Below are 121896 nucleotides of genomic sequence, written 5' to 3'. Positions count from 1 at the left end.
TCATTTCAATATCAATTTTAGAATGAAAAATAAAAAAAAATAAAAACTTAAAAAAAAATTCACAAATTTGTGCTTCAAATATAAAATGATATCAGCTTTTTCCTTAAAATCGCAATTTTCCGATGCCAATTCTTATTTGCCAATCGAATTTTCTCATGATAGTTTGTCAAATAAACATTTCATTTCCCCCGAATCGCCCATGTCACTTTTCTCTTCTATGTGCCGAGAAACAAATAAAATGCAATAAGCAAAGAATCCCTTATCATCGAAGAATGATGTTGCAAAAATATCTTCAAGTACAACTCATGTCAATTCTTTTTTTTCTTATTTTAAGAAAACTAGTCAAAAACAAAGTTATTAAGTTAATGTGCAATATATTCTTCGTCTTCTCTTCGAAATTGTTTCGAAAGGCAAAAGCAAAGCGAAAAAATCCAGAGAAAAAAACGTAAATAAGATGGAAAGCTTTTAAAAGAAAAGTGCTTGTGTTTGCTCGACAAAACTCACAAGAGTTCCAGAAGGTTATTCGGGGAAAAGAAAAAAAGTTTTCCGATTAGGGTTTGTCGTCTTGAGCTCAACTGGAGTTTGGGAAAGTTGGGAAAATTTAAAGGACGTCCTAGTCTCTCGTGTTAAAATGTGTCAATATTTTGCTGCTACACTCAAAAATGTTTTCTTGAATTTTTAAATTTTTTTCTCGTAGAAAGAAAGCACTTTGCATACACAACAACAACAACAACGACAACATTTTGCCTCGCACATAAGAAGATCCTTCACATATGTCTTATCATTCATGCAAAGAAGCAACAAAATTTACATTAAGCAATATCTACAGAAGTTTTTCGAGAAAAAGGAAAAAAAAAACGAAAAAAAAAGAAGAAGATATTCAATAAAAATAAATGGCAAAGTTAAAGTACTTAAAAATATGACTATAAAATGAATGAAAGAAGAAGTGAAGTGACGATGTCGTCGCTGTTTGTATCGTTTCTCACACACAATGAACAAAAAAAAAGAAAGTGATCGTCTAAAGAACGTCTAACTATAGCGCATTTTGATGTTACAGACTTCACATTTTTGTGCTCCTTGGTTTTTATTTTGTTACTCCTCATCATTTAGGATCTTTTCCCGATAAAATTCACTTATTTCACAATTTTGTACTCCTCGTTTCACATTTTCGAACTCCTCATGACAATTTCACAATTCTATACACCTCAAAACCTAAGAAACTGTCTATTCAAGGGCAGATCTAGTAGCAGAACATAGGGGGCATTTGTTCAAGGGCGGATCCAGAGTCCTCTCAAAAGCCTAAGAAGGGGGGGGGGGATCTGTCACTTTTGTTAATTTTCGGGTATTATTTGTAATTTTTAGCACATATTGGATCCTTCCTTGCATTTGTCTCTCTTTTTCAGCTTAAAATGTACCAAAAAGAATCAAAACTAGACAAAAAAGACGTTTTTTAATTATTAGCCCCCCCCCTCTCAGAGGTCTCTGATAGCTCCCTTGACCTTAAGTGATTAAAATTACTACAAAAAATTTTTGGGGGTTTAAGTCGAACTCAATACCACATTTTTTCTTCGAAATGCGGTAAATAAAAAAAAACAGCGAACAACAAAGAAGTTGAGGAAAAAAAGTTTAACACAACAACAACAACAATGCAACATCACATATGGCAGCAGTTGGGGGTGAGCTACAAGAATAATCAGATCGCGTGTGAATGTGCTGCTTCTCTGCTTAACACCTTTTTTATTTCTTTGCTTCTCCGGGAATTTTGCTTACATTATGTGCCGCGCGCGATACAATGAAAGTTTTTCAATACACAATAATAAAAAGAAGAAATTATCATATATTTACAAACATTTCAGCAGCAATAACAACAACAACAACAAGTAGGTGAAAGAAGAAGAAACGCGAAAGACGACTCCCGAATAACAAGTTTTGAAAAATTCTCGCAGAAAACTTACCTCGAACATCCTGTCGAAAGAAAGAGTTTCAAGACGAGTAGATTTTTCCCATCGTTTAAGTTTCCAATACAAAATAAATGCGAGTTTTTTTTTTGCAACTTTTTTTTTCATTTCATGCAGTGAAGTGAGCTCGCTTATCGCTTTAACTGCCTTGTTGTTCATTTTCATACAAAACTATTGTTGAACAAACATTTTCATTGTAAGTGTTTGCTGTTGCTTCACTCGGATTTTTTTATGTGTTTTGCTTCTTTTATTGTTGTGCAGTCTGTTTTTATACTTTTTTCGCTTTTTTTTTTTGAATTCTCGCTTGTGTACTTCGTGCATCAGATTAGGTGACCAAAATGCGATTATTTGTGGTTTTTCTGTTGAGATGCAAGATATTTTTTTTTTGGTATTTTGTACGAAATTCGTTTCAGTTTTTTTTTTTGTCGGATTTTAGTAGTAAGAAAAAATCAATTTTGTCCCCATTTTGACAATGAAAACTTGTGTTCATGGTTTATTTTTACCGCATTTCGAAGAAAAAATGCGGTATTATGCTGGAGATGTCGTACGTCATGTGTGGCCGGAATTTTTATTTCAACCAATCAGAGTTGAGCTCAAGCCTTCGAGTCAAAAATATCAACCAATGAGAATTGAGCTTCATCCATTAAGCTTCAAATTTCAGCCAATCAGAGTTGAGCACAAGCCTTCGAGTCAAAAATATCAACCAATGAGATTTGAGATTCATCCATTAAGCTTCAAATTTCAGCCAATCAGAGTTGAGCTCAAGCCTTCGAGTCAAAAATATCAACCAATGAGATTTGAGATTCATCCATTAAGCTTCAAATTTCAGCCAATCAGAGTTGAGCTCAAGCCTTCGAGTCAAAAATATCAACCAATGAGAATTGAGATTCATCCATTAAGCTTCAAATTTCAGCCAATCAGAGTTGAGCTCAAGCCCTCAAATCTCTCCATGAGAGCTGAGCTCAAGTCTCCAAGATTTTTATTTCAACCAATCAGAGTTGAGCTCAAGCCTTCGAGTCAAAAATATCAGGAATTCACCCGAAATTTAAATTAATTGAATATAAATTTATTAGACATATATCGATCAAATATTAACATCTGAAATGCGGTCAAGTTGGACGTACGCAGTACGAATACAGCTATATCTTGTTTTTTAATAACTTCATTTTTAGGTTTCTAGGAAAATTTCGCTTCTGAGGGTATTAAGATGTCCTAATTTTTATAAAATTCATACCTAGTGAGTTTTTTTTCAAAAAATAATTTAAAAAAATTTTTTAAAATATGTTAGAAGTTATTTTAAAATTATTTTTTAAAAAAGATAAAAATTCTGAATCTCTCAATTTATTAATTAATTTTAAATTTTTAGCAGATTTTTTAAAATATTTTTTTATTTTTAATTTAAATTATTTAATAATTATTTTTAATGAATTTAATCCAAAAATAATCTCTTTTCAATTTCTCTTTCCGCTTTCTCTTTATTTTTAATATTATTTAGAAATACAAAAAAATTAATTAATTTTTTTTTTTTTATTACGAAATTGAATGAATTATTTCTACGAATGTGAAATTTAATAATTTTTTAAAAAACCTATTAAAATAAATTTATTTTTCTAAGAAAAACTTAACGGTTGAAATTATTTATTTGATTAAATAAATTGAAAAAAGTCATAAAAATAATTTTTATTTTAAATTAAATAATTTAAAGTAATTTAATTCTTAATTTAATTTATTTTTTTTTTTAAATTTAAATTTTAATAAATTTTTTGAATCTTTTTTATACATTTTTTTTTTTTAAATTTATGTTTTTTTATATTTTTATTTTATTTAAAATATTTTTTTTCAAAATTAAAAAAATAAATTAAGTTAATTAAATTTCAAAAATTTTAAAATAAAAATTATTTAAATAAATTTTATTTTTTTAATTTTTTTTTTAAAATACGCTAAAATATTTCTCAACTAAATCCTTTTACCGCCGCAACACTTTTTTTCACAATATTCGTCATTGCTTAAAAACCATATCAAATCAGATTTTTACTGCCAGTCCTCTTCCATATAATTGAATTAAATTTAACTTTTTTTTTTTCGTTCAGTGTTTTTCTTTTTTTCCCCCCATTCATACGCAACGGATTGGAATTTTTTTACGTGAATTCATTTTTTATGCATATTTTTTTGTGTGTGTGTCGACTGAGGAGGAAGAATGATTTACGTTTTGATTCCGCTACGGAGCGACACGGAAGAGCTCTAATGCAAATTTGATTGTCCGTATCATTTCTTCGTTCGTCATCCGTTTCGAAAAAAAGTATTTTTTTTAATAAGAAAAGGTTAATGCGGACTGCTTGACCATGCAACGATGGAAAAAAATCATTTTAATTGACTGATAAAACGTTCGCTATAAATTTGAATTGGAAATTATGTTTATTGAGCTTTTTTCGTGAAAATTTTTAATGAAAATGGAAAAAATGTGGGAATATTCATGAGGTTTTAAAATAAAAGCTTTTGATTGATATTTGAAAAGGAAAAAATATTTCAAAAAATTAAAAAAAAAAATTAAAAAAATATTTATAAAAAAATAAAAAAAAAACAAAAATAAATATATTCATTAATCATAATATGTAATTAAAAAAAAAATATTCATGAAAAATTAAAAAAAAAATTATAAAAAAAAAAATATTATAAAAAATTAAAAAATATTTATAAAAAAATTTAAAAAATATAAAAAAAATTAATAAAAAAAAATTAAAATAAAAAATTAAGGATTAAAAAAAATTAAGAAAAGCCGATTGATATTTGAATAGAAAAAAAATATTTAAAAAATAATAAAAAAATATTAAAAAACCAAAATTTTAAAAAGATTTATAAAAAATTTAAAAGTGAAAAAAATAATAATAAAATATTAAAAATAAAAGCTCTAAATTGTTAAAAAAAATAAAAATAAATAAATAAAAAATAATTAAAAAAATAAAACAAAATTAAAAAAAAGCAAAAAATATTAAAAATCAAAAAAATAAAAAAAAACTAAAAAAAAATTAATAAAATTTAAAAGCTTTTGATTGATATTTTTAAAAAAATATTTAAATTAAAAAAAAATTAAGTCATGAGAGAAAAAGGGAAAATGTGACAAGAAACAGATGTTAATAAATGTGAATGAATATGAGACAAGTCCAGGATTAAAATAGATGTGAAGCAGGAGGGTGACTGTCACAACACAAAAAACGCCAGCTAGCAAGATAAGTACCAGGTATAACAAATATTTAAAATGTAAGTAATACTATTTTTATTGTAGACCCTCTTCTTCGTCTTTTTTTTTGCCTTTGTTTGCTTGTCATTCCTATGCACCACGTTCATCCCCCACGTTTTTCGTTCATTTTCACTTCGGTTCCAATTTCCAAGCGGAATTTTCCGACATTTTCCCCTCATGTTCACGTTCGTGGAGCCTGGAAAATGGATTCAGGTACAAAACAAACACTTGACGTAGAAACTCGTACACCCGAGGATACCGAATTCAAGTGTGTTTAGACTGCATATTACTTGTTTGCTCGAAAAACCTCTTTTTTATCTTTTTACATGTTGTGCAACCGGATCGTCAGTTCAGTCTATTATTAAACGATCATACGGACAGTCGGATTATTTTCTCGTCGCCGCCGTTTCATTTCTATATTTCTCACTTTTTAAAAATAAATAAAAATTTTAATCCCGGAGAAAAATTTAAAAAAATTAAATTTTATTAAAAAAAATTTAAAAAAAAAATTTTGTGAAAAAAAAAATTAAAATTAAAAAAAACTTGACATTGATCAGGTAAAAAAAAATAAAAATGTGATAAAAATCTGAAAAATTATTATCGGCCACTTATGTCAAAGAAAAAGGAGCAAGTCATGAGCAAATAAAAAAATAAAAGGAAACAAGAATTTTTCCACACATTTTCTCACTTTCTTGAAAATTTTCTTGCAACACCATTTCCAGAGCGTGTGACACCCCGAGAAAAACGGTAGAAAAAAAAGTAAATATAAAAAATTCTTTTGTCTGTTTCACTGCAAGGCAGAATGACAGACGAGAAAGAGAAAAGTGCATTCACAGTTGTTCGTTATATTTTGTAATAAAAAAAAAAACGGAGAAATAAATAATAAAAAATACGAGCGACACGACAACGAGACGAGACGAGTGAAGTAAGAAAAGAAAAGTTGTGTTGTGCTGTCTGAAATTGTAATAAAATGAAAAATACTAGAAAATATAATAAAAATAATAATAATAGTAGTAATGATAAAAGCGCCACTTTATCCTTTATTTTATTTTAATTGAATACCTTTTAAAATAATTTTTTTGCATTAAATTCGGAGGAGTGAGTTAACGGACTTATCACGCGATGACAATTTTTTGATGACTTTATTTGTTTATTTATTTTTAGTACAAGTTTAAGCCTTTTTCGAAGAATTTTTTTTTAATTTGATAGAAAATCATGAATAACTTTCGAGATAAAAGATAAATATTTTTATTGAAAAAAATAATAAATCTTGTGATTTGCACGTTCTTCATTCAAAAAAGTTGGCAAGAGGAAAAAAAAAATAAAAAGGGCAGGATGAGAAATGGATAAAATTATGAGGAATATTAATTTTAAAATTTATTTAGAAAGGAAAGGAAGAGATAGGAAATCACTGATCATTGAGCAAATATTTATTTTATTAGTTTTTAGTTGTTGGATTGAACGTTAGGTTTATCTTTTAATTGCATTTCTGTTTAACTTCAATTTATTTCAACTGCAATTTAATTAAAAGGGAAATAAAAAAAGTATGAAAAATGGCTTTTAATATATTTGTCTGATTTTTTTCATTCAAAATTTTAAAGAAAAATATAAAAAAATGAATTTAATTTAATTATTTTTATTAAAAGTTTTGAATTAATTTAAAAATATTTAATTTAATTAATTAATTTAATTTTTTAAAAATTTAATTTAATTTAAATATTTTTTTTAAATTATTTATAAAAAATTAAATTAAATTTTTATTAATATATATTTTAAATATTGTGATTAAATTAAGTCAATCTGTTTCGTAAATAAATATTTTAAATTTGATTATACAAAAAAAAAAAAAATGTTTAAACTGAAATTTATATTTTTTTTTATCATATATTTATTGAAATATATTTTTTTGAAATAAAGCAGACGAAATAAATCTTCAAATAATTTAATTTTAGCTAATTAATAAAATTAAACCTAATTTATTTTTAAATTTAAAAATCAATTAATCTTATTTTTTTCTAAGGGTTAAATTGAAAATTATAATGATTTGCAGATTTTTACCGTTAAAGGGTTAATTTAAAAAATATTAAATTAATCTAATATTTAATTATTTATGAATGTGTATTTTATGAATTTTTTCATTATGATAATTTTTTAAAATTTCATTAAAAAAAATGATTTTTAAAAATTATTTATAAAAAAATTAAATTGAATTTTTATTCATACTTTTTTTTAAAAATATTTTAATAATTAAAAAAGAATTTAAAACATTTATTTTTTCATAAATAATGAAACAGATAAAATAAGTTTTTAAATGGATTTTAATTTAATTAAACTGTAATTTAAATTTTCATAAATTTAAAGATACCTAAATTAAATTAATTTTAATTTATTTTAAAGAACAAATTGAGAATTTTCCATAATAAAAAAATTCAAAATATATTTTTTCATTGATATGATTTTTTTTAAATTTTAATAAAGAATGCTTTATTTTAAATTTCAATAAAAAAATCATAAAATTGTAAGAAATCTCTAATTCTTTAAAAAATTGTGGGTTTTCTTCAAATTTTTTTATACCACACGTGTTCAACTTTTTTTTACGTGACTATCGGTATCAATGAAATTTTACCTTTCACCGCGAAGTGTTATTTTTATATGAATTTTTTAGCTCCTCAAACTTTTTTTCTCTAGTCTAGACGACTTTTACCTTTTTACCTAAATAAACTTGGAGTTCCTTGTCCTTCCGTAACCTCAAACGCTATTTTAATCACTGCCTTTTTGCGGTCTGATTGTTGCATTTTTTTTCATTTATTATTTATACAAAAAGTTATTTCTCAACCGCCTTTTTTGTCTAAGAAGAAAAAAATTGAACAAAAAATTCAATCTTCAATTTTTTTCTCGCTTATTATTTTTATGATATTTTTAATAATAACCATCATGAATATTGAAAAAAAAATATCTTTAAAAAAAATTATGGTACCTGATTTTGCACTTTTCAATGCAATATTTTCTTGCACAAAAAAAAAAAATTCATTGCAAGATATTTTACAGCCGATTTTCATTTTTTCCAATTTTCTTTTATACCCCCCTCGTATTTTTTTTTTATATAGACAATCATCATCATCTTTCATTCATCATGGAACTTTGTATGTGAGTCGAGTCGAGTGTTTGTCTGTCTATTTGTTTGGATATCTTTTTAGTATCATAAATCGTGATAAAATGATATTAGCTGAAAAGCGAGTCGAGCACCCATCAAAAAAAGCAAAAAAAAAAACAAAATCAATATTTTATACTCTTTTCTATGGGTTTGTTTATTTATTTTTATTTTTTTTTTGCTGAACGGAGACTAGAATATAAAAAAAACGAAAGTAAAAAAAAGTTATGATGAGAAACGATAAGAAGATTACAGTCATTTATTTTAAACATAAGCTCTATACGACCACCGAAATAACTTTACATAACGCGAGGAGCCGCCGCACTTCGTCCTCCAGTCGAATATGGGCAAATGACTTAATAATGGGATTATTTTTTCTTGTGTTTCTTTGTATTTATTTAGTTTATGGTCATAGGTCACGGTCGTAAAATCGAATTTTTTTCCCCTAAACAAGTTTTTTTCCAACAGGAGAAATTTCATTCAGTCATTCATAAATAATCAAATAATAATAAACATAATAAATCTATATCATGACACAAGTTCGGAGCCAACGAAGCTTTCATTCTATTATTCTTGGGTGTCATTTATTCACATTTCATCCGATTTTCGTAGGATGACCTACTAACGGGACTTTTCCTTTTAATTCTCCTTTTTTTGGGCAAAGGTTAAAGGAAAAGTGACACCCTCGTTTCGGAAAATTCCAATGCATTCAGGGAAATTTATCACAACAGACGGAAGAAGGACCGAACGCAATAAATGTTCTTGCTGTTGTTCTTTCGATTTGCTCCCTCTGTATTTATGAGTCGAGTAAACACGTTGTGAATGCTTTATTCATTCATTCAATTCAACGGCAAAGGCATTCATTGTTCTTGGCCAGAAAAACAAAGCAGACAATTTGGGTGTAATGTAATGTGAAATTGCCACTTCATACATAAATTTTGGTGTTTTGTTTATTTGGAGCTGTTGATTCGTTGGCACTTCTTTTCTTTTGAATTGATTGTTCAAGAATTTTTCTTTTTGTTTTGAGAAGTTAAACTTTAGAGAGAGTGGTTTTTTGAGTAAAGTTACTTTATGAGAATAAATTGAGAAAATTTTTAATATTAATTTAAAGGAAAAAAAATTATTTTAAGTTTCAAAAAAAAAAATTAAATAATAAATTATTATATTATTTAAATAAAAATAATTAGTCGACTATTTGTGGAATAGTTAAAAAATAATCAAAAAAATATTTTATCAGCTATTTATAAATTTAAAATAATTTTTTATAAGTCATCATGGATGTCTCTTTATTAAGTAACTTAAATTAAATTTAATGAAAAATAAATTAAATTAAAATTCTGTTAAAAAATTTAATTTTGAAACAAAATTTTAAAGATTTTTTATTAAAATCTTATGAAATCTCTTAAGAAAAAAAATGTGAATAAAATTTGATTTTTTTTAATTATAAAAAAGTTGTATAAAATTGTAAAAAAATATTTAAAAAATATTAAAATTATTATTATTAGGTATTATTTTTTTTTTGAATTTTAAAATTTTCTGTCTCAAGTAAAATATTTTGTTTGTTTTGTTAAAAATTTTAAAATTAAAATTGATTTTATTTTTATTGAACAATTTTTACTCAATATAAATGTTAAAAAATTTTAAATGTAAACCTATTTTCAACAGACATTTTTTATTTTATGATTTTTTCCAAATTAGTTGAAAAATACTAAAATTATAAAAATTCTTCCATTTTTCCAATTTTATTAACTAACAATTTCTTGTCAAATTTTATAAATTTAAATAAAATTATTATTTTCTGATTTTTATTTTTAATTAGAAAACATAAATAAATCGGTTTTTTCTGATTTTTTTTTAAATAATTAAAAATTTAAATTGAGGCTGCTCCAAATTTTGAAATTTTTGTCCCATGCCCCATTTCAAAAGTCGAAAATCAAATGCGGCAAATTAAAAAGTTGAAAATATCATCAAAATTGACCGTTTTTGGTCTTTTTCATGATTTTTTAAAAAATTTTAAAATTTTTTTTAAAAAAGTTTAAATTTTTAAGAATTTTTGTATTGAAAAACAAAATTTAACATGAATTTTCATCTCTAAAAATTTTTTTGAAATAAAATAAAATTTAAAATAATTAAAAATAAAATTTCCACTATAAAAAATCCACTTAATATAAAAATTCATTCATAATAATAAATTCATAATGAACACAATTTTATTTAATTTAAAAAAATTATCCGAAGAAATATTTCTATAAAACCTTCTGCCAGACACAATAACTTCTCAATGAAACCCCGTTTCCATACAAAATCGTCATTAACTTTTATTCAACATCACTCAATCTTATTTATTCTTTCTCCACATAATAAACGACTTTTTTTTACATGAGCTTGTAAAATGTTGATCAATATCGCTCCCATCAACATCATAAAAATAACTCTAAATAATCCCCCATAATTTTTGCAATTTTTTTCTCCATCATATTCGGTTTCGTTCGGAATAAAAACGTAAAAATTGTTAACATGATAGCAAAAAGTCACTTCTACACACGATTGTAAAGTAATTTAATTTTACACTTTAATTATCGGTTTACCATCCGATTTTAACTGAACATTATTTTTATGAGTTTGTCTGCAGCGGCATTGCAAATGTAACGTGTGTGCGGCTTTGATATTGCTGTAATTATTATTATTTTATTTTATTTTATCAAACGAACGGAAAAAATTTGCGGCAACGTTAGTTGATGATCTGTTTGATGTTTTTTTTATAAAACAGCAGGTAAATTGCATTTTTCCACTTTTTTCTGTGTTTCGGCGTGGCGGTGTAAGGAGCTTTAATTTGACGTAATTAAAACCGTTTATTAAGGTTTTTTGAGCATATAAACAGCTTTTCATTTAAAAATTTATTATTATTATTTTTTATATATTTTTATTTTAAAAAAACTGCAGATAAGTAAATTAATTTATGGGGAATAAATAAATTAAAATATATTGCGCGCTTTTTTGCATTTTTTTTTCATTTCAATTTTTTAAATGATATTTTATAGCGCGACACACACAAAAAATGTAAATAAAATAAAATTTACAATCCATTCCCTTTAATATTTTATTTTATTTAACCGAATGAATGACTCTTCAATGTTGAGAGCAAAAAAAAAAGAAAAATATTTAATCCAGATATGTCAAAATTAAATGAAACAGTCATCAGTCGCGTCTTTTCTTCGTTCTTTGCTTATATATTGCTCAGACATTTCACGTTACAAGATGAAAAGCGAGGAAAAAAGAGAAATTTATGAAGAAATGGAACAAAACGACGGATTATGTCTCAGCTGCATGTTAAACGCTTGACTTTCGTTTCTTTCTTTACAAACATGATTTCCATTCATTTCCTGATTTTTTTCTTCTTGTTATGCTTTGTACGTTAGATGATGATGAAGAAGTAAGTGAGAAAGAGAAGAAGAATAAGTCTGTTCGTGTGTCTGGCAAGAGAAAAAAGTGAAAAGGTACACGTAACAAGACGTCAAGACGTTTTTAATTCCTTTCTTCGGTGAAAAAGTCCATGAGGGAGGAAAAAAAGGGAAGTAGGACGAGAGAAGTTAATGAAATTTGATGTCACATTTTTTGGCAGTTATGGTTATAAATGGAGAAAAAAATTTGGATTTTTATGTGTGGATAAAGGATGTCGGAGAGACATTTTTTGTGTCTACTTTATTTGAAGATATTTTTTTTTGTTCAGTTTATTTTTGATAAAATTCAGGTAATTTTTATTTTTTTTATGAAGGGAGTTAATAAAATTTCAAATAATTTGCTAGGAAAAATTATTTAAAATATTTTTTAATTTTTATTCTATAATTTTTTAAATATTTTGTAAAAGGGCTTGAATTAATTAATTAATTTATTTATTTGAGAAAAATTAAATAATAAGAAAAAAATTTTTTTTCTACTCTTTCTTAAACTAAAAATAAAATAATAAATTAAAATTGAATAAAAAAATCTTTTTTTTTTGTAATTTTCAATAAATATTTGGTATTTTTTAAAAAAAATAATTTATTACGTTTTTAATATTAAATTAATTATTATTTATTAAAAATTAATGAATTTAAATTTAAAAAATATAAATTTTATATTATTTTTTTTATTATAAATTAATTTTTATTTAATTAATTGTTATTTTTTTTATTTAATTTTTATCAAAAAATAACTAATTTAAATATAAATTTAATTTTATTATATTTGATTATTTTTTTAAATTTAAATCTTTTATTTTGTTTAACAAATTTAAAGAATAATTCATAAACTATTTATTGATAAATTTTTAGAAAAATTTTAATTGTTGTATTATTTTCTGATAAAATACCGAAATTTAAAAATATCTCAATTAAAATATCCCAATTTTTTGCAAAAAATTTTTTTTTTCTGAAAAGCTGAAATTTTTGTTTGAGTTTATTCAATTTTTATATATTTATTTTTTTATTAAAAATTATTTTAATGGAAAAATTCCTTTTTCTAACTTTTTCATAACAACAAAAACTACGAAAAGTGTAATATTTCTCTCACGTTTAATTTTTTATTTAATAAAATTTCACAAAATAGATAATTTTCACATAATTGCCAAACACAACAAACTTCACCCTTCCAAAAAATTTAATAACGCCATAATTACCAGCCATTCAGTGAATTAATCACGACCGAATGACTGCATGTGTACTCTTGTTTCAAAAGTCGAAGCTTAAATTGCTCATGGCTACAGATTAAATTGACCGCACTTATTGTTACAAATTCACATGCAGCGCAAAAAGAATTCTATGATGATGAAACTCAATCCTTTTTGTTATTGCCCACTATGCTGCTGCTGCTCCACTCCACGATTATCATCTGGTGCATCATTTCACTCTCGCTCCGTTCGCTGCATGGCTTCGTGGCACAGACACAATTGTGGAACAGCAAATATTTCATAAAATATACATATTTTTAAAACATATATAGAGTAGAAACAAATAATAAACTCTCGATGTTTATAACAGCTTGTCCGTTTTTGCGGTGTGCGGCGGCAGCAACTGACTTTTCCTAAAATATCTCTCTCTGTCTCTCTGTGTTTCAGGGTTTTTTTTTTGTGAAATAAAAGGACAATATTGTTACTGTATCGCACAAACAACGCAGGGAGGAAACAAAATATGATTATAAACTAACTATTTTGTATCATCGTTCTTGATGCCGACATCATCGTGCTTGCATCAAGTTTTTTTTAATTTTTAAAAATTCGCAATTATGAATTTTTAGCCCAAAGCACATTTTGAATTTTAATTCCAATGAACATTTTAAATTTTTCAATGTAAGGCAAATTTAAAAATTTTTCAATAATTTAGTTAAGATCTGAAAGATCCAAGTCATGAATTTTGTAAATTTAATCTAAGTAGTTCCAGATTTCTAAATTTGCCCAATGCACATTTTTCCTTTAACCTATTGCAAATTATTATAAAGGTTTTTCTTTAAAAATTTGTCCCAGTCTACATTGTAAAATTTCCTAAAGCATAATTTAATGTTTTATTCTTAATTAAAAAAATCTTTTAATAAATTTCTAAAATTTTCAACCCAGTGTACATTTTAATTTTTTTCCCGAAATTCTGAATTTGTTCCCAATGCATATTTTTAAAATTTTTATAATTGAAAACTTTAATGAAATTTTTATTTAAATATTTGCTCCCAATGCAAATTTTTAAAATTTTTGCACATAATTGAAAACTAATGTAAACCCAATGCACATTTTTTGAAATTTATAATTAAAATATTTTTGCAAATATAGGCAAAAAACTTAAGTTAAAATTTTCATTAAATATTTGTCCCAGTGTGCATTCTAAAATGTCCCAGTGCATATTTTGAACTTTAGACCCAGTACAAATTTAGGAAATTCTTATTTAAATTAATCTTCTTAAATTTTTATCCCAGTGCACATTTTAAATGTCGACCCTTTTCATATTTAAAATTTTAACCCCAGTTCACATTTTAACCAATTTATTTAAAATTTTTACCAGACAGACTTTAATCCCCCAAAAAAACTTAATTTTTTCAAATCATGTTAAAAATTGTCACAAAACGAGACAGACAGAGAGAAGATTTTGTTTGTTTGTTATGTAATTTAAATGTCCGGCATGTGAAGCAGTATCGTGTCAAAAAATATTTCAGATATTTTGTCATGAAAATGTGTGACATTTTTCTGTGAGACTTCCGAGATTCCGCAGCCATAATTCAATTAATAAATCTCATCCAGAAGTCTCTAAGCGCCTTACAATGGCCAATGATGAGCCGGATTTACTAATATTTATTTTTATTATTAATGTCATTGGGAAAAATGCACCGATCTCTATTTTTGCGATTTGTTGACAGAAAATAGAGAATGACGAACACGAGCCGAAGATTGAAAGTAACAAAACCATTTTTCATTTTCAATGGACCGAAATAAAGGTCTTCCTATCGCATCGTTGGTCGTCTCTTGGTTCTCTCCGTTAAGAGATCAGACGTTGATATGGGAAAATATTTTTTTTTGCTCGTTCTTTTATTTATTCACGAATAATGAAATTTGCTCACATGTCTAGCAAAAAAATGAAATAAAATAAAAACGTAACGTGATAAGGGGAGAAGAACAATGCCGAGGACTTGCGGAAAAAAATTGTAAGAAGGAAAGAAAAAGAAGGCAAATGTCATGTTAGCATAAGAGAGCGAGAGTCTGTGTGTGTATTAAATTACAATGTTGGATTTAGATTTATGATATATTTGGTCTTTATGTCATTATTTTCGTCGTCGTCGTCGGCTCCATCAAACCTTGTAAGTGGAACAATTTTTCATAATTTATGAGCCGTATATGTGTTTACCCCTTTTTACTTTCGCTTTTTCGTCGTCGTCGTCCTTTTAGGCATGAAAGTGTTTCGAGATGAGAGTCTCTTAATATCGTTTTATTTTAAGTAAAAGCCTTTTATGAGGTTTATCTCACATTTATTTTGTTTTATGGCATGCAATGACAGTGCGAGCAAACAGGAAGAATGAATGGGATTATTATCATCATCATTGTGTTTTTTGTCTCTCGTTGTCGTCAGGCAACCAATAAATATGCAGTTAACTATATCGAAATGGATGCGAAATGACTGAATGGACGGACAAATATCGTCATTATTCTTACTTTTATTCGTGCAATTTTTTTTTCGTAAGTAAATTGAGTGGAAGGCAATTTTTTATTCAATTCTTCTTTTTTATTCTTTTTTTTGTGGTTGTGAAGTACGAGGCAACTCCACTAACACGAGAGTTAATTGAATTAGAATGGAATTAGAGCAACAACCCCTAATCTTATATGTACCACGTGACCCAAGTTTTTATGAAAAAGGGAGTTGTTTTTTCTGAGGATGTCTAAAAAATTATAAAAACTTGCGTGGAGAAGGAATTTTTGGTAAAAGAGCGTATTTTGCTTTAACAAAATAAATGGTTTGAAGAAAAAATTTTTTTTGGGGAAAAAATTAAGCTTTTTATCGAATTTTGTTTTTTTAAAAGATTTTCAACATTTTTTAATTTTTAAAATTTTGATTGATTTAATTTTTATTTAAGTTAATTTTATTTATTTTTTATTTTATTATTTTTGATCGATTTTTATCGTTTTAAAATTTTTTGTGTAAATTAGGTAATCGTTGTATTTTTTTTAAGCGAATGATGATAATTTTTTAATTTACTGATTTTTTGAATTTTTTTTTTTTTATTATTTTTTTTTTTTTTTAAGTGAAGAATTTTCCACTTTTTAATAAATTTTTAAAAAATAAAAAAAATAATAAATTTGAAATCCATAAAAAATTTCGCTGAAATTAAAAAAAATACAATGGCAATTTAATTCTATTATTTTTTTTAAATTATTAATTTTATATATAAAAGAAAAAAAATAGTCTGTAAAGAAATTTAAAATTTTAGATTTTTTTCAATTTTTATAAATTTTTAACTTTTAAGGTAAAAATATGAAACTTTGAAAAACGTCTGAGAATATTTTTTTATTAATTTATTAAAAAAATGTATTAAATAAATAATAAAAATTAAATAAAAATTTTTATTAAATTTTTATTAAATTATAATTAATTAAAATATTTGTAATTAAAATAAATACATAAATTAAAATAATAAAAATCAAATTTTACGTAATTAAAATTTAAGATTTCTTTTTAATTTTAAATTTTTTAAATTAATTTTTTAATTTTAAATTAAAATTTTAAATTAAATTAATTTTTTTAATTTTAAATTAAATTAATTTAAATTTTAATTAAATTTTTAATTTTCTCATTAAATTAAAATTTATTAATTTTTAATTTTAACTTCACGGATGGACATAAATCCAAAAAAAAATTTTCTTTTTCTTAAAAAAAAAACAAAAATACAAAAACTCTACGTCTAACAAAAACAAAAAAACTGACAAAATTTCATCATCGCATCCAGACCTCCGACCGACATGCTTTAATAATAACAACCTTGTCACAGTAAAGTGATTTCATGTTTCATCCCCCAACCATAAATAACGTGGGAGCTGCTCCTTATCCATCCACCGACCAACAAAAAGGCACTGAAATAATAAAAGAACACAAGCAACAACAAAACAACGAGAGAGAAAAAAAAAGTTTTTTTTTTATTGTACAAACATTTTATTTGCCATTTTGCTGTGAATTGAATACATAATCAAATGATATAAAAGTAAAGTGTTTTGTTTGCTCTTCTCTTGCTCACAGCTTCAAAAGTGGCCACAATTCTGTGTTCTGTGTATTTAGAAAATTTGTTTGTCATTGTTCAAAATTTAACTACGTGATTATTTCAAGTGTTTTTTTTATTTTTTTTTTTCGCAGGAATTGACATCGACATCGATTTTGGGCGTAAAAGCAACAGTTTTCGCTAATTTCGACGAATTGACTAAAATTTAGCAAAATAAATAAATAAGGCAGGAGTAACAATAATAATGTTTAACATAATCACGCAAATCATTGAGTAAATGTGTAAAACACGCAAAACACGATAATTATAATTAAACATCACAAAAGTGCGCGAATTGTGGAGAGAAGCTGACACTAAATAATAAAATAATACAAAATCACCATGCTAATATTAAAAATAATTGAGTTAATTCTATTAGCTTTAAATGATGTGTTACCAACGCGATCGCATCAACAGAGACGCGGCGTGTTATTTATGTTGTATTTGCCAACACTTGTTACACACGGTAAGTTAAATAAATATAAACAAAAAATATTTTTACTTCTCTTCTCTTCTCCTGTGTGTGTGTGCGATGCGTTTATTTACACAACCAATAACGTCACACAACGTACTCGACTTTATCCAACGCGAAATAAATTTCAACTTAGTTTATTTATTTTTGTGTCAACTAGTAGTCGTTTTTACATTTTCCAGACAGGAACGACAAACAAACAAAAAAAAATGTATTTTAACCACATCAGACTACGCATAGACCTCTCTCATGCCACAGTTAAACACCCACAAAGCCAGGCATGTTTGTGTTCATTAATGTAGAGACAGAGAGAATTTTGTCCTAATTTGTTGTGAAATGATGGAAATTTGTGTAAATTTGCTGCAAAATAAATGGATGAGTTACCAATAATTGGATGTAATGAAGAGTCCATGTCAGGAATTTAAAGTACTAAATTGGAATATGGTATTTAAAATGTTTTATGGGAACTTGTGTTCCAGTGATGAATTGATTTGATTTTTAAAATGAAATTTTTTATATTGGAAAATTTAATTTTTGTTTAATTTTAATTTAATTTTTTTTATTTTATTTTTAATTAAATTTATTTTAATTTTTGATTTTTTTTAAATATAACATAATTTAATTATTTTTTAAAATTTATTTTTTTTAACTCACTAATAATTTTAAATCAAAAGATTTTATTTTTAATAAAAATTTTGGTAAAAATAGATACCCTTCATATTTTTTTTAAATTTTAAGAATTTTCTGAACTATCTAAAAAAATACAAATTTAGATATTTCATTTAATTTTTAATCAATTGTATTTTATTTGTTTATATTCTAATTTACTCAAATTAGTGAGTTAAAAAAGTAAATTTATATGAATTTTAAAAAAGTAATTAAACTTATGATAATTAAACGAAAAAAATCAAAAATTAAAATAAATTAAAAAAAAATAATTAATTTAATTCAAAATTAAACAAAAATTAAATTTAATGACAATTTGATTTTACAATTGAAAATCAAATTAATTTTATCACTCAAAGTCAAGTTGCCATAAAACATTTTAAATCGAATTAGAATTTTTAATTAACAAAAGACCTGTCGGCTCCATTATGATTTTTTAAAATAATATTTAGTTCGTTTAAAACTTAAAAAATTTTCAGTTTACTGACATAAATGATTTTTTATAAAATCCTTTTAATTTTCTCTCAAAATTAACTGAAATTTTCAAAATATCTATAAATTTCCATAAAACTTAATTTTAATCGATTTTTCTTATAATTTTTTTTAATTAAAAATCTTTTTTAATCCACGAAAAAAATAAAAATTTTAATTATTTAAAAAAATTATTAAAAATTGTATTTAAAAAAAATTGAAATTATTATTCTCGTTTCGTATACTGAAATTTATTAAAAGCATTTTCATCGATTTTCTATCTTTTTAATCTCCTAATTCTTTGAAAATTTTTCTTTATAGTAAATCCTTTCCATTTCACTCGATTTAAATTTAATACACAGAAGTCGTAAAGTTCATCACTTTCCAAACATCTAAATTTGTTCAAATTTGTGTTAAAATATATTGAATTGTCAATTTGATCGATGAAGCAACAACTTGATAATATCAATTCTCATTCCAATAGGAAAACTTTTTTTTCTTGTTTTTTCTTTTATTTTTATCGGAACAAATATTCTTGCCATCTGATAGCATGAATTCGTGAAAATAAATGACTTACAAGCCATTTTCAACAAATTTTCAAGATTGAAATTTCTCTTTAATTTACTTCCTCTTTTCGGAGCAAAAAATAATAAAAAGTAATCAAATTTCAAACAAAGAAAAGTCTTCCACAAACATGTCAACGGTCAACCTCAAACATTGTGGCTTGTGTGACTTTTTGCTCGCATATTAGAGCAAAAACAAACCAAAAACGAAGCAACAGTAACACCCAAAGAATAAGCATTTATGAAAATAAGGGTCGTCCCTCTTTAAAGGTATAATTTAGATGGTTATCTTAGATTTAACTGCCCATCAAGATACAAATCACATCTAATTTAATATTCCATTGACTTGCTACAACACCGTCAAGTACCAGCCATAAGACTTGCTTGGCTGGAATTGTTATCACGTAGCACGTTAGAGAAGAAAAAGAAGACGAGGCAAGATGAAATCATTTAATGTGTTCTGTATGTTGTTGTTGTTATGTTGTTGTCGCACAGCTGCAGGGTTAAATGTTTGAACATAAACATCAAGTACTTGTTTAGAAATAATAAATGTATACAGACTCAAAGAGGTACATTGTGAAAAATTTGTGTTTCGCTCCATTTGTCGAAAGGCAAAATTTTGCGAGGTTTAGAAAGTTGGAAAAATTTTAATTCGAATAATTAATTTTATAGCCCTAAAACATCTTCAAATCACGTGGTTTAAAGTTATCTTAGGTCACGTGGTTTGAAGATGTTTCAGGGCTATTAAATTAATTATTTGATCTAAAATTTTTCTAACTTACAAGTCTCGCAGATATTTTGTCTTTCGACAAATGGAGCGAAACACAAACTTTTTACAATGTACCTAAGATATTTTTAGTCACGTGGTTTGAAAGATATTTCAGGTCACGTGGTTAACATGTTAAAAATCATTTGTTTTAACAAATTATAAAGTTGTCATATGGAGAAGTACTAACGATGTTACTGCATTTGGTTAAGTACCTGAAGATTTTAACCACGTGGTTACAAAATAAATAAACCACGTGATTAAAACCATCAAGTATTTAACGAAATTAAAACCAGGTACCATCGTTGTTAGTTCTCTAAACGACATCTTAGCAAATATATTGTTTAAACTAGATGATTCTTTAATTTCTTAAGCCACGTGACCAGAAAAATTTTCAAACCACGTGATCTGAGATATTTTTCAAGTCACGTGATCTGAAATATCTACAAATCACGTGGTTTAAATTTTTCTCAGACTACGTGGTTTAAAGATATTTTAGGTCACGTGGTCTAAAGATGTCCCAGAGGTCAAACAGCTTTAAACCACGTGACCTCAGAATCCTTTAAACCTCGCGAAATTTTTAGTTTACGAGACGCCAATTACTCACAGTAAATAAGAGCAGACGAGACACGTAAATGAAGTTACAAAAAATGAGTTTACGAAAAAAAGGGGGAACACAACAAAGTCCTTTTTAAAGCCACTGAATCGACCATTATGATAAAGAGATTATTATGGGTTTTTCCCTCTCTCTCCAAACGTCTTTCGGTTTTTCGGCGCTCCATAGATGATGACGAAGAAGTAGAAGAAAAGAAAAGAATATAAAACTTGTCATACACTTTACACTTTGCTCTTTTTTTGATAGCTGTCTACCTTTTTTGTGTATTTGTTTGCCCCTTTTGCTGTTTTTTTCTGCCATTCAAGAGATATTAATGATCTCACGACGACCAAAAAGGTGAACACAACACACATTTATCTATTGACTGGTCAACCTTTCTCCGACTCGTTTTTATTTGGTACTAACAAGAGTATCGTCGGAAAACGGCAAAGTTTTTAAGTACCGTACAAAGTCTTAAAAGTGTATCAATGCATCAATGTTAAGACATAAGACATGCTATTAAAATGGACAAGCAAATCTATTAGCAAGTTCTTTACTGTAACATTAACTGATATTGAATTTAAAAGACGAGCGACGAAGTATCAAGAGAGAAGAAAAGTTTATTTTTCTTCCGAAACTTTTTTTTCTTCTTCTACTTTTTCTTTTTTCTCATATATTTAAAGAAGAAGAAGATGAGAAGAAACAATGATGATGCCGCTGCTGCTAAGAGAGAAAAGAGGAAAAAACTATAGACGCTTTTGTGATATTTTTCCGTCTTTTGCAACAATAACAGCAACAACAACAATTCCTGCTAAGAAGTTTAACAAAGTAAATAATAAAATTTACACAAATAAATCACTTTGGTAGTTAAAGGCGATATGACGACGTAGCGACAAACTGACAACAGTGAAAGCGAAACACGTGAGATCGATTAATCTTTAAAGAATTCTTGGAAGAGGAATGGATTGAAAACGAGTTTTATGGGCATTATTTAGCGAAAAATAAAAAGGGAAAATGACAGCAAAGTGGCAATATTTAAAGAAGTCACATGTGATAATGACAGTTTCAAGGATTTTATTGAAAAAAATTGGCACGACAGATTTTTTGAATGAGTCAAAAGTGGATGAACTTTGAGCAACAAAATTGATCAAAAATCGTTTTTTGAACTTTTACGAGTGTAATTTATAGCGAAAAATTGTTGAAAAATGATTTTTAAAAAATAATTTTGAATTATTTCAATTTTTAAAAAATAGACGCTAGATGGCGCTTTATAATAATTTTACAGTTTTTTATTATTTTTAAACTTTTTATGAATTTAGGCAGAAATTTACTCTCATTTTAATTTCGCATGGAGACGCCTGGTTATCAAAAATTACAAAAATGCATGAATATAAAAATAAGATCCAATTCCACAAAATAAGACATATCTCTCGTGACTTTTTTCATGACAAACCAAGACAAAAAATTCTACGATAAAAAAAGTAATTTAAAAGCCTGCCAACTGCAAACATGGTTAAAAGTCCATTTCACATTTTCTAACTAACCGCAACGATAGAACCAAAACGGCTCATCATGAAATAAATTAGAATTTTCTACATTGCACAATTTTCTGCATTTTACAACAATTTTACCGAACCATAACAAGTACGATAAACTAGCTCATAAAATGTATAGAGGAAGCTTAGACAAACAAACTCACAGCAGGCCTCATAGATTGTTTTTTCTTTGTTCACCGGAATTCCCTTTTCGAGGATTTTTCTCACTCTTTATTTTTTAGAAAAAAAAGTAAAATTACTTCTAGTCCCGAAAATTAATCATAATTCCAATCCGTCCAATAAAAACCAATTTCGTCTATATTCGTTAAAATCATGCAATGTGCCACAAAACGGAAAATTGAGTGACGTTAAAAAGGTGGAATGAGTGAATTATGTTAATCGAGTTAATTTAATGTGAAATGAAAATAAAAACAACGATACAAAAAAGTTTCAATTTTCAAACCAAATTTAATATAATATGTTGTTTAATATAATCCGGCAGGCATTATATACCGTGTAGTAATGCATTGGTTGGTTGGCAGGGGGAGGAAATTACATTCAATTAATAATAATAAAAAATATTGGTTAGCAATTTAATTTCACCTGTGAGAGTGAAAGATTAATTTGAACATAATCAGAGTTATTACCAGCTCATTTTTCGTCTCTCATACTCCCATTTGGTTTTAAATTGAAATTCATTCAAGCCAACCAAACAAAAAAAAAAAGTGACAATGAATTGTAACAAAAAATAATAATCGAATGATCAAATTATTGGAAACTTTGTCTGATTTACATGGAAAAAAAGAACGACTTTTTGGTCATTCTTATTAAGTATTATTTTATTTATTTATTTTTATTCAAAAAAAAAGTGGAATGAAAATTGAAATAAATCTGAGCAAAAAAACGAGAGGGAGATAAAAAAAACAGTAAATAAATAAAAAAGCGAGGAAAAAAGCGTAAACTCTATTCAACAGCTTTCTTCTGCTATTTGGAGCGTATCTAATTCAATTATTTGATTCTCTTGTACTGTTGCATTCATTTCAATGTTCAGATTATTTCTTTTTCAACACCATTTTTATTTTGTATTGGTTCATTATTTATTTTTTTTTTGCCTGTTTTTCTTTTCTTTTAAATTTGAGCGAATAAATTCCCTGTTGTGGGTTTTTCGTGCAATAAAGCATTAAAAAAAATGTGTTGAAATAGAGTTTATGAGTCTGTCTGATTAACAATTTTTTTTTAAGAGTGTAAGAGACGAGTTTTGAAGTTTGTTGAATATTCTTTCGTTATTCGTTCGACTGTTGGACAAGCAATGATGGGTTTTAAAAAATTACTTTTGGCTTAAATTCCAAATTCACAATGGCTTAAAATCCACAATAGGACTCTTCGGAGACCGCGGTGGAAGCCAACCAATACCCTAAATTCCAAAGGTTGCTTTAAATGATTCATGAAAGTAGAATGTATAAGTGTTTTAGTTCGGAAGCGATGACAATTGGAAAGTGTTTTATATTTAACTTCATAAAATGAAACCACGTGATTTGGACTTCATAATATTTATTTCACGACTTCACTTTGAAGACACTCGGATGACGACTAACTTGCTATGTGCCTTCCTTGCTATCTTCATTACTTTCTTCCTTCTTACTAGCTACTACTAACAACATTCTTCCTTTCCTTCTACTATATTCCTACTCTACAGAAAGTAGGTCCATTTCAGTGTTAAAGACTTTGAAGAAGTAGCTTCTTACTTGTGACTTATTGTGTAGGTCCATCCTATTGAATGATGATTGAATCTCGAGGCAACTTCAGTTAATTTCCGCTCCTTAAGGTTAAACATCTTATATAACTTGAAAAGTCATAGACAAAGTTCAGAGCTTTCAAAGTTTCAGGTCTTAAGTCTCCTTAAGATGATTTTTTTCATCTCTGGATTAGGTTAGGTTAGGTTTGAGGATGCATCACCGCGGTCCGAAGACCTATTTTGATAGACTTCTTTTAGTTAAAGTTTAAAACTTACCAAAATCCGCTTTTGTTTCTCCCTATAAAATGAAGACTTTTCCTTAAAATCGTTTCATTGTTACAAGCAATTTTCTTACAAATGGAGATCCATTGTCCCACATTCCCATCTCTCTCTCTCCATCTTCCCTCAGTAATTTGTTCCCTGAAACGAAAGAATGGCAAATCATACAAATGTTATTTTTATTCCAAATATTTGTCGGCATCCCACACACAAACTCATACACTCGTACTAACAAAGGATCCATAAGTAGTCTAATCCCAAGCCAAAAGTGATTGTCTCAACTCTCTCAAGTGTCTTTCTAATACATGTAAGGCATTTCATAAAACGGACTAAGATATGCATTTTAATTGATGCTAAAAGTTGAACAGTTGTTAAGTACCGAAAATGGTTGGTTTGTGAAAATCAAGTGTTCCACATCTTCGTACCAAAAGGGAACGAGAGGAAGACGTGCGCCAGTCGAGTGAAAGAGAATATAACAATAATAATAAAGCCGAGGAGGCACTTTTGATCAAGAAAGTTATGCAGAGATACGGGCCGAATGTTCGCATTGTACATTCTTATCTTCTTTCCTTACTGCGGGGCACAAAATGCAACGAGAGTCCTTTGTACGGAGTTTTGTTGCAAAAGTTAGTCCATATAAACAGAGAGATAGTACCGACTTTAATTTGCACCAGCTTTCGTCTGTTTAGATATTTATAAAGCGACTGGCGAACGGGGGTGGCTTGTGCCGCTTTCACTTTGAGGCACAAAGAAAAGTCACGCCAACGCAAGGTGCGACGAGCACGAAAGAACATTAGATCCTGCATGCGAAAGGCAAATAAATGTGTATATTATGCACAAACAACATTTTCCAACAACACTTGGAGATAGTCGGTATACGAAACACGAAGAAAACTTGCAATTGCATAACTAAATTTAATCTTCTTAATGCATTCTTGTTTTTTTTTCTCTCTCTGCCTCCTATTTATAAATTTTCTTCAAAGTGAGCGCAACACTTTGTACGAAGAAAAGAAGAAGAAGAAGACGAACATCTCGCATTCGCACACTCGACTTCGTGTATTAAGTACTTTTGCAACTCACATGTGTAGGTATGGGATAAGTGTTAAATTTTCGTGCTTAAAACTGCCTTTTTGTGAAAATAACACAACACTCCAAAAACTCGCTACAATTCGTTGTATATGGGAACATATGTGTGACTGAGTGCATTTTGTGTCTTTCGCCTTTTTTTTCGTACGGTGTTGCTGAAATATTCAAACTGAATAAAAGATGTGCCGGGGTGGCTGTGGAGGAATTTAAATTTTTCATCTAAACTTTTTTTTCGGATTTCTACTTGTGCCGTCTTCTTTTGAAAATGAACTCGACACATGAAATGGCACAAAAAGACATGGGGAAATATTTCTTGAAATGCGTCTGTTTCTTCGTTAAATTTATATTTCGAAGACACATAATATACAACTTTTTTTCTTTTATTTTGAGGAAAAACATCAGACATAATAAAGTTTGTTTGTTTTACAAATATGTACGTCACACGGCAATGCTGAAGATAAAACCCACATGTTTTTATAATTAATTAAAGAAAATAATTAAAAATTTCATTTAGATTATTGTTATTGTAAGTGAAAGCAAAGAAAAAAGTGGGATTTAAATAAGTGAGAAAGTTTTCTTTGACATATTAGGAGTTAAGGGTGTGAACAAGTGAATTAAAGTGACAGTTAGTTTTTGACAGTTATCAAAAAAGAAAATAACAAAAGTTATAATTAATTTTTTAGGAACAATTTAAAATTATTTTTTAAAAAATTAAAAACTATCATCCAACTCTATGTTCTGATCTATGTCCTACGAGAACCAAGATAAACTAAGAAAACTTTTAAAAGCAGAAATTTCACATAATAGCTCAAAACTTCGACTCTAGACTGTTATACAGGTAGTTTATATCTTTAACTACTAAGGATTTTCAGTGTGAAATTAGATTTCAATTCAACAAAAGGACGAATTATTTCGCATCATGTGATTGTAAAGTCAATTCAAAGAGAATAACAGAGCTGGAAGAAACAGTAAAATAAACATTTTATAGAAGATGACTACGTTAAATAATCAAGAGCTGAAATTTATGACCACGAAATTTTTTTTTTTAAATATGATGAAACAAAAGTAAAAATGTTACCCTCTGTAAAATAGTTTGGTTCTTTTGACAACTGATTTTCATTTATTGAAAGATATATTTTTAAATTTTAGCTGTCTGTTTGAGCTCTTGGTAAACAATTGCTAGTGTTAAAGCCGATGAATCCAAACCGAAACCCAATCTTGAATTTGTGCCGAGCTTTCGACCTTTATTGTGCGTCTTCTTTGGGGATTTTTTTTCCTAGTTTTTTTCTAATTCTCATCTTAATTTAACATTTGCCTTATTAACATCAATCTCAACCCGCCTTTGTAAGTCTTCATTCTTTGTAGTTGTCGATGAAATTGCTTATTACACAAAAACAAGGATGTTACTCATAAATTTAACCTTTCGCCTATGGCTTGGTCAAAGGAACGGTTTATGTTAGCACTTTAGTTGTAGTCTGCCTTAGCTTTAGCTTTTTAAGATTATTTTCGGATACCATGGATATTTTATGTAGCCATCGATTTTGGACTTCAAACTTCGATCCATACCTGTAGATAAAAATTTTATTGAAAAAACTTACTTGTTCGCTCCCTAAATATTCTCGTTCAACTATATGCTTATTCCATGGACTTACAAGTAGATTCCCATCAGAAAGCAAAGAGCAACAAAAAGTGTGATTAATGACTAATTTGGACATTCTTTTCCGCTCGCTTACTTTCCTTTCTTCTTTTCCATCTCCAGCTAGTAACCAGCGAAATGGCATCAGACTAAAAACTACTTACTCTCCTTTCCTCCTTCGACATTCAGATAGAAGACGAGCACACTATCTAATTGAAATATGGATGTTATAACATTACCTTATCTCGTGCGTCGTCGTTGAGTTCTCTCTACCTGAAAAAAAAAAGAAAAGGAAAAAAATTGTACAATAAATAGGAATGAATAGAAAATAGACATGAATTGAAGTGATGGGAAAAGGATTATGCCAACTGTATCCGAGTTTTCCGCTTAGCTTGCATTGAATAAAAATTGTGTTTGCTTTTCTCTCTCGTTTATTTTTTCCTTTCTCCCCCTCACTCGATTGTTGGTTGCTTTGTTTTGTTTATTTGTCCTTTTAGGTTTCGCATTCATTCTTTTTCACACCGGCAGTTTTTTGTTGTTTTTTTTTTAGTTTTGTGCGTCGAGTCTGCTAGTGTTTTCTGCATGTCGAACGGAATAAATGTTGTTTGTGTGATGTGAAATTGAGTAGAAAAGAAAATAATAGCATTTAGAACAAAAACCTATTTATTTTGCGAATATCCAAAGCTCGTTGGGAGAGCGTGTGAGTTGTAAATAACGGACCGATATTTTTTTTTTGACCATCGAACCAATTTCCAAAGAGCACGAGAGAGAGGAGACGAGACGAGACGATGGCTCGTTTGGTAAAAGGGATTTATTTTTTTCTCGTCTTCTGTTATTTGTTTTGTTTTAAACTTTATTTACGGAAAAAGCACGTGCGGCATTTTCTAGTGTTTTTTATTCATCCATTTTTGTCCGGATATCGTTTAAAAAGGAAAACAACGAGCCAATGTTTATATAAGAGTTAATATGGATGATTGGACATTGACCAGTTTAGGTCAATATATTCATTGAGAGCGGATGCCGAGAGTTTAACGTACAGAAGGCGTGCGAAAAAAAAAGGAATTGTGAGGTCGAGCTGTTAAATAATTTATAGGAAAAGTAGCAAAAAAATTGCATCAATTTCCATTCGTTTTCTTATTAAAGAGTCCGTCGAACGTTAGAAGGTGGAAGAAAAGAAAATCGATGGTGATTGTAATGCGATAAATTTAAAGTTCAGACAGCTATGAGAGAAGTAACACAAAGTCAAAATGGCAAAACATTTTTGTTCAGGTGCTTTTAACATATGAGGATGGGATAAAAAGTTCAAAAGGTCATGAAACTGGGTTTAACTTTTATCATCGCTGTTATTTCAAGTTTATTCAAAGAATTTATGGAATAAACGATTTTTGATTGACAGAAATGACTTTTGAAGCGATAAATGTGTTGAGCTGTTGGATATTTTTCTGTCAAGATGTTCATATGGCGTGTTTTGAGTCATGTTTTTGTCATTCAAAGTCACAATAAAGATCATTTTTATGGCTTTTTGTATCGGTTTTTGATACAATATCAGTCATGAACATTCTTCCTTGAAAATTTTTTTAGTAAGCCAGGCTGAATTGAGACATTATTAAGTCTTAAACCTTACTTTGAAAGTTAAAAGGTTTGATAGCTTTAAACATTTTTCAAAAATTTAATTAACATTAACTTTAACTTTAAAATCTAACTTTGTAACTAATAGTTTTAGCTTTAAAAAATTTCTTAAATTCCTTTTGTAATTTGCTTTCATTGGCTTTTAAAGGTTTTGGTTTAAAAAATATCTAAAATTCATATAAGAGGATTGAAGTTTCTTTGGAAATAAAAATAAATGCTTTCGTCGAACAAAAAAAAAATTCCATGAATAGAACGAAGTACACGGGTAGATAACTCAGGAGTACTCAACAGGACAAAATTACCTTTTTTTAAGACCCTGGAGTCTTGAAAATAATGAGGACCTTAACTTTTACATGGAAAAATTCCGAATTTTTTTTTTACCGCATTTCGAAGAAAAAAGGCGGTATTAATCTCGACTTGTCGTCCGTGTGTGTTTGTGTGTGTTCCGGTGTGCCCCAAATTTGTTTTTTGTAATTCTTAGTTATTTGAGGACCCTGAAGGTCTGTTGGCAGTAAATTGGGTTTGTGAGGTGTATTGAATTGCGAGAGAGGCATGAAAAAACAACCCTTTTCTTACAAAAATGTGAAGTGAGGAGTTATGAAATTGTTAAAAAATTGTGAATCAAAGTATGAAAATGTGAAATGAGGAAGGTATGTCTATCGAAATGCAATACTCTCTTTTTTTAGTATGTCGCTTTTATTGGTTTTAGTTCAAAAAAGACGCAAAGCTTAATGGACCCGTATACATCGTTCTACTTGTGGAAAGTTCATTTTTTTCAACAAAAAATTTCTGTAATAAAAAAAGTTTGGAACTTTGTTTTAGATCCTCAGGGCCTAAAATAAAAGCCTTTTAAAGTTTGTCAGCAGTTTTTGACCCTTAGTTATTTTTTCAGACAAATTCTTTCAAGACTGATAATTTGAGTTACTTTAAATATTTTATTTTTTTTTTTGCAAAAAAAATTAGAAGAAATTAAAAAAAAAAATTTTTTCCAAAAAAATAAAAATTTCGGAATTTCTCAATGTAAAAGTTTGAAGGCCTTATTTTCAAGACCCCAGGGCCTTAAAAAAGGTAATTTTGTTCCGCAGGGTAAAAATTTTAATATTTTTGAGCCAAATTATCAGTATTTGTTCATAGTAATTTTCTAAAAAGCCTTTCCTCCTTTTCTTTTTCACAAAAAAAAGCTTTAAAAAAATCCGCCTTTTAATCTAAACAACAAAAAATGTGTTCGCTCCCGTCAGAAAGTTGTAAAAGTTCAACAACTCACATCCACATTCATAAAAATTAAAATAATTAAAGGCAAAGTTTTATTTTTATTATTACCATATAGTTCATTTAAAAAATTTATATGAATGTAGAAATCCACTCAGCACACACACAGACAAGTGTCTACGTGCCTTTTCATTGTTTTTGCCCCAACTCTTGTCTGCCTTTTCGACGTTCGCCTATTGCAAGAAAATTTTTCGTCGAGAGCAATAATAAAATGATAATGATTTTAATGTGTGTGTGAAAATGAAAGCAAAATATGTGTAGATACAGATCGGGAGTTTAGTCTGTGCTTTTTTTTTGCCTAGAAGCGACCCCAACCCCAAAAACTCATTTCTCCGAGTTGTGTTTTAATGAAAAAGATAAAGCCATATTATTATTAATTTAATTTAATTTCACTTGTTAGTATCACCTTCATCTTCGCATCGTTTCTCGCTCTCGCAATATATTCGCAAAACAAAAGAAAATATTTTTTGACAAACTTTTCAAGCAATATTTCTTAACCAATGAAAGACGATGATGACAAGTCATTGTCTGCGTTTGTTATAGACAAAGTTACAAGATTTCAGGGGTTCATCATAAATATTTTTGCATTGCGTGTGCGGCATGTGACATGCACGAATTTTGTTCACACGAGCGAACAGTTGGAAAATTAAACATTTTTGGAATTTATGGGTTTTTTGTGCGCCTTAAGGACTTTTTTATAGCTCAATACTCTTTTATTGTTTCACTCAACGTCGGTGATATTTATTACATGCCATCATCGCATTAATTATCGTTTTTTGGAAGTTTAATATGGAAATTTTTTTCTCGATGTTTATCTGTATTTCCTGTCCTGTTTTTTGGTCGCAAAAAATAAAATAAAAATACAATTAACCGGATCATCGAAAAAAATTCATCAAGGAAGAACAAAAAAAAACTAAAAAGTTGATCAGAGATTGATTTAAGAATTTATCGCATTTCGATTTTTGAACCACGTGGTTTCTTCAATTCTTTAAGCATCATGAATTTAAATTTTTTGAAACATGAAATTTCTATAATTTTGAAACACGTGGTTCATTTAATCATTTTAACCACGTGGATAGCTTAATTTTTTAACCACGTGGTTGATTTGATTTTTGCAAAAAACGTGACTTTTTCAATTATTTTGACCTGTAGGTTTAAGTTTATGTTTAATTTAAAGTTTAAGCCACGATGTTCTCTGTTAAAAATACTTCAAACCACGTGGCACATAAATTCAACGACAAACTGACACATCAACGACAAACTGACACATCAACGACAAACTTTTCAACGACAAACTGACATTCAAACAAAAATTAAATAAACCACGTGGTTTAATAAAAATTTTAACCACGTGTTTAAAGAATTAAAAAAAAAACACGTGATTTTTTAAACAAAAAAAAACCACGTGGTTAGCTGAAAGCTTCCTGAATTATGAAACCATTTAGTTTCTTCAAATTTTTAACCACGTGGTTGATTTGATTTTTGTAAACCACGTGACTTTTTAAATTATTTTGACTTTGAGGTTTAAGTTTAGGTTTAATTTAAAATTTAAGCCACAATGTTTCTTTAATTCTTAAAACCACGTGGTTAAAATATTTTTCATTTAATTATGTAAACCACGTGGTTTAATAAAAATTTTAACCACGTGGTTAAAGAATTAAATAAACCACGTGGTTTAAAGAACAAAAGAAACCACGTGGTTAAAGTTTAAAAAAATTGCTGAAAGCTTCTTGATTTAACCACGTGGTTTGTTCTTTAATATTTTACAATTTTTTTCTTCGAAATGCGGTAAAAATTCTCTCTTGTAATTAAATCGATGTAACAATGGAGCAACAATCATCATCATCATCATCGTCATAATAATACGACACTTAAACACAACACTTGTTGAATTAAGACCATTGTTCCCTGGTTTACTGCTCTCTTCTTCTACGCCAATGATAAAAAACAAAAACGTCGTCGTCGTCGAAGGAAATGTGCCAACAATTATATTAATATCGGAGCTATTACAAGGACCATGTAGTAATATTATATCGACGTAATTGTTCGAACGAAGCCAGTCAATGAAGGATGATGTACGTGTGGTTTCTGATTTTTTTCTCTCTTTCTATTATTATTATATTGTTGCGTTACAATGTGGCCGACACGGAGACGATGACGACGACGCTTCGACAGGTATAAAAATCAGGAAAAAAAAGTGTGAAAAGGGAAGTTGATAACGATGGAACAGAACAAAAAATGCCCCGTAGGGAATTGAATGGTTGTGAATGGTGTGGTCGTCGTCGCAAGTGATGATGATGATGGTGTAAAAATCGTGATAAATTGAATAAAGATATTTATTTTTCCGGTATTTTATGTTCATTCAATCATGAAATGATCCTAATGTTTAGTTTAGTTTTTTTTTCTTCTTTTGAGTTTTGCATAAAAAACGGCGCCCGGAGACGATGATGATCGTGTTGATGGGAGTTCGTCATTCATTCATGGCTTATTAAGCAATTATCGAGAAAAAAGAGATGTGATGTGAAACGAAGTGAGGTGATTGATTTGTCATTTTAAAGAGATTTGAAATATGGAAATTTGAAGATTTTTTATTTATTTATTTTTTTTTTTGTTAAAATATTTTTTTTTATTTTTCAGGTTTAAAAAAATTTTTTTAATTTTCAAATTTTTTGTTAATTTTATAGAAATATTTTCTCAAAAATTTTTTTTTAAATTTTATAAAATAATTTTTAACTTTTTTGAATTCTTTAAAAAAGAATGTCAATTTTATAAAACTATAATTTAAAATTTTTAATGAAAAAATTTTAATGAGAAAAATTGGAAATAATTTAAACTCAAACCTTAAATTAATTCACAATTCAAACTTTAACTTAATTGAAGTTTTTTGCTCTATTACTCAAGATTTAATATTTTGACTTCCCTAAATTTTTTTTTTCAATTGTAGAAAAACTCTATTTTATTTTTAATTTTTTTTAGACGTTATTAAATTTTTTTTTACATAGAAAAATACTCAAAATAATTTTTTTCTTTATTAACTTTTATTAAATGAAATTTCAAAATTTTGAATTAAAAAATTCTTCTTGAATATAATTTTATTAAAAAATTTAAACTTTTCTGAGCTTAAAAAAATAAATTAAATAAATAAAATTTAAATTCATTAATTTAATTAAAATTAAATTAATAAAAGTTATTAAATTAATTAAAATTATTAAATAAATTTCATTTTTGTTAAAATTAATTATTTAAAAAAATTGTTTATTAAAAAAATTGATTATTTAAATTTTCCACTCAGTGGCAAAGAATTAAAGTAAATAAAAAAAAACTAAAATTGCCTTAAAATCGAAAATCGATTTCAACAATTACCAAAAAAAAAAACTCAAACAATCAAAGAAATTCATGTCGCAATATTTTCACACTGGCCCATCAACACAAAAAAACATTTTTTTTTCATATGTTCCCATTCATTTATTCATTTCGAAAAATTTTGTTGGTACCAAAAAACTCCCATGTATTTTTATGTGTCTCTCTCACAAACGCGTCGCTATACTTGTAAAAATGCTCGTCAGTGCATGCGGACCGAAATATGTGAAATCTTGCAGATGTGAATTTATTATAAATTGATAATATGAATTTTGAACACGTACAATTTTATGGATATTTTTCCCTTTTGTAAATGCTCATCGTCTCTATACGTTTTTTCGTGTGTGTGTTGTTGTTGTATTTTTGGTGATTTTCGAAACTATGTTGGATTGGATTCTCTTTTTTTTTCGTTTTTTAACAACCATCATGAATGTAAAACACGAGATCAGGCTCGATTCTTTTGTTTTTACGACAACGAGGACTTGTGGCTGGATTCGAAGAGAATGACCGATTAAAATGTCGTCGCTCGTTTGTGTTGCATGGCCTTTGATTATAAAATAAAACACACAGGCAGAGCTAGAATGAAAGAGAAAAAATCAACAGAAAAATACAAATAAATATTGTATAAGCTCAAAATTTTTCGATCGATTTTTTTTTCGTTTGGTTCTTGTTGTGGCGACGATGATGAAAATGATGATGATAGAAAAACATGAAAGACGACCAAAAATAGTTAATTTAAAGGACGCAAAAGAATTTTTTGATCAATCGAAATTTCTGTTTTTTTTATTAAGAACGCGAAAAATCCTCTTTTCGTCTTTTAAAGAGAGATATTTCCTTCTTTTCATTAGAATCTCGTTTTGTATGCCACTTTTGTGCGATTCGTCGTGACTCGTGCTTCACTTTTACAAATTACTTCTTATTTACTATGGCAACAATTTTACCCATGTTGCGAGCTGGAGTCAAGACAAGAGGCGCAAAATAGACAACATTATTTGCATGTTAAATGTGAAAACCATTTCTTTATTACTCGGGGGAAACAATATAATATACAAAAATTATCCGGTAAAACGTGTACTACATTTTCTCTCGGTGCTGAATAAAAATAATAAAAAAAGGTGTAGGAGAGTTAAATAAACAAAATTTGTTGGCTTTTTTTCTGTGTAAACTCATGATATCTGCGTTTAGTGCCTGACTAGCGACTGGCTGGCATGATAACGGAAAATGATGTTTCAATTATTATTTTATGAAGAAGACAATGATGATACTTTTTCTTTGCGTTCTGATGTTTTTTTATGATTAGGGACGATGTCTATTGGTTAAAACGGAAAAACGGTGCGGTATAAATATTAACTCGAGACAAATGTTTGTTCAAGTAATAAGACGAGAGACAAGTGCCCTGTCGGAAAAGTTTTAAGTGGCAGGTAAAAAAAAATTTCAAGAAAAATTGAAGAAAAAAAAATTCTGTTTAATTTTTTAAAATTAAATTTAAACCTCTTCAGATTATTCAAGAGTCAAAATTTTAATTAAATAAATTTAATTTTTATTTTAATTTTTTTTTAAATTTATTTTATTTTAATTTAATTGACAATTCATGAATTTTTTAATAATTTTCATAAATTCAATTAAATTAATTTTTTAAATAGATTTATTTTAGAAAACAAATTTTTTTATTTCATTAATTTAATATATTTTATTTTTTTTAAATTTGATTTGAGGATTTTATTTAATTTTTTAATATTTTATTTAATAAATTTTAATTTAATTCTTACTTTATTAATTTTAATTTTAAAAAACTATTTTTTAAACAATTATTTTTTTATAAATTATAATTTAATTTTTTAAAATTTTATTCATTAAATTTTAATTTATTTATTTTAATTTTAAAAACTAATTTTTAAATAATTAATATTTTTAAAATTTTAATTAAATTTTTTTTTTTCAGAATAATAAAGTAAACAAATAATTAAATTATTTTAATTTTAAATTAACTTTAAATATATTTTTTTAACAAGTTGAAATTTCATTCATCATAAAAATTATTTTTAAAAAAATAATTTTCATTTATATTAATTTAATTCACTTTTTAGAAAATAATTTTTTTTCTCTTCAAATTTTTGATTATTTTTAGTCAATAATTATGTTTTTCATTAAATTAAAAATTAATTAAATTGTAAAGAATTACAAATGAAGTTTAAATAATTTAATTATAATTATAATAAAAAAATTAAAAATAAAACTTTTAAATTGCTAAAATTTAAATTTTCTTTACTAAAGAAGCTTTTATATCTTTTTCAATTTAACTTAAACTCCTTTTGAACTAATTTTCTTAAACACTTATTTTTACCTCAACAGAAAATAACACGTTTCACACTTTTTGCCGCACGAATCAGAAAAGTCAATAAATCGCTTGACTCTTGATCGATCCAATAAATCACAATCAATCAAGGAGCGAATCGTTTTTCGGGCAAACAAAAAAGTCCCAAAGGGTCATCCATCTCGAGTACTGGCTCAAACGAGAAAAACAAACAAAAAAACACAGAAAGAAAACCCAAATCAAATAAAATGGTAAAAATAAAAAATTAGTTCAAATAAAACCGGGCAGGCAACCAACCAACGTCAAAAACTTGATAAATAAAGTTAAGTGGGGATTACAGCGTGAAATGTATCTGCACGAAGAAAATACGTAGGAAGAATGGAAAAACAAAAGTAGAATATTAATTATTGTTAAAGGTTTTTTCATTGTTTGAATGGCAGGCGGCGCACGCCGAAGACGACGATGATGGCAAGGTAAATACAATAATTAGGAAGTAAACAAATGTTGCGTCTCTGTTCGAAAATAATAATAATATTGATATTGAGTTGTGTGACTAATGCTCCTTAATTAACTCGTAATTGAAATTGATTGATTGGTCTATTTGTGGCGCGCGGCGAGAATGAGACGACTAGACGTCCTCGTTCATTGCCAAAAATAAAAATCGCACAAATGCGAAAACGAAACCATTTTCGGTGGAAGTCCCACAGCAACTTTGGCACTAAAACACAACTGATGCCAAAAAAAGACGCCAACGACGACGACAATGACGACGGAGACATGACGTGCATAAGTAAAAGTGAAAATTGTTGACAAGGGGAACCATGAAATTGCGTGGAAATGCTTCACTAATGTGTCAAGGTCGGCATTTTGGCATCCCATCAACGTATGAGCTCCTCATTTTTAGCGTCATTTTTCGAAGAAAACCGAGAAAATCCGATGAATAATGCAAAAAATGACAAATAAAAGCTTGTTGTTCGGTGAATCAAAAAGGATTTGAATTTGAGCACACATCTGCTTTGCTATCAATTCACAAGAACAACAAAGACGAAATTTAACAGCATTCGTTCAACAACTAACTTCTTAAATGTATTTTGAAGAATTTTAATTTTTTAACATTTTTTTAAGGTTTTCCATGAATTTATCAGATTTTTTAAAATATTTTAAAATGAAACATTTAAAAATTTTTCTAGATTTTCCAAATTTTTCATGTTTTCACAATTTTCCATAAGTTTTTAGGATATATTTGAGATTTTTCTTAAATAATTGCTTTGCTTTGAAATTTTAAAATGATTTAAATTTTTGTAAATTTTCCAATTTTAACAAAAGTTTTTGACGAATTTAAAATTTTTATAACTTTTCCCAGAAAATTAATAATTTTTCACAGGTTTTCCAGGAATTTTCCATAGAAGGACCTTTACTTAATGTTTACCATACAAATTATTTACATCAAAATATACGAGCTTATTAATTTTTCTAATTCATGCAAAAATATTTAAAAAAACATTTGAATTAGCAAATGGCAACTTCTGAGTCATATGGAACGGACAGACAGACAAACGATATTTTTGCGTTTTTTTTTTCAAAATAAATTTAGAAATGTGGTACAAAAACGCAAAAAATAGGAACACTTCATAAAATGTCTGGGGAAATAAAGACAATATTTCCATAAATGTCGTTTGAATGCGAGAGAGACACGACAAAAAAAACTAGATAGACGCCCTTTCTCAAAGCGACTGACAGACGAAATTCGATTTTTCCTTTTGCTTTGTCTCAGATCGACTTCAGTCCTCGTCGCAAAAGGTGTGTCTTCGCCCACTTAATCCTAATCAAAGTCAAGCACTTATTAATTTTTCATGAGACAGGAAAATAATTTATTGCATCTGCTCTCTGGCTACTTTTCGACTCTTCTCATGTCTCTTGCCTGGCTGCTGCGGCATTAAATTAAACTAAGTAAAATTGAAAAAAATTGTAGAAGCTTCTACGAAACGAAAAAAAAGAACGAGACGAAGAAAACACATTACACTAAAAAAAATATTTATTTGATAAAGTGCAAGATATACATTTTTCATGCAGGAAAGCGGGCGAAAAGGAGGCATGCGAGTTGTCTACATTTCTCACTAAAATAAGAAGAAGACGAGAAAAAATTGTGCGGCATTAAAACGACTGCATTCCCTTTTAACGCGCTTCATTCGTGAGATGATGATGATAATATTTTTATTATGCTCTCGCTTATGGTCCCGCAGTCTATTTGAAGAATTTGAATCACCTAGAAAACGAAAAAGTGACGATAAAATGCGAAGCAGAAGAAAAAGTAAGACTTTGGTAATAACGAGGTGGTTCTTATTCTTCTACTTCGTTCGAGTTCAAGTGGTTTGGTGAGAAATACGGGAACGGGAAGAAAATGTTGCACGGCGAGTGCATAAAAAAGTAGATAAATCCGATTATGTTATTTGTGAAGTAGAATAACAACTTTAAAATATTTTATTATTATTATGTTGTTGCTACTCGAGCTAGATCGTGAATACACTTTTGCTGTGGTTGAAAGTTTTCCAATTTACTCGTTTTTATTAATGTTTCTTTCGCGAGAGGATTTTTATTGCAGGCCAGAGCTTTTTTTTAATAAAAAAGTTCAGTTTCTTAAAAGTGTAGAAAATTCTAAAGCATTTGAGCTTTCATAAGCTTTGATCTGAAAAAAAGTCGGATTTTCCTTTAAAATTTTATATTTTTGTTTAAATATATCTTAAAAATGAACATTCAGTTATGAAGAATTTGAGAAAAGAATTTGACAAAAACTTTCAGTTCATTTTTCAATGGAAATTTGAGAATAATTTTTAAAAAACTTCAATTGAACAAGAAACTAAAAATAAATTTTTTAAAGTCGTTGTAATTGCATTGTTGTTGTAATTTTCATCACATTTTGTGCAGCGAAAAAATGTAATCAGCCTATTTCGAGAAGCTCAAATAGAAAAGATTCCTAGAATTTAACGTTGAATTGAGAAAATCATTTAAAAATATGAATAAAAAATTAAATTATGAAACGAATTGCGTTTTTATTTTGTTGTTCACATTTATTTATAATTTGATGAGTCAAAATTATCTTATCAGTAAATAAAACGTAATTCTCTCTCTTAGAAATTACAGTACAGTAATGGGCAAATATATTTCTTATGGCATTTTCGAAACACTTTTCACATTCAGAGGTTTTCAAAAGTTCTCAATTTACACAAGAGAATTTTTGAAAAAAATAAATAAAAAGTACAGAGATTAAACCGCATTTTGATAGCTGAGAGAAAAAAATCTTCAAACCACGTGACCTGAAATTGACCTGAATGCAAAATTGAAACTCATCACACGACGACTTTCTATAATTTTACTTCCTATAAACTCAATTATAATCTCATTCTAGTAATATTTTTAGTCAAGTTCAGACTTCTCGTAATCACAATGAATCGTTTTATTGCAATTTTAATTTTATTTCTCGTCGGTACGACAAAAGTTCAGTGTCAAGAACTCGAAGTTGAGTGTCAAGAAAGGAAGAACGATTCAGACAATTGTTATTTGCGACATGTACATCTAGAAAATAACTCAACGAAACTCCGATTCATTATTCCAATTGATTCAAACTTCACCAATGTCGTATTTGATTGCTCTAAAATAAATATTTTCCCAACGGAACTTTTCGATCAACTGCCCAATGTGGATACTCTTGAACTGAACGATGCCCAGATTTCAGTTATTCCGGACTTTTCATTCCAAAATGCAACAAAACTCCATCAAATACATCTACAGTCCAACTTGTTGAGAAAAATTAATGAGAATACTTTCGTTGGTGCAACTTATTTGGAGTTTATCGATCTGAGTAAAAATCGAATTGATCAAATTTCTCCGAAAGCCTTCGACAGTACACCCAATGTGAAGATTATTGTTCTGAGTGAAAACAAATTAGAAAGTATTGACGCTGCAACTTTTGCACCGCTGAAGAATTTAACTGAACTTAGTTTGTATGAGAATCAGATCAAGTTGGTCGCTGCATCAGCTTTCTCGAATAATGGAAATTTAGAAGAGATTTTATTGCACGATAATAATTTGGAAAGCTTAGAACTGGAAATTTCGTCTAAAATGAAAATATTGGATGTTTCGCGGAACAAATTGAAGTCGCTAACACTGAAACCAGGAAACGTTACTGCTAACGAAGCCAAGATAAAAATTTTACGAGCCATTGGAAACAAACTTTTAACAGTCAACATCAGTACCAGCTTGGATGTTAGAAAACTTTTTGTTTCGCAGAATCAAATTGGAAGTCTTGAGAACGTTTCAACATCCTCAAACCTTTCGGAGTTTCGAATTGCTAACAACTTGCTACAAAATCTTCATGGAATCGAAATTTTTTCAGACGTGGAAATTTTTGACCTTAGTGGTAACAGAAACATCACTTTTGAAAAAAATATTTTTGGTTCGTTAAAGCAACTTTTTTGGTTAAAGTTAACTGATGTTTCGATGAATAGTTTTGATCTCAATTGGTTTGCTAAACATGAAGAGTTAGCTGCATTGGAGATCGATGAAAATAATTTAAAAGAACTGGATTATGAAGGAATAACTCAAAGTTTTCCTGCTTTATCAAGAGTTCACATAAACTTTAACCAGTTTAATTGTACATTTTTAGAAAAGATGTTGAATTACTGGAGAAATAACACACTTATTCATGTATATGATGTCAATTATTTCATTGAATCAAACGTTTATGGAGTACTTTGCGTGAAGGAAGAAAAAGAATTCTCTGAGCTTAATTAATCATTACGATCTAGTTCAAAAAGCAGCGAAAAAGAATAACTCATATAAGTTTTTGAGTTTTGAAAAAAAATTTTAATAACTTTACATTCAACCAGTTTGATTCGGCTCATTTCGAGTGTCTGTAGAATATTTTATGGCTTTTAATTATTTTGTTAATAAACTAGCTTTTTTAGTGATATTTTCATTTGTTTTTTTTATATTTGATTTAAATAATGTATAAAGATCCGAAATACTATGAAGAAAATTTATACCTCACTGATGAGTTTATTTAAATGTCTTCAAAGAACTTAGTTATCAATTTGATTTAATTTTATGATTGCTTCTTACTCTACAGACTTAAAAGAGGTGATTTCAAAGGAATTCTTTGCGCCGCTTAGATAGATCCAGTAGTTTTGTCTCAAAGTAAGGTTGTGATTCTCCCACAGTTGTCAATTTTTCTGTCAAGTATTCCGGGAGTAGATCATTTTTGGCTTTGTCAATTAGTTTCAGCGCATTAAAATAGACTCTTTGCTTCATGTCAAGTAATTCTATTTCATTGAACGTGCTCTTTTCATTCGTATATCGATCCTTAAAGGATTGCTCGCAGTGCTTTGTTGCATGTCCTTTGAATAGCCTTCAAGTCGTCTTTCATTAGCATCGTCTTTTTTTAAATTTTTTAAAGTTTTTTTAATTCCTCATAGAAGTAGATATAACTCAATTAGAAGTTTCATTTTTAAAATAATCATCTAAGAGGGTTAATTTTATCCCTTTTCGATTCGCAGAGTAAATTTTAAATAAAAGATAAGTACTCACCATTATTTCATCTCTCAGTCAATTACAATTCATACAAAGATTTAGACGCATAACAATGCAAGTCTTTATGACTTTGTTGATTTTATTCCTGATCAGTATTCTAACAAAATCTCAGTTTTTCGAGATTGAAGTGGATTGTATTGAAGATTTTGATATCCATAGACCCAATCCTTTGTCGCCAGTTTGTGTTATCAATAATGTGGACATTCAAAACAACTTTACACAAATTCGTATTTCAAATATAGATGATACGACACCAACGTGGATCAGCTTTCGGAACTCAACAATACCCGTTTTGTCACCCAGGACTTCTCGATCAAATAAAAAATGTCACTGGAATTACTATGGTCAAAGTTCAATTAAGAAATATCTCGGATTTTGCATTACAAAATGCAACAAAACTCCAAAACTTATTGTTGAGCTTTAACAATTTGACCGAAATTGGAGATAATACGTTCAGTGGCGCAATAAATCTCGAGAATCTCAATTTAGCGCATAATTGCATTTCGAAAATTTCATCGAAGGCGTTCGTCAATACACCAAATTTGAAGTATTTGGGATTGGGTTTTAACAAATTAGAAGAAATTGATGCGGAATTGTTCTTGCCACTCAAAAATTTGTGGAATCTTTCTTTGTATAACAACAAGATCAAGTACATAGCTGCAACAGCTTTTACGAAAATCCCAAATCTACTTGTCCTTTACTTAAATCACAACAATTTGGAAAGCTTGGAACTTCATATTGAATCACGTTTGAGTCAACTTTATGTATCATACAACAAATTAAAGTCACTAACTTTGAAGTCCGTTAAATCAGGAGCAATGTCAGGTTGTGTTGAAGCAAAATCGAATCAACTTTCTTCCATCAACATTGATCCAAGTCTATATGTTGTACAGCTTTATCTTTCATCGAACAAAATTGAAAGTTTGGACAGTATCTTGTCACATACGAAAATTTTTAGGCTTAATCTTGATGGAAATTTGTTAAGAAACCTCGACGGTCTGAATAAACTCAAACGTTTGACGTATTTGGATTTAAGTAGCAACAATATTACATACCAACCAGATGTTTTTGGTTCACTACAACAACTTAATTGGTTGAATTTGTCAAATACTTCAATGACACATTTCTCTTTTGAATGGTTTGGTATTCAAAAGAACCTTTTCGATTTGGAGTTGAGTCGAAATCTGTTAAAAGAACTAGATTATAAAAGATTTTCGATATATTTTCCTAATTTAGATGCTTTGACAATCAACAATAATCAATTCAATTGTACTTTTCTGGAAGATATGATGACTTATTGGAAGAATATGACTCAAATTAGTATTTGGGATGCTAAAACAGTGGATCCAACACCAAATGTGGCAAACATAAAATGCATTAATGAAGAAATTAAAAAAGAAGTTTACATGGAAGAGTCAAAATTATTTGGAAAAATGTTTGTAATGATAAGTTGCATAGGAATTTTTATTTTTGTTGGTTTTTTGTTGGTTTTGTTCTTGATGAAAAAAATTCGAAACAAATATTGTATTCGAATTTCTTCAAATAATCAATCATGTAATGAATTAATGAACAGTGAATTTCAATAAAAAAAATATTAAAAAAATTATAAAAGTTCTGATTATAAGAAAAGTTTTCAACTTCAAAAATGAATCAAGATAAAAAAAATCATGAAAAAAAACTAAAAATCGAACTAAAAAGGAATTAATAAGAGATAAAAGTGCCAAGTAAGCGAGTTAATCAAATTTGAAAGAACAAAATTTGCAAAGAACTAGTGTCAAACTACTTCGTTGGTTGGTCGTAGTAACCTATTTAGTTACAATTATCATCGCAAAAAAAAACAAATAATTTCTTCAGCCGTTCCACGGTCGCGAAATAGAAAAATTAATCAAAAAAAGATTTTAAAAACAAGTTTCATTTATCTGAAATACTTCAAAAATTATTTTAAAAATTCAAAACGAAAAATTTTTAAATAAAAATCCTTGGCTTTCAAGTACAATTTGAATTATTTTATTTAATAGTTGAACTTAAAGTTATTGAAAAATCAGCTTTTCCACATCCCATCCCTCGACATCAGCATTTCACCGAAAAAAATGGAATGAGATTTTTTGATGGTTTTGTATTAGTTAAAAACCTAAATTTAAAATTCTACAACGAACCAAATGGATTTTAGACATTTTTTAGTGCATTTGGGTATATTCAAGTACCTCTTTGACATACCCGATCTCACTAAAAATGCATAGAAACACTTTGGTTCGTTCTAGAATTTTAAATTTAGGTTTTTTAAGTTAGTTTAGGCCTAACTAATATAAAACCATCAAAAAATCTCATGCCATATATTTTTCGATGAAATGCTGATATCGGGTGATGTGCATGATCCATCAAAATTTCAACAACAATTCTTTACTTACCATCATTTAAAAGCTCTTTAAGTCCAAATTGATCTTAAAAAGCATTAGAAAATTGGTCTGAAATCCCTTTGCCAACATCCAATCGCTTTTCTGCCTCTTGTAAGCTTTTAATCCAATCTAAAGTGACCAATTGTCTCGTCTATCTCCCATTTCAGTGTCGCATTCATCTGTCTGCATAAATCCTGAACAAATAGCATTCAATCATACATCCCCTTATCCGTAAACAAACACAAAAAGCGCACTTTTCATCACAGCCCAGAGAAAATGATTGCATTTCCGAACAATATCTCGAGACGACGATGAAAAGAACGACACTAAACTATAAATTTTATTGCACGTCACACACACATGTTCCAAGCTATATGGTACGAAATAAGTGCATTCAACACAAAATAATGCTCAAGAAAAGCGGAAAATGGCTTTGTGTGCCATTCAATAATATTATGTAAGAAATTATGCATATGTTTACGCTTCCTCCCATTCTTTTCCTTATTCTTTTCTCTCTTCATGGCTGCATCAAAGGAACATCGTTTCTTCCTTTATTTTTTCTTGCTCCGAAACGAAAGCAATGAAATATTATTACCAAACATATGTAGGAAATAACGATTTTTTTCTCTACCAAACCTGGCTTTTTGGCAGTCAAGGAAGACTCAAATCTTTTTTTATTTTAGTTTCGTCTTACTTGCATCAATATTTTAAAAAGATTTCTCGTCTTACAAGCAGCACAAGAAAAAAAAGTCGAGTGTAGTGGCACTCTGGGGAAGAAACATGCAAATAACGGTATTTGTGTTCCATCAGACAGAGACACGCAGAAGAGTGAGAACGGCATCGAAGAAGTAAAAAAGGTGAATTGAATATTGTATTGTAACAAAATACCAGTATCTGCCTCAAGATAAATAGATTTCTGCTCGTTCTTACGTCGATTCTTGTTGGTTTTATTTAAGAGACGAGTGAGTGAGTGTCTGTGTGTGTTTGAATATTTACATGATACTCACTCGTTAAAAGCTTTAGTTATGTTACATTGAAAATTGTGGAAATTTTATGTTTTGAAGCTAAAAATTTTCTTGGAAGTATTTTGAGAGGTATATTTTTTATTTAAAATAAATTTTTATTTTTTTATTTAAAATTTAAATTTTCTTTAAAATTAGCTTAATTCTAATTTAATTAAATAAAATAATTATTTCTTAATTTTTAAAAAAATATTAATAAAATAATTTTCGAATGTTTCAATCCTTCCATTATTTCTACAAAAATATTTGAAAAATTTAAAGAGTTAATTTTAAGTTAATTTAATTTAAAATTTTAATTAAAAAAGTTTTTTTTTGCATTTTTATGAAATAAATATTGAATAGTTCAAAGCCAAAATTAATTTTTTTGAGAAAATTTCGTGAAATTAAATTTTAAATAAATTTTAATTAAATTTTAAAAAATTTTAAAATTCTCTTAACGGTCGTGATTAAAGAATATAATTCTAAAATTTTATTAAATTAAATTAAATTAATTAATTTTAAAAATTAAATTTCAATTAAAATTTTTGAAGAAAATTTGAAATAATTTTTTTATTGAAATGAATTAATTTTGTTTTTTTTTATTTTTTAACCAAAAGATTAATTATTTTGATTTTTATTTTATTTTATTTTTAATTATTTATTATTATTTTTTTTATTATTATATTTTTTTTAAATTATTTTTGAATATTTGAGACGATTTTAACACATTTTTTTAAAAAAAATTTCAGTGAAAATAATTTTATAATTTTTCTGAATTTCTTTCAATATTTTAGAATAAAAATTAATTAATTAAATTTACAACAAAAAATATATTAAATTAATTGAAAAATTTAAAATAAATGAAAAATAAATAAATTTTTATCTATTATCTATTTTTTTAAAATTTTCACGATATATCGTTTAAAATATCTCGCAGAATTTTTCACTTTAAAAAACATAATTTTTTTACATTACAAGTCTTCTTCGTCGTCTTTTAGAGGAAAAGCAAAGGAAAGTAAAGCGGCAAAGAAAAAGATATGAGAGTAAAGTGTATTTACCGACAAGAAATGAAAGTAAATAAAGTTTTGATGATATGCGGGGGGAGGCAGAAACACTTTGTGCTGTTGCAGTTTTCGATGCAATTTGCCATGATTGGTTTGCATCACAAGTTTACGTGCTCTTATCAAAGAGACTTTTGAGCTTTTACGAAATTCGGAACCACTAGATTTGTTAATTTATGTACAAAGACATCTTCTTGGTTCATCTAATATTAACAAAATGCAAAATAAATAAACAGAAAAGGTACGTTCCCCTTCCAAAGATGTTACAAAATATTATTATTATTATTATCATGTGTGTTTGTGCAGGCAGCCAACTATTGTCAACTAAGCCACAAAAACAACAAACCATATAAACACAAAGGACAGGACATCCCATCGTACACGGCAAACTCATATAAAGTCATTTATAACCATAATTTATATGAAAATCCTCACATTTTCTCTGCTTCTTGCCTCCTTTTGTTGCCTTCTGTCTACTTTGTGTTGTACCTCGGTTCGCCGCCATGTGAACCAAATGTGTTGCGTATTAAAACTCGTGCACGACGACGACGAAGACATAACAAGAAGGGTTGTCTATTAAATTAACTGCTTAGTGCTTATACAATTTACGCAACGACCGAAATCGCCCGACGTTGGTGAAATGTGTGTCAAACCCCGAAAATTGTCCCAAATCTAATTTAAAGTTTTACATCGGGGTCTTTCTTCGTCTTTGCACGATAATGATGTGCACGAAACAACAAAAAACACACGATGACGACACAAAAAGGTGTCTCTCGTTCGGCAGAGAGGAGAAAATGCCGGTGTTTTTCATAATAAATTCATTCAGGAAAACCTTTTATTAATAAAACAAGCGCATGGAAAGGAGTACCTTTTGCGAGTGGATGGCGTAAAAGTAAAAGCAAAAGAGGCATAAACAAAAGGAAAAACAATAATAAAACAGTAAATCGAGACACAAATAAAATGTTGCTTTGTTTTACACGAAAAATCACGTGGAGGAGGAAATTTGCGCGGGAAGTGGAAATGAAGTCGAGTTTTGAAGAAAAATTGCTCTTTTTATGAGTTCCTTAGTTTTTTTTTATTTTTATTTTTCTTTAAAAATATTAAATATTTTAGATTTTTCAAAATTTTCTTTTATTTTTAAATTTTTTTTTTTATTTTTTAATTTTTTCCAAAATTTTTTTTTTACTTTAGAATTCTTCTCAATTTTCTTTAAGATTTTCCCAAAATTTTATAATTTTCTTTGATTTTAAAATTTCCTTGAAATTAATTAATTAAGCTTCGTTTTCCTAGATTTACAAAATTTAACTACTGCATTCAAAATTTGCAAAAATTAAAAATTTTACAAACTTTTTGATTTTTTTTTGTTAGTTTGCAAAAGATTTTTCTGGATTTTCTGATTTTAAAAAAGAAAAATTAAGATTTTTTTGAAAATTGAATTTTTTCAGAATTTTTACTTTGTTTAAAATTTTGAATTCAGAGAAAATTTCCTTTAATTTTCTAATATTTTTGAGAATTTTCCTTAATTTTTGAAAAAATTTCTAGATTTCATAATTTTTTTTTACAATTTGCCAAAAACTTTTCCATAAATTATAATTTTTAATAAATTTTATAAAAATAATTTTTTTTATAACATAAATTTGTAATTTTTTAAAGATTTTTTCGAATTTACCACATGTTTGAAAAATTTCAGAGTTTTTCAAAAATTATCCAGATTTATTAAGGGTTAAGTCTTTCTTAATTTTTTAAAATTAAATTAAAATTTGCAACGATTTCCCATAAATTTTCTTAATTTTCTTTAAAAACTTTTATCGGAATTTTCGAAATTTTTTTTAAATTTTCCGAATTTTTCATTTTTTCTAATTTTGAAAATATTTTTTCAAATTTTCGATTTATTTTAATAATTTAATCGATAATTTTTTTTAAATTTAAATAATTATTTTTTACAAAAATATCAAAATTCACTTTTGAAGAGCTCATGGAATCCCATCGTAAATTTCCTTCTCACCATGAAAACTGAACCATTCCCTGACTCAAATTAACTTTTCTCAGTATCGCCTTTTGTTTAATGACATTCATTCCGAGTATCGTCTTTTCATCTCTATAAATAAACTCACATGTGAATAGCTGAGAGGATCTTCTTCTCAAGTTCCTTCCATTGTATGCTAAAATGCTTCTTGAATAAAATACTTTGACAAGAGGATACAAGAGGCTACTCTTGTCCAATAATTAATTATTTATGAATGAAAGGAGGCTTCTTTTGCCGTTACTTTATTACTTTGTAAATATTTTAATAACCAAAAGGTGACAAATTTTATATGATTTACACAAATTTATGTCTTTTGGCACCTGTTTCGTGTTTATATGTGGGTCAAGCAGAGCCAATAAAATTTTATAGTTTTCCATTTTAAATATTCATTTCTTCGGTTCTTCAGTTTTTTTTTGTTCCTTCCGACGATGACTAAATAAATTTTCCGTTTTTTTTTCTTTCTCACAATATTTAGTTGAGCAAATATGTCAGGATCATGACTTGCGTTCCGAAATATTCATCATATGATAAATGCATATTCCTTTAAGGTTTAAGACAATCCCACATAATAACAAACGAAACGAATAAAAAAAAACGAGAAAAACAGACAGCTCACATATATCAAAAGAAAAGCACACGAAGCACACAAAAGAAAAGCGACTGTGATGTGAGAGCATTGGGAAAAATAGCAGTAGGGAGGAAAAAAATGTGGGAAAAGTACAATAATAATTCATAGTTGTTGTAAATTTCAAACATTAATATTTTTTTTTTATAATGTCAGTCACTCGGTGCGATACGTGAGACGTGAACGACGACGAAAAAAACCCGTATAGATGTCAGTGAAATCCCTTTTGTAATATTTCAAATATTTCACAAGAAATAAATATAAAAATATTACTTTTTTTATTTTTCGACGACGACGTTCTTCTTTTTTTCAACCCATATCTCTCTATTCGCATTTGAAGATGAAGAAACAAAAAAAAAATGTCTCAAACTCTCGTGTAAGCAAGTAATAAGTTTTGATGGAAAATGATACTTCTCCTATAATTTATGGCTTTTAAATAAAGAAAACAGTTGAGTTGACCTTAAAACAAAAAAAAAAGTTGAAGAAAAAAAAAGTAAAGACGTTATGAATTATTTAGCGTGACAAAATTTTTATTTGGGGCAAAAACCATCATAAGAACCATAAGATTAAGTATCTTTCCATTTTTGTGGTAAGGCAGCAGAAAAAATGGAGAAGAATTAAGAGAAAATAAACATGTAGGGCGATGCGTTGATAAAAAATGAGAAGTCTTAATTTTTATCGTTCTTTAAATCCCTTTTAAGGACATGAAAAAGTTTTTCTTGTGAAAACAAACAATGCTTATTTTTATTTATTTTTTTTTTGTTGTAGAACAAGTTTTCAATTTTTAGCGGTTTGAGGAATTTTTGTAGCTTGTAATAAGCTTAGAAATAATTTTAGAAAAAAAATTCGTTAAAAGCTTATAAAAACTGATTTTTATTTATTAGAAAATCTTAAAACAGCAATTTGAATTTTTTAGACCACGTGACCAAAATTAATTTTAGAAATTAATTTTTTTACATTTTAAAAATAAATCTTTTGCTTAGCTTACTAGATTAAATTTACTAAAATGCAAGTTTTTAAGAAAAATTGAAATAAATTTTTATATGAAAATTTTGTCATTTTTTTCTTCTAAATCTATTCACTGAAATTCGTTAAAAAAAATCGTTTTCTTAAATCGTTTTCTTAAACGAAATTAGATTTCTTAAAAAATTTTTAAAATTTTCTTAAAAACTTTTAAATTTTCCTTCATTTTCAAAAATTTTCTTTGATTTTCCAAATTTTTCAGGTATCTTGAGTGCTTCTAATTTTTTTTGAAATAATTCCTGAATTTTACAAAGTTATTAAAAATTATTTTATAATTTTAAAAATACTGAGGGCCTAATTTTCAGCTCAAAAATTACGGATTCATTATTAGAAATATTAGATCTTCATTTGACCTTGAAATGACCTTTATTTTTTTAAGCAATATACTTTAATTTTTAAGAGGTTTATTTTTTTAAAAAATGTTCGTTTTTGGAAAATAAGGCTTTACTGGCCACTTAAAAGTTTTTCCTAAGCCACGTAACATTTTTTTTTAAATTTTGCTAAAATTCTATTAATTTTCGATGATAAAAAAAATCTCATAACACCCATTAAGTAATTTCTGATAAATTTCACACTGCAGCTTTCCGTCAAAATTTTAATTGCCATCGTGTGTTGTTTGTCAATCAGCTCACAATTTAAAGCCTTTCCCAATATGTCACATGTCTTTGTTCATATATGATGAACGATGACGACAACCATTAAATAACGAGCCTTTCATAACAATGATCGTCAATAAGCGCATCATCGATTCTCTTCTCGTTACATAAATTTCTAGTTAGCATTCTCCCACTTTGCCATTGACGACAATAGTTTTTTTTTTGCAACATAAGATTTATTGTACGGAATTGATACAAGGTTATTTATAGGCAAAATTGGCCACAATGGAATTAATCTCTCTCACACATTCATTATTATTTTATACGTTTAATGTTTGTTCGTAGTATAAATTGGTTGCACCAACAACAACACTTGAAACATCAATACAAAAAGCCATAATGCAGGGATTATAAGGAAAATAAAAGGGAATTACTGGATGTTATATTTTGGGGTTTGATAACAATTTGATTTACATTTTCCCTTGTGCCTTTTATTGTTTGTTCGGTGTCTGTGTCTGTGTGTGAGTTAACAATTTACGGCCCACCTGAGATGCTTCGTTTTCCGCATTTAATGACCAAACCGACCTCATTTCACAAAACATATTAATTTTAATTTAATAAATTAATAACAATAATAATTTAAATTTTTGATCGCACCAATTTTTTGTTTCCCCGTCGTTGTCAATTAAAATATCAAACTGACTGTGCAATTTTAACATTTTTTTCGGACACGTTTCGTTGTGCATACATGCGGTAGATATACGGGGCGAAAATTCAATCAATTAATATAATTTAACACATTTATTTTTATTCAATTATAAAGCATAAAAATTAAATGTCTGACAGCAATAAAGCTCAAACGAACGCGCGGGCGATGCGTCTATTTGTGGTCGGATTAATTTTTGTCAATAAATGCTGATCTGTAATTAATCGCCCGAAAGAACGTGGCGCCTCGCACCTCGTTTTTGGCACATATTATTTTTTGACAAAGTAAATCCCGGCAAACAAAGTGAGGCAGCAAACCGAGTGAATAAAACCGAGGGATGACAAAAGAATATAAAAGATAACGAAAGACGATAATAATATAAAAATTTATTTTATAAAAAAAAATTCATAAATAATAACTGTTGACAAAATATTGTATTGTCATGCAAATTTAATTCACTTTATATTTATTTATTTTTTATTATTCTGAATCATGACAACGATGATGATAAGATTTAGAGCTTGTTGAATTGATTCTCTCTGTCGGTTTTCTTTTTTTTTATATTTTGTGAAAATCGTTTTTTGAGAGGATGAAGATGCTCCCTAATGGCGTCTTTCCGTTAAAGGAGGTAAGAGTTTATTTTTTTTTTATTAATTTTTATTTATTATTTTTTTTTATTTTAAAATATTTTGAGCGAATAAATAAAGAGATGATAAAAAGCTTCTTTTATGAAGTAAGAAATGAGTCTATTGAATTAAGCTGCCAATGAGGATGAAAAGGTTATATACCGATTTAATACCTCAGACAAAGAGGATTCAACGACTGGATGAAACAAATTCAGAATTAAACAAAACTTGATAGAAAATTAAGAGATCAGAATTAACAGCAATTACAATCGAAACAATAACATCGTGGAATAAACTTTTTATTAAGATCCATTGATTTCGTCCCAAGGATTTGTTTCGAAAAGAGTAAAAACATATTCTATGGTGAATATGAAACTATCAAATTTGTTTGATTTTGAGCTAAGGTCAAAATCGGTACTCGAGTAACAGGTCAGCTTACAATAGAACGATTTCCAATGAGTCAGATTTATTTACACGCCATTTACTTGAAGAAAACGTGGCGGACGACTACTTGGAAGAGGTATATGGAACGTAAACCCATTGAAAAAAGTCAAATTTCGGCCCATATCAAATAAGTTCCGACAAAGTTCGACATGAAATTAAGATTATCGTATGATAATGAACAACTTAATAAGCTGTCACGATAAATGGCAAAAAAATTTGCTTAAATATATAAATTAGTTACTCAAAGCCCATTTAAGTAAACATTCCATTTCATGCCTAAGAGAGGACTTCCGCTTCTGAAAAAATAGAACTATATCATTTATTTTAAATAAATTCACAAAATAAAACAATTTTTTTGCGCTGTAGGAGTAAAAAAAAATAAAACGTGTGAATGAATGTTACCAAACAGAATGCGCTCAAGTCAACTCAATATTTTTTTCACGCGACAAGTCTTTCTAATTTTTTTTTCTAAAATGTATGTTTAACGTAATCCTCAAACAACTAAACGAAGGCAAACGAACGATTGCTCGTCGTCGCAAACGATAAAGGAAAAGCAACAGAACTGCTTAACAAAGAGATAAAACCGATGATGAAAGATGGGGCGGCATTCCTCTCTCTGTTGTATAGAAAAGCACTTGAGTGTCTTCATTCACTTTTCTTCTGCTTCTACTTTCCTCCTTCGTTTGTCGTTTCTTCAAACTTTTCATCGTCGATTAGGACAACTTTCGCATTGTATTGACATTTTGTATTGTCGCCCCAGTGAACGTCGCATGGATGACTTTTAAATGTATTTAAAGTACCTTTTTCGGATGAAATGAAGCGCAAGTCTGTGATGTACGTGGAGAGAAGAGAAGAGAATAAATAAAAAATAACTGTTAACAATACAATTTAAATTTAATTTGATCATAAAAGAGAATAAGAATGTTTTATTCATGTCTCTGGTCCAGGACTCGTTAAAATGAAATAATTTTAGCGAAAATGGCGACGACTGGTCCTTTTTCGTGAACATGTGAACGGAAAAAAATAAAACAACATAACAAGGTTGTTCTTTAATTTCACACATGATCTCTCAAAAGAGAAAACCCACAAAAATTCAAAAAATAAAAAAAATGAAAATAAGAAAAAACATTGTGCTAACTTGTAATTTTATTCACGTTTCAGTTATGATGGATGAGCCACGCTTTGCACAACCAATCGCAAACGTAACGGTAGCAGTTGGACGGGATGCCAACTTGCCGTGTGTCGTTGAGAACCTGGGATCATATAAAGTAAGTAACACAGAACACGTTTGTTTTTCATTTTCCATCCGTATAAATATAAATTTTTACCTTTGTTTCTCTCCTTTTTTTTCTTCTCGTATTATTCTTTTTTTTTGTCCGTATGTGTTTTGTTTTATTTAATGTAATAATAATAATGTTTATGAGAAGACACTTATATTTTTCATTTTTTTTTTTGCTGTTCCTTGTGCTTTTCCGTTGTTTGCTCGAGTGTGCTTTTGCTTTATGGTTTTGTTTGTGTCGAGAGATGCGAACTCTTAAGTGGGAATAATATAATAAATAACACTTCAGAAATGTTGTTTGCTCATGTGAAACATTAAATTGCCTCTTACTTTTCTTATGCCGTTTCTTTTGCGGTTGAGCGTTGACAAAAAATTTCCAAAAGACAAAAAAAAAGATGAAAAATAGTTTGCAAGGTTTTTATTTTATTTTATTTAATGAAAAACAGCTCGAACACAAAATAAGAAAAAAAATGTCTCAGATTTATGTTTTTCCATGTTGGTCACGACACTCATCGTCAACAACGAGTAAATGTGACGGCGTGGGTGAGATGAGCAAAAATGCAAAACAAATTAAGACTGTAACAAAACTAAAATGAAGCGATTCGTGACAATTACGGAGGAGAGTCAGAGGAGGAGGCAGAAGAGGATTTATTTAAAACAAGTGTTACCCGTTAACTTTGTTCTACCCGTCGATATTTTTTCAAAAGCAGAAATTATAAAAAGTCCGTTCTTAAACCTTTTAATAGCTTAGCCTGAAACACTACAAAAGGACTCAAAGATATTCGTGAAGCAAAATTAGAGTTATTTCGTTACAATTTTTTTTTATTGATTTTGAGTTTTATCTATTAATAATATTGAAACTTGAAATCAATAAAAAAAAATTTAACGAAGTAACTTAAATTTCGCTTCACGAATCTCTTTGAATTTTTTAGAAGAATTTTAGGCTTAGCCATTAGAAGGTTTAGAAAAAAAATTATTTTAGGGAAACTTTCTGCTTTTGAAAAAATTGACAGGTAGAACGACGTTCTCAGGTAACTCTAGTTTAAAAAAAATTATGAAAGTTGTAGTGAACTTTCAAAAACTGCTTAAAATTTTTTCCAATTTTCCAAACCAATCGATTTTTTTAAAAAGAATCAGGCTTGTATGATTTAAATGAAAATCAACAATCAAAAAATCAAAAAAATGTTTTGATTTTTTTAAGAGACAAATCAAATAATGATTTGAATTTTGATTTTCAAAACTAAAATTTTTAGATTTGATTTGATCTAAAAATTGATTTAAATCAAAATTAATTCAAATCAAATCAAAAAAAAAAAATTCGAAACTGAATTTTTTTATTTTATTGGAATTAATTTTGATCTAAATCAATTTTCAGATCAAATCAAATCAAAAAAAATTAAGTTTTGAAAATTTTTTGATTGATTTGCTATTGATTTGATTTGAGGCATCCAAAAATATCAAAATTTAAATCATACAAGTCTGAAAAGAATCCTCTATAAAAGCCGATATTTAGCCTTAAGTTCCTAAAAACGCATATCCGCCACTGGTTTGAGATGAAAATGAGAAAAACAAAAAAAAAAAGTTATTGTTTTATTTAAACATTTTTTTTTGTGCTGTCTGTTGTTTCTTTTTTTTTTGTACCGGAAAGTGTTTCATGTTATTATTGTCGACTTCTGAGCAAAAATTATTTTTATTTAATTCAAATGAGATTTGAGCGCCTTTCTCATCTAAATTCTCCTGAAAAATCCATTAACACGATTTTTTTGTGTCTGTAACAAACGCAAAAACACAGAAAATGATGATTTTGTGTACAAAACGAGAGAAGCGAGAAAAATAAAAAGGAGGAGAAACGAATTTCCGTAAGGGAAGTAACAAATGTCGCTAAAAGCCTATATAAATTATTACGTGAAATTTACCTAGTATTTTTATATCATTATTACTTTGCTGCTACGTTACGTACTCTCGTCGCGTATAAATTTCGTAAATATAAATTGCAGTAAATTTTTAAGTGTTACAGAACATTTACTTCATATAAATAAATAAATAAAAGACAAATAAACGTCTTGCAATTAAATTTAACATGGAACATCATTAATCGTTGTCAACGCATTTTTCGTTCGTTCCTCGATATTTTTCATTTTTTTCTAAATAAAAGATTTTTTCGTAAGAAAAAGTAAACAAGAAAAATTATTTGTTCAAAAATCAGACAAAAAATGCCATAAAATGCACAACATCAGCAACAGCAAGTGCACCAGGCAAGCAAACGAGAGGACCTTAATGGCTTTTTTGATAATAATGTAATATAAAGTAGGCGATATGCAACATTTTTGAGCCAAAACAACATTGTAAAAAATACGTAATATAATATTAAGTGAATGTCGTAGAAAAATGGTTATGTTTTGCAGAACACAAAAAAAAATGTTTCATACACGAAAAAAAACATGAATGTAAAGTGCATCAATTCATGTTGTTCGTTGTTGGTGTTGTTAGGGCTTTTGCGAGACTCTTCTTGCTAAAAAATGCATAAAAGAAACTAAAGGTGTTATGATGATGTTGCTGCTGCTGCCAGTGATGGTATGGTTGCTATTTGCTGTTTCGTATAGCAAAGAGTGTGGAGCGAATGGAACAAAAATAATGTGAGACGAAATATGATAAACATAAGGTGCTGGATGGCAGTGCATATGCATGAAATTGTTCTTTTTTCTTATCTTAAAGGCTTTTTTTTCGCTTCATGTCTGGAGGAAGGAAGAAAATGTTGTTGTAGTTGGTGTGTTGCTGGGAAAGAGAAAATTGTGCAAGGGTGCAAGATAAATCATTGCGATCAATTTTTTGTTGTTTTTTCTGGAAGATGACTTTTTGAATATCCGAAAAAAAAAGAAAAAATGTAAAAGGAAAGTGGTTGAATGAGATTGGGGATGAGGAAGTGAACTACATTGTTCGTTTTTTGATTGATGTTGAAGTGCTATGAAGTTAAGTCAAGAAATTGATCAAAAAGGTTGAAAATTTCATTAAAATTAAAAATTAATTAATAAATCTGATAGAAGTTAAAAACCCAAAAAGAACTTCAAAATTGTCTAAATAATTTGAAAATATAAAAATTAAAGAAAAAAAATTAAATCTTTTAATTGAAATTGAAAAATTGAAAATAAAATCAATTCAATTAATGAAGATATAAGCAATGGAACTCCTCAAGTCCTTGTTTATTTTACTTTTTTAGTTTTTAGGCTTCTTAAACATTTTTTTTTCTCTTCTTTGCTTTTTTTTGTTAAGTAAATGGGTGCATTAAAATCGGTCATCAATTTTTTTCTGTGAATGTTTTAATCATTCAAATGTGTTTTTTTGAAGTTATTTTGATACTCGAAATTCCTTTTGAAAATTATTTTTTTTTAAAAATAAAAATTTAACTGCATATTCTTAAAAGAGTGTAAAAAGCAGAACAATAATAATATTTTTCAGAATAGAAAAAAATACTTTTTCAATGTGTGTAAAAATTTTGTAATTTTTACGCACTGGCATGATGCATCATAGAAAATTGTAGTCTCGGGAAATCCGGGGTAGGGAAAAGTTTTAAAAAATTGATTTTTCAATTTTCAGTACTTTTTTTCGCTTTTAAGGCAATTTATTGGTCAAGGGATTTTGCAAAAATTTTCCGATGATGTTCACTGATATTTTGAACTGAACTATAATATACCGATAAAATTGAAAATTTTGAAAAATAAAAATATACTTTATTACATTAAATTAAATTAAAAAAACTTTATTTTAAAATTTTCTATCAGAATAAATAAATTGAATATTTTAATACCGTATTTATTTTATTTTATCTTAATTTTATTTTTTTATTTTGTAATTTAATTTATTTTTTTTTTAATTTAATTTTTTTTAAATTTAATTTAATTTTTATTTAATTTAATTTAATTAATTTTCATTTTTTCTTCGAAATGCGGTAAAAAATATTTTTTCTCTTCAAATGGCAGACAAGTTAAAACTTAGAATTTAAAGCTTTTTGACTTACTCTTAAACTGAAGTAAGAGATTTAAGTTTTCATATTTTTGATACTTTTGACGAAACTTAAAAGCTTAGTTCAAATCCAAACTAAAATAGTCTAAGAAGCTTATTAAGCTTAAAAATTTGAAAATACTTAAAATCAACATGAAAAATCTTTTTTTCACAAGAAAATATCTTTAAAGGAATATTCTTTACTTTGAGCTAAATTTCAGACAACATTAAAGCAGTAAAATTAGTAAAAGAACTCAACTTACAAACATGAAAACATCCTTGTTTTTCATCACACATTTCTGTCTCACATTCCTCTTCATTATGCGCTAATTACCCTTTTTCACGTGTGTCGTTCTTTTTTATCTCATCTCAAACATTTCTCCTGCCAGACTCCAGTCTCGTTTGCGAGAAAAAACTCCCATCAAACAACTAAATCCAGTCATAAGGTTAAACTCACACCTTTTTGTTTGTTCATTTCATTAACGCACTCACATTTACCTCAATTTTTGATGAAGTCCTAGCTACTTAGTTAAGTTAGACGAGGACGACGACGACGCGTTTATCTTCCGTAGATGTCATGACGCATTGCGTGTCTAAACTTTTCTCGTCTCCGCACAAAAAAGTGACTCATTTAAGGAATAAAAATATGCTGTAAAGACACTTAACGACAATAATGAGCTTAGAAAAAGTTTATTTCCAAGGGGAGTAATTGAAAAATGTGTCTTTTTACTTGATACTTTTCGGATTATGGTAAAACTTTTGCGAGCTAAAGCGAGATAAGCTGCGCACAAAAGTGATGAAAAATGTTTAGAGTTGCGAATTTCTTCCTGCAGGGCAACTCAATTGACCTTAATTCATGTTTAAACGCAACTTTTCCGTGTTCTAGCTGAACAAAATAAAAAAACTTCGAAAAAAATAAAAAACCATTATCCGCATATTGTGATATGATAATGTTTAATGTATGCAGCAAAACAGCATGATGTGATGAGATGAACAAAAAAACACGGAGAAGGGCAGGCAAGTGAAATGGGAGAGAGAAAAAAGAATAAAGGTGAAACATGTTGTGCTTGCTCCGTTCCATTCGTCGTAGCCACAACTCAAAAAGAAAATGAATTATTTATGTGAAGCTGCGCCATTGTTATTCCGCCAGAGTGTGTATGTGGCAATTTAAAATTGTGAATTGTGTCATTGGAGGCACTTTTCTAGCGATAAATAACGCACTTAGACAAACATTTGCCCGATGAAGACTCTTCTTTGCGAGAACGTGGGAGATGCGAGCTCGAATAAACAAGCTAAAGTGGTATTTTTATTGCTTTTTATCTTGTTTTAATGAAGTTTTATTGATTTTTCGCACCACGTTGAGTCTAATTGAATACTATAAAAAATCCATGTCCCAGAAGCCAAAATAACTGTGAGATGGATGAAGTAAAAATTTGATGGTTTAGGTATCAAAAGATCGAACATTAGGGCAAAATTTTTGAATGTGCATTGGGGTGAAATTTTAGAATGTGCTTTGGGGTAAATGTTAAGAATGTGCATCGGGTTGAAATGCCCCAAAAAATAACCTAAGATATTGCCCCATTGCACATTTTATGTCTTTGCCCCAATACACATTTAAAGATTTTGTCCCAATGCATATTCTGAAGTTTCATCCTTATGTACATTTTGAAACTTTTCCCAATGCACATTTTAAAATTCCGCCCCAATGCATATTCTAAAATTTTGATCCAGTGCATATTCTCAAGTTGAAGAATTCAGAAAATTTTCCCAAAAATTTGCCCCAATCCATATTTTAAAAACTTGTTTCAATATACAATTTTTTTTCTTGGTTCCAAACTAATAATAACCTTTCATTTAATTTTCTTCTTTCAGGTGGCTTGGATCCATATCGACCGACAAATGATTCTCACAATCCATCGTCACGTCATCTCACGCATCCCACGATACAGTGTGACTTTCGATAACTCAAACACGTGGGTGCTACACGTGAAAGAAGCCCATCAGGAGGATCGTGGCTACTACATGTGTCAAGTAAACACCAACCCCATGATAAGTCAAGTTGGTTACTTGCAAGTTGTTGGTAAGTAAAAAGTAACTGAAACTGTTTCCTACATTGATTTATTAACGAGTTACAAAAAAAAAAGATTTCTGTCATTGACACTTGATTCGCAATTCAACCGAAAAATGTCAAGTTAATTCAATTTCTTGTATTTTTTTTTCAGTACCACCCAACATATTAGATATCGAAAGTACACCATCGTCTGTGGCAGTACGAGAAAACCAAAACATCAACATGACATGTCGTGCCGAAGGATTTCCCTCGCCCAAAATTATCTGGAGGCGGGAGGATGGCCAAACGATTACCGTTGAACGAAAGAGGAAGGGTAAGTTGAAGAAATTGTCACAAAAAATTAAATCAAAGACATTTTTTGGACAATTCAAAACTTTTTTAATAGTTTGTTGTGAAATTTATTTCGGTGACAAGCCATTATTCTCAGACACACAATCTCCAAACTGCAAAACTCATAAACTCAAACAATTAACCCCCTTTTTCGAGTCGACGTTTTTTTTGCGTTCAGATTATTTACATGCTTCACTAACGACGAAAGACTCTGTGTTAACAGAAGACGCGTTGTCGACGCCAGATACTTGTAGAGAGAAAAGAAAAGACGAAAAAAAGTTAAAGTTGTTATTATTATCATTTTCCACCGACACAACGAAGACCATCCATTCGAGCGACGTGAAAGGAAGTTTTATATTATTAGTGGATGGTGAGGAAAAACAATGCGATGACAAGAACTACGAGCTATTATAAAGTGCAAGTTTTTTCATACTCTTTCTCGTTTTCTCTCTCTCTCTCTTAATATTAATATAACACACACACCTACTGCTTGAACAACAAAGTTTTTGTTGCATTTCAAATTATTTAGTTACCATGAAGTTGGTTTCATGAAAAATGTTTCCACAAGGCATTTAGATTTCTTGCTTTTAGATGGAAGGGTGTTTCAACTTGATGGAGAATTAATTATTTTTAGAAAGTTAATTTAATTTTATATGATTTTTTTTTATTTATTTCTTTAGAAGATCTGACAATCATGGGGAGAATTGAAAACTTGTGAAAGGCAAAGAAGTCAAATAACTTACCTCAACCCTACCACGGCTATGAATCAGTTCTATGATAATAATATGAATGTTACTGGAAGAAATATGTAAAAGAAGAGGCTCTCCGTCAATATTCTATAATTTTGAGTTTCATGGGTTAAGATAATCTGGGTCTACGAAAAAGATATTAGCGAATATTAAAAGATGATGTTAAAATGGCATACAAACTACCTTCACAAAATGATCTCATATAACAAGCAGTATGACTTAATGAAGTAGGATATGCATATTTCATGTAGCTATATTTCAGTATTTCCGGTGGAAGGCGCTTCAAGTGTCTCCAAAATTCAAACAAGAAAGAAAAGAAGGAAAAATTATACATATGATCGATTTGGAAACGGCTTCCCAATTTTTTCTCGTGAAGGATCAACTGGCAAGGATCAAACCATTGGAAAAGGTCAAGTTTCTACAATTTAGAAACGAATTACTAAATTGAGTGGGGGTGAAGTAGGCTATGCATATTTCATGTAGCTATATTTCACAAAGATCAAATGATCCTTGTTTCATAAATGTATTCAACTTCGAGGGAACTTCTGTGTCCGAAGTTTTGCAAATAACTTGTTGCGAAGCTTGTAAACATTAAATTGTCAGTGTAGATATCTTTACAAAATCAAAAATATTCAGTTTCAAAAGAACATTCACATGATATAAAAATAATGTTCTGCTCTAATATGATTGCTCTAATATGAAGGAAAGAAGTTTTCTGAGAGGGCAATTCTCTCATTTTTACCCTCTGATCCTACACTCCTGTTAAAAAAACTCTCATTTACGTCACTGTTGAAATTTTTTTAAAAAATACCAAAAATAATTTAAAAAACAAATCCAAGAGTTGAACTACCCTGACTACGCACAAAGATACACTCATCACAAGAAATATTTTCACAGAAGAGAAAAAGTAACGGATACAATTCTTCCATTCTCTCCCTGCATCAAGTACATTTCCACAATCGTCATTATGCACAGACAAAGAAACAGAAATGAAAATTGCAGCAAAACACCCTGTTTTAAGTAGCTTGTTGTTGTTCTATATACTCTTCTACAATTAATTTTATAATAAATTACTTCAACTTTAAAATGACAATTAAATTAAATTCTCTGCATACGACGATAGAGGCATTGTGGCATCGTAGGAAATTCAAGCAAAAAAAAAATTGTCACACAGAAAAACTTTTGCTTGAAACAAGTTTCTACCGGAGTTATAATAATAATAATAATGCGCTTTACTTTATTATTTTTTTCCTCCCGTCTTCGTTGTCGGCATCCTCTGTCAGTATTCTGCATATAAATTTATAATAAAAGTTTTTTTTTGTCTACTTGGCATATAAGTTGTGGAAGAGCATCAAGTTCACGAAGGATGAAATGAGTTCCATCCACGATGAGTTCAAATAAAACGACTTCCCTTTTGACCTCCTCCTACGTTTTCTCTATTTTTTTTATCTCTCTTGAGAGTACAATTTTTCTATTACAACTCCCTTGACTGATTTTTTTCTCATTTTTTTTTGCAGTAATGGTGTATGACGGCGAGATTCTGCACTTGTCGAAAGTCAGTAGGAACGAAATGGGCGCCTACTTGTGCATTGGTACGTTGATTTTTTCTATTATCTGTCTATAATTAGTGTTACTTACAACTTTTGAAGCATGCAGATATTAAAGTTTACGAGCATCAAGAATTTTTCTCGGGAATTTTTCACCGGTTATTAATTATATAAACATGAGTGGAGGAATGCAGGCAGCACGATAAATCTGTACATAAATTATATTTAGAATGTTCCACTTTTCTACGATGTTGCTGCCTGCTGAAAACTCACTCTTTCAGCGAAAAACATTGAAAAATTTCTAAAGCCTTGTATATTTTTTATTTTTAAAATGATAAATGTAGAATTTATCTGCTGAAAATTTTTCTCTACATTTTTTTATCTTTTTTCCCCCCTTTTTTATGAAACTAGCAACTAATGGCGTTCCTCCGTCGGTTAGTAAGCGAATTATTCTTGATGTGGAATTTTCACCTATGATCTGGTAAGTTCCCTTCCATAAAAAAAATGAATCCACTATAATGACCTTTTTCGTGTTTTTTCCTTAATAGGGTTCCGAACCAACTTGTAGGCGCTCCAGCGGGCACAGATGTGACGATTGATTGTCACACGGAAGCGCATCCAAGGTAATTTTATTAAAGTAGAATTTTTTTTTAAAGAACGTTTAATAATGGTAATTTTTTTCTATCTTCACGAAATCGATAAAAAAAATTTTTTGGATGCCATCCAACTTTAATCACAACTAATCATAATGTAGAGCGATCATTTATTGGGTGTATAATAGTGTGATGGTGCTGCCAAGTAAAAAATATGTCATTGATTATAACGAAAATTCATATCGGTAAGTACTTAGTAAATATTTTGCACGACACTACGACGATGATGATGATGATGATGGAGACGAGCTGTTGAATTTATTGTGAAAACATTCGAATTTATTGTTTTCATCATCGTTGTCGGAAGTGTTGATGACATTATTGTTAAAAGTGTGAAGGGAACTGCGGGAAATGTTAAAAAAAACCTTAAATTAATTTTAAAAAAAAGTATAAAAAAATAAACGAAAACTTTAATATTTTTAATTGGTTAATTAAAATTTAAAAAAAAAATAAATTAAATTTACAAATTAATTAATTTTAAATTAAATAATTAAATTTATTTATATTTATATATTTTCATTTGCCACATTTGCATTTTTTATTTGCCAAAAAGATTTTTTTATTCGCCAATTGGAAGTCACATTTGCCGAAAAAAAATTTTGTATTTGCCCAAAATGCATTTTTATGTGGCAAATTGGTTTTTTCATTATGCATTTTGGATTTTATTATTTGCCAAAAAGTAATTTTCACATGGTGATTTTATTTTTTATGTGCCCAATATATTTCACCTTTAGTTTAATAAAAAAAAGAAAATAAATTAAATTAAAATTAAATATTTTTTTAAAACTAAATTTTTTTACTTATTATTTTTCAAAAAAAAAAAATAATAATCATTTTTAATTCTTAAGTGAATTTATTGGATTAAGTTTTTTTAATTATTTTTTTAAATTAATTTAATTAAATTAGGAAAAAATAATTAAAAATAATTTTTATTATAAAATAAATTAAATTTTAATTTAAAATGATTTTTTTTTAAATAAACTAAATTTTAATTTAAAATAATTTTATAAAAATAAATTAAATTTTAATTTAAAAAATTATTTAAAATAAAATAAATTTAAATTAAAATACTTTTTTTTAATTTTCCCGCACTTTTTTAATCACACTTGGAACTCAATTAACAAACCGATTACGTCTCATTCCTCTCTTCCCACAGGGCACACATGAAATTAACAATAAAGAGTTTGTCGGGTGGTGATTTTGGAAATTATCGCTGCATATCAAAAAATTCATTAGGCGAAACAGAGGGCTCGATACGAGTTTACGGTAACTAAAAATTTATTTATACTTTTTTTCATATTTTTCACCCTTATTTATTCAAACATTCCTCGTTTTTTTACTCTCTTTTATGCTCATATAAAAAAATGACTCGACAATCATTATATTCACATCAAGCAGAAATTCCCTTGCCATCAACGCCGCCGAGCAAAGTAACACACACGGTTGAGTCGAAAGAAGGTAAGTGAATATGTTAAAAATGTTAAGTACTTTCGATAAAGAGAAGAGGCAAAAAAAATGACGCGACGGCATACGCGAAAAAAAGATGGATGAAATTAGACTAGAAGAAGATAGGAAACATAAGTCATGCTGCATGTACAATTTGTTCTTTTACACGAAAAATCCGCATGTCTGTCTTTTCTAGAGAGAATTCTCGCGGAATAAAATATTGCGCTCGCTCATAATATACATAAATGATTTATGACATTGCTCCATAGAAATGATATTAAGCACCTCTTGATGTTTTATTTTTTTCCGAGAAAATTGAATAACTTTTTTTTCACAGGTCTACGAAATGAGTCGTTGCGACCGACCCAACCTTCCTTGGCCTTCCCTGCGAAGCCAATTGACACTAATGTGATAGACAGAGCGCCAAATGCGATTCCAATTGAGCGGAAAGGCAACAGTCCCTTGGGGCAAAGTTTCGCCTATACCGATCAACCACCCAAAGATGGGGGATTTGGCGTTTTCAGCAGTGGTGAGAAATTTTTCTCATATTTTTAAAATATTAAAAAATTTAATTTAAAAAAATATTTCAGCTTCATCATCATACAATCCAAGTATGTTTCTAATGCATATCGTGTGCGTATCATCAGTATTAGCAACAATTACAACAACCATATCATCCTTATTATCATCGTCGTTATCCAGTTACGGTAGCCGGAAAAATTTACTATTAGTGAAAAATGTTGAATCACACATAAATTGATGACTAGATAAAAGAAGGAGTATAATAAATAATTATATATGTTACAATAAATAGATAAAAATTGTTAGGAATTAAATTATAAATGATAATTGAATAAATAAATGATGATAAATTTTTGAGATAAAAGCGGGAAAAATACAATATATTATTATTGCTCTATAAAAAAAAGTTTTTCTCATTTTCATTTAAAACTGTTTATATATTCAATAAATCATATTAAACAAATAATTATCAATATGAAATAAAGAGGGAAAATATTTTTTGTTTTTAAATCCTATTTATTATAAATATATATGAAGATATAGCTTATCATTAAATAGCTCAAAAGTTAAAAAGTATAACTTAAAAAGTGTAAAAATAAATAAATTATTAAATATTGATAATTACTATTTAATAGGAAAAAGGTAAATATTTATAAATAATAAATATAAAATGATGTAAAATGAAGTTTTTATTACAAGAAATGCTGTTATTTAAAGTTTCTAGTTGAAAAAAAGTTTTGAATGAATTTTAAAGTGGAAAAATTAGTTTTGTTTCAAAGAAATTTTATGATGAAGTTTTATACAAAAAAAAAAATAGATGAAGTGGTTCAAAGTAAGAATTTATTGACGAAAGTTAAAATTAAGGCTATTTTTATAATATTAATATATTTTTATATTTATTTAATAATAATATTATATTTTTTTTAATAAATAATATTTTAATTTTTTAAAAATTAAGGTATTTTTTGATCAAATTTTTAACAAAAAAAAAATTAAAAAAAAAGTATAAAAAATAATTTAAAATTAGTCAAAAATAGAAATTTTCAAAATAATTAGGGATATTTTTTGTTTTCTCATCAACAAAGTTAGATTTCTTAACTAAATTAAATTTATTTTAATTTTATAAATTAAAAAAATTAATAAAAATTTTTATTCAATAAAAAATAAAAAAATAAAATTATTAATTTATTAAAATTAAATTATTAATTAAATTAGTGAAGAATTTTTGAAATCCAAAATTATTAAAAATTTTTATACCTGTAGGAATTATTTGAAATTACAAAAAAAGAAAAAATGCACAAATTTGCTAAAAAAAATAAATTTATAGTTTACTTTCGAATATTAGCAAACATATTATTATTAAAATCTGAAAACAATATTTTTGATGGATTTTTGATTAAATAAAATAATGAAAAAAATTAATTAACTTTAAATTAATAAAAAAATCTGAAAAATATTATTTTAAATAAATTTAAAATAAAAAAAAAATAAAATTTTAAATTTTGCGAATTTTTAAATTTTTAATTTCATTAAATTCTTTAATTTCTTTGAAAAATTTAAAACTTTAAAACCAGCTCTCTTGTAATAAAAATTTTCCTTTTACATCAAAAAACCAAAGAAAAATCTGAAAGATGAAACAAAAATGTTAAAAATTTATAAATAATTGACTGAATTGTGTTAAAAAAGAAGAAACAAAAAGAAAAGGAATATTTAATGTAACTTCACTCAATATTTGTTAAATATTTGTCTCATAAAAGTACACTCTTCATTGTTATTAATAATGTTATGAAAAATTACGTGACCCTGTTAAACGAAATTTACGTTGAACCATTTGAACGGACAAACAACAATCGACACGACCAAAATTTTAATTTAAATTAGTTTGCATCCATAATTATATCATTTTGACACTTTTCACAGACCTTTTTGATCCTTTTGCACGTCGTCGTCGTCGTTGTCGTTTTGCGTATATCTTATCTCCTCTCATACTTTATTAAAATAAGGGTCAACATCAATCTCACATAAAACATTGTACGGAGATCAAGTGCAAAAAAAAAGGGAGGAAGGGGAGGATGATGAATCAAAAAGAATCTCTTTTTCTCTGTTTGGCTGTGATGTTGATAACAAGACAAACATAATTAACACTTTTTTGTGGTTTTCCAGAATATTTACGCAAAATGTCTTTTTGCTGCCTTGCGGCGCTTTTGTTGCTGAGAGAGAGAGAATTCAACAAAGAATCTACAAAAAGAATGCGATGCCAATGAAAACAAAATTAATGTCTGTCGATTAAAATAATTTTGTTAAATTTTTTTGGTTGTTCGTGAAGGAATGAAGACATTAAAAAAGGACCAACATAAGTTTTTTTTTACACGGAAAATTAAGAAAAAGAGTCCGATTAAATTTAATGGAAGAAGACGAGCTAAAAATGTTAAACTAGGCAAAAAAAATCTCCCCTTGATGCGATGGGGACGACGGATCTTTAATTGAGTTACAAACGTGATTAAAATTATCTCATTTTTTTATCGTCGTCCCGAAAGTATGCAAGCAATTTCACAGATTTTCGCTGGAATTCAACCATGGATTCAATTTTGGCATCAGGAAATCTCGATACGACGACGGGAAATGTCTGCGGTTTTATTTTATATATTATTGATTCAATTGTGCGTGCTCGTGGTATAAAGAGAGGATAAAAAACGGAACGGAAAAAAGAAGAAGTTATATAATAACAATCATATAAAATAGCGATACAAGAAGTTTTTGATCGTAAAATTTTATTGGGTTCATTTTGGATTGATTTATCTAACCTTTTCTCTCACACACGAACCGACTTTTACGCAGACACTTTTGCAGCAACGCAACGCCTTGTATCTTCCTCAATGTGTCTGTTTTTTTTTTGTTTATTTATTTATTTTATTTTATTCGATACTTCTTCTCTGTTTCAGAGTTTCCTTTTTTTTATAACCCCACAAATAAAGTTTCCCCTACAAACAAACACACACACGAAAATCATGGGTATGTAAAAAATGACCTGAATCGATTTTAAATCGAATCATACGAAAAAATCAGTCGATCCACTAAACTTCAACTAAAGGGAAAAACAGATATTTAGCTTAGGATGGATATGATTGTGGTTTGGCTGCAATAACAATTTTTTGTATATCGTGAGTAGGTGAGTGAGTGAGGAGCACGAAAGGCAGGTAAATTGTAACAAAAAATAATGCAAAAGTAATAACTTTTTTGTGTCTGAATGGTTTTTTTACTGCTTGGAAAAAATAAGGGAATGGGAGAAGATAAGAGAGAAAGTAGTGCCCAGTTTATGCACATCCAGGATAAATTTATGACCGAAATATTAATTTATTTTACAGTATTTTTATTAAGTGTGAGAGGGGAAGATTTTTGCTGTAAAAAAAATATAAAAAATTCACATGCAACAAAGTTTGGGCGTTTTTAGAATTTTTATATTGAATTTTTTTTGACGAATTTAAAATACAAAAATAGGAATAAAATTTAAATTATAATAAATTATTTATTAAATTAAATTTAAATTATAGTTAATTAATTATTTTTTTAAAAATAAATTTTAATTAAATTTATTAATTAAATTTATTTCGAATTTATTTTTTTTTTAAATTTTTAAATTAAATTAAGTCATAAAAGTCTGTAAAATCATGATAAAGCGCCCTAAAAATTTAGAAATATCAGGTAAAAAAAACTAACACAAAGATGATAAAAAATTTGCACATTGTTTGTAAAAAACTAATATAAAATAAACTAAAAATAATGCTAGAAAAATAAAATTTATTTTGAATTATTATCAATCTTTATCTATGAAAACCGATAAAAACAAAATAAATCTATAAAAAATTGCAAATATTGTAAATAATGATAAAATTAAATAAGAAAAAAATATTGACGATGATGAAGATAATAATAATAAAGGAATAAAAAAAAGATATATTAAAGCTTATTATTATATAATGATCATTATTATTACAAAGAAAAATAAAATTATTTGAAAAATTTTAATTCACATTCTTTTTTACTCCGCGCTTTACCTACTAAGTAGTTCAATGTAGTGGCAGGAGAAGCAGCTGAAAAATGTAAGTTATGGTAATAAAGTTTTCTCATATAATATACAATTTTGGCATGCAATGAATTTCTTCCTTTGATCAAAAAATTTTTAATATAATCTTCGGATACTTCATGTTGGAGTAAGAGAAAGGCACTCACATTACATATTAATGTCATATATCATTGCTATTCTATCAGCAGCTAGGCTTTGTGGTGTTGCACATACATAAGAAGAAGCTGCTGCCAAAAGAAAGTCTCAAAGATTATGTCTTATTTCGCATATTTTTTGCGCTCCACACATATGAAATTCCGTCAATAAATGCACCCGAGAATGCAGAATGCAATGCCATCCATGCCTGGAATAATATTCGTCATAAGGCATTCAAAGCACGCCTTGCATGCTACTTTATCGGGCGGAGAGAAAAATAATATTGCAATGTTGATGCGACGTCACTGCTTTGTAATATCTATCAATACACATGACGAAAGATGCGAAAAAAAAGAGAACGAGTTAAACAAACAATTTGAGAGGCACATTTACTTTATGGATAAGATGCTGCTATGCTATGCTCTTCTTCAACATATCCTGTGTTCTTATGATTTTTTTTTCTTCTTGTTCTCTTTTATGCCATCCAATTGATGTGAGAGTGTGTGTGTGAGATGTTTGGAAAATGCAATATCTCAAAGTATTTTCCACACATATATTTCAGGATCTATGACTAGAGTAGCATATGATTATTATATAAATATGGAATTTTTGTTGAAAATTAACGTTGAATTTTATGATGAGAGCGCATTTTGTAATTTTATAATATTTATTAACAAGATCTCTTGAACGTTTTTTTCAAACTGACCTTCCATTGGACCCTTCCGCATATCATTGCTTCTATAGTCATCTTGCTTATAGAACTTTGGGTTGACCAGATCCAGTTTCTAATATTCCATAGTTTAAAATTTTTGAATCGGTAAAGTGGTTTATCGTAAACTTATCCTTGTTGGTAGAAACGTAGAAGTACCAAAAATAGCTTAAAATGTTTGGCAGCTCCTCAATGTGAACAATATTGTAAAATCTTCTATGTTTTTCTATATTCGTCATTACCAACGTGAAACGCTAATGCTTTTTATAAGATATACAAAAAAGTACTCTTGTTCCTTTGACTTGTGTAGTTTTTTGCAACTTTCGACCATTTAATAGGATAGTTAAGTATTTTGCATTTGAACTCTTCAAGTTTCACAAACAGTTCTTGGGTTACGAATTGTTTTATATTTACTTCTTAAAATTAAACCACGAGGTTTGGACTTCATAATATTTTTATTTCACGACTTCACTCGGATGAGACTCGGATGACGACTAACTTGCTATTTGCCTTCCTTGCTATCTTCTTATCTTCATTAGTTTCTTTTTCCTTACTAACTACTACTACTTTCTTTAATACTTTCCATAAATTGTCGACGAGCCACAGACAGACATCAATAACCTCCAAGGAGCTTCATTACTTTTCCATAAAACATCCTGAAATAAAAAAAAGATTATTTTGATAGGGTGTTTATTGAAAGTTTTCCTCTTTTAACCTCAAAATGACGAATCTCACTTTTTGCTACTTTTGACCTTTTTTGACTGGTATATTTTCTTTCCGTACCCGTTCACTCCTATTGCCATTCATCATCATTGGTCATCCTATAAAACTAGCAAAGAGAAAAAAAAACGGAAAAAACGTTAAAACTAAAAAAGAAAATCACACAGAGATGATGATCTTTGATATATGAAGACAGAAGCACGTAAGGCATGGCATGGCAATACTGTAATTTTAAAAGCAATTTCTTTTTTCCCCTTTTTGAAATTATTTGCTCGATCTAGCGTATAGTTTGTACACTTTTCGTTCTAAGATGGCAATAGCTTCGCGTACATACGAATGCACTTGATGTTGAAATGTGTGTAATAATAATAATAATCTTTTAAAAGGGCATAAAAAATGAACAATTTTTCCTGCTATTTTTTCCTCACTTCTTTTGCTTTGCCTCGTTCTGTACAAAAACAGATAAAAAGACGATGCACTTTTTAAGTCTTAATATATCGTTTGTGTACTTAATAATTCTTAAGTAGTTTCTCTGCAAAGTTTATTGAAGCACATCAATAAATTCGAGAACAGAAAAGATATATGTTCAATATTTATTATTACATTTTTTTTTCTTTGCACTGCATGCCTTTAAATACGACGCAGAGAACGAAAAAAAAAGTTCCTCCACGCCTTCCACATTTAATAAAGATAAATTTTGATATCAAAAAATTTGTCGTGCAACATGGAACGAGGAAAAATCATGAAGTTACGAGTATCCCATCAAAGATTATATTATTGAATGCTGCTTGTAACACATTATATCTCTTTTTTCGTCACCAAACATATGGTGTAAAATACGTGACTTCATATCTCTTCTGTCGTCGTCGTTCTTCCATCGCGTGTTTGACACTCGAGTGGCTAATTCTGTGTTCCTCTTTTCTTCTTTTTTTTGTGCTGTCGAAATCTGCGATGATATAATATTTATGCGTTGGCATGTTTGTCGTCGTCGTCTTCATCGGTTGTGTGTCGTTTGTTATTGCAATACAACGCATTTTTGTGACTTTTTTTACACGCATCGCCGAACGAACGGGATTTGTCGCAACATCAATATTAATCTGAAATGTGAAAAAATGCAAAATGTCAAAAACGTTTTTAGGCCAAAAGGGGTCAAAAATGATTTTTGTCTTTCCGATCACATAATACAGATAATTTAGCTGCACAGCAGGGGACTCAGATGGATTTGAAGTAAATGTGATTTTATATATTTTTTTTTTGCTTTGTGTAAAAAATGAAATAAATGAAGATTAAGAGTCTTTGGTAGTGAAGAAAAGTGCTTTATAATAGAAATGATAGAGAACGAATGACGTAAAATCATAAAAAAACTCAAATGATGGTAATTATGCGTATTTTGACTAAATTTAAGGGAACGAGCAAGTAAGTTTTAATACATTTTGACATTTCATTTTTAGACATAAAAACTGACATATTAAATTGATTTTTTACAGGTTAAGGGTTTGGTATTCACAAAAGTATAAAATTCCTTTTAACAAATTGTGTAATCCTCGTCTAACTTGGATAAAAAAAGTTTTTTCAAGAACTTGCAAACCAAAGCCAAACAGTTCATGCACGTTTAAGGGAACTCTTGTCTTACTTGACTTGGAAGTAATTCCTAACAATACGAGGCGTCTCAGCAATAGAAGCAAAAAAATGGCGGACTTACCAAAATCGCAACGAAATTGTGCAAAGTATTGCAAGGTTCTAATAAATAATTTGTTGAGGTTATTCATCAACTCCAAACCAAACACTGTCGCAGATCAAACGAAAAATATGCCGTTGTTAATTGAGCTCTTCGGTATATCGTACTGGTCGATCCAGGACAAGCACCATAGAAAGCAGCTCTACAGTTTTTTTTGGACTGCCTTAACAGAAAAACAACAGGAATCAATAGAAAGCAGTCCAATGTAAAACAGTCAATGGACTTCAGACTTAAGGTATCCTTTAGAAAAACGACAAGAACAATTACTCACAATGTTGTTCAAACACAACATCTTGTTAAAAAAAATTACATACCTCAACGTCCGAGCAAAATTTCTACTAAAGAGCAAAATAATTTTTTTCTTAGGCGTTCTTAGGTATTTGAGTAAAGTAACACTATCTGAATAATTTTAATATGAGAAATTTTAGAAAATTAAAATATTTAATTGAAGTGTTCCTTTATTGTTTGCCAACGATTTTCTAAAATTATAATTCACTATTTAATATTTTATTAAACGTCAAAAACCTGAACTGTCAAAAATTCTCATTCACTTACTTGGTAATCCCTTAACACAAAAAATAAAAGTCAATTGAACGCCTTTGCAATAACTGCTTAACTTACACCTAATACAAGAACTATCATAGTGAGTAAGCAAGCGGGAGTGCTTAAAATTCAAGTTGTAACATGTGTTCAACTCAAAAGATTCTATAAATATTTGATTCGAGAAGGATAAGAGTCGTTATTCAATCGGTGTATCGATGTTTAAAAGTTCACCCTTAGGTTACTACTGAACTTTTTTTCATACATTACAAATGTACACTTGTAATTTGGATTAAAATGTCTTTCCTACTTGTATGCGCTAACATTTAAAGCTTTTTTCGCATATGTTGTCTATACATTTATAATGACGGTTCCTTCTATCTCCTTCTCTATCTCTCGCATCTCATTCAAAAAACGTTAAGAAAATTTATTTCGAAATTATTGTAAATATATTACGTACTTTCCTTTATTGAGCTGAGCAACACTTTCATACATGCGAAGCAAAAAAAAATGTTAAAATATTTTATTATCTAAAACAAATTACATTAAACCTTCGTTATGCGAAACAAATCGAAACAACCTTAGTAATTTTAAATATTAAAAAACATACCATTTATTTGCTGACAAAGCACAGAATATTAAATAAATAAATTTATTCATGTCAGAACATACGAAAACACATCCACTGGCACAGGATAGGAAAAAATAAAATAAATGAAAAAAATGTATTTGCTTGTTAAAGCATTTCCCATTTGTTTGTGTGTTTGGAAAATCAGATTAACAAATCAAATTGAGACAAAATGATGTTTTATTTAAAAGAAATCTTCTCCGTTCATGCTTGAGAAAGACAATTTTTCCTAACAAGTAAAAAATAATAACAACCCAGGAATAAATGTGAATAAAAATGGAAACAGAAATAGTGAAAATGCACATATTTTATATTTTTGATGGAAATTAAAAGAAATAAATTTATGTCGCATCTCATCAGACTTACCTCTTAAAGTGTCGTCGTCGTCGTCGTGCTCGTTTATCGTCTTGTGCTCCAGTTTCACTCCCTTTTTGCAATCTTATGCGCAGTTCTATGAATATAAGATGATCTAGAGTAAAATTATCCCAAAGATTTTTGCAAGACACAAAAACCAGGTAAGAACTCTTAAAATTTTTTCTTCCACATATAAACAAACACGGATGGCGAAAAAGGATACAAAATCATAAATCACTCACATTAGAGGACAGGTTCATTAAAATATATTAAATGTCTCGCCCGTTCCCGTCTTGTCGCAATTTTCAACGTACTTACGTGAAAGATGGCATATGTGTGCCAGTTATATGATGCCTTTGTCTTTCTTCATTTTCCAAAAACCATTTTAAGCTTGCATTAATTCAAGTGATGTGCGGTAACGAAGTTTTCCCTCCACTTGAGAGAGAGGTAGATGCCGAGACAGCGAGACACACGACAAAGCACGTTCAACTATCAGACAAGCCAATTAAATGTTTTAAATAAATGTGCAACCGCTTCTTATTTTCAGTTTTTCCTTAACTACTTTTCTCCCGGTGCATGCTTGCAACTCTGTGTCTCTGTGGAAGAAGAAGATGCAGATTGCTTCGGTTTTAGGTAACTATTAAATGTCAGTCAAGTTGAAGTCAAGGCAAGGCTTCGGTGACATTTTTCCTGCATTTTTTTTCTTTTTAGATTTTATGACAAGGACTCAGAATTCATAAAAGAAGAAAGACGCGGTGTCACAAATTTATAAATGGAGACGCCTGTCCATCTTGGAGAAGTTTTCAGGTATGTAAAAATAAAATTTATATTTAAATTGATTTCTTTAGCTTTTTTAAAGTATTTTCAGAGTGTATTTTAGAGCTTTTTTAAAATTTACATTTTTAGTAGTAAAAAAAAATCATTTCAGGCAATATTTTCATTTTAGATAGATGGACCAGAATATGAAATACACTTTATTGAACAGTTGCAGTTTTCATGAAAACTCCCTTCTTTATGACATTTTACAAGAAAAAATAGAACAAAGATTAAATTCTCGAAAAATTATTCGAGAATGGATGATGTCATTTGATGAATTCGACACAAAAGAAGAATGGAAATTAGCTTGGAACAACGAAAATGTTGTAAACAGTTTTCTAATAAATGATCCAACTGAAAAAGTTCCAGGATATGATTTAGACAGAAAATCATGGACGAAATTAAACCGAATAAGAACAAATCAAGGTAAAAGTAACTACTGTCTCTTCAAATGGAAAGTAAATTCTGACCCGAAATGTGATTGTGGTGCAACCGAACAAACGATTGCACACATCATTATGTTTTGCCCAAAGAGATTCTTCAAAGGAAGCTATGAAGAGTTACATAATTTGTCGAATCGAGCAAAGAAGTACCTAATTGATCTTGATATCAACCTTTAAGAAGTTTTAATAAAAAAATAATTAATTGATACGAAATATTCAAAGAGACCGATTTTTTGAGTATCAAACAACGTAATAAGTTGCAATCTTAATTTATAAAATTGCAAAGAAGCTGTTGCCTAATCATCTATTGGCAAATCTGTGAAATCCAGTTAAACATGTTAAGAAGCAACAATCAACTAAGATAAGTATTTAACTTTCAAAATAATTAGATTGTTTCACACATAAATAGTATTATGCAATGAATTGAACAAAATTTGTGACATTTTCTTACGGACTAAAAAAAGGGGAGTTTGACTCCTTATAAGAGATCAAATTAAACTCTTAAGGCATCAGCTGAATCCCTCAAGTGATTTTTTGATGTTATTCCTTTAAAAGGTAAATGTGTTTCATTTAAATCAAATCGAATGTTTAAAGGTATAAAATTGACCTCTTAAGCATAAGAGATCAGACTGATGCCTTAAAAATTTAATGCCCCACGATACCTAAAATTTGCGAAAAATGTTGGTCCGTTAAAAAGATGTCAAGCACCCATATTTGGAATATTTTGGGGGTATTTTCGGAAAATTCATCTCAATTTGTACAATTTAAAGTTTAAGCACAAAAAAAAATATTAAAAAATTTGCGGTTAAATTTCATCTAATAAAAGATCAAAAATCCTGTTCAATGTCTTTCTAACTTTTTTTTTTATTAATTCTCTAATAATTATTTCGTAAATTAACGTTCACGTGACAGACAGAAACGTCACTCTTTAAACCTTCCCCACTAAAGTTCCGCAAAAGGGACATTATATGTGTCTGGAACCAATCAATTTTGTGCGAAGCATGCATCGGCAACATAACTTATCTGTAATTAATTGTTCATGTATTGGTCCCCAAAATGTACTAGAAAACAAACAAATTTTACCCATGCAAGCAATAATCGTTGTCATGTGCCTGTGTGTAGTAACGCCACATCGATAGATACGGAGCTCGATAGATCACCCAATAAATATCTCTATTTATCCGTATTTTCTCGTGTATTATGTTGTAAATTTGCTTATCGCTTCCATTTAATATCAACACTCTTTTTGTTGTTGTTCGCAGTAACGAACATAAATTATGGGTTAGTTTGTTGCTGTTTTGCCTTTTGTGCATATATTGAGTTACCACTGAGAGTCATGCATGACTAAAGAGCAGCATTGTTGTGTCTTGCATTTGTTCTACGAGCTGGAAGTGCTCTTAATACTTTTGCGAAACAATAACATCGTAATCTTGTGTAATTCTCGTAAATCTTATTAAATTGCTGGCTGTGTCGACTCTCGAACGCGCAAAATTCGTCAAAAAATATTCTTAATAAAATTAGTTTAAATAAAAACACACCTCGAAGCGCTTTTTTCATGTACTTGCCTGAAATGCTAATTTTTTATCATTAATAAAACGTGTTTAAACTGTTTAATGAATACCGCGCGCCAAACAAGCAAACATTGTTTTTTCATGAAAATAGATCCGTTCTGCGTTCAATCACTTTGCGCAAGAGGCAAAAACACACCTTTCAAAAAAAAAAAGAGTTAATTGGCAAACAAAACAAGAACAAGTTCTTAACAAACATGACTCTCTGTCTAAATATACGAGACAAAGAAATCTGATTGAATTGGGTAAAAAATTGATATCGAGCATTTTTTAAAGTTAATTTGAGTCAATTGTCGCTAAATAATGCAAAAAAACGTCAAAGTGGACAGAAACTATTCAAAGCACATTTGATTCGTAATTGAATAATAAATTGAATTTAAAGTTAAGGTGATTGATATATTGAAAATAAAAACATATGACAAAAAAGTTTAAAGTAGATTAATGAAGTTAAGAATTATTTTTTTTTTGTAGAATTTAAAAATTTTTTTTTTATTAAAAATAATGAAAAATAATTAAACAAAATTTAAATTGATTCAATTAGATAAAGCATTAATAAAAATTAAAATTAAATTAAAATTAAATTTAAATTAAAATGAAATTAAAATTAAATTAAAATGAAATTAAAATTAAATTAAAATTAAATTTAAATTTAAATTAAAATTAAATTAAAATTAAATTTAAAATTAAAATTAAATTAAAATTAAATTAAAATTAAATTAAAATTAAATTAAAATTAATTTTAAATTAAAATTTTTTTTAATTTTTTTTTTTAATTTCAAATTTTAATTTTTTAAATTTTTAAATTAATTTAAAATTATTTTTCTTTAATATTTTTATTTAAAATAAGTTAATTAAAAAATTTTTTTACAAATTTTTGATATTTATAATTTTTTCCTTCTCTCAAATTTCTTAAAATAAATATTTTAAACAAATTTCTCAGAATCTGATCAAAAATAGTACCAAAATAAATCTCAAAGGAACAAAAGTCTTCATAAACGTTGTCAAAAAATGAAATTTTAAATATTTTTTCTTCTCTTTAAGACAAACTCAAAAATTTTATTTTTACAAAAACAACTTTTTCTCTCTGCAACATTTCACCTTAACTGTTTATTTCCATTCCAATTCCGCACAAAAAAAAAGTTCGAAACAAAAACACAGAAAAAGTTGCATTACAAGTTGCTCACTTAACTCCCCAATGTGACTTAAATATGTAATTATGTGTCATTATCCAGACAAAAACAAAAACTTCATTTCTCCGCATCCGAGCCGAGATCAAGTTATAGACAGAAACAGATTCAAGTCATGCATAAATTATTTAAAAACCACATTTAATCTAAAAACACAACATGATAGTAGCTCCACGTGTGTGTGTAGTAATAACGACGAAAAACCAACAAAAAGGCAGACATAAGCCTAAATTGGCTAACCACAACATATTTACGCATACACATTCTTCCCATCATCTCCTCGAGTTGATGAATCAAAATATGCGGAAATATGAACAGCAACAAACTTAGGATAATATTCGGAATAATAAAATATAAACAACACAATTTTTTTTTGTTCGAAACGCAGTCTTGTATCAAAAAACGCGCAATAGAATTCTCTTTTTTTGTGTTCTTTTGTTAGAACATCACAAAGTTGATCATAATCTACAGGGCGATTCCTTGATTTCGAAGGAAAAAAGAGTGAATTTGGGGATTTATTGTGTTAGAAGTCGCTGTCACTTCACGTTTTCTAAACAACATCAACGAAAATTATTATAACTCGGAAAAAAAGTGAACAACAATGGAATGTCTGTATTTTTCACACCATGCCAAACACGAAAAATGTGCTCGTGCTCGTGCCTGCACACAAAAAACCGCGTCAGAATTATCATAATATTATGTTCATATTGCTCCGCCACACACCGCACCGCAAAAAGATGATATATACATGAGAGATGCTGAAAATTATAATATTTATGAATGCTGGATGATGGAAAAAAAACCGAACAGACGTCATACATGATGATGTTTTCGTTTAAAAAGAAACACATATTTGCGTATTCTTCAGCATATCTCATTGCAAAGCAAGCAGCGAGTGCGAAAAAAAAACAGAATTTAGTTTACCGACATTTTATGTTTGTGTGAGCGATGCGATGCGAGTGTTTTCATATACAATGAATAAATATGAAAATTTTATAGGTTTTTGATGTTTTCTCGCACACATAAAGTATGAAAATGAATTCCGTGCAAAAAAAATGCGAAGAGGGGAATCGAAAAGCACTTATGCGAAGGTGTGAGACGGCAGCAAGAAAGATTTAGAATTCATGAGTGATGTTTAATGACCGTTAAAACTGACTTTTTGCGATGCTTAATCACACTCTGGATTCACATTTGAATGTATGAGTTGGATAAATAGTAAATTTGTGTGACCTAAAAACGAAAAGAGAAAATGAAATGACGGAAAATGTTTGCTGTCAAGGATTTTTTTTTTTTGATAAAAATAGCGGAATTTTTACGCATTTTGAGCGGAAAATCAAGAAATGTGTGTTAAATGTCATTTTTTGACAACGTTTATGAAAAAGTTGTTTTTTCTGAAAAAAAATTTAACGAAGAGGAAGGAATTTTAAAAATTTATATAAAAAGTTTAAAAGAACGCTTCAAAAAAAATGAAATAAAATAAAATAAATTAAAATAAATAAAACAAAACAAAAAAAAAAATGTTAAAAAAAACTTTTGTAAAACTGATTATAAAAATAAAATTAATTTTTTTAAAAACTTTTTGTAAATTGAATAAAAGCCGAAAAAAAAAATAAAAATTATCAAAAAATTTTAATGGGGTGAAAATGTAAAATGTGCTTTGGGCAAATTTTAAGAATGTTTTACTTTTTTTTTCGTTTTGGCATATATTTTTTGAATTTGAAATAAAAATAAAAATTTTATAAAACATTATTTATACATTTTTTCGAAAAAAATTATTTTTAAATTAAAAATTTAAAATTTTAAAAAATTTAAAATTATTTTTAATTTAACTTTAATGAATTTTTAAATAAAAAAAATTTAACTAATTCTAAAAATTACTTTTAAAAATTTTAAAAAAAAGTGATATTTTTTAATGCTTTGGAAATTTTTAGAATATTAAAAATTAAATAAAAATCTAAATTTTTAATCTGAGTTAATGATTTAAAAAAAAATCTAAATATTTTTTCAAATTTTTTGAAACATTTTAAATAAAAAAATTAAGATGACGATTTTTTTTTGTTTAAATCTAAGAAATTTAACTTCGAATCGCAAAATTCAGTCTGAAAGAAAAACTATAAAAACTAAAATAAATCATCATTAATTATAAATAATTTGACTTCACACAAAAAAAACTACTGACCAGCCCACCTAAGTAGCCAAAAACCACCCATCAGCTGCTCAACCAGACAAACTATAACAAGAGATCTCAATCTGTCTGCCTAACAAACAAAAAAAGTTTCAAGCAAAAATCATGAGCGACCTTGTCAAGCATGAGACGTCAGAAAAAACGTATTTACCTATAAAATATTCAAATAACTGACCATTCAATTGTTCACTTCACGTCTTTGTTGCAAGACACCACCAACATCTCGGAAAAAAAGCGTTACTTAATCAAAGTGTTCAGCAAACTGTCCTTGACTTTGCATTCGTGCCAAATCTCGTAAGTCGAGCATTTCTTTCATTCATGCCTAATCTAAACAAACAAAACGCACAAAAAACAAAAAAAAAATTATAAATATTAAAATAATTCACTTAGACACCCATTCAGTTAATTCCCATGATGAAAAAATTTGTAAGAAAAATTAACGTAACGGAACGGTGTTAATTAAGTTGCTGCGACGAAAAATTATGAAAAAAAAAATTATAAGCTTGATACGGCGTATCATAAATCATGGCTCCGAAATAAAAGTGTCACAATTTTTAATTTTTTACATTCGTTTTCGTGTGTTTGCGCTTAGACACACCGCGATGTAGACCAATAAGTCAAGTTGAATTTTATTTATAAACATTTTTATTAGCGCATTATCCATGCTCATTTGATACAATTAAAGCTTTAAAAATGTGCCTCGCTTTATATGTGAGCTTTAATTGTACATTTATGTTTATTATAAGAGACAGAATAATTGCATGGCATGGCATCGCACGGCAAAGTAATAAATTTTATGTAATATAAAATTCAACAAGTTTTTATAAATAACTATTATTTGTGCGTTATTTGCTGGAGTTGTGTGTGTTCCACAAAAAAAAAGCGAAAGTCAGTTTCCATAAACGCTCGAAATGCGCAAGAACAAGATACTATTATTGGTCAGGCAACTGCAGCAGTATGACCGTGACCATGTACGAATTTCGCGATTACCGATCAGATGCGTTAAAAATGATGATGAACGACAATAAATGTGAAAGTCACGGAAAAAGCACCGACTTTGATAACAAAAAAAAAATTTGCAATAAAAATTAAATTAAATTACCATCGAAAAAAATGCGGACATTGATCCAACGTGAGCTGATTAAAAATAATAATTTTTAGCATTGAGTAACGTAAAAGAAGAAAATCCAGTACTTAGTTTGAGTTATGATCGTAACACGACACGGGTCAAGGTCGGTTATCTTTTCTACTTGTTCGAAATAGCAAAATATCAATTCCTGTACCAAATACGGAGTTACGACGAAAAAAAAAAAAATGACCGATTGTTTTTGTTTGTTTGCTTTTTTTGGCGTCTCGCGAGTCGCCATTCACTTTTGAGCGCGCGAAATGAACACATGTGAGTACATTACGTCAGCGTAGTTATTAACATTCCGTTCCATTACATGAACAATTGATATAACAATTATCAATTACTTTTAAGGGTCCTGACACCTATAAATAATTGGGTGGCCGTTTGTCATGCTTTGTTATACAATTTTGTGCGGTTTCAATTGAAATTGGGCAGTAGAAAGTTTTTTCAATTGTAAAGTTTAAGGAAATATTTTAGTAGTTGTTGATAATTTTTGAGCTGTAGTCTTTTCAGATTTTTGTTTCGAATTCGAATCAGTAGTCGTTAGTCAAGATTTTCTTTAGTTCGGTTTTAAAGTGGACAACATTTTCCATTTGGCGGATATTAGCTGGGAGTTTGTTAAAAAAGGTTAAGCCCTCGTGAAAAATACTATGCCGTGAGTAGTTTGTTCGGGATAGCGGGATTTGGAGTCCAGATCTTCATCGTGATCTCGATCAAGGAGAATTTGGTCGAAATTTTTAGCTTTTTTAGAGATTTCTGTGCTTTGATCTATTTTAGCTCAAAATTCAGTTAGAGGAGGCTTTGATAGCTCTATCGTCTCATGACGGCTTCAAAACCTGAAAAGTTTATTTATTTTTAGTAATTTTTCTTATTTCTTAATTTTCTTACGGTCTTTCTTTCTTATCGATTTTAACTTCTTAATTGCTAGTTTCTGACTATTTTCTCATTATGTAATCTAAATTTTAGAGGGACAACTAGCTCATGTAGAGACGTTAAGTCAATTTAACTTACATTTGACCTTGATACATAATTTCTTAAATTTCCCTCATTCTTTTTGTTTTTTGCTCAATTTCTTATCGAATCTAAATAATTTCAAAAAAAAAATACATAAATAATGTAAATTAATTGATAAAAATCAAAAAAAGCTCACTAGTAAATTCTTTTATTAATTTTGTGCGTCCTTACTTTTATAGAAATTACTAATTCTGACTAATAAAATAAATTATTGTTCTATCGACCACAATTAACTTAGGGAACATTTCACATTTAAACTAATATAATATGTATTTAACTTAAAATACGTTAAATATTTTCTAACACTAGCCCTTTTTCATATCTTCTTGCTTACAGTTTTCTGATGATTAGATTTTTCGCCTTGAATAGTTCCTTTGATATTTATTTCTGAAATCGAGCTGATTTTTGGTTAAATAGATTGTACAGGATTTTCATCGTATTGATGGTTTTCAGAATGGCTTGTGATATGTGGTCTTTGATGTTAGTAGTTAGTTGAGATTAAATCTCAGATACTTGACTTATCTCAGTCCTAATGTCATTTTCAAAATCGTTAGAAGGAAATTATCTAAGTTCCTCGTTTAATTAAAGACTCCATTTAGCTTTATTTTTCAATTTTGGTAGAGCTTGTGAATTATTTTATTTAAGGTTTAGGTTTAGTTTAGAAGAGTTAATTAAATTCTTAGGAGATCAATCTGACCCCTTAAAGAGTTAAAATGATACCTCAAGAGGTTAATTTAACTCCTTTAGAGGTTAGATTGATTCCTTCAAAGGAAGTCAAGTTAACCTCTTAAGGGATAAGGTTAACCTCTTTGGGATCAAATTAACCTCTTAAGAAAAAATTAAAACATGAACTCCTGAGATGTTAATCTGACTCATTTTTCGTCAATATTTTGCATCCTAAACTTGTCATCAGAAGGTCCCAAATGGTTATAAGAAGCTCAAAGTAATTTCGAAGCGTAATTTCGAGTATTCGAGTAATTTCGAGACTTACTCAGAGTAATTTCGTTAGTCTTATACGCCAAGCACTGGACTCTTTTTGATGCGATTTCGAGGTTTTTGAAAAGTTTTTTTTTTAATTTATGTTCTGAAAAATTTCATCGACACTTCAATGTCATCCCTTTCTTTACCAAAGTCCATCCAAAAATCGTTCAAGTACTCACCTTCTTTTCCAATTAATTTTTTAACAATTAACCTCATTTTGCATTCCAATCCATTACATTACATTACAGCAACCCACTAAACTAACCTGTTACCTGTCGAATGTCACTTTACCTGTTTTTTGCTACAAGGAAAGGTACCGCATAAACAAACCTTACATAAGGACAAGTGTAACGCGGTTTCAATAACTTGCGGTCAAATTCATTTTTTTGTTTTTTCAATCTCATGTCTAGTCGCTCCAGTTTCAAGTTTATTAAAATTTACGTTGGATTTTTACTTTCACTGAATTCAACAAAATTTTTTCACAATTAAAATGTTGATTATTTTTATCATTTATTCACTGTCTGCTGGTACCTACTTGCGGTTATTTTGTCATATTTCGAAAGTAAAAGGCACGGCGTTAACGGGACATTTTCAAGTCAATATCAAAAAAATGACAGAAAATATGAGATAATGAAGAAATTTCATATAAATAAACTTTCAGTTGTTTTCACACATTTTTTTGGTTTATTTTTTCGATAAATATTTTTCGAGTGTTTTTTTACAATAAAAAAAATGTTTCTACTACATGTACATATGTTCATAAATAATTAACTATATCAAACAAAAAAAAAGTTATAAATTACACTTAATTATGGCAGTTCAATTACTTGCGCGGTGCATGATTGTCACACAATGGTAAAAAGTTTGGTAATTGAAATTGGTTTAAAGCACCGTTTAATAACAAAAAGACACACGAAAAGTGATATTTTTTATAAAAAAAATGTACAAGAAATTAATTTAGAAATTTGCCAGCGGAATGAACTTTTGTTCGAGTGACGGACCAATGCAGCGTTTATTGTGATCGAGAAGTTGATTCGTTGGTATGGCGAGAATACGGAAATTCACTTCGGCGTCGGAAATAGTCTCAGTAAGTACTTTTTGTATACGATTCGTTATGACCCAGAGTTCTTCTTCGCCAAGGCGATTTGTGATGATTTTAACTCCACTCGCAAATTGCAAGGTTTCGTCGTTTTGGGATACGAGTCTGATATGGAACTTGTCATAAGGAGTGTTGATGTTCCAACAGGCGATTGCGATGGGATCCATTAAGCCAAAGTACATGTTTCCGTAACGATCCATGGCTTGAGCAGCACTTTGGGTACCGCGATCGCCAATTTCCTGGAAAATTTTGAGGTTAGGACGGTGCAAATTTGAAAAATGTTTTCGATTTGAATCCAAATTAATCAAAAAATTCAGATTCTTTAGATTTTTAAAATAAAAAGTACAAATTTTCATATTTTTATTTTGAAAAATTATTTTAAAAAAATTAAAAATTTAAAAAATTAAATTTAATTGATTTCCTCAAGGTTTGAACATGGATTTTGGTACTAAAAAATGAAAAAAAAATTGAATTTTTGGTCATGAGGAGTAAGAAATTGTGAAGTGAGGAGTACAAAAATGTAAAAATTCGTATTTGGTAGAATATTTTGAGAATCGTGGTTAATGAAAAAATCTTCCCGCAATAAAAAGTATGAAATTGTAAAAAAGAAATTAAAAAAATTAAGAAAATTGAGTTTTTGGTCATGAGGAGTAAGAAATTGTGAAGTGAGGAGTATAAAAATGTAAAATATTCTATTATTTGATAGAAAACTGCATTGAAACAAACTTTTATATCATGAAAAGTACAAAATTGTAAAAAGAGAGGTGCAAAATTTTAAAATTTTTAGTTTTGATGACAATGAGGAGTATAAAAATGTGAAATATTTTTTTAGTTTTTCTAAGAGTTTCCTAATATTTTTTTTAAATGATAAATTTTCACTAAAAATTTCAAGTAGTAAGAAAATTTTTAAATTTTATCAGATATTGAATTAAAAAAATCTGTTTCAAAAAAAATTTGGTAAAAAATTAAAAAAAAATATTCAAACGTTTTGTTTCGTTTTAGGTACTCGATACAAGAAATTTCTCAAAAAAATGTTAAGGAAAAAATCGAAAACATTTTTGATAATTGTATTGGCCTTAAAGATGGATTTTAGAGTAAAAAACAGGAAAACTTACCACAAAAGAACGTGGCTCATAATAATCAAAATATCCAGCGTTCTCCCATGCCGTGCGATTATTCAGCACCCACAACGGCACCGTCATCTCGTTCGTCGACGCCATCGGATGGAAGAACATCTGCTGCCCGCCAATCGTATTTTTCGGCGAAAGTGCCATGCCCACAATGCCATCCATCAAGTCGAACGTTTCGCCGGCAATGACAAACGTGCCCCACGTCGGATGCGGATAAAATAATTTATTTGCCGTGCGCCAAGAGCGTCGCGTACGCATATCATAAACAATCACGTGGTACGTGGTGACATCCGCAATGTAAACTTGCGTGTCACGACATTTCCCCGGTGGCGGATCGTGCACATTCACGATGGGCGTCACGAGAATCGACGTGTCTTGCAGCACGGAATACGGGAATTTGTAGCGATGAATGAGCTTGTCGTTGCGCAAATTGAAAATCAGCAATTGTGGCGGGCAGTACTGCTGATCGCCAATTCTACCAGTATCGAGCACGAAAAGTCTGCCGCATTCGTCGATCTGAGAAAAAAAATTATTTTAATGAATTACTGGTCACGTGACCTTCTTATGAATAATTTTACATCGTTTTACATTCGTCGTCGTCGTTACACAACACACACAAACTCCCGCGAGACACACCTTCAAAACAACTTTTCATTTCGTTCAGACGACAAAAAAAAATTAAAAGCCGGATCAATATTTTTTTTTTTAAATACTTACGGCAACTCGGAAAACGGAGGTAATTCCATCGCAATTGGCTCCGTGACTCTCTTGCCAAGCGTAACTGGGGTAAGCATGAAGCACGGATTCGTTCGTGGCGAAGGATGTCGAAACGACTCCTAAGGTAATTGGAACGCCTTCACCAAATCGTGGTATAGTGACAAATAATCGTGATCGTCCCGTATCTGAAACAAAAAATAAAAAATGTTGTCAAGTATGCGAGAAGGTTGTTTGTTCGCAGCGATCATGTCGCGACAGAATTAAATGTCAATTCCTTTAATTAAATGTTGGTCACTCTTTTGTGCTTAATTAATCATAAGCACAGGGGAACAAAATTCAACGGATATGGTGAGTTTGAAGTTATTGAAAGGCGGAAAATTGACAGAATTGTATAAGAATTTTTGCCTTTAATTTTTTATTTAATCTAAATCAATAAAAGGCAAAAGTTCTCATGAGTGGTTTTTGATATTTGGTCTAAATTTTAGTAATTTTTGACCTCTTATGAACTTTTATGTTCATTTAGTTTAATTTTAAAAGTCGATTTGTGCATTTAAAAATATTTAAAAAAAAATGATTTGAGCAAAATTCTGACAAATTAAAATTATTGGAAAATTTTGGCTTTATTTTTAAATTATTTTTACATAATTTGGTTTCAAAATTCTTTTTTAGCTACTAAAAAATTTAACAAAAATATTAAAAAAAAAACTAAAAAAAATTTAAAATAAAATTAAAAAGTTAATTTTAAATAATTTTAAATATTTAAATAAAAAAAATGAAACTAAGAAAAAAATTAAAAAATATTTTAAATTTTTTTTTTAAATTCATGAAACTATAAAAAAAGTTTAATTCGAAAAAAACTTCAGAAATTAAATTAAATATTTTTTTTAAATTCACGAATCATTATTTTGTTAACTATTGAATCTAAATTTCTATTAAATATGTCAGAAAACTCCTAAAATTAATTTAAATTTATTATTTTTTTTTGAAGACAATTTTTGTTTTTACCTAAACCTAAGTTTATTTAAAATGTTTTTAGATTTTCTTTTGAAAATTAAGAATTTTTAAAATTCTTTGAAATCCATTAAAAACTATTTTTATTTTTTTCTTAGACTTAAAAAAAAAAAATTCAACATTTTTAATCAATTTTAGATTTTTTTTTTGTATAAAAAAAATTTTCATGACATTTAACCTTTTTCCATTAATTACAAAAAAAATCATTTTCAAAAACTTCAATCTCCTTCAAATCATGCCCTCTCATTATAAGTCAATCACCGCACTGCCCTTTTTCAAAAATACTTCCTTGTTATTGTTATGCTTTACAATGTCTCGCAAAAAAAAAATCCATTGACCACTTAATTTTAAACTGAATTCCGTTCCCCTGTGGCTACCAACTTTTTGCTTCATATAACTTCACACGACTTTACTATTTTTTTTACATTGTTACATTCATTCACTAGTTATTTACTTCAACTATACATTACTTTGTAACCCTATAAATTAATGCAAGAAAAGTCTAGTGTGACCTTGATTCTCCGCTTTTATTTTTATACATTTATTTTTTTTATTTTGCTATTTGCTGTTTACTCACTCGATTATTTAATAACTTTTCATTCATTTCTTGTTTTTGAATTTTTGCAGGGCTGAAAATTTTAATTTGCTTAATTTTCAAATAATTAATTTAAAATAAATTTTATTAAATTACTTTTATAATAATAAAAATTTATTTAAATATTTTATAAAATTATTATTTTATTTGAGTTAAAAAAAATATTTTTTTAAATTAATTTAAATTATTTTTTTAATTAATGAATTAAAAAATTTAATTGAATTAATTAATTTAATTATTTTTTAAAATTCATAAATTAAAATAAAAACTCATAATAGATAGAAAAAATTAATAAATAATAAAAATTAAATAATAATAAATAAATGAAAAAAAAAAAATAATTAAATTAAATAAAATAAAAAAATCATATAAACAAGTCTAAATAATTTTTAATAAATTTTTAATAAATAAATTTTAAAAAAATTAATTAAGTTATTTAAAATTTATTTATTAAATTAATTAAATTAATTTAATAAAAATATTTAATAAATAAAAAATAAATAAATAATTAAATAAAAAATTATTAAAAACAAATTTTACTAAAAATAAATAAATAAAATAATAAAAAAATAAATAAATTTATGATAATTAAATATAAATTTATTAAATAAAAATATTTTTTAATTTTTTTTTTTATTTTAAAATATTTTCGGCCCTGTGTTTTTTTTTTGATCGACTTTCAATAATTACCGCACTTGTTTCATTACCACCATTCACTCCAAATAAAAAACAAAAATTTTACTCACCCGAATAATCAAGATCAATATCTAAGGGCGTACTAGCACCTTTCATATATTTCCCTTGGTAGATCGCGATTTGTCTGTGATCTGTCGTGGGAAAGACAAATTGCATCTCGTTCCATTGTGTGATGAGACCGAGTTGCGTCGTTGGATGTGCCGACTCATGGTACTGTCCGTAGCTGCATTTAATTAAAAAGCCTGCTAGCACCAGAAGAACTGTCGATCTCGTAATCATTTATGTGATTTTTCTTTTTATTTGGTGAGTAAAAATATTTTTTTTAACGACAACTTTGTTGTTACATTAAATTTATTATTATTTTATTTTTTTTTCTCACAAACAATTGAATTGAATTGTGACAGACAGATTCAATCAATGTTGGTATTTTCTTAGAATATTTCGCAAAATTTTGCTTTGATGATTTTTTTCGTTGTTGTTGTAACGTGCAATTTAATTTTGTTGCAATAAATTCTTCAAATTTAATTAAAATTTTTTACAACTTTATACGCGCACCGCACTTTTTGATCCAATTTTACCGTATATGGATTTTTTTAATACAACATTTAATTATATCATTTATTTAACAAAATAACGTACTGCACGCGTCTTATCTCGATAACGGCTGATGTGAGACTGCGGTTACGTTTCCGACCGTCGTCGTCGTTGGTAAATAATAAAAAATAACAATAATTGAATTAATGTCGTTTTCTAGCGACAACAACGCATCTTTCGCGGAATTGTTGATTTTTTTATGAATAAATTTCGTGTGTGACACATATGCCACGCGATTAATTTTTTCGGTTGGAATTTTGCAACTCGCGATTCGGTCGATAAAAAAACAAAAATAAAAAAAATTGAGCAAAAATTCACGAGACACTGTCGACAGGTAGACCGTCAATTGTTTAATGCGTGCAATGTAACAACTCTTAACGATATTATTATTTTATTTTATTTTCTTGTTGTTCGTCGCTCCGTCGTTGTGCACGTATTGAAATATAGTTCAGACTCTTTTTCGACCTAAACCAGTTCAGTTCGTTGCTTGTTGCTACACAAATCGTACGAAATAGGCAACGAGAGAGAGAGAAAAGGCAAAAAATAAACCAAGCATTAATTCTCTTTATTGTTAATTTTTTTTATAATTTTTTATTTTTATTAATGATATGTGTGTAGATGCGATGCAGCAGTTAAAGCTAAATAACTAGAGGAAAGAAAGAGTTACCAATGCACGTGATTGTGCGGCGGATCGTTATGCAATTATACAAGATCTCTGCTTTCATGTTGCACTCGATCGGAAATGCGCTAAAAATAAAATTAAATTGGAATTCTTTGAATGTTTTTTTTAAAAGTTTATTGGCACGTTTTGTTGGTGTGTAGAGCATTTCGTGCTGTTTGTTTTTACTGCGATCAGCTTTTGAAGGGTGCAGCATGAAATTTGATCGTTTTTTTAAGGAATTGAGTGATTTTTCAAGTTAGTTTTGAACAATTAGAAGGGTGTTAAGGATTAAATTACAGCCAATTTTGACAGTTTTAAGTCGAGTATTTGTTCAGTTAGTAGGAATTTTGATGACTTGCACCTTCGCGGAGCTTAAATTGAATTGTTGGAAGGATTTTAATAAGCGAAAAAAAATTAAATTAGACAAAATTAAGATGGTTTCAAGGTTGAGCTCATTAATAAAAATTTAAATTTTGTCACTTAAGTTTTTTTTAAAGAAGGCTTAAAATTTTTTTTATTTTTTTAGAGCAAAAATGTAAGAAATTAATTTTTTTTAATTAATTATTTTTTAAAATATTTATTTTTTTTCCATTGTTCAATTTTATAAAAAGCTCAAAAAAGAGAATAAAACTTAAAAAAAAAATTTATTTTGTTAAAAAAAAATTCACTTGAAAGCTTGAAAGAAAAAAAATAAATAAAATTATTGTTGGCTCAGTTTTAATTGTACAAAATACAAAATACTTAAGAGTACTTTTGCACTTCAATGTTATTTAATTTTAAAGAAGTAAATATTTAGATTTTTCAAGGTTCTCATGCTCTTGAATAGTTCAAATATAACCAAAATCTCGCTTTATTAATTTAAATTTAAAAATATTTTAATTATTTATTAATAAATTAATATTAATTTAATTTTATTTAATTTAATAAAATATTTAATTTAAATAATTTGAAAACTTGATTTTTTTAATAATTAAATTAAATTTAAAGTTATTAAAAAATTTAATTTTAAATTAAAAATTATTTTCCTCATAGTAAATATTTGTAAGATTCTAAAAATAAAAAAAAATATTTTTGAATTTTTTTATTGTAATTTTTTAACATTTTTAGACGTTAAACGATAATTCTTAACATTTATCTAATTTTACTTTAAATTATTTCCAAATTTGAACTCAGAAAAATCAAACAAAATCTCACCAAATAAATTTTTTTGAAAAAAATTAATTTAGGTCACGTGACTTAATTTTTTTTTTTACATTTCAATTGGAAACGTCTGATTTAAAGCCAATTTCTTTTGTTTTTTGTATGATTTTAACGTAAACAGTAATTTTTCTAAAAAGTGTCAAAAATATTTAAATTTTTAATTTAATTTTTGTTTTTCCATTTGATTTTTTTGGACAAAATCGAAGGGGTGGGGGCGACAAATAATGGATATATTAAATTTATTCACCTAAGTAAATAAAATAATAAAATTTTGGATGGCTTTTGAATTTAAAGAAACCAAAAAATATCATCGAAAATATTAATTTATTTTATTAAATTATTTTTATTTAGTGTTCTCCCTATATACATGTCGGCATGCATGCATGCAGCATATATGTCGACATGCATGCAGCCTAAAATTTACATGTCGACATGTAAAATATGAGAATAAAATTTTTTTTAAGAAAAAAAAATAAAATATTTTTACTATTTTTTTTTAGTAGCTTTTAAAGACCGTTACAATAAAAGTCAAATGTTTTGGGTTAAATAGCTTTTAAAAACATTACGACAAATTGAATTTTTTAAGATTTATCTTATTTTTGAACAAAAGTTTTGATATTTTAAAAAGAGTTTGACTACATTTTTCTATCAATAATGGAAAAGTTTCAATGAAAAAAAAAATGGAACTATAGTTTAACGAAAATAGATATTTTTCAGATTGGTTAAGCTACATAATGGTAAAAAATTACTTAGATTTTAAATATGTCTTAATGTGAAAATCGGTATTCGATATCACGATATGATAATTTTAAAATTATGAAAAACTAAAAAAAATAAAAAAATTAATAAATTATAATAAATAAATTATTAAAACTTTAAAAAACTGAAATTTGGACTATTGAAGTTTGTGAGTATGTTGCATACATGCAGCATGCATGTCGACATATATGCTGCATGCATGCATGGTTTTTTTACATGCAGCATGTGCCGAACACTATTTTTATTGCTGCTGTTTACAGTTCTTAAGTCTTCAAAAAATATTTTTTTTTATGATAAAGAATAAAAAGTCTTCAAAAAATGCATTTAAAGTTTATGATCTCCAATAAATTGTCAACTTTAATAAATTTAATATTTTCACATTTTAAAAAATCCATAAAAATATACTGAAATGAACAACTTAACATTCAAAGAATTTAACTTCATCATTTAAAAAAAATTGCAATAAAATCTCAAAAAATTGCAGATCAATCAATGAACATCAATTTAATCCATTTAAAGTAATAAAATATTCTCCCTTACTCAACAATTCCATTCCGGATGCCTCAAAAAAAACATCAAATTCATTGCAAAACCTTGCAAAAAAGACTCTTGCAAAACCACAATTCCTAAATGGAATTAATTAAATTTTTAAAACCTTCTGAATATGGTCACTCAGCCCTGATGTGTTTTTTCGAAAAATTATTTAAAAAATTTCTTAGTCATTCTCAATAAACACCTTTGGAGACCCATAGCAAAGCAAAGCAGTTACATTTCGATAAACAGCAAAAATTGCACACACCCACCTTTTAAAAGCAATTCCACAGCTAGAAATAATTTATCAATATGTTCGTTGCTCTATTATTAGTTGAACTATATTTTAACGCTGTAAAAATTTTACACAAAGGTAACGACTCGAAGGCATTTTTGCTACCGATAAACATAAATACTGTAATAAATACTTGTGGATTGTTTTTTGTTTGAAACAATTAGCTTTCGATTACGGGCGTTTTATTGAAATTTGTCAGCTGTTGACCGGAATAAAGTTGGCAGCTCAAGGAAATTCTTGACTTAAAAGCTCTTGAAATTTCCCACTGAGCGCGATTTTGCACGAAAAAAAAATTTTAAGGAGGTGAAACTCGTAACCTTGACTCCCAACAAATTTATTACTTAGATAAAAATCGAAAAAAAAACCATAAAATTTACAACTTTAATGAACTAATTTGATTCACTTTGTGATCTGATTCCGATTGCAATCTTTATTAACGGTGATTTTTTTTCGTTATTTTTTTTATTTTTATTTTCAGACATACAGCAACGACCCACTACCAGGTAGTAATAAAAAATTTCTCTCTTAAATATTCACGGAAAAAAAATAGAAAAAAATATTTTCGGTCAATATTTCAATGTTACCATACAACTTCATGCTCATGTATGACGCGCGACAAATAACAAAGTCAGTGTCTGTCGGGCGAGCAAAAAAAAATTCAGTATTGCAATTTTTTTCGTGAATTTTATTTTTTTTTTATGTTCGCTAGTAAGGTACATGCCACACTAAATATTTGTCGATTATTTTATTTTGTTTTTATTATTATATTATATATGTATATGCTGCGCGATTTATTATAAATTCAATCAACTGTGAAACAAAAATGCAATCAAATGCTTCGTATTTTATTGTTTTTTTTTTTGTACTTATAATTGAGTCTTTTGTTTGCTTTTAACTGTTGTTGCGTTTTTTCGATGTTATTGTCCGTTCTTTGTTGCTCGTCGTGCAACATATTTCCCGAAAAATATTTTTAAAAAATTAATCTGAACGAAAGTTTTTTGAATAAATAAAAATTTTTTTTTTCGCTTTGACGGGAAATTAAAATCGAGAATGTGTCTGGGAAGGTTAAAAACGAGTACAAAACGTGAGAGAGTCTTGCAACAATTAATTGACGCAACAACCAGTAACTTATATGTTAATTTAAAAACAATCAGATAGCCTCAGTGAAGCATACAGTCATAAAAAAAAATATAACAATATAAAGTTATTTAGAAATTCGCAAGTTTACAATTCAGGTCATCGTTTCTTGATTTTTTAACAAAATTTTAACTGGTAGTTACGTAATTTGAAAAAGATTCAGTAGTCATGTAGGGATGTTCTTTTCTCATACATTCTTTTGCATATCGAGACAATGAAAAGAAGCAAATCAAAAAACTCATATAAATATTTGCATTGAAATGTATCACGAAAGAGAAAGAGACTGTGTGCAATTGTATGAATAATTGAAAGCTCTTTACACATCGACTTTAACAAGATGATGTCACAACTTTTGCATATCAGACGCAAAAGTATGCCAAACAGATAGAGGTGAAAAGAAGAGCAATCATGAGGGTGACTGGATTTAGTAAATTTGAAGCCCAGTGGGTAATTTGGGACTTTTTTAGACTCTTTAATGGTCCTAAGGGGTCTTGGGGTCTTAACTGAAAGCCTTTCAAAATTTTATAGTTATTCTACACTTAAAATAAGTTAGGGTAATATTTTAAAATTTGTATTGGGGCAAAATTTCAAAATTTGTATTGGGGCAATATATCAGAATGTTCGTTGGGGCGATTTCGTTGGAAAATTAAGAGTTTGTATTGAGGTAAAACTTGGGAATGTATTTTGGGACAGAATCTATGAATATGCATTGGGAGAAAATCTTTAAATGTGCATTGGGGTATAAATATAGATTGTGTATTGGGACAAATTTTTGTTATGTATATTGAGGCATTAAAATTTGATCAGAATGCACATTTAAAAATTTTTCCCCTATGCAAATTATTAATATTTGTCCGAATTCACATTCTGAACTTATATGAACTTATTACTATTAAACATTCTTAAGTTTCGTTGCGATCCATTTTCTTAACTTTGCCCCAATGCAAATTTTCAAACTCAAGCCCAATAAAAATTCTAAAATATTTTCCCAATTCACATTTTAAACTTATGCCTTAATAAAAATTGTCAAATTTCACCGAAATCCATATTTTAACATTTGCCCTAATGCACATTTTCAAATTCAAGCCCAATAAAAATTTTAAAATCTTGCCCCAAAGCACAATTTTTGTTGGTTAGTATCTAATCTTATTATTTTTTTTTGTCTTTTAGATATTTTAGTTTGCATGAATTGCATGAATGAATGACTTATCTAGTTGCATAGATGCATAAAAAAATGTTCATCCTCTCTTCCTCGATACAAAAGAAGGAGAGACAGAAAGGTTGAAAGCTAATCTAGAGTGAATTGTTATGCGTTTATTATTCACTTTGAAATGTTCTTCATTTGATATGTGTTTGTATCTAGATTTCAAGAGGTTTTCATTCTCTCATATACACAAATTCGTGCCAAGCTATCATAGTACTTTTTACACGAGTCAAAAGCAGAGAATCTAATATAACACAAAGGAAATTGGAATTCCTTTTTGTTGGAAATTCAACATTTCCACACAGTTGTGATGAAGAATGATGTACACAAATATTTACATGTGTCTGTGTGTATATTAGAAAAGTTTTCATCTCTAAGTGGTTCAAGGATAATGAACGAAAGAGCCGAAGCGCATTCATTCCTGCTACCGTTAACACTCATCAATCTGATTTTCTAACATTTTGAACACAAAACTTGAACGACATCACTTTTCGAAATGGAAATAAATAATAGCCCACTTGAGATTTCGTTTGACACGTATTCATTCAATATTTGTCCCAGGAATCGAAGTGTAATCCTGTTTAACAAATCAAATAAATTCATTGCACTCCACAAACACTTTTCGCCACACACACCAACAAACCGACAATCATTCATTGAATTTGATGAAGGATGCCTCTCGTTCAAACATGAATTGAAAATTAATGTTGACACAGGTATATTTAACAAACATTTATTGATGTCATTACCACAGTTATTAATAATTTTCTGTTAAGTATTTAACTTACTTTTACCGCATTTTTTTGTTTTTACATACATGAAACCGCATTAACACATGAAATGGAGAAAAAATTAATAAATCTCCTCAAATAAAAAATACACATCAAAAAAATGATCCAGTTATTAATTTTTTATGAGCTAACCACGCAGTGCGTTTGTTCGTTCGTTCGTTTTGTGGCTCGGTTATTAAATCCCGCATTTTTTGTGCAAATTTATTTCATTTTTAATTTTATGTTTTACCGAAAAAGTGCGCAGATGTATTGAATGGAGCACTCTAAAGTCTGGCCACACACAGAATGTCTAATGAAGAAAAAAAAGTTAAATATTTAAAATTAGTCTGGATTGGAGGAAATGTTGATAAAAAAAAATATGTGAAAATAAGCAAATACAGGGGATTTTAATAAATTTAATCTGGAATCATGTACATAATTGGAAAGAGGAAATAAGGATTGACTTTTTATCGTGAGTCCATGGATCAGAATACTTATTAATGCAATTTGAGATCGAAGGTAAAAAATATCAATTCCAAGCTTTTCATTAAGAATTAACGAGTTTAAGAGTTTTTGTCATTGAAAGGCTGCAGCCTCAGGCTCCGAGATTTCTGTAGAAAAAAATTCTATAAAATTGACTCCAAAAATTGTTGAAAAAGATTTAATAGCCTCAGGTCCTATTGCCAAAAAATCCGCTTGTCGTCGAAGTGCAGAAGATGGAGCACTGGCTGCAGGAGCACATCCAACCCATTGAAGGAAAAAAAAGCTTTCTCAGTTGTTGTTGTTGTATTTTTTTCCATCGTTTAGATGATATGTTACTTTTTCATGTTCTTAATTTGGGCTAGTTTACTATATTTAAATGTTTTTAATCACATAATATTTTGCTCTTTTTTTAAATTGATTCAATGTTAGTTCACTAATATCACAGGTTTTTGATAATTCGTTGTATAATGCTGATCCCTTGTAAAATACTGAATTGTTTAGCAGCCTATTTGATGGTCTTAGTTGATTGTTTCTTCTCAAAAGGTAAGGCTGAACGTCTCCAACATGTGATATGTTTACTCTTAGGTAATTGAGCAAGAGACCTTTAACACATTTATAAGGAAAAGCACATTAAAGTTTATTCTCTATTTGACTCTCAATAATTCAGTTTGTTGTAACATATCACAGATTCTAGCATACCGATTTAATTCAGTCAGTGATCTTAAAGCTTGGTTTTGCACTTTTTGTAATTCTTTCAAATCAGTCTCGTTGTTCAAAATCAAAATTGAGCTACAATAGTATATGCACGACCCAACCATAGATTTATAAAGCATATCTTGTTTCTCTATCGATCAGTGAACGCAGAGAAATATGTCTTAGATTTTAATAAGTTCTCACTCAGCTTTCTTAGAAAACCTCAAAGGTTTTCTAAAAGAGCTTACCAAATTTTAAGCACGATTGGAGTCAGAAAAGTTTTTCGTGATTTTGAGCCTTGAGCCTACGACCTGGAGCTCGACAGCTCGATACGCTAACCACTGAACTAAGCTGATTCCATGATGACTTTCAAAATTTAAAAGCCACAGCTTTCCACGATTTTATAAATTATATAAGAAATTGTGGCTCCATCAAATTTTTATAAGTTTTTCTCATCCAGCTTGACGTTCTAGTGCCTAGGTATGTTAAAATCCTTTAATTAAAAAAAATCATTAAATTTTTGTTATATATTGAAAAAATTCTTACCTCCTCTGTTTGACCTACCCGTAAATTTGCCAGTTTTGTCAAAAATCTACTTACCAAAACATTCGTGCTAATTATGGAAATGAAAACTAATCTTCTTATCACCAAAATTTTACATTTAACTAAATTTATTTAATCACTCACTCAACTCATGTTATCATTAATAATACTATTTATGTAAGCAAAGTAGCATAACATTCCATATTCATGAATGTCTTTCGCACAAACATTTTCACATCATCAGCATCTTCTCGCTACTCGTACCAAAGTGAAATTCTAAATGCTACGATAATGACCACCAAACGTCAAATAAATAATAATCATCTCATTAAAATAAAACGATAACACAACAAACATCTAGTTTCAACGAAAGAGTAACGAGAGAGAGCGAGAATATCGGATTTCGATCGCATAATATCAAATATATGAATAGAAATATTTAGAGGTAACCTACTAACCACATTAAACATTAGGGATTTTATGTCTGATATTTTATTTAGGGGTTTCATTAAATTAATAATAACAACACAAAAACGTGTATCGGCTCATGATTCATAAAATCGAAGCTTTATCGTGATTTGTTCAGCCGCACATAGGCAGGCAGACACAAAAGAGAGATAATAACATAATAGAAAAATAAATAATTGGATTAAGTAATAATAATAATAGCAGCAGCTGATACAATTGTAGGAAAACTTCGATTTTTTTTACGTATTTTTAACCTGAAAAGCAATTATCACGTCATAAACGACAAAGCTCACTGAATATTTCTAATTGCAAAATTGTTCAATAATGGATATTTTTGTTAATATGTTGGTGGTATCATTATTATTGATTACAACTTGCGTGGTTGCAAAAGTGACTAATTAAAACTAATGGAGGGAGAATCGTGTAAAAGAGATCGGTTAATTACGCTTATCAGTAGGGAAAATTTTAAACTTTATAGAGTGCAAATTAAGTTTTAACTGTTTGGTAAAGTGTTCAAATTATCACAAGGTAAGTTCTTGAAAAAATTAAGACACGATTGTTGCGCTTTTTAAATTTTTAGGATATTGAGTCGTCAAGCTGACAGTTTCTAATGAGGTTGAGGGTCAAAAATTAGTAAGGTATTGATTTCAAGGATCAAGAGGAGAAGTCTGGTAAGTAAAATTAAGCTATTAGACTCAATCTAATATATTTTTTCTATTTCAGGTCAACTAATTAGATCTATTGAGGTTTTGCACTACAAGTTTAGATGACCGTTCAACGAACTTGAGACCATTATACGAGTCAAGTTAAATATTTTTGGCGCACTTTGGCTGTTTATCGTTTTATTATGTTTCGTTTCATGTCTAAATGTCGATCAACTTAACAAAAATCACAAATGTCTTTACAACTGCTTATTTAACTTCGTCTTACAGGAATCAACAAAGAGCGAAGGATTATGAACTATGGTATTAAATTTAAGCAAGAAGAGCTGAAATAAAATTTAGAGCCTCCATTTGGGATGGTAGATTAAAAACTATGACCTTCACTATCTTAAGAAGCTTACCTTTTCAAATTATAATGTAAAGAGGACTCTTTTTAATCATCCTTAGATGCAGAAAGTTCGACGCCCTCCCGATAATTGCCAGTTTTTTGAAGGAGAACCGAAAAATTATTTTAATGTCGTCCTTTAAAAATTTTATTTGTCCCTGTCGTTTCACTAGACCAAGTGTGCCATAAGCAATAGGTCAAATTTGATGTAAAACAACCTAAATTAAGAGTATACAAAAGGATTCTTTTAAGAGCGCAGTGTAAGCCACTACTTACCTATCTAATTCCTAAAACTATTGGAATTTCTTTGAATCCATTTCAACATCTTTGATCAGTTAGTTGATTTCTTTGTAACAAACGCTTTAGCAAATCTAATGGATATTTTAATTGAAAACAACACTCAAATCTCGTTTCATGCCCTTAGATTTTCTTCACCTACAAAAGGATGAATTATTTCTCTTATTCCAGTATTAAAAAACTCACCTGCTGTAACTCTTCTATCAACTACTGACTGACTGATAAATCACTCATAAATTTATTGCCAATAACATTCCGCACTTTGACTTGACACAATTTTTCATCACGATATATTATGATTGTCACATACTTGTCGTTCGACTCAATTACTTTCTCGCATGAACGATTGCACGCAAATGTTCACCCAATTCATCATAATATAATCTCTCTCTTATTCCATCTATCCATATATGGTCTATTAGAAGAGCATTTTTCTTACATAATTTCACCGACAATCAACATAAGAAACCCAATTTAACAAAGCAATTGTAAAAAAATAACACAATAGAGCAAAAAACGCAGATAACTTAATCGGTAATCGTAGCTACCTACCTAGTTACTTATGCAATTTGGAATTCAATTTGCCATGTCGGTCGGTTCGAAATCTGTTACATGCGTCGTCGTCCATCATAGTCAGTTGCTCTCAATCTGTGTCTCTGAGTTTATCTGTGAACTTTTTTCTTTCTTTCTTTGCAGATTAACAACTTTTCTGAGCAAATATTAACTAACTTCAATTATATATTTTCCGTACTTTCTTTCTATAATGTTGCAAGAATCAACAGACGATGTTACAAACAGAAAGAGAGAGACAGACTTTTCTCATTTTGAAAAACTAATAAGTAGAATAAATCATCTTTAATTAGTTTTTAATGACTTAAACATGAGCTTTGCTTTGGCATCTTATGACTCTTCCCTTCACACGTTGTTTTTTGCAGAAAATAACTTATGCAGAGGGAAAAAAATTGAAGAAACATATTTTGAGAGTAAATAATACAGAAATATTTAACTAATAATTTTCTGGAAAAATGTCTCAAAAGTCGTGTTTCGAACCCTCATCTGCAACGAAATAATAATTAATGTATGTAAAATAGGGTTTTATAAAAGGCTTAGCTGTGTCGTAATAATTAAAATTCAAACTATCATCTGGTGTTACAATGTCTGTGTAAATAAATATTAAGATTAGATCATGTTATGTAAATTTTTATCGTCTGTCAGTCAATTTCTCACACGTTTTAGCATAAAATAATGGCACGCTTTAACATTGGATATGGAGGAGGAGGAACGTATGTCTTGTAAGTAAAAGTTTTCGATTTAATTACAAATAATCATTAGATCTTTGTGCGATTGAGCCGCAACTTATGAGGGCGTTTCACTTCGCCTATTAGTGAACGCATAGTCATCATCATCATTATTATCACCTCTACTGCTACTTACTAATTCGTTTCGTTTGATCTCATAATTTTTGCAAAAAAAAAAAGTTTTTATTTTCATTTCCACACACTTATCAGATGTGAAATGAGTGGGAAATGTCTGTTACATGTGGCATGTCACACAGATTGTGTCGGCTGCTAGACAGATATTTAATGTGAAAGTAAATGAAATGATGAAGGGATGTTATCATTATGACAATTTATGAGCGAGTTCATTGGATTTTATGGATAAACGCGTCTGTGACCTTTGCTGTCAGACATTAGTTGCTAAAGCTCAAGGTTTTTGCGTTTTATCTAATTTCTGTCCTGAACTTTAAAACTTGAACTTGAAGTATTGAATCAGGTTTTCTCGAATAAAAGGTGAATAACACGCTCAAATACAAATCAAATCATAAAAGAACTTGAAGGTAAGGATTGTGACTTAGAAAGACTACAATCAAAGTATCTCAAGAAGCATATCAGAAAATTTCAGCATTTCATCGAAAAATAAATGGCATGAGATTTTTTGATGGTTTTGTATTAGTTAGGCCTAAGGTAGTCCAAAAAACCCAAATTTAAAATTATAGAACGAACCGAAGTATTTCTATGCATTTTTAGTAAGATCTGGTATGTCAAAGAGGTACTATAATATACCCAAATGAACTAAAAATGTCTAAAATCCATTTGGTTCGTTCTAGAATTTTAAATTTAGGTTTTTTCGAATATTTTAAGACGAACTAACGAAAAACCATCAAAAAATCTCATGCCATTTATTTTTTAATGAAATGCTGATATCAAGTTATGTGACGAGCCCATCGACTGACCCGAGAGAATTTTTAGAGAACTTGAAAATGTATATGAAATCCAATTTTTCGTCGCACTAAATGACTAAACACAGAACATAGAATACAAAAAAAATCATCTGTAAAAAATGGATCCATCGAAAAAGTAAAAGTAAGGAGTACAAAACAAATATAAAACTTAAACCAAAATAAACTTAAACCATCGATTAAGTCGTAAAAACCTTCAGATGACCTAAAACTTTAGCTGAAGTAAATTCATCAGTAGTTCAAGAATTTAAGCGTTTGACGGATCTAACTTTCCATTATAATACGTACAACTTCCCATTTAACGAAGTTGCTATATAACGAATCCTTATTTAGCGAAAAACATCGTTGCTATAACGAATTTTACGATTTGAGCAGGATTAGATACCCAAAATGTGCATTGGGACGATAGTAATTAATGTTAATTGGGGTAAAAATTTCAAAATGTCAACTGGGCGAAATTTTTGAATGTGTATTGGGTAAAAATTTTCAATTATGCATTGGGGGAAAATTTTAAATGTGCATCGGGTCAAAGTTTTTAAATGCGCTTTGGGTCAAAAATGTTGAATGTGCATTGGGATGAAAAATCCAGTTGTATAATGGGTTATTTTTGAAATTCGCTATACAGCAACGATGTTGCTATATAACGAATTTCGTGAACACAAACCAATTCGTTAAATAGGAAGTTGTACGTACAACACGTATTATAAATTGAAACTTTTGGGGACATTTTTATAAAAAAGCTTTTTGGGTTTATTTCAGTTACTTTTTTGCAGAAGAGTTCATTAGAAGGCTATCTGACATGAACTATTAAAGCTATTTGGTCAACTCAAAATCATCTGCAAAAGTAAGTCTCTGAAATAAGACCCAAAAACTTTTTTTTGAAAGATCCAGTCCCCAAAAAGTTCAATCTACTATACGTGTTTTGTTTTAATGAAATTTTAGATCTGCGAGATGCTTAATTCTAAAGCTACTGTTGAATATTTTCGAGCAATTTACGTCTTACTTTCTCATTTGGTAAATTCCTTTAAAAGCCTTCAACGTTTAAAATTTCAATTCCTTCCTCAAAGCCATTGTTTATTTCAAATAGCGTGCAAAATCTTAACATCTAAGCCAGACATGTAGTAAAAGCTCTTTAAAGAGAAATCATCACCCTCATAGAGAATCGCAAGGAAAAAAACAAGCACGAGAAAGAAAACTGGAAGAAAAAAAAATAATAATGCTGTTGAAAAACTTGTTGATTTGCGGTACAATAGAATCCACTTCTCCTCGCACGCATACATACCTTTCGCTTACACGTACCTTCCAACTGCCTGATACTATTTGCTTGTGTATAAAATAGCAGTTATTGTTAGATGTGGTAATAAATTAGGTGATTTGCCTTTAATCTTTTGATCTTTGGGGATTAAGTTGAGTATTTTAATGTCTTCGTCGTTGTCGTCTGTGTTTCCACAATGGTTGGAAAATTTATTTAGTTGGCTAGCAATTTTTTTTTTGTCAAAGGTGAAAACCCGATATTGTTTGTCATAAAGAAGTTTCAACGTTGTTTGCTCAAAAAAGAGGCCAATTAATGTTCTTGCTACGTTGGAGTGTCATCGACATGAACAAAAAAAAAGCTTTTTTGTTGGATTTTTTCAAATGTAAATTCAAAAAGTGCATTTTTTTCTTGTCAGAAGCACTTTTTCGTATAATTAACGTTGTCGTTGTAATAAAAAAAAAATCATCAAAAAGGACCATTTTACAACCAAGAATGGCTCTTGTACAAGCAAAAAAGAAGATCTTCACTATTTGCTGAAATAACAAACAAACAAACAAACAGCGGAGCAGCACAGACGACAACATAAGGATCGCGCTTGAAATGAACAAATACTTGAAAAAATGCTCTGTGCAATTCTTCGTCTCTTCTCCCGTTACAGAATGGCATAAAAAAAAACAAATTTGTACAGATGCGAGATAAGTCGTTGTGTAAAAAACGAGCCTGAATGTAATTATCACAAGTGTCTGTTATGTTCACACAACCGTGAATTAATAAATATATAAATAAGCACTTTAATTGAAATCATTTTTGCATGAAATGAAATTCAAACTTTTCTGCTAGCAAACAAACAAACAAGCAGCCAGAGACAAATGAAAACGAAAAAAAAGGAGAACAAGATTCCTGCAGTGAATATTATTCAAAAGGGAAAAGTGCGCGCGGAGTATGGAGCCGCCGAATGACATGAAATATCTCAATTAAATATCCGTCCATCAGATTTTCGGCTGTCGACAATTAGCTTCAACGTTCTGTAAAAGGAGAAAAGTTTCATCTCCCAAAAAAAAATTTTATCTTCATCTGAAATATGGAGAATAAATTGGTTTTAAAACTACGACAAAACGAAGAAGACAATTGGATTGCTGTTTTGTCATGGAAATGTGCTGCTTGACGATCTCCGCATAGTTTAAATGAGAGAAATTAATTTTAAATTATATATTTTTTTCATCATGTGATAATTTTTCCTTATTTTATTTAAATTTGAAACTTTAATTATGGTGATGACCTTGAAAAAAATTACAAAGTCAGGGAAAAATTAAAAAGTTTTTCTTAAAAAGAAATTCAGGAAATAAATTAAAATTAAAATTAAAATTAAAATTAAAATTAAAATTAAAATTAAAATTAAAATTAAAATTAAAATTAAAATTAAAATTAAAAAAATTAAAATTAAAATTAAAATTAAAATTAAAATTAAAATTAAAATTAAAATTAAAATTAAAATTAAAATTAAAATTAAAATTAAAATTAAAATTAAAATTAAAATTAAAATTAAAATTAAAATTAAAATTAAAATTAAAATTAAAATTAAAATTAAAATTAAAATTAAAATTAAAATTAAAATTAAAATTAAAATTAAAATTAAAATTAAAATTAAAATTAAAATTAAAATTAAAATTAAAATTAAAATTAAAATTAAAATTAAAATTAAAATTAAAATTAAAATTAAAATTAAAATTAATAAATTAAAATTAATAAATTAAAATTAATAAATTAAAATTAATAAATTAAAATTAATAAATTAAAATTAATAAATTAAAATTAAAATAAAATTAAAATTAATAAATTAAAATTAATAAATTAAAATTAATAAATTAATAATTAATAAATTAAAATTAATAATTAAAATTAATAAATTAAAATTAAAAATTAAAATTAATAAATTAAAATTAATAAATTAAAATTAATAAATTAAAATTAATAAATTAAAATTAATAAATTAAAATTAATAAATTAAAATTAATAAATTAAAATTAATAAATTAAAATTAATAAATTAAAATTAATAAATTAAAATTAATAAATTAAAATTAATAAATTAAAATTAATAAATTAAAATTAATAAATTAAAATTAATAAATTAAAATTAATAAATTAAAATTAATTAATTAAAATTAATAAATTAAAATTAATGAATTAAAATTAATAAATTAAAATTAATAAATTAAAATTAATAAATTAAAATTAATAAATTAAAATTAATAAATTAAAATTAATAAATTAAAATTAATAAATTAAAATTAATAAATTAAAATTAATAAATTAAAATTAATAAATTAAAATTAATAAATTAAAATTAATAAATTAAAATTAATAAATTAAAATTAATACATTAAAATTAATAAATTAAAATTAAAATTAAAAAAATTAAAAAATAAAATTAAAATTTAATTAATAAATTAAAATTAATAAATTAAAATTAATAAATTAAAATTAATAAATTTATTAATAAAAAAATTGGATCTACTAAAATTAAAATTTTATTTTATTGGAAAGTTAAGTTAAAAAAAATTTAAAGAAAAAAAAAAATAAAATTATATTATTTTTTTCAGAGTTAGCTTTTATTCTACTAAAAAATTAATAAAAAATAAAAAAATTTTAATGTTAATAATTTAACAAAATAAATTAATTATTTTAAAATCTTTAGCCTTCAAAAAAAAATCTAAAGATTCGGAACTTTGCCAGAATTTTAAGCCATTTTTATCAATAGACGCTCCTTCAGCGTACGACAAAGCTCAGCTTATATTCACTCACTTCCCCCACATTGAAGACATTGTTCAAAGTAAAATTTTAATTAAATCGCAATATTATGTTGTTGTTCACAAACTTGCTTTTGCCAACCACCTATATCATCTATTAAAATTGCTCTCTTTGTGCTCGTATAGTCCACGCACAGACACACACCGAGCCGAGCGAGATAGATAGAAAATTCTGTATTATTATTATTAAATTAGAATATTCATGAGTAAAAGACTAAAGTAAAGCATATAGTAGTACCGCATCAACAAAACACTCACTTTTTGTTTATGTGTGCGTAGATTTTATTGTGGATGGAAGGATTTTTAATGCAAAGGCATACATTATTATTACCATCACCCTTCCACATGTATTTCGAACAGCGACAACGACGCCGACGACGAACACGACGACGAGAGAGGATGAATTTTATGCAAATTTTACAAACAAACCGCACTATAGAACATTTTCTTTTCCGCTCTTCCTTTCCTTTTTCCTACTGCGAAACTTATGGTTGGAATTCTTAACTCGAACATATTAGAGGCGATGTCGTAGACGCTTGTTTTGTCTATATTCTATGTATTAATAATGATGATGATGCCGATGATGATGACGATAAAGAAAAAGGTTTTAAATTAAATCGACGAAAAGACGAGTTTAGAAGTGTGAAAATTTTTGCTTGCTTATGCTTTCATTATTATTATTGCTCTGCTCATTTTTCGCGATTAATTAGGAATTCCAAAGATGATTAACTCTCGCGTGAAAAATGACGACAAATTCCGTGAGAAATTTTGAATTAATGAGTGACAAGTGAATTTTTGTACTTTTTGGTGACAAATTGGAGCGATATTTTAAATTTTTTAACAGGAACTTGTTAAAAGTTGATTAATTTAATAGGTCAGTGGAACAATTTTTGACATATTTTAACAAAATTATTAAAATTAAGCATTTTTTTAATATAAAATTTTTAGCTTCAAAAAATGGTCTTTACAATTTTTCTATTCTATTTTTTTTATTTCTGTGAAATTAATTTCTTTCTTAATTAATTAATTTCTGTTTTGGTAAAAAATAAAATACAAAAATTATTTATAATTTTTTTAATAAATATTTCATTTTTTTTTAGAAAAACTCACATAAATTTAAAAAAAATTAATAAAAAAATTTGATAATCAATAATTAATGAATAAAAAAAATATTTTTTTGAAATATTAATTAAATTAATAATTAAATTAATTTTTAGTTAATTTAATAAATATTTTTAAAAAATATAAATTTTTTAATAAACCGATTTTTTTAATTTTTTTTTTTTTTGTATGATTTTTCAATAAAATCTATGTATCTAATTTTTTTCGAAAAAAATATTTAAATAAATTTTTTTTCTATTAATTTTTAGATAATCAAAAGATTGAATTTTTTAAAAAGTTTTTTAGAGAGATAGTTTAAATTTTTTTTCTAGATTTTTAAGAAATTTTTATAAAATTTTTACCATTAAATTTTTATTTTTAACTTTAAATCAATGTTTTGACTCAAAACTAATAAAATCACAAGCAAACGCCTGGTACTTTGTAAAATTTTCATTTTCATCAAAACCAACAAAACTGCATGCAAATGTAACGCAAACACACACAAAACAACCAAATTAGTTCTAAATGTGTTAAAATTTAACATCGCATGCTCGACACAAAGCTCTACAAACACACAGAGAGAGATGCAAATGCCATGGACCAAAAATTGTTGCTCACATGTGTTTTGTAAACACTTGAAATTAATTTGTAAATTCTCCTCGTAACTTCTCAATTTAGTTGATTGCAAGTGTTAACTTTGTCTTTTGTCACTCCGTCTCTCTTCACATGCGATTTAACGAGTTACGAGAGGACACGACATCAATTGATTCCGTGAGTTTATTATAAAATATTTCGTGCTTAATTACTCGAACGATTGCACACTCATTAAATTTCATTGTTCGGCAAGTGAGAGAAGATGCAAGTGCGAGAAAAATAAATCGGTCTTGTATTGCTTTCACACTTGGCCACCACCAGCATCAGCAATAATCGCTCATATCATTTCCGATCACATATCAGTAATTTATAACAATTACAGTGTGTGGCATGTGAGAGACGAGAACCCTTAATCTCGTTTACTTTGCTTGTGAACATCCCCCTGCTTTTCTCCGATCGAGCGAACGACAACAGCAAAAAAAATGTAATGCTTTTGTATCGTTCCTGATTGCTGTTGTAAACTTTTCACATTTAATATGAGTGTGTTTTCAATACAAACTACTACTCGGTAAGCATGGCATGGCATAACAGGTGCTTATCTTCTCTGGTTGTTGCATCATATATCTCGTGAGCTCGTGACGGAACTAGGGGGTTGTTTGCCGGCGAGAAAAGCAATAAAACACAATTCGAGTCACCAAAACTGCATTTTTCGAAAGATATCTCTTACTTTTTGGACTTAGTTTTGGGTTTGTTTGTGCCCCCAGGTCGCTTTACTGCACTTAATTCGGTCACAAAAGCACATACTCACACACACGTGAGGCACTAGACACGTATTAAATGGTGAATAAAATTGCAATTTAGTCTAAACTCTTAAACACTGTGGGTGATGTTGCTGCTTCATTTCATTGCAAGCAGCAGAGAGAACGGCATATAGACAACAAAACACCTTTTACGGTTTCATATTTCTTTCATTGAGCTTTTTGTAGGTGTGCAGTGTGTTGCTGCTGTTGAGCATCTCGGACATAAAATAGAGCTATTTACGATGTTACCATTTTAACACTTTTGCTTTGAACTTTTACATGACGAGAGAATACAACACTTTACGTCTATTTTTATAGGTTTAGTGCGATTTAAGAGTTGGAAAAAGTTAAATTTTAGCGGACAGGTGAATGGAAGCGCTTTTTAATTGAAATTTAACTAAAAATAGATTTAGAAGAGCTGAAAATATTTTTGAGAGTCTCTCAGAAGAGCTAAGAGTATTTTTGAGACTTTGAGAAGAGCAAACTTACTCTAAGGGGAGCAAAGAGTATTTCTGAGAGACTTTGAGAAGAGCAAACTTACTCTAAGGGGAGCAAAGAGTATTTCTGAGAGACTTTGAGAAGAGCAAACTTACTCTGAGAAGAGCACAGATTATTTTTGAGAGACTTTGAGAAGAGCAAACTTACTCTAAGGGGAGCAAAGAGTATTTCTGAGAGACTTTGAGAAGAGCAAACTTACTCCAAGAATAGCAAAAAGTATTTTTGAGAGACTTTGAAAAGAGCAAACTTACTCTAAGGGGAGCAAAGAGTATTTCTGAGAGACTTTGAGAAGAGCAAACTTACTCTAAGGGGAGCAAAGAGTATTTCTGAGAGACTTTGAGAAGAGCAAACTTACTCCAAGAAGAGCAAAAAGTATTTTTGAGAGACTTTGAGAAGAGCAAACTTACTCTGAGAAGAGCAAAGAGTATTTTTGAGAGACTCCGAAAAGAGCTAAAGGAAATTTTTACAAACTTTGAAAGCTAATAAAGCAAAAACTAACCCAGACAGACCTCCAAACCTCTCAAAACGACAATTTTCTGCTAAAACATCCTTAAATGTGGTTAAAAATTTGATTTTTACCGCATATGCTCCCTCACTCTTAAATATTAAAAGAAATCGTTGCACCATTCAATACCGAAAAACGAAGAAAGTTTCATTAAAAACTATTCACTTGATTATCCTCCTTTTATTCTTGATTTTATTTAATGCTTTAAATCAACAGAACACCTGAAAACGAGCAAATAAAACTTTGCTGCAGGCGTCTGTTTTTTTAATTGCTTTACAAAAAACCCTATCTTATTTGTGTAAATAACTCACCTGAACTGGAGAAAAGTGTTTGCCATAGAAAATAGTGTGTGTGTGCTTTGTTCAAATAAAAGCAGAAAATAAAATAAATAACTATTGAACACCGTTCCAATATCGACCAGACTTGACCAAAAGCAAAGAAAAAAAAATAAAAACGGAAAACGTTCACCTTCAATTTATATGAAGAGCTGCTCTTATCATACAGGTCATTTATTTTCATTCAAGCTACTACTTGTCAGATTGCGTTTTTTTCTTTATTTACCTTGGATTGAGTAATATTGATATGATTAGAAATAGAGACAATAAAAGTCTCCGTTGTTGACCTAAAATGAAGTTTTTGGTCAAGAAATTGAATCAAAAATCAATTTTCTTCTTGTCATGTGGTTGGCTGCATCGCTTGTTGCCGTTTTTCCTATTCGTCTTAATAGTAATCAAGATGATGGAAGACGTCGAGTATACTGCGACGGCGTCTCGTTCAAACATAAAATTAAATATTTATTTCTAATTTATATTAATGACGACATAATGCATAAATTTTGTGAATATGGATGTCGTCGTGTGAGAAGAAGAAGACGAAGGAGTGTCTTGATGGATCTAATCAATATAGATGGAAACATTTTATGTCATTGCAGAACCCTCAAAACCATTTTTCAGATTCTCTCAAAGCACGACGATAATTTAACGATAAAATGGACATTTGAGCAATTTCTTAGACAAAAGCTTTCTTTTGTGTCCCTTTTACACAATTTTATTACGTTCGAGAGATGCACAAGATGCAAGCGATAGATAAAAGATTCATAGTTCAATTTATTAAATGGACTTTATGCAAAAGATGTGCATGACAAGATTCTACAAGTTATTGATTTGACTGCTGGAAAGATGTAATAACGAGCTTCGAAAAAAAAAAATTTTCTTCGATATAAAAATTTAGATGAGAAAAATTCTCAGTAGACTATTGTCGTTTTTCGTTCCTATGGAGAAAAATTTCGATGTAGCAGCTGGTCAATTTTTTCAACACTTTAATTGAATTTTCGACACACTCTCATCCACACACGACAAAAAAAAAGTCTTAACGAGGTCAATCATGACAGAGTAAATTTTCGGCCTTTCTTTGTTCAGACCGAAACAAAACCAAAAAAATTCAAAGTCCTACAGATATAACTAAAGCTCTTTATTATTGCAACATTTTTGCCATTGGGAATGGAGTGTTTCGAAAAATAATGTGTAAAAGGAAGAAGAACAAGTCTATTTATCCGTAATCGTTTTCCAGCTAAAAAAGTAGACATGATGCAAGCAGAGAGACGGAAGATGTGAAGGAACAAATAAAAAGTAAGAGAAGGAGAAAAAAATACGAGAAATAATAAAAATGAAAGCAACAAAAATGTGCAATAAACAAGATCATTTTGAGGTCCCTCTGGCAATGCAGACATTTTCAGACTTTTAAATGAATGACTAAAATGTTGGAAATTGGAAAAGATATTTTTTTATGATTGTGGTGAAGTTTTGTTGTGTTGCTCTGTTGTCTATAGTATTTTCTTTTGTGTATTTTTTGGGCAAGACGTCTCCATTGTAGATGCAGAAAAGAATAAATTTAATGATAATAGCTGCTTTCAACATTTTTATTGATTTTAAGAATCAATTTTCTTTCTGAAAAGGTTTTTAATTGAAAAAAAAAAATTAAATTTAATTATTTTCATAAAATAAAATTTAATTAAAAATATATTATTAATTTATATTTAAATTTATTATAAATTATTTTTTTTAACTCGACGATTTTTTTTATTTTCGTTTTAAAAATTTAGCACTGTATTTTTGCAATTTTTATCATATAAATAATTATTTATTTAAAAATTAATTTATGATAAAAATTATTTTTTTAAATATTTTTTTTAAAAAATAATTTTAACTTGATGCGATTTTTTATTAAGTTTTATAGTTTTTAATTCTCAAAAATGACCATTTTCGGATGTAAAATAATTTTTAAAATTAAATTTAAATAAAATTTTTAAAAAATATTTTTATTAAAATTTGACGCAAAATAATCTTTTTTTATGAACGACAATATTTTTCATTTATTAATTTTTTTTTCAAAATTTTTTATGAATTTTTTTTTTCTTTAATTTTTAATATGAAATATTCTGAAATCTATTTTAATTAAGCAAATTTCAAAGTGAATAAATATTTTTCAAAAATTATTATTTAATTAATTAAATTTTTCATTTGGTATGAAAAAAATAATTTTTTTAAATTTAATTTAATTAATTTTATTTTAAAAAATTTTGGATTTTTTTTTTGATTTTCATTTGGAGCGGCCTTATGATAAAAATTATTTTTTCAATATTTTGATGCGATTTTTTATTAAATTTAATTAAATTTTATATTTTTTAATTCTCATTTTTTTCGAGAAAATAATTTAATAAATAAATTTAATTTAATAAATAATTAAATTTAAAAAATTAAAATAAAAAATTAAATTAAAATTTAATTAAATTAAATTTTAATTAAATTAAATTTAATTTAATAAATTTAAAATTAAAATTTATTTAATTAATTTATTTAATTTAATTTAAAAAAAAATAAATTTTAATTTTAAAACTAATTTTTGTTCATTAATTTTAAATGATTTTTTTGTATGAAATAAAATTTTTAATGAAAAAAGAAATGCACAAAAATCCTTTAGTGGTAAAAATATTATTTCAGTATAAAATTCACCAAAACATTTCTTCTTTGATTTTTAATAAAATTAAAGTTTTACAGAATTCAAAACTTCCAAGTTGCTCTTTTTCGTTCCTTGTCAAATAAATTCTCTCTCACAGTCCAGTTGTCATAAATCAATCTTCCTCATCTTTAATTCCAAAAGTCCAAAACTTTTCTTCAACAATTTTCATGACAGAAATTTCTCACCGAAACTATTCAACAATTTTCCCCTTTTTCTTCTAATAGAATTTATTTCTCACACTCCAAAACCCAAAAAAAAAGAAAAAATCGGGAATCATAAGTTCAACACGAGACGTCATCCAAGATGACACATAATAATAATGTTCTCCAACTACTTCGGTGTTACTTACATTTCTTTACTTGTCGTGCGCTCCTTTTGCTGCGATAGTTAGACGAAATAATGGGCCATAAGATAAACTTTTTCATATACTTTTTAACGTGAAAAGTTGTTCCTTTTGCCCTTTCTTTCACGATTTTTTTTTCATGTCTTGTGCGAAAAAAAATATCGAAGATTATCATAATATGGCCAAGCCAATTCTTTATCGGAATATTTCATTAACCTTTTGTGCACGGGGCGCCCCATAAATTGAATTATCTGATAAATATAATGGTGGTCGCCTCTAATGCGTTACTTATTTAGCACTAATGACTATTGGAAAAGTTTATCTCTTCGTCGCTCGTTCTTTGTCCCATTTTTAGCAGCTCATCATCGGTTTCACGTGTGCCAGTGATTGTATTTTGCCGACGACAATGGACGATTTATGGTAATGTGATTTTCGTATCGATTCGATGCGAAAAGAAATTTTGTCGAAATTTAAATTATTGAATTGAACTGACACATGTCTAACATTTTCTGTAATAATAAAAATTTACATTTTCACTCACACACGAAAATTGTGTAAGAAAAAGGCAGCTGAAAAAAATCACTTTAAATATTCATATCACACCGTTGCACTTCAATATGAAAGTGCATGCCAGCAAGTCACAAAAGATTCGGTGACATTTTCTTCGTTTTTCGCTTTCTGTATCTTCGTCGGCATCCAAACAAATTTTCACACTTCATTGCACGAAGCGCACCCAGAATTCTTTCGCCGAGCAAAACACATCCTCACCCGTCACCGTCGTCGTCTCTATCGCAAAAATAATGGATAAAAGATTCTCTTGCATTTTCCGTCTGCTGTTTAACATGCACTATATTAAATTTTAACGATACACTCTCGTCGTTGTCGTCGTCGTACGTTTGAGTGCTTGTTAACCATGCATGCCTTCGTGTGGATGTGTGCGAAAAACAAATGATATAAATTGAGCAGCGTACTTTGTGTGATAATATAAAGTGAAACCATTTGTTTGATAATGTATAGCTCTCTAGCTGTATAAATGAACATTCTTTACCCCTTTTTACCTAAGCAAGTAAGCTGAAACATGCTTTTAAAAATTTAAATAGATTCGTAATGGGAGGATGAACAGTTTTGAGCGGGAAAATGTCTTTTTGGGACTCGATTAGAAAATTTTTCAAAGATCTGAAAATGAATTTCTTGGATCTAAAAATGAACCTTTTCGATCAGAAATTTTTCAAAGATCTGAAAATGAACTTCTTGGATCTAAAAATGAACCTTTTTGATCAGAAATTTTTCAAAGATCTGAAAATGAACTTCTTGGATCTAAAAATGAACCTTTTCGATCAGAAATTTTTCTTAGATTTGAAAATGAACTTCTTGGATCTAAAAATGAACCTTTTTGATCAAAAATTTTTTAAAGATCTGAAAATGAACTTCTTTGATCTAAAAATGAACCTTTTTGATCAGAAATTTTTAAAAGATCTGAAAATGAACTTCTTGGATCTAAAAATGAACCTTTTCTACCAAAAATTCTTTAATGATCTGAAAATGAACTTCTTCGATCTAAAAATGAACCTTTTCGACCAAAAATTCTTTAATGATCTCAAAATGAACTTCTTTGATCTAAAAATGAACCTTTTCGACCAAAAATTCTTTAATGATCTGAAAATGAACTTCTTCGATCTAAAAATGAACCTTTTCGACCAAAAATTTTTTAATGATCTGAAAATGAACTCTTTGGATCTGAAAATGAGCCTTTTTAATAAAAAAATTTTAAAAGATCTGAAAATAAATTTCTTTGATCTAAAAATAAACCTTTTTGATCAGAAATTTTTACATAGATCTAAAACCGAACTTTTTGATTCAAAAATGACCGCCCTACTCCCGAATAATATCTTATTTTACAGATGCATCTGCAGAGATAACTCGTTGTTTCACAAATTTTTTTTTTGTTCAATTCTTCTGTTTGTTCATCTATTTTCTTCAATTCCGTTCCTTTTTCTCTCGCTCTCGATGTCAGTGTGCCGTGCATATTTTGTCGAATATCATCAAAAATTTAAAGCAGAATTGAGGTTTATTCCATTTATTTCGTTTCATGCTAAAAATTGCACTCATGTATTCCTGTCACATGCCATCTGGCAACTTGATCCGAAAAAATTAAGACAAAAGTAAATGTCAAATGCATCTCATCTGACATTCCATCATTTTTCTGCAGTTTACCAATTATTTCGTGAGTTAATGCTCAGTGGGAATTTGTTTTTCTATTTTTAATTTTTCCTCATATTTTTTCCTATTTAAGGGTTTTTTTTTCGAGAAGACTTGGAAATCTATTATTCTATTTAAAGAAAATTATTTTTGCATTAAGAAGGTATAATATTGGACCTAAAATCATCAAAATTTAAGTTTTTTAATTATTGAACTTAATTTAAAAAATATTTATCTTTAGCAGAGCAGGGATTGGAACAATATTATTGTTTATTTATTGTGAAAAAATATTTTCGACAATAATTTATTTTCCATGTTTTTCTTCGACCATAATTTATTTTCCATATTTTTCCTCGACAATTATTTATTTTCCATAATATTTTCACCCAATAATTTATTTATTGCAATATATTGCCATATATTGTTGAAAATTTTCTTATTTTTTGTAAGTTTTCAACTAAAATTTGATTTTTTGTTAAAAGATTTGTAATAATATTCACATTCTTACAATCACATTTCATTCAAAAATATTACGACAAAATATTGTCAATATATATTGAAAATTTTTATGCAGTTTACCAATTATTTTAATGCTAAAAATATTTTTGCTATTATTGAAATTTATCTTATATTTTTTTAAATTTTTCAAAAATTAAAAAAAAATATTTAAATAAATTGCAATATATTATATTGCCTTAATATTATTTTTTAATTTTTTTTCAAAATTAAGTCAAAATTTGAATTTAAAAAATTTAAAGAGTGACAAAATTTTAGTTTACTTAAATTTCCAAAAATTATAATTTCGGACCTCATTTGAAACTTTTGGGTTATTTTTAAACTTAAGATTTAATCTAAATATTTTGATAAGCTAAAAAATGTAAATAATTTTTTCCATTAATTGTCAAACAAATTATAATTCCTTTTTTTAAATAAATTAATTTAATTAATTAAATAAAAAATGTATTTATTTATTTAATTTAAAAATTATTTAATCAATTTTTAAAAGTAAAATAATAAAGGCAAATAAAAAATTTATTTAAATGTTTGCATAAAAAATTAAAATTAATTATTTAAAAATTAAAATTTAAATAAATTAATAATAATAATTTATTTGACAATTAATAAAACAAAAGAACAAAAACCCATCAAAATATACTCAATTTCACTTTGATTTTACATTATTCTCTTAAATTTAACAAAAATTAAAAAAAAAATTGAAAAAAGTCAAGAATTTTCCATTAGGGTCCCAAAAAGAGAAAATAATTCCCACTGGGCATCTAAAATTACTGCACGACGAATATCGGTGTCTGTGTTTGTCCAAACATTTTTAATTGAATTTAACAATATAAAATTCCTCTCTCACTCTGTGACAGACTCAATTTAGGGAAAATTCAAACATCATCATTAAAATACGGATCTCGTACCTGTGGATGACGATGATGAGTTTACGTTTGTCTCTCTCTCCGGTGCAATTTCGAGTGCAGACCTATAAATATCTCGTACGGGGGATGGAAATTGCACAACAAAAAGGGAAAATGATGCATGATGACACCAATAATGATTTCCTTAATTTAATTAAATATTATGATTTGATCAAGCAAACATCGCACAGAGACACAGACAGATGTTTATTTGCATTGCAGGAGGGTGCAAAATGCCTGAATGAAATTCGTTCGTTCGTTCGTTGCTTGCACGAGTGTTGTAGTAATAAATTCAATTAAAAGCACAACAAAAAGGATGTGAACATTTGTTTGATATTTGCATAGAGCAGACGTGCATGTGCGTTATTCTTGCCAATTTGCATCACTTTATAATTAGTTTGACATCTATTTACAGGATTTGTTTCGACATCAAAACTCGCAAACATTCATTTATTCATTCGCCGCCCCTCGAACTTTTCTTTCTGCAGCGAATCAAAAATTAATTTTTTATCTTGTCTTAACTTAATGAAATACGGGAGAAAACAACCCGAAATACTTTCATGTCCCAAACAACTAACTAACTAAGAAACACAAGAAAAAAAACTTAACTTTGTATGTTTCTTATTTTTTTCATCTTGTTTTAATGTCTTTTATTTATCGTATTTGGCGTTGGGAGGCAAAATGATGCAAAATGACCGGCGTTGCGCACGGAAGAAGTAACGAAAAGTTGCCAGGCACGAAAAGAGAAAGGCAAGCGAATAATTGGGCTCACCTGACTCGAAGTTTGGCGAATTATTGTATGGGTGCATTGTGGAAGAAGTACAAAAGAAAATTTAAATTATTCAACAAAAATACTTAATATAAATTATGCAAGTGAGAAATTGTGATACAACTTCCATTTTTGCTTGCACCATATTATTATTGCATTGTCTCTTCTTGCCTTTCTCTGCTTTAGTCAATAATATCAAGAAGACAAGAAAAAAATATTTAAATAAAAAAGTTTTCTTGTAAAGTGAAAGAAATTGGTACTAAAATGAGGAAAATTAGCAAGATTTTTTTTCACATATTTAGAGAAATTTTTTTTTGGAAAAAAGAAAAAGGCGTCTCCATCAAATAATTTATTTTTTAAAATTTTAGTAAAAATGAAACTTAATAGTTTTTCCAAAATTTTTGAAATAATAAATTTTATAAATTCTGGTTTGAAAAAAATCGCAGCCTAAAAAATTTTTTTTTGAAATAATTCATAAAATGGCCAATTTTTTATTAATTTTTGATTTTTAAAAATTATTTTTGTTGTTTTGACTTTTTTATATTGATATTTGTGTAGTAAAAATTGATTTAATTTTTTTTAAATTAAAATTGAAAAAAATGAACTGTAAAAAAATAACTGTCAAGATTTTTTTGAAAACAAAAATTCAATAATTTTTATGAAAAATATTTTTTAAAGAAAATTTTATGTTGAAATACGATTTTTAAGACAAAAATTACTAAAAATTGAAAAATTTTTTTGAAAGTTTTATGAAAAATTATGGAAATACACTCAAAAACGGTCATTGCTGGAAAATTTTTAACTTTTTTTTTAAAATCGTTGAAAAATATTCGAAAAATTTAAAATTTTGCATTCAACAAAATTATTGAGTTTTTTTAAAGCGGCCTAAAAAATTTTTTTTTTTATTTTTTTATTTTTAAAAATTATAAATTTCATTAATTTAGCTTTGAAAAAAATCGCAGCCTAACTCCAAATTTTTTTTTTTAATTTAATTTAGGATTAGAAAAATTTGTGACTCAAGTTTGAGCTAATTTTTTATTTTTTTTTAAACAAAAAAAATCAAAACTTTTTGTACAAGGCTTTAAAAAAAACGTAAAATTTAAATATTTTTTTTGTATTTTTTTTTTTAAGTTTTCGAAGAATTTTAATTAATTAAAGTGACTTTTATTTATAGCTAAATCTGTCAAAAAAATATTGGAGATTAAAAAAAATATTTTTTTTCTATTTTTGAACAAATTTAATATTTTTTAACCATTTTTTCGGATTTTTTATTAAAAAATTTTATTTTTAAAAATTTGCAAAAATTTTTAGAAAAAAAATTTCATTGGAATCTATTTTTTTTTTGCAAATTCAAAGCCTTTATAAATACCCAAAAAATTCCAGAAAAATTCTAAAATTTTGATCAAAAAAATTAATTATATATTTTTAAAGGTTAAAAAAAAATTATTAGAAAAATTTATTATTCATTAAAAATTTTATTATAAATTTTTATTAAAAAAAATTTAAAAAATCCTCGAAAAAATCCAAAAATTAAAAATTTTATGAATTTTTTAAATAAAGATTAAAATTCAAAAAATTTTCCACAGTCAACACAATTAAAAAATTTTCTTCATTACGCTTTCGAGAAGAAAAAAAACTTTCATATAATTCTTAAGACTTTCAAAGACAATTTAACAGACAGCAGCAGCTACACGGAACAAGAAGGAAACACATGCGAGAGCAAGCGAAGTTTAGCGAAATATTTATATGAGGAAGCGTGTGTTTTGTTGTGTTGCTTCAATCGTACCTACCAACTATAAAGAAAAAAAACTGGGAGTAATGAAAGGGAAACAGTGTTTCATGCAATTTAAATACTTCTACAACTGTTGATTTATACATTTTGCAACGAAACTATTTGAACATTGTTTGGCTTCTTCTTTGCTTGTTGTTATTTTTCGGAGAAAAGTTTTCCTCTCTTATTTCATTCCACTCCGATTTTTTTTTGCTCTCCGCCTCTTCATTTAAAGCTTGCAAAATTTTTACATAAAAATAAAATGGAAATCGCGACATGAGAAGTCATTATGTAAATTTTTATTATTATTATGAAAGAAAAAAAGAGATAAAAGAAAATCATTACCGAGACAATAAGTGCTCAATGGATGTTTAAGACAAGAGAAAAAAAAATACAATAATAATAAAATCGTCGTCGACTAAACAACGCCATGAAACACAAACAAAATTGACACATTCGAGAGCTTGTTAACAGGGTTTTCGGCGTCAAATGTGAAGGCGTCGCTGAAACTCGTCGCAGAGACTTACTCACACCGTTTTATTGCCCGTTTTTCCGAGAAAGATTTTCCAGAAAAAAAAATATTTTTTTTTATATTTTTGCATATAACGGTATATGATGTAAAAATAATGTGATACTCGGCTGTATTCATTCCCACATGTGAACGCAATAAACTATAATAATATACATTCTTGTGATGTTATTACATTTTTTTTGCTCGCTGTACCTACAACACTCTTTTTATGCCATTATTTTGTTTCTATTTTTCCTCTTTCGAACCACTTTTCATATCCGGAATATCCTGTCTCACCTATTCCTGGGATGCCATTTGCTTAGTATTCAAATGGAGAAGAAGCTAGCTTGGCAAAAGTATTTCGTGAGCCAATAATATTCATTTTTGCTTTCATTTCTTTTTTTCTCTTTGAGATATGATGCAAAATAATATTAAGGCTGCTTTCTTAATATTCTTTATGGCGAATGGAAAATGGGCTTGTGAATTTTTGAATATGGGTTTTGTCGATGTTCAGTAGGCTTAGCTGGTTCTTGCTGTGAAAATGTGAGACGATTTATTAAGGGGCAGTAAGGTTGTGTGGAGGATGAACCGTGAAACTGGATTTTTTGGTCCGTTTGATGAAATGTTTTGATTTTCAGTTAATTTCATGGAAATTTGAAGTAGTTTTAAGTTAAAATCTATCCTGTGTAATTTTTTTTTCAAATTTTCTTTGAAATAACATTATAAAATATAAACCCAATTCACATAATATTTTTATTGTCCCAATATATTTTTCGTAAGGCTGACCCAGTGCATATTTTTGCACATTTTGAATTTTCTTTAAGATATTTACATACCCAGAGCAAATTTTGTATTTTTTGACCCAATGCACATTTTTATGCATTTTTAATTATTTAAATTTTTAAAAATCTAAATTCAAAATTATTATAAATTCGTTGAAAATTTTTCAAGCAATTTGAATTATTTTGAAAACACTACTTAAAAAGAGAGAAATTTAGATTTTTGAGTTGTATCTTAAAATTTTTTTTGCAATTGAAAGGTAAGGCTTCAAGATTTCCAACAAAATTATAATTTTTAATTTTGGTAGGATAAAATCTCAAAGAAAAATGTGCATTGGGTCATAATATACAAAATTTGCACTGGGTTTGCCTTACGAAAATATATTGGGACAATAAAAATAAAATGTGCACTGGGGCAGGGCTGCAAAAACTTATGACTTAAACTTAAGCTTCAAAAACTTAAGTGACTTAATCTTAAACTTGAGTAAAAGCTTTTAAAAAAGTTTGAATTAAACTTCAACTTAAGTCATTAAGTCAAAATGAATTTTACTCAAATTGAAGGTTTTGAGCTTAAGCTTAACTTTTAAAAAGCGTTTTATTACAAGCCATTTAAAAACTTTAAGTCAAAATATGAGGGCTTTGATTTTTCAAAATTAATTTTTTTCAAATTTTCTAGATCACGGTTCTCCGTCTCAAATTGAAGGTTTTGGCATTAGAAACAACTTTTGTTTTGGAATTTTTCTAAATTTTGCGTTTTCGATGTACAGGAGCCATTTAAAGATGTTAGCGAAAAAAATTGATGAAAAAAAAATTTAAGTCAAAATCTTCTTATTATGAGGGCTTACATACCGATTTTTCAAAATTAAGCTAGATCACGGTTCTCCGTCTCAAATTGAAGGTTTTGGCATTAGAAACAACTTTTGTTTTGGAATTTTTCTAAATTTTGCGTTTTCGATGTACAGGAGCCATTTAAAGATGTTAGCGAAAAAAATTGATGAAAAAAAATTTAAGTCAAAATCTTCTTATTATGAGGGCTCACATACCGATTTTTCAAAATTAAGCTAGATCACGGTTCTCCGTCTCAAATTGAAGGTTTTGGCATTAGAAACAACTTTTGTTTTGGAATTTTTCTAAATTTTGCGTTTTCGATGTACAGGAGCCATTTAAAGATGTTAGCGAAAAAAATTGATGAAAAAAAATTTAAGTCAAAATCTTCTTATTATGAGGGCTTACATACCGATTTTTCAAAATTAAGCTAGATCACGGTTCTCCGTCTCAAATTGAAGGTTTTGGCATTAGAAACAACTTTTGTTTTGGAATTTTTCTAAATTTTGCGTTTTCGATGTACAGGAGCCATTTAAAGATGTTAGCGAAAAAAATTGATGAAAAAAAATTTAAGTCAAAATCCTATTATTATTCTTATTATGAGGGCTTTACCGATTTTTCAAAATTAAGCTAGATCACGGTTCTCCGTCTCAAATTGAAGGTTTTGGCATTAGAAACAACTTTTGTTTTGGAATTTTTCTAAATTTTGCGTTTTCGATGTACAGGAGCCATTTAAAGATGTTAGCGAAAAAAATTGATGAAAAAAAATTTAAGTCAAAATCTTCTTATTATGAGGGCTTACATACCGATTTTTCAAAATTAAGCTAGATCACGGTTCTCCGTCTCAAATTGAAGGTTTTGGCATTAGAAACAACTTTTGTTTTGGAATTTTTCTAAATTTTGCGTTTTCGATGTACAGGAGCCATTTAAAGATGTTAGCGAAAAAAATTGATGAAAAAAAATTTAAGTCAAAATCTTCTTATTATGAGGGCTTACATACCGATTTTTCAAAATTAAGCTAGATCACGGTTCTCCGTCTCAAATTGAAGGTTTTGGCATTAGAAACAACTTTTGTTTTGGAATTTTTCTAAATTTTGCGTTTTCGATGTACAGGAGCCATTTAAAGATGTTAGCGAAAAAAATTGATGAAAAAAAATTTAAGTCAAAATCTTCTTATTATGAGGGCTTACATACCGATTTTTCAAAATTAAGCTAGATCACGGTTCTCCGTCTCAAATTGAAGGTTTTGGCATTAGAAACAACTTTTGTTTTGGACTTTTTCAAAATTTTGCGTTTTCGATGTACAGAAGTAATTTGAAGTTTCACTGTAAATTGGAGGATTTTCCTCTCATATAAAAAAATCTATTTTTCCCGAAATTGTCCAATTTTAATTTTAAGTGTTGAAAATTGTTTCTGAGATTTAAAATATAATTTAGTGCAATTGCTCTAAAATAATTGATGAAAATAGTGAAAAACCTCAACGAATGGTTTGCGTTTAATCCTTAGCGAGAAAAAAAAATCATTATTTGCCATTAAATTTGAGATTAATTTTCGAATAAAAAAAAATTAAAAATTTATGAAAAATGTAAAATTTTTTGAAAATTTTGAAATTTATTTGACTTAATTATGACTTAAGTCAAAGTAAAAGTTTTTTTCCAATTGACTTAAGACTTTTACTTAACCTTAAGTAATTAAGCTGAATTGACTTTTACTTTTGACTTTAAGCCAAAAGTCAAATGTCTTTTGACTAAAGCATAAGTTTAAGTCTTAAGTCAAATAGATTTGACTTTTGACTGAATGAGTTTTGCAGCCCTGTTCAGTATAATATGACAAATTTTTTATAAATTTCAATTTTTTTTTTCTCAACAAAGTATTTGCTAAACAAACGACTTCGTCAAATGGAAATTGCTACGTATAGAATCAAATTTCCTTCTGTCCTTAAAATATTTCTTTAATTTTTTTAAACAAAATGAGTCCAAGAATAAAAACTTAAAAAATTTCCCATCGAGATTTTCACTTGAACAAGTCACAATTCTAATGCAAGAAGACAATGACAAAAGTAAGCAAACCCAAATGGGATCAACTGCAGTGCAAACATATAAATGTTTAATAAAACAATATGTGAG

At 28.0% G+C, this 121896-nt stretch overlaps 4 protein-coding genes across 4 annotated transcripts; 3 read left to right on the top strand and 1 right to left on the bottom strand.

Annotated features, from left to right (window-relative positions):
• Positions 1 to 5658: 5658 nt before the first annotated feature.
• LOC134831406 (lachesin) lies at positions 5659 to 64252 on the top strand. The gene is made up of 12 exons (XM_063845129.1): positions 5659 to 5753; positions 17206 to 17576; positions 52738 to 52844; positions 58727 to 58934; positions 59077 to 59238; positions 61522 to 61596; positions 61963 to 62032; positions 62100 to 62174; positions 62306 to 62389; positions 63361 to 63470; positions 63603 to 63662; positions 63988 to 64252. The coding sequence occupies exons 2-12, from the start codon at positions 17453 to 17455 to the stop codon at positions 64203 to 64205; spliced, it is 1293 nt and encodes a 430-aa protein (XP_063701199.1). The 5' UTR covers positions 5659 to 5753; positions 17206 to 17452; the 3' UTR covers positions 64206 to 64252.
• LOC134831144 (leucine-rich repeat-containing protein 15-like) lies at positions 38903 to 40387 on the top strand. The gene has a single exon (XM_063844801.1). The coding sequence runs from the start codon at positions 38931 to 38933 to the stop codon at positions 40275 to 40277; it is 1347 nt and encodes a 448-aa protein (XP_063700871.1). The 5' UTR covers positions 38903 to 38930; the 3' UTR covers positions 40278 to 40387.
• Positions 41114 to 42658, top strand: LOC134832381 (leucine-rich repeat-containing G-protein coupled receptor 4-like). Its single transcript, XM_063846376.1, has one exon. It carries the CDS (start codon positions 41315 to 41317, stop codon positions 42656 to 42658), a length of 1344 nt encoding a protein of 447 aa, XP_063702446.1. The 5' UTR covers positions 41114 to 41314.
• Positions 64253 to 83119: 18867 nt separating the features above from the next.
• On the bottom strand, positions 83120 to 87930 carry LOC134828889 (protein yellow-like). Its single transcript, XM_063841879.1, has 4 exons — positions 87702 to 87930; positions 85350 to 85534; positions 84618 to 85148; positions 83120 to 83741 (listed from the first exon to the last, which is right to left on the bottom strand). Exons 1-4 carry the CDS (start codon positions 87928 to 87930, stop codon positions 83361 to 83363), a joined length of 1326 nt encoding a protein of 441 aa, XP_063697949.1. The 3' UTR covers positions 83120 to 83360.
• Between the last annotated feature and the right edge of the window lie 33966 nt (positions 87931 to 121896).

This window comes from Culicoides brevitarsis, chromosome 2, assembly GCF_036172545.1.
Source record: "Culicoides brevitarsis isolate CSIRO-B50_1 chromosome 2, AGI_CSIRO_Cbre_v1, whole genome shotgun sequence".
Classification (NCBI taxonomy): Eukaryota; Metazoa; Arthropoda; class Insecta; order Diptera; family Ceratopogonidae; genus Culicoides; species Culicoides brevitarsis.
Note: the sequence above shows the minus strand (reverse complement) of the source record. Positions and strands in the feature narration are given on the sequence as shown.

What these genes read in the sequence shown, in the direction of transcription:
- LOC134831406 (XM_063845129.1), top strand. Translation starts at nt 17,453, where the DNA reads ATGCTAATATTAAAAATAATTGAGTTAATTCTATTAGCTTTAAATGAT. An exon ending in TGGTTACTTGCAAGTTGTTG is followed by an intron (nt 58,935 to 59,076) that starts GTAAGTAAAAAG and finishes TTTTTTTTTCAG; the next exon opens with TACCACCCAACATATTAGAT. An exon ending in GAATTTTCACCTATGATCTG is followed by an intron (nt 62,033 to 62,099) that starts GTAAGTTCCCTT and finishes TTTCCTTAATAG; the next exon opens with GGTTCCGAACCAACTTGTAG.
- LOC134831144 (XM_063844801.1), top strand. Translation starts at nt 38,931, where the DNA reads ATGAATCGTTTTATTGCAATTTTAATTTTATTTCTCGTCGGTACGACA.
- LOC134832381 (XM_063846376.1), top strand. Translation starts at nt 41,315, where the DNA reads ATGATACGACACCAACGTGGATCAGCTTTCGGAACTCAACAATACCCG.
- LOC134828889 (XM_063841879.1), bottom strand. Translation starts at nt 87,930, where the DNA reads ATGATTACGAGATCGACAGTTCTTCTGGTGCTAGCAGGCTTTTTAATT. An exon ending in CCTCCGTTTTCCGAGTTGCC is followed by an intron (nt 85,149 to 85,349) that starts GTAAGTATTTAA and finishes TTTTTTTCTCAG; the next exon opens with ATCGACGAATGCGGCAGACT. An exon ending in ATGAGCCACGTTCTTTTGTG is followed by an intron (nt 83,742 to 84,617) that starts GTAAGTTTTCCT and finishes AAAATTTTCCAG; the next exon opens with GAAATTGGCGATCGCGGTAC.